This window comes from Equus przewalskii, chromosome 13 (genome assembly GCF_037783145.1).
Source record: "Equus przewalskii isolate Varuska chromosome 13, EquPr2, whole genome shotgun sequence".
Lineage (NCBI taxonomy): Eukaryota > Metazoa > Chordata > Mammalia > Perissodactyla > Equidae > Equus > Equus przewalskii.
Window position 1 is genome coordinate 26,150,976 of NC_091843.1, and position 144,179 is coordinate 26,295,154.

General features: G+C 40.2%; 2 protein-coding genes and 3 long non-coding RNA genes across 17 annotated transcripts in view; 2 read left to right on the top strand and 3 right to left on the bottom strand.

Moving 5' to 3' along the window:
• Nucleotides 1–33,812: 33,812 nt before the first annotated feature.
• On the bottom strand, nucleotides 33,813–48,664 carry LOC103549102 (zinc finger protein 300-like). 3 transcript variants are annotated; one of them, XM_008517217.2, is made up of 6 exons: nucleotides 48,467–48,650; nucleotides 46,374–46,592; nucleotides 46,057–46,101; nucleotides 45,195–45,321; nucleotides 44,819–44,914; nucleotides 33,813–37,660 (listed from the first exon to the last, which is right to left on the bottom strand). In XM_008517217.2, the coding sequence occupies exons 2-6, from the start codon at nucleotides 46,380–46,382 to the stop codon at nucleotides 36,732–36,734; spliced, it is 1,206 nt and encodes a 401-aa protein (XP_008515439.2). In that variant the 5' UTR covers nucleotides 46,383–46,592; nucleotides 48,467–48,650; the 3' UTR covers nucleotides 33,813–36,731. The 3 variants fall into 3 exon arrangements, with proteins under 3 accessions (XP_008515439.2, XP_070426547.1, XP_070426548.1); XM_070570446.1 differs by lacking the exon at nucleotides 46,374–46,592 and having other exon boundaries at nucleotides 48,467–48,664; XM_070570447.1 differs by lacking the exons at nucleotides 46,057–46,101; nucleotides 46,374–46,592.
• A 10,983-nt stretch (nucleotides 48,665–59,647) lies between these two features.
• On the top strand, nucleotides 59,648–83,490 carry LOC103549104 (zinc finger protein 300). The gene is given in 8 exon segments (XM_070571742.1): nucleotides 59,648–59,858; nucleotides 59,861–60,698; nucleotides 60,700–60,730; nucleotides 73,621–73,647; nucleotides 74,239–74,358; nucleotides 79,271–79,397; nucleotides 79,629–79,755; nucleotides 80,885–83,490. Coding segments are annotated over 8 exon segments (3,015 nt in total). The 5' UTR covers nucleotides 59,648–59,662; the 3' UTR covers nucleotides 82,434–83,490.
• A 13,430-nt stretch (nucleotides 83,491–96,920) lies between these two features.
• On the bottom strand, nucleotides 96,921–116,191 carry LOC103549105 (uncharacterized). 9 transcript variants are annotated; one of them, XR_011525489.1, is made up of 8 exons: nucleotides 115,990–116,191; nucleotides 115,144–115,237; nucleotides 114,336–114,390; nucleotides 111,233–111,337; nucleotides 110,993–111,114; nucleotides 102,971–103,158; nucleotides 100,087–100,530; nucleotides 96,921–98,223 (listed from the first exon to the last, which is right to left on the bottom strand). It is a non-coding gene; the product is annotated as an uncharacterized lncRNA (long non-coding RNA). The 9 variants fall into 9 exon arrangements; XR_011525482.1 differs by having other exon boundaries at nucleotides 96,921–97,264; nucleotides 114,868–115,237; nucleotides 115,684–116,049; XR_011525488.1 differs by having other exon boundaries at nucleotides 115,684–116,041.
• A 10,040-nt stretch (nucleotides 116,192–126,231) lies between these two features.
• The window catches only part of LOC103549106 (uncharacterized), a 17,997-nt gene continuing 49 nt past the window's right edge, over nucleotides 126,232–144,179 (bottom strand). The window contains exons 1-7 of one of the 3 annotated variants that reach the window (XR_011525491.1): nucleotides 144,024–144,179; nucleotides 140,240–141,069; nucleotides 139,141–139,835; nucleotides 135,381–135,622; nucleotides 133,171–133,358; nucleotides 132,478–132,589; nucleotides 126,232–127,242 (exon numbers count right to left, since the gene is read on the bottom strand). The exon at nucleotides 144,024–144,179 is cut by the window's right edge and continues 49 nt beyond it. This is a non-coding gene — a long non-coding RNA (uncharacterized lncRNA). Of the gene's footprint in view, nucleotides 127,243–132,456; nucleotides 132,590–133,170; nucleotides 133,359–135,380; nucleotides 135,949–139,140; nucleotides 139,836–140,239; nucleotides 141,070–144,023 lie in introns of those variants that run through there. The other 2 variants (XR_011525490.1, XR_544430.2) reach the window with 2 other exon arrangements.
• On the top strand, nucleotides 131,479–136,326 carry LOC139075270 (uncharacterized). The gene is made up of 2 exons (XR_011525493.1): nucleotides 131,479–131,899; nucleotides 134,422–136,326. It is a non-coding gene; the product is annotated as an uncharacterized lncRNA (long non-coding RNA).

Below are 144,179 nucleotides of genomic sequence, written 5' to 3' on the forward strand. Positions count from 1 at the left end.
AGGTGCATCTGTCTTTTTGAATTAGTGTTTATGTTTTCCCCAGGATAAATACCCAGAAGTGGAATTGCTGGATCATTTGGTGGTTCTGATTTTAATCTTTTGACGACTCTCCATACTGTTTTCCATAGTGGTTGCATCAATTTACGTTCCTCCTGGTGTTCCTTCTTCCCTCCTGCCTCCATTCTGGTTGAAGGGATGTTGAGTATTTAAAATGCTAGCAAGATCTGAAGTTAGACTTCCAGGAACGTTGACTCAATATAGGTTTAGGGCTTAAGAAGCAAAGGGTGGGTATCCTAGGATTTTGAAGGCAGCCCCTTCCTGGGAAGAACACTGGGATACTTCAGCTGTTTTGGGAGTAGAAAATGCATTTGCTCCCTGTGTAGTGTTGAGCATGTTCCTTTCCCTTTCTGGGCCTCAGTTTCCCCAAATGTGTAATGATGGGATTGGTTGATGATGTCTAAGGCCTTTCTGGTTCTGGCTACGTGATTTGCCTCTAAAGTAAGTGACAGACCTAGACTAGGAGTCCCTTGAGAATAGGGACCCTAATCACCACCTGGCATAGGGCCTAGAACACAACAAGTGCTTAATATTTACCACATTAATCAATCCATGAATTCGTTTCTCTGCTTGGAGATACTTACGATCAGATCAGGTAGCTCTAGTCTGGGCTGTCTAGGCATGATCCTGTCCACAGATGGGGGAATGTGTTGGGATCAGTGTTTCCCAAATCTGTCTGACTACCAGAGGCCCCTAGGAAGCTTTCAATGCAGATTCCCAGGCCCCACTTCAGAATCACTGCATTAGAATCCTTAGAGAGGAGGCTGAGAATCTGCCTTCAGCCACCTTCCAAAGGCGCTTCTGAGGCAGCTGGTGTGGCCACAATCTTGGTGGTGGAAGTCGCAGGAATAGGTGCCCTCTGGAAGTCTCCTCTGGTGAAGAAGAGCCTTGAGGTGCTATGTCTTTCCTATAATTTGAGATGTTATTGTCCCCGTGGGAATCTGAAAAGCCTGTCTCAAGTTCCACACTCTCTGTGAAGCCTTCCTTACCTCAAAGCCCAGGCTGTTAGAGTGAAGGGAACCTTGAAGGCCAGGAAGTCTTTAAATGAGTTAAAGCTCAGAGGCATGTCACCAGTGGCTGACACACAGTATGTGCCCAATAAATGTCATTTATTCAACCAGCTCATTTCACTGAAGCCTGGAGATAGAGAACAATTTACCCAAGTTCTCATGACAGATCGGTGGCAGAGAGGGACCCAGAATCCAAGTCTCTAGATTGTGGTCTCAGGCCCACTTCGCTTTGTTCTGCTGTCTTTTGAAGATCGTATTTACCCAAAGATACAAACATTTGCATACCTATTAGTTTGTCAGAAATCCATTGTTCATTAGCATCCATAGGCATCCAGTCACCCTCAAAATACTAACACTATGAGAGATGTCAAAGAGTTTTCTGGAAGTTCCAGTCCCTGCCCATAAGCTGTATCCAACAGAGCCAGGACTAGGATGAGGCGAGTGGGCCCATCGGGCCGTGCAAGTGCAGAGCTGGCACCTGAGTCAGTGCCTCCTTAAATTTTGCACCCTATGTGCCTGACCTGCCCCACCCTAGCCCCAGCCCCAGTGTTCAGTTTCTTTGAGGGAGACAAGAAGGAGTCAGAGGCCTGAGGCTTGCTGTGGGGCCACAGACAAATTACTTTCCTTCTCTGGGCCTCAGCTGGTCCATCTGTTAAACAAGGGCCTCAACAATCTCTCGGTGGTGGTCTCTGTGTCTCTACAGTTCCAAAGGGTTTAAGGAAGGTCTATGTGGCACCAAACTCAGGAGCACTGATTTCCTGGACAGTGGGGTGGGAGGAGGGGGAGCATGGCCGGGCATGCACGAGGGCCTTCGTGCTACGGACTACTTTCAAAGGAGCCCCGAGACTTGGTAAAAGACCATAGAGACGAGAATGAAAACAGTACTTCCCAGGCTTCCCACCATCAGCCTTTTCAGTACATTTGGTTGATTTGTTCCCAGGAATCCTATGTTTTGAAAGATTCTCTCAGGTTGTTTTCTCTTGCCTTCAGGTCAAAGTCCAAATTCCTTAACGCTTCGGACAATGTCCTCAAAAATCTAGCCACTTCTTCATCTTTTGCCATGCTCCTCCCCTTCTCTCTACCCGAGCTGTACTGGACTTCTTTTCAGTTCCTTCAACAGGCCATTCTCTCTCCCCTCCAGGTTTTGTCTATGCTGTTCTCTCTGCCTGGAACCTTCCACATTCTCTCTCTTCAACTGGTTCTCTCCTACCATTTTTCAGGTCTCAACTTGAATGCTACTTCTTAAGGAAAGAGTTCAGGTCCTCTTGCTTTATTATAGTCCCTAGAGCATTTGACACTTTCTACATCAGCCCTTTGTTGTACTTTATTGTCATTTCTTTTTTGTCTATTTTCTACACTAAACCATAAGGTCTGCAAAGGTTTTATTCCCAGCACTTTGCAAAGGGCTTACTGCATAGTAGATGTTCAATAAATATCTATTAAATAAATGAATGTCAATAAAACACTATTTGGCATTTAGAATAAGCAGAGCTTCAGGTCAGCATGTGCTAACAAGTTTGAGCCCACAAAACTGGTCTGAGTCCAGTTGCTAGCAAGAGTCGAGAGGTATGAGTTATGCTGAGTGAGCTAGTCAGAGAAGAATAGATGATTTGCACTGGGTTTTGGGAAGGCAAGGGTGGAGACAGACGCTGTAGAGGAATCATAAGCTAACTTTGCCCCCAGCCTGAGAAGGTGCTCCACTGCATCCCAGACAAGGGGGCACCCAGTAGGTCTTCATTCTCTGTTTTTGAGACATACACAGGGAGCTCACTACCTACCTGCTTGATGGATGAATGGGGACTGCAGATGATTTAAAAGAAGGTTTAAAAAAAAGTGCTGGGCTGGCCCGGTGACACGGCGGTTAAGTGCGCATGTTCCGCTTCGGCGGCCCAGGGTTCGCCAGTTCAGATCTGGGGTACGGACATGGCACTGCTTGACGTGCCATGCTGTGCCAGGTGTCCTACATATGAAGTAGAGGACGATGGGCACGGATGTTAGCTCAGGGCCAGGCTTCCTCAGCAAAAAGAGGAGGACTGGCAGTAGTTAGCTCTGGGCTAATCTTCCTCAAAAAAAAAAAAGTGCTGATGCTGTGTGTCTTTGAGGAAGATAGGAGATGAGTTAATAAACAAGCAGGGCTATTAAAAGCCAAAACAATAGAAAGCAGCCCTATAATTGCTGAGTAAGCACTGGACTCAGTGGTGGAGTCAGCCAGCCCAACAGATGGGTCCAGATAGAGAAGGAGAAGGGAGACCCAGCCTCCATCTGAAACTTTCAAACAGTGGCCCTGTTTTGTAATCAAGAAGGGATTGCAGAACCCGGGTGGGGCCCTGGAGCTGCTGGTTTCCTGAATAATTGGCAGATCTACTTTCAGAGCCAGCTGGGAGACAGGAAGTCCATCTAGAGGAAAGGTGGTTAGATCCTTTGCTGTTGAAACTAGCGCTTCCCAAACTCTGGGCCTCAGTTTCCTCGTCTACAGAACAAGGAGTTAGACAAGTTGATCTCAAGGGCCAAGTTTTCACATAAGAAGAGTAACAGCCAGCATTCTCCTAAAACCTATGGGTACCAGGTGCTGCCTTAGATTTATTAACTTTTTGAAATATCCCTGCGACCTCATAAAGTAGCTAATGTTATTATCACCATTTTACGGATGAGGAAACTAATACAAAGAGAGGTTAAGTAACTTTGCTAAAGGTCATACAGTTGGTAGGCGACAGAACCAGGTGTCTGATCCAGATGTCCCATCTCCAGAAACCTTGCTGTTAACCTCGCAGCCTGTGCTGTCCAACATGGCAGCCACCAGCTGGGTGTGGCTAGTGAGCCCTTGGAATGTGGCTAGTCCAAATTGAGCTGTGCTATGGGTGTAAAATACACACTGGTTTTCGAAGACTTAGTATGAAAAAAGAATGTGAAAATATCTCAATAAATTCTTATATCATTATATGTTGAAATATCCATATTTTTGTACATTTGTTTAAAGAACATATATTCTTGAAATTAATCTCACTTGTTTCTTTTTACTTTTTAAAATGCCAGTGCTAGAAAGTTTAAAATTACGTATGCAATGGACATTATATTTCTATTGGACGGCCCTGAATAAAGCTATGTATTTATAAGAAATTGGTATAGGATTTTGGTTGTCTCTGTGAAATCTAGGCTTATCTGCTGTCTGAGGTCCCCAAGACCACGTCCAGGTGCAGTGGTTTGCTAGGAGGACTCAGAACTCAGCACACAATCATATTCACTCTATGATTTCTTATAGCGAAAGGTTACACAGCAAATCAGCAAAGGGAAAAGGTGCATGGAAAGAAGACTGGAGGAAACCGGGCACAAGCTTCCAACAGTCCTCTCCCAGTTGAGTCACACAGGATGTGCTTAATTCCTCTAGCCACAAACTGTGACAACACATGCAAAATGTTGTCTACCAGGGAGGCTCATTAGAGACTCAGTGCTCAGGGCTTTTACTGGGGGCTAGCCATGTAGGCATCCTCTGCCTAGCATGTACCCAAATTCCAGACTCCCAGAGAGAAAGCAATTGTTCAGCACAAACCACATTGTTTGTGCAAACAATTTAGGCACAGTAAGCCACTCTTATCAGTTCTAGGAATGGTAGAAATCCTCCAGAAACCGAAGTTCCTGGATGCCAACCAAAGGCCAACCGTGCAAACAGATCTTTCTATGGATAGCAATCTCTGGCCTGCTATTCTAACTCTTTTCTGTAGACCTCCCAATGAAACTTCAGTAGGACCTGGCCCAGAAAACTCTAGATTTGCTGAGTTTACCTGAAATGGAGGTAATGACTCTCACTCCCTCCAAAGCCCACTTAGTTGGAGAGAGAGTTATCAAAAGAGGAAGAGTCCCTGGAAACTATCTCATTCAGCCCTCTCATTGGAGAGCTAATGTTCAGAGAGGCTGAGTGATCTGTTTAGGGTCCCACAGCAAATACAGGCATCTATGAGAGTCACGCCTAGTCTGGATACAGTTCTAAGCTTTAAGTCAAAATGTCCCTTCCATTCTTTTGGATGTCCTTATATGTTGCTAGAACCCAAAATGTGTACCCTTTTTCCCATTTCTTAGTAGCAGGGAGCCTTACCTATGTCTCTGCCAGCCTCACTCCACCTACCCTCCATCCTCCCTAGGTTATTGTTAGCTGGGAGACTACAGTGCTGGCGTAGCAACAACCACTTTCATAAACAGTCAATAAACAGTGAACAGCCCACATCCTACTTCCTGTGGGTTAACTCACAGTGCACAAAACCAGTGAGGTCTAGAGGGAACTAATGAACTCTAGAGGAGGACAACCGGATGGGGTGGGTAGCTTATCACCCCTCCTGCCTGTCTTCTCCCAACGGGACCACAGCTAACAAATGGCCAGGGCAGGTCCGCATCCTTCTGACCCCTTCCCCAGCTCAGAAGGTTCATGTCAAGGGGACTTGTGAGGTATCCTTGATAAAGTTTTTGGCCTGAGAGTCTGGAGTCCTGATTCTATCTCAGGATGTGCTATAGACCAGACCCTTCTCTCTGAGCCATGTCTTCCTCAATGTCTTTTCCTCATATTCTGAGCTCTTAAGCTCACTAAGCCACGTGTTTAATAAGCGTTGTAGGAAGCAACAGGTGTTTACGAAGCACTTAGCTATGTGCTATGCACTGTGCCAGCTCCTGAGGATTCAGTGATGACAAGACGTGACTCCTGCCCTCAAGGAGCTCACAGTCTGGGGAGGCAACAACAGGAAACCAGCTGTGAAGGGTGATGGATGCTCTCAGAGGGAGATATGGCAGCACAGAGGGGGTCACTTCAGCAGGATCAATGGCAGCAGGGCCGTCTTGCAGGTAGAAGTAACCAGTAAGCTTGGAGGAGTTAGCTGGGTGGGAGACACGAAGGAGGTAGGGAGAAAGGGAAAGAGTGTCTGGACCTGAAGGGAACGCTGGATCGAAGGCTGATTGGCCCCTTCCAGCCTTGACACTCCCTCTTCTTCATGGCTGAAACGGGGAATTCAAGGTGAGAAGTGACAAGAGGTCAGGCTGGAGAGGTGAACAAGGGCAGATGGAGACAGGCTTTAATGACTTTGGATTTTATCCTGAGGATGGTAGACAAAGGGAGCCTCCTCCCATCACTTTGTTTTGTTATTCTTTTATTATTTTTCACAATTTTAAGTGATTTCATTCATTTATTTATCTACCATTTATGATCTATCCCATTCTCCTCACAATTAGAAGGTAAGAAACATGAGGTCGGAGACCATGTCTGTTTCATTCTCGGCTGTAACTTCAGCCCCTAGCAGAGTACCAGGCACACAGAGGGTATTCAATAAATAATTGTTTAAGAATGAGTGAATGAATGAATGAGCAAAAGGGGGGGCATAGATTTGGGAGTGCCCCTTACACCTTGTCCTTTACCTTTCTTCAGAGACAAACCTCCTGCTCCCCACCCTCAGAAAATTTCCTCTCTTCCTTTCAGGTAGTAAAGTGCAGGTGAGGGTGGAAACGGGCTGGGGGGAAGGATCTGGGAGAGACCCTAAGCTGAAAGGCTGACCAGCTCTGGACATCAGCTCCTTTTTCTTACGGGGTCTGTAGTCCATGGGAATCACCTGGCCCTCACCCTGAACTCCAAAATATTTTAGGGCATCTGGGTCAGACTCCGTCCTTGTCCTGTGTTTCAGGCTTTGGTCTCTCACCCTCACGGGGACGATCAGCCCAGAAGGGTCCTTAGAGATGATCTAATTCCTTGATCCTCGAAGTGTGTCCCTTGGACTCCACTGACAGACCTTCCCACTGCCGCCCGCCCTACGCCGTGATTCTCATCTTTGCCATCTAGTGTTAGAGGGCATTTGGGTTCCAGTTCTAGCTTCACTATATTTTAATTAGCTATTGACCTTGGGTAAGCAATTCTTCTCTCTAGGCCTTAGTTTCCTCATCTGCAATAAGACAATAATAATCTTACTTCGTAGGATTACTGTGAGGATTAAATGAGAAAGTCCCTCACACTCATCTAGTAATAACTAACAGTATGTTGCATGCTTAGTATGTGCCAGGAACTGTGCCAAACACTCTACGTGCATTATCATATTTGATTCCCACCACACTGTTATACAGATGAGGAAACTGAGGCACAGAGAGGTTAAGCGAATGGTCTAAGCCACAGAACGGGTGATTGGTGGAACAGGGGCTGGAACCCAGGTCTCAATCCAGGACCCTCACGAGCATGACCACCTTGCTGTGTTGCCATTTGTAGAGCATTTTACAGAGTATACAACCTCCGTCCACATCCATTACCGAAACCGGTCCCCAAGGATCAGCTCTGTGGGGTAGGCATTATTGTCCTCACACTTCAAATGATAATTCTGAGGATCAGAGAGAGGATTTGCCCGAGGTCACAGCTTCTGCGTGGCCGAGCCGGGTGATGGGAATGGGCTCTCTGATGCCCCATCAGTGACGTTCCACCATCACACCACGCATTAACAAGCTAATCCACGTGAAATAGCTTTGAACCATAATCCATACGAGAAGAAGAAATGCTTTTTCATCTTTTCCTCCTCCTCTTCTTTATCACAATGGCTCCTATTTTGAAGCCCTTTCCAAACAGTCGCTACGGGAGGCATTCTTTCACTGGCCCAATCTATTTCTCGTAAACCCACTCTTGCACACCCTCCCTTTTGATCTTGGTGTGGTGGGAGCAGCCCTGAGCTGGGAATAGAATACCTGGTCCTTGTCGCTCAGCCCTTAACCCCTTACTGGGCTATTGTCTTCTTGCCTGTAGAAGGAGGGGGAGGAGTGTGGACTCAATGACCTATAACCTCTTCTGACTTAAGTCCATCTGTGTTCCAGCTAATTCTAACTGTCCTCTGCACGCGCAAGGGCTGAAGAATCCCTGGGGAGAGAGAATCTTTGTGTGCGCCTGGTTTATTGTACCCTCCCAGGTGGCACGTTTCTCCAAGGAGGTTTACAGTCCTTCGTGTTGAAGCGCATTCCTAGAACCGCACTCTGGCCTTCCCCTGCTCCTGGCTTGGCAAGGCCCTTTGAATAGATTCCTGAACCTGGCCATCTATTGGACTGGGGAGGAGTACAATTGTCAATTTGACACTCAGTGGTTTTTTTTTTTTGAGGAAGATTAGCCCTGAGCTAACATCTGTTGCCAATCTTTTTTTTTTTTTAACTTTGTTTCTCCTCAAAGCCCCCCAGTACATAGCTGTATATCCTACTTGTGGGTCCCTCTAGTTCTGCTATGCAGGACGCCGCCTCAGCATGGCCTGATGAGCGGTGCCATGTCCGCATCCAGGATCTGAACCGGCAAGACCCTGGGCCGCCAAAGCAGAATGAGTGAACTTAGCCACTCAGCTGCCGGGCCGGCCCCTCCTGTCTCTTATATTACACTGTTATACTACTTACTGATAAATTCATATCAACTATAAACTTTGTTTTTGAGAGATAGAAGTTCTTTTTCAGGTGGCCCCCTTCCTAGCTTCTCCCCGTTTTCCATTTGTTCACCATCCTCCTGTCCAAGTCAAGGCCCTGGTTGAAGTGTGGGCAAGGCAGGCCCACAAGCTTCACCCCAGGCCCTAAGCCCTCCTTCCCTGCCTCTTCCGAAAACAGCTGCTGCTTCTCCCCTGACTCTGGGCGGCAGGACCATCTCCGTGAAGTTCAACTATGTCATCAGGCCTGGTGTGTGGCAAAAGGTTCCTGGAGAAGGGCTTCCCCTCCCCCAAATGCCCAAGAAATGCAGGGAGCTTATCACTGGGTTTGAGGTGATCTTCCCCAAAAGGATTCCCGAGACATCAAGAACCATACTTGAGGGGCCGGCCCAGTGGCGCAGCAGTTAAGTGTGCATGTTCTGCCTCAGCGGCCTGGCGTTTGCCGATTCGGATCCTGGGTGAGGACATGGCACCGCTTGGCAAGCCATGCTGTGGTAGGCATCCCACATGGGAAGTAGAGGAAGATGGTCACCGATGTTAGCTCAGGGTCAGCCTTCCTCAGCAAAAACAGGAGGATTGGCAGCAAATGTTAGCTCAGGGCTAATCTTCCTCAAAAATAAAGGGGGCATTTTGTACGGACTGAGATGATTCACAGGGTTATTTTGATTCAAGTACATTAGCCATGGGGCGGGTGCCTGAACCGAGCTGTCCTGAGGGCGCGGAGCCTGAGCTCTGACCCTCAGCACCCCACCATCCCACTGCCCCCTCAAGCCCTTCTCTGCCCCACACATCCCCACCTGTGATTCTACAGCTCAGGACAGCTCTGTGATCTCAGAGAGGTCCTTGTGGTCTCTCCGTCCCCGTCCCCCGTCCCCCCCCCCGTCCCCCCCCCCCCCCCACCCTTCCTACACCACGAGAAGTTGGATTCAATGAGCTCTGAGGGTTCCATTTGGCTTTGAAAGTCTGATTAGTTTTCCAGTGTCTCTCTGGGACAGTCAAGAACCTTGTTTACAAGATTCTGATCTCATCTTATCCAGAGGTCAGCAAAGAGGAGGAATGTGAGGTTTCAGGACTTTAGAATACCCATAGGGAAGATCCAGCTCTGCCCACAGGCACACCCTGCTCTGCCTCTCCATTTACATAGAATAGCTAAGATTAACCGAGTGCTGACTATGGGCTAGGCTCTCTTCTAAATGCTTTAAGCAAACTAATTTATTTAATCCTCATCTAATCCTTTAAACTACATCTGATATAAATTCCATTTTAAAATTGAGGAAACGGGGGCATAGAGAGGGTAATGACCCAAGCTAGTAAGTGGTGGAGGTGGGGGCTCCATCTCAGACAATCTGGCTCCAGGGTCTGCACTCTTCACTTCTATCCCACAGTGCGCTGAAGCCCAGAGAGCGAACAGGACTCGCCCAAAGTCGCATAGCAATTTACGCAACGATCTCTGATCATTAAGACCCTGGAAGAGTCAGATTGAGGGCAAAAATAAGCCAAGGTTAAAATATCTTGGCCTCTCCCATTCTACATTACCTACTTCACTCCCCAGATCCTGTGGACTATTTATAAAAGGCAGGAGGCCTAGGTGTGGCCTTGTGGGCAAGGACCAAGGCTGGTCTGGCAGGACTAGCTCCACAGTGGTCAGTCCTCCTCAGACCTAAGCCAGGCTGCCCCCCCCCCCCCCCCCCCCCGCCCAGGCAGGAGAGCGCCGCCGGGAAGTACCCAGGGTAGAGGTGGGGGCAGGAGAATAGAAATGGAAAAGGGCCAGGATTAGGGAGAAGGGATGGGATGGAGGGGAAAAGGCAAAGATGAATGTGTTTCAAATACCCACTGTGTGTGCCAAACACAGGGCTAGGCACCCTCCCACACACCCTGCGAGGGGGGCCCCATTATTACCCCCAGATTACAAGGGAGGAAACTGGGACTCAGAGGGATGAATTATCTGCCCAAACTTATCAGGTGTGTCTACTATGAAAATGTGTCCTTTTCCATTACAGGAAAAAGGAAAGGAGTGACAGGAGAAAGGAAAGAGGAGGAGAGCCCCAGTGGGAAGAAGGCAGAAGGAAGGGAGAAGGAAGGGAGGGGTGGGGGCCTTGGGGTTCTGCCCAGCAAGGGCAATAGGCCCAGAGTTGTCCTTGCATCCCAGAAGACTCACTGGGGGAATGTTTATGGGAAACCTCAACATTCAGAAGGAGCATGACCTCCCAGCCTGTCTGCTCCTGCCCCGTGACTGCTCTGGCTATAAACAGCATGTTTACTAAACCCGGGACACTGGTTCCTCTGCCACTTAGCTCTATCTCCTGGGATGGGTGGGCTTGGAGAGCAGGGGGTGTCGGGCCAAGAGTTTCCACACTAGGAGGAGTGGCTGCTGGGAACGCAATGATCCTTAAAGAGCTGGCATAAAAGAGGCCAGAGACAGCACACATCCTGTGTGCATCCACCCCTTGCAGACTTGCTGAGGCTGCACAGAGGGTTAATGGGCCCTAAAAGCTCTGGACCCGATGTTTGCCACTTTAAAGGAATTAAAGCTCGACTCATCTCATTTTTCCAAATGACCTCCATCATTAGAGCACTGTGGAGAAATCAAATGAAATCATGGCTATAAAGGGGCTTAGCAACTGAACGCCCCTGAGCACCTGAGAAGGTGTTCCCCAGTCCAGTCCCTCCCAACTCCCAATCCCTATACCCCCTGTTCAGTCCCTTAGCACAGACTCACAGAGAGAGACACACACATACTCACCCACCACAGGCTTACCCCCCAGATGAGTCTCAGCTGTGAAATAAGAGTACTGACCTACGAGTTTGTTGGAAGGATTAAATGAGACACTTTCTGTGAAGTTTAGCACCCGTGCCTGGCACCTCTCTGTGCTCAATCAGTGGTAGCTACATCAATTCCGGATGTCCTTTGAGAAATCCCATACAAGGCCTCCCACAACAAGGCTCTTACAAGTGACCCGGAATGGGAATATTTTTGAATGGGGGACTAGAGATGAAGCAGGTATTTGCTGGCGCTGGAATGGGAGGAAGTGGATTTCAGAGGCAGCTTGAAGGACTGGAATGAGAACACCAAGAACACTGGGGAATTTCTGGGAAAGGGAGGGCATGTCCAAGGAGGAAAACGCTTAGGATATTTACAACTCAAAAAAGAACAGAACAAACACTGGCTTATTCCAAGGCAAGCGGCGGGACGTGGTGACCTTTCAAGGACACAGGAGCTTGTGGCTGTAATGGAAAGGTGTTGAAAACAAGCCGAGTTCACAGGGCTCATCCTGCTGGCCGCCTCTCCTCTGCAGGATTGGTGAGCGTGGTGGATCCTCCTTCCACCTTGAACTTCCAGAAGCTTCTCCCAGTGTTCCCAATAATATTGCCCCAGCCAGATCTTGAAATACGTCCTTGTCTCTTCCATTCTGTCTTCTCATTGAATCTCTATATATATTTTTTAATAATTTGAGAGTTTTTCTTCACATAAGTAATATTTGATTACACTCTTTTTGTAAAATTAAAACTTGGCAACTAAGGTTAAAATCCCATTTCCCCCTTCTGCTCTCCATGTTTGTCACAACGCCTCTCCTCTAGCATAATCAGCAGTGTGTTTATCCTTCCAGAATTCTCTCTGTGCATCACACACACACACACACACACACACACACACACATTTAAAATATGTATGTGACAGCATTTTTTGTTGGACTTTTCTTCTCCTTTTTTTCATAAGTAATATTACACATTGTTATTGTGCTACAACTTGCTTTTCTTACCCACTATTTTTGGAGATCTGTCCATGTCAGTGCTTTTAATCTATGTAATTTTTAACCCCTGCACAATGTGAACTGTTTATGGTTTATTTACTTGCTCTTTCCCTCACCCAGCCTTTGACGGCTACATGCAATGCTGCTGTGAACATCCTTTGTACACCTTCTTGCGTGTGTGTGATTTTATTTCTCTATGACAGAAATCTGGCAGTGGAATGATAGGTTATCAGGGTGTGAACATCCCCTGCTGAATTTTAAGTATAGATTCTCCCTGGCCAGCTCCTGGGGGCATTTCTTCTGATTTTCAGGTACCACATCTAAATCATCTGTTTCCGGCTTTTCACTCCCCAGTGAACATCTCCCCCCAGAGGTCCCTCAGGGTCTTCAGTCTCATGTAAGAGAAGTGACCCCATCTCTTCCCTCCCCGCACCCCTTCTCCTAGTGTACACACTCACGTTCTCCCAGTTGCCAGAGAGGGAAAACTTCATCCTAATTCTCTCCTCTCTCTCTCCAGCATCTAAGGAGATGCCAAATCTTGTGGATCTTATCTTGGTAATGTCTTTCGGTTCTCATTCCTTCTCTGGTTATCTTTGGCCAGGATTATTCTGATAATCCCCCAGCTGGTGTCCTCCTTCCCTTATGCAATGCACTAGGTTAATCTTCATAAAGCACAGGTGATGTCATTCTCTTTGGTTGGTTCCTCCTGAATACAAAATACAGTAGGATCTCCTTGGCTTGCTATTCACAGACTTCTCCAATCTGCCTGAGTTTTCCCCCTCTAGTTTTTATCTCTTCAGATTCCGCCTGTTTTACGCTCCAGGCATGCTGATCCCCTTGCATTCCCAAATGTGCCCGGAGTTTGCCTCCAAGATCTTGTTTCTGTGTTTCCTCTCCTAGAGGTCTCTCTCCGAGCTCTGCCTGCTGGTCTACCATCCCTCAATAGTCCTGCCAATGGACATTAAGGATGTGGGATCCGGTATTCTGCCACAAGCAGCCAGTTTAACCTCTCTGAGACCATCGATTTTCTTCTCTGTACAAAGGACATAATGCCTTCCAGGTCTATGAGGAAGATTTAATGAAATTATGCACATAAAGCACTGAGGACAGTGCCTCTTACAGAGTAAATGCTAAATAAAGCTTAGCTCTGATTGGTATCACGCCTCTTTGATAAAGCCGGGCCCAGCGTCACTGCCAAAGTGACTCTCCTGCCTTCTCCGGCTCTTTCAATTCTGGCGGGCATTTAGTCATTCAATTATTTCTATATGTCTGTCCTCACACCTGATAATGACCCCCTGAGGGGTAGGGATCCTCTTATTTATTTCTGCACAGTGTCCCAGCACAGTGCCTAGAACTGGATTGAACCTTGGCAGAATGTCGTACTGCTGTCAACTTTGGAAGAGCAGCAAAATGAAGTGAGCCAGCTGCACGGAAGCAGACGACAGCTCTGAATTCCCCCTTGGCACTCACTGGTTGCTGAGAATCTGTACGCGTCACTTCTTCTCCCCATAGCCACTTTCCTTATCCATGAAATGGGGAAAATACTAATATCCGTCTCAAGGTTGGGGTGAGCTTAGGAACGCCAGAGAACTTTCTAGTTGTTATTTGTTAGAGCTTAACATGTCTTCTCACAGTAGCCTGCTTCCCCCTTGTGGATAAAATTCAAGTCGCATGTTAATATCAGTATAAACAATCTAGGAGCCAGAGGTTTATCTCAGCATTGTTTATATTACTGAAAAATTGAAAACAAACCAGACTTCCAAATAGGAGCTTGGCTAAATATATATGATCCATCCACACAGGGGAATATTATTAAGCCATTTGAATATAAGAAAATAGATGTTTATGGTGTACCACTCCGTAAAACCCTGGTTATAAACTGTACTCCATTTTTGTAAATATCTATACACATATGAAAGGATAATACATTAAATGTTAATAGTGTTTTATGTTGGGTGGTAAAATTCAGTTGATTTTCACTTTCCTCTTTATAGTTGTATGTCTGAGTTTTTAACAACGAGCATGCATTGTTGCTATTTGAAAAATCTAGCTCCTTTAATTGTGAAGGAACCTATCAGTAAAACAAGAAACCCATCAGTGACCTGTTGTAACAGGCTAATCTGAGTCAGGGAGTCCTCTGAGTCATATATTTAAAAAAATGTTTCATGCTCTAGTACAACGCGTGCTCATATACAATAAACTAACGTTGAAGTCAACCCGAGATGTGTGGACCATGTGGAGAGGCAGCGTCTGCAGTCACTTTGCTGCTGGGCCCTGGTCCATACAGAGAGCCCTGGGCAGGAGAAGTTGGGTACAGCAAGCCAAGGAGAATAAAGGATCCCAGACTGGAGTTCTGGGAGCATCTCAGAAGTGGGCCAATGGGGGCAGTGTGTCCACTGATCTTGGCCAGACCCATCTGAAGTCCTGAAGCTGATGCTTTGTTTCCAGCCTGTCAGACTCGCAGCCTAGACAAAATCCTAGAACCATCACAGGCCCAACCGGAGACGAGGACAGGTGAGAAACAGTCTGTCCTCCAAGGCTCACAGTCTAGATTGGGGAGCACCTAAGTGTGAAGAGGCCAACCGTGGTAAGTGTTGAAAACTAGGAGCACTGTGAAGCTCAAGGGACAGAAAGAGCCTCCTGGGTCAGGGGCTTGGGAAAGTCCCTGGAGGAGGTGGCAAATAAGGTGGATACACATGTGTTCAGTGTTTACTTAGCACTTCTCAAAGCTTCAGCAGCCAAGGGCCACTTAAAGGACATCCAGAGCATATGAAGACTACACATTTTAAGTGTTTTATTAATCACTACTTAAAGTGATATTTAAATTATAAAAGCATGGGGCCGGCCCAGTGGCACAGCAGTTAAGTTCACATGTTCCACTTCGGTGGCCCAGAGTTCACCGGTTCGGATCCCGGCTGCGGGTTTACACACCGCTTGTCAAGCCATGCTGTGGCAGGCGTCCCATGTAAAGTAGAGGAAGATGGGCACGGATGTTAGCTCAGGGCTGGTCTTCCTCAGCAAAAAGAGGAGGATTGGCGGTGGATGTTAGCTCAGGGCTAATCTTCCTCAAAATAAATAAATAATAAACACGTAATACTCTCATATCAGTGAGAGGGATGACATTGTTTTGAGTCTTTATCCAGGGTTCATATATGTGGCTCCAGGAAGAAGGGTCAGTTCTACTTCCAGCCATTTTCTTTTCTTTTACTTTCTCCTATGTTAGAAAGTCTGAACTTAAAACTCTAGGCCATCAGTTGCTATGGAAAACAGTATAGTGGTTCCTCAAAAAATTAAACATAGAATTACCGTATGATCCAGCCATCCCACTTCCAGGTATACATCTAAAGGAACTGGAAGCAGGGAAATAAATTTGTTCTGTTAACCACTGAGCTGTACCTCCCCAGGTGTCCGGAGAGCTTTTTGAAAAGTTTTAACTTGAATAACAAAAGCTGGTCTCATTAATACCAGAGAGCAAGTGAATGTCATAAATGGTGTCATATTCAGCAGTTCTGGGGAAAAGAGCCATTTATAGAGCCATGAATATATGGGGCAAGCTTAAGAGCAGGTGCTTGGTGCCTTCACTACACACAGAATTATGAATTTATGAGATTTCCATGGCTTGCCGATATTATCTTGATTTCTCAATGTCCTGACAGAAGGAAAGGGCAAGAGGACACCGTCATAAACTCTGGAGTGTAGGCGAACTCTGCTGCTTGTCCAAGAACTCTGAGATCACACTCCCTGTTTGCTGGGGAATGAGGCCCTCCTTGTGCTCCTTCCCAAGCGTTCTGAAGGGGGCGGGGACTGCAACAGCTCCCTGGGCGTGGGGCATTGGTAAGCTCTCCCGTGGGGGTCCCCAAGCCACTGCAGCACTGGTGTGGAAGAGTGAGAGGACTAGACTAGGCCAGCACAAGAGCCTCCGTTTAAACCAGACTGTGGGGCAGTGTACTTTCCTAGTTGACAGTCTCCAGATGGGGACACAATTCTGGAGAAATTCAGTGCTTGTTGGGTATCTTCTGCCCGGGTTCAGAAGATGAGTAAACCCTGTGGAGAAAGTGCATATGGGTTACCTTCTGCTGTATGGCAGAGAGGTTCGGGGCTGGAGAACAAATTGGCCACTAGGCCTTCAGAACACTTGTCCATGGATATACCACAGAGGCCTGGTAGGTATCGTTCCAGGCTGTCCACCCACATGCCTCCAAAGCCTGAATTCTGGAACCTATTAGATGATGATCAAAATGAACACAACTTAAGATATTCTTTCAGGCATCAGTAAGACATCAAGCCCACTTGCTTTCCTCCCATTACATTCTCATGTCTCTGCTCTTATGGCTCTCGTGTACTTTCCTTCACTTTGAATAACAGGAGCCCAGGTTCTTAGTACTTTATTGATGGTGCCTTGCACTGACGTGGAAAGATAGGCACTTCTATTCTTTCATCTGGTGGCTTTTTTTTTTTTTTTGAGGAAGATTAGCCCTGAGCTGACATCTGCCACCAACGCTCCTCTTTTTGCTGAGGAAGATTGGCCCTGAGCTAACATGTGTGCCCATCTTCCTCCATTTTATATGTGGGATGCCTACCACAGCATGTCTTGATGAGTGGTGTTAGGTTTGTTCAGGATCCAAACCTGTGAACGCTGGGCTGCTGAAGCAGAAGGTGTGAACTTAACCTCTGTGCCACCGGGCTGGCCCTAATCTTGTTCCTTTTTTGAATTTCAGTCTTAACAGGAGTCAGTGTCTCACCACTCAATTTTGAAAGCACGTGGTTATCCAGGGCTTGGAAAGTGAGGTTTTTGTGTCTTGGGCCATCAGCTTCTTCTTCTTCTACCTAGATACTCATTCTCTGAAAAGGATAAACTTCTAATGAATATCTCAAGTATCAGGGCATGTCTCATTCCTGGGTCTCACAAGATTCTTCTTTTTCTTTCTCTCACTTCAGGGAAATGCTATGATTGGGAATGCTGAATTCTCCCCCGAGACTTCAGACCCTGAAACAGGATGTTATACTGAAAACTGAAGACACAAGACAAGGATAATAGTATAAGAAATGGAAGTGGTTGAACAGGTTGGGAGAGGACTAGGTAAACTTTGGAACTATTTTGACAACATTTATGAGTTATTTGTAATGTGAATTCTGGCATTGAATCAATAGTTTAAAACCTTCTGGAAAAGAAAGTGCCATGCCTAGATGATTTCACTGGTGAATTACAGAAAACATTTAAGGAATGAATAACGTCAAGTCTTCATAATATCTTCTGGAAGACAGAAGCACAAAGGGAACCTCCTAACTCATTTTATGGAGCCAGTGTTATGCTATACCAAAACCAGATAAGGCATTACAAGAAAATAAAACTGCATATCAATATTCATTATGAACACACACACAAAAAACTTTACGAAAATATTAGTGAATTCAACCAAACAAGACATAAAAAGGATAACATATCATGATCAAGTAGAGTTCATTCCAGGAATGCAAGGCTGGTTAACATTCATAAATCAATGTAATTCATCTTATTAACAGACTGGATCAGAAAAACCATGTGATCATATCTGTAGATGCAGAAAATGCACTCAACAAAATTCAACATTTACATATGATAGACACTCTAAAAAACTGGGAACAGAAGAGAAGTGTTACGTCCAGACAATGGAGTATTGTTCAGCACTAAAAAGAAATGAGCTATCAAGCCATGAAAAGACACACAGGAACCTTAAATGCATATTACTAAGTGAAAGAAGCCAATCTGAAAAGGCTATATACTGGATGATTCCAACTATATGACATTTTGGGGAAAGCAAAAGTATGGAGACAGTAAAATGATCGGTGGTTGCTAGGGATTAGAGGGAGGGAGGGATGAATTGGCAGAGCACAAAGGATTTTTTAGGGCAGTGAAACTATTTTGTATGATACTATAATGGTGGTTACATGCCATTATACATTTTTAAAAACCCATAGAATGTACAGCATCAAGAGGGAATCCTAACGTAACCTATGAACTTTGAGTGCTTATGATATGTTCATTTAGGTTCAACAATTACAACAAATATACCATTCTGGTGTAGGATATTAACAGTAGTGGAGGCTGCGAGTGTGTGGGAACTCTCTGTACTTTCTGCTCAGTTTTGCTGTGAACCTAAAATTGCTCTAAGGGATAAAGTCTATTAAAAATAACTGGTACATCCATACAATGGAATATTATCCAGCAACAAAAAGAAATGAGCTATCAAGCCGCACAAAAACATTGATGGATCATAAATGCATATTGCTAAGTGATATAAACCAATCTGAAAAGGCTACATACTGTATGATTCCATTTGTATGACATTCTGGAAAAGGAAAAACTATATAGACAGTAAAATTATCAGTGGTTTTCAGGGATTTAGGGGAAGAGGAGGGTTGAACAGGTGAAGCCCAGGTGATTTTTAGGTTGTGAAACTATTCTGTGTGATATATAATAACGGATACACATGACACTGTGAAATTGCCCAGAGAGCTTTACAGCACAAGCCATGAACCTTAATATAATCAATGGAAAAATAATTTAGGCAGTAGAGGGATCTCAGGATGAAATTTAGACTTCTACCGAAGAATCTAACTGTATTACACATCCATGAAATAACCTCACTGATGGAGGTGAGGGGAAAAGGTGTTGACCTAATTAACTTGGGAAGTGAGTGGAGAAGACACATGAGCTGTCCATAAGCACTGTGCCCTAGCTGCTGATGTCCTTTTCCACAGGCTACAGGTTAATAATCCTGAAGCCACTACATATGTATACTGGGATTGAACAATTAAATAAATGGCAGATGGTGTGAGCCAGGTTTCTCACTGTTGGAGTGAGAGGTTAGAGATAAACAAGTGAGAAAGTCTGGAATGATCTACGTGATATCCGATCAGAGTTGGAGACATCAGTATGAAATCATGTTTAGCTTAAGGTAGATACAGATGGATACATATAGAGATGTTTATAGGTATGTATACACATACATGGGTTGGTATAAACAGGTGTATTTCTTTTCTTTCTCTGCTGAGAGTGCCTAGAAGCTGTGACGCTGCAGTAGCAACAATTACACTCAGCACCCAGATCTTGGTTTCATTTTTATATAACAGCTGTATTGAGATATAATTCACACGTGTACAATTCACCATTTAAAGTGTACATTTCAACAGTTTTAGTATATCGTGGTACAACTATCACATAATCATTTTTAGAACTTTTTCATCCCTCCCAAGAAACTCTGTACCCATTAGCAGTCACTTTCCATATCTCCCCAACCCTCCCAACCCCAGGCAACCACCAATATACTTAGACACTGGATTTGCCTAATCTAGACATTTCATGTAAATAAATATTGCAATATGTTGTCCTTGTGACTGGCTTGTTTCACTTAGCATAATGTTTTCAAGCTTCATCCATGTTGCAATACTTCACTTCTAATGACCAAATAGTGTTCCATAGTATGAATATGCCAGATTTTATTTAGCTATTCATATTTATCTACTCAGTTTATGGACAATTAAGTTCTTTCCACTTTTGGCTATTTTGAATAATGCTGCTATGAACATTCCTGTACAAGTTTTCTGTGTGGACATGTGTGTTCATTTCTCTTGGGTATATACCTAGGCGTGAAATCAATCTTTTTGAGGAACTGTCAGACTGTTTTCCGAAGCAGCTGTGCCATTTTACATTTCCATCAGCAAAGTAGTGTATGAGGGTTCCAATTTCTATACATCCTCTCCAACATTTGCTGTTGTCTGTCTTTTCACTTATAGCCATCCTAGTGGGTGTAAGTTGGTATCTCATTGAGGTTTTGGTTTGTATTTCCCTGATGGCTAATAATGTTCATCATTGGTCATTTGTATATCTTCTTCGGAAAAACATCTAATTTAGATCCTATATCTACTTTTAAATTGGGTGATTTTTCTTTTCAATGGGAGTCCTTTATATATTCTAGATAAAAGTCCCTTATCATCTATATAATTGGCAACATTTTTCTCCCATATCTCTTCACTTTTTCTTTTGAGGAAGATCAGCCCTGAGCTAACATCCACTGCCAATCCTCCTCTTTTTGCTGAGGAAGATTGGCCCTGAGCTAACATCTGTGCCCATCTTCCTCTATTTCATATGTGGGACACCTGCCATAGCATGGCTTGATGAGTGGTGCACAGGTCTGTGCCGGGGATCTGAACTGGCCAACCCTGGCCACTGAAGCGGAGCACGTGCATTTAACCACTACGTTACTCGGCCAGCCCCTCTTCACTTTCTTTCTTTTTTTTTTCTTGAGGAAGATTAGCCCTGAGCTAACATCTGCTGCCAATCCTCTTCTTTTTGCTGAGGAAGACTGGCCCTGAGCTAACATCCATGCCCATCTTCCTCTACTTTACATGTGGGATGCCTGCCACAGCATGGCTTGCCAAACAGTGCCATGTCCGCACCCGGGATCTGAACCAGCGAACCCCAGGCCGCCAAAGTGGAACGTGCGCACTTAACTGCTGCACCACCAGGCTGGCCCCTGGGTAAAAATTTCTAATCAGTGAGGATTTTTTGTTAAGGTGTTATATTATGCGAGCTCTCTAGTGCCACCAGATCCAAAACTCCATGATTCTGCTTCCATGGTGCTGTGATTTTAAGATTCTAATCCACAGGTGGTTTGGTTGTCAAGGCAGTTATAGGCAGCCTCACCCTCTTCTCTGGGGTCTCCTGTGTCTGGGATTTCATACATGGCTGGCTGGTATTCCCAAGTCAAGTGACATCTTAAAGTAAACACAGCCACCTGCGGATCTACGTGACCTACCTTGTAAGGAGAAGACAACCACAGAACCGTTCTGGCTCCATAAGGCAGGCAAGTTCCGGTGAGGAGAGAGGACATGAGAAGATATACCCTGGGCAAGGCTTTTTAGAAAGAGAAATAGTCGATTGGCCACTAGACTCAGATGCCTTTGTGGGGAGAGATGCAAGTATGGATGTAGTGGTCAATATGGCCTTACGAGGGACACATCTTAGAATACAAGATGATGACTCTTTCCAAGGGCCAAGGCTGGATGTAATTCCCTGGAAGAGGAGAAGACCTAGTAGAATTCTGCCCTGCAGAGCCCAGGGCCAGAAGGAAAATTGATCACCTGGGAGAGAAAGAGACGGAGGTCTGGGGCTTTCATCAGGGTTTGTTTTACCCAAAGGATTTTGCGGTTCTATGAGGTGAGCAGAGAGTAAGACCCTGGACTTAAAACTGTTTCTAAAATTACTCTAATTCCAGACTCCTGGCACCACTCTGCCACGTTTCCCCTGCCCCACCCCACCCCCACCATATTCACGTGTGCATTCCATTTGCTAACTTAGAAACACATCATAGAAAACCTCATGTGTCTCCTTCAGAATGTTACTCAGACTTCATGCCATTCTTCACACCTTCTTCTCCAGGTGCATCATGCTTAAATCTTCATATGGTTAGGTCTTCCCAATCCTGCCAACTCTGTCTTTTTCAATGAAGCCCCTTGTCTGGGGAGGTGTCATGATGCTTCCCAAGTAATTTCTGTTAAAGCAAAAAGGAAGAGGGCCAGCAACCTCCTTCCCTGCCTCTTTGGTTGTAGATTTTGTTTCACTCCATAGGGCTTTCTCCTGAACTTCTAGAAGATGGTTCCATTTGTGGAGGATAGCATTTATGGATTCTCCAGCATGCAGATCGATAGTCAAGACTTTATATACTGTTGAGCTCATTATTTGAAGTAGTTTCCCTATTATTAACATATTACATTACTATGGTGCATTTGTTACAATAAATGAACCAATGTTGATACATTATTATTACCTAAGGACTATACGTCATTAAGATTTCATTAGTTTCTATCTGATGTCCTTTTTCTGTTCCAGGATTCCATGCAGGATACTGCATTACATTTAGCCATCATGTCTTCTCAGGCTCCTCTTGGCTTAGGCAGTTTCTCTGACTTTCCTTGTTTTTATAATCTTGAAAGTTTTGAGAAGTACTGGTCAGGTATTTTGTGGAATGTCCCCCTATTGGGATTTTTCTTTATTTTATTTTATATTTTTTGAGGAAGATTCGCCCTGAGCTAACATCTGTGGACAATCTTCCTCTTTTTTTTTTTGCTGAGGAAGACTGGCCCTGTGCTTACATCTGTACCCATCTTCCTCTACTTAAATGTGGGACGCCTGCCACAGCATGGCTTGACACATGGTTCGTAGGTCCGTACCCGGCATCCCAACCAGCAAACCCCGGGCCACCGCAGTGGAATGTGTGAACTTAACCGCTGTGCCACTGTGCTGGCCCCGGGATTTTCCTGATGTTTTTCTTATACTTAGACTGTAGTTATGTGTCTGGGGGAGGAAGACCACAGAGGTAAAATGCCATTTCATCATATTATATCAAGGACCCATGCTGTCAACAGGACTTACCAGTGCTGATGTCGACATTGATCATCAGAGATAGTGTGTGTCATGTTTCTCCACTGTAACATTACTCTTTTCCCTCTCTTTCCACACTATCCACTTTGGAAGTCACTATGCAGCCCACACACTCAAAGGCTGAGAAGTTATGTTCTCCATTCTTGAAGAAAGAGCATCTGTTGAGTTTTAAACTATTTGTTATTTTCTCAGGGTTGCTCTAGGGCTGAGGCAATCTCTCTTAATTTATCATAATCTCGTGCAGATTAATACTAATTAATTCCAGTGATATATAGAACATTTGCTCCACTCTGACCCCCTTTGTGCTATTATTGTCATATTTATTATGTCTACGTATGTTAAAACCCAACAATATAGGGTTATAATTGTTGCTTTATATAATTTTATGTCTTTTGAAGAAACAAAGAGAAGAAAGGACACATATATAAAATTTTTTTTAAATTTACCATTTCTGGTGCTCTTCAACTTTTTCTGTGGTTTTAAGTTACCATCTGATGTCACTTCCTTACTCCCCTATAAACTTCTTTCTTTCTCCCCTTCTTTGCACTGTAAAATATATTATATCTCTATTTGTTACAGGCCCAACAATTTAGTTTTTAAAGACAGATTTATGGAGATATAGTTCAGATTCCACACAATTCACCCATTTAAAGTGTACAATTCAATGGTTTCAGTATATTCACAGATATGTGCAAACATTACCACAGTCAATATTAGAACATTTTCATCATGTCAGAAACACATTCTATACCCTTTAGCCATGATCCCCCCCCAGCCCCTTATCCCCTCCTCCAGACCTAAGCAATCACTAGTCTACTCTCTGTCTGTGCAGAATTGCCTATTCTGGACATTTCATATAAATGGAATCATATGATATGTGGTCTTTTGTGACTGCTTCTTTCACTGAGCATAATGTTTTCAAGGTTCATCCATACTGTATCACGTACTTCATTCTTTTTTATGGCTGAATAATATTCCATTGCATAGATAGATGACATTTGCTTATCCATTCATCAGTTGATGGACATTTGGGTTTCTTCCACCTTTTACCTATTATCAATAGGGGTGCTATGAATTATGTGTACAAGTTTTTGCATGGACATATGTTTTCACTTCTCCTGGGTGTATGCCTAGGACTGGAGTTGCTGAGTCCTGTGGTGACTCTATGTTTAGTCATTTGAGGAACTTCCAGAGTGTTTTCCAAAGTGGCTGCATCCTTTTACATCCCCATCAGCAGTGTATGTTGTCTCCAGGAAACTCACTTAAAGATGCAGATTAATTCCCCCCCATCCCTTGTGACATTGCTATCATTCATTTCACTTATCCATAGCCTATAATTAACCAATATATTGCCATTATTATGTTGAACAAACTTAGTTCCATCAATTAAGAGTAAGACAAATAAAAGATTTTCTTTTGCCTTCATTTATTCCTTCTGTGTCACTCTTCCTTTTTTATGTAGATCTGAGTTTCTGGCCTGTATTATTTTCCTTCTTTCTAAAGATCTTCTTTTAACATTTCTTGCAGGAAGGTCTACTGAAGACAAATTCCCTCAATTTTGTTTATCTAAGAAAATACTTCTCCTCAACTTTTGAAGGTTGCAGTGTCAATTTTTTTTTCTGACACCAGATGTGTAGGGTTTTTCTACAATTCTCTAATTTTCTACTAACTGGGTGTCCAAAAATTCAGCTAAATTTTGACACTAAACCCTAGAGTTAGCACAGAGACCATTGGTTAAGGGCTTAGTCCCACAAGACTACCCCTACTTCAGACACCAGCTGCCAACAGGGTGCTCAGGGCACCCACACTTCTGCCCAGCCAACTACAAATGCAGGATTTCCCATAAGCCCTCCTCAGGTTTGAAAATTCACTAGAATGACTCACAGAACTCAGGAAAACACTTTCCTTGTGTTTACTTTACGTTTTACTACAAAGGATACAATTCAGGAACAGCCAAATGGAAGAGATACATAGGGCAAAGTAAGGGGTGGGGAGTGTGTGGACCTTGAGTGCCCCCTCTGGGTGCACCGCTCTTCAGGCACTTCAGTGTGTTCGTTAACCTGGAAGCTCCCTGAATCTCATTGTTAAGAGTTTTCATAATCTAACCTCTCGCCCCCTTCCCTCTCTGGAGTTTGAGTGGTGGGTCTGAAAGTTCCCAACGTCTAATCACTCGTTTGGTGTTTCTGGTGACCAGCCCTCATCCTGAAGCTGTCCAAGGGCCCCACCCTGAGTCACCTCATTAGCATAAACAGTGTGGGGAAAGGGTCTTGTTACAAATAACAGAATATGCTTCCATCACTCAGAAAATTCCAAGAGTTTTAGGAGCTCTGTTCCAGGAACTGGGGACAAAGACCAAATATATTTTTTAGCATACCACTGTGAAATAAATTAACAGTGACTCCATTTTGTACCCTGGACTCCATCTTGTTAAAAATGTGAAACTGATGACCTTGCTGACTTGCCAAAAGGGACTTATTTGCTGAGAAAGGACTTTCTGAAGGACTGTGCAAAAATATACTATTTCTTGTAACAACAAGATGTCCTTGAGTGAGCCAGTGAACTGTAACATAAATTTATCCTCTATAGTAAACAACTGAGGTGATCATTCTGGGCCCTCCTTGTTGCTAATAAAACTCATGACTTTTATTCCTCAGGGGGACACTTTTCTGGCTTCTGTCAGAACCTGGGTTCCCAAAATTACAATTCTAAGACCCCAAATAAACGTTCTCCTTTTGTTTTGCAGTTGCCTCCTTTTTCTAAGTTGACACCACAAAGAATAATTTATCTGGCTACAGAATTCTAAGTTGCTAAGGGTTTTTCCTTTCAACAGTTTAAATATTTCACTCCACTCTCCTCTGGTTTCCGTGAGTTCTGAAGAGAAACCAATGTAATTCCTATCTTTGTTCCTCTATAGGTAAAGCATTTTTCTTTTCCTTTGACTTCTTTCGAGATTTTCTCTTTGTCTTTGATTTTCTGTAGTTTAAACATGATATGTCTGATATCGTTTCACAGTATTTATTATGCTTGTCATTCTCTGAGATTCCTGGATCTGTGGTTTGTTTTTAAAAATTTTCGGCCATTATTACTTCAAACATTTCTTCCTTTCCTTTCTCCCGTTCTTCTCCTTCTGGTGTTTCCATTATGCATACATTACACTTCCAAAATTGTCCCACAGTTCTTAGATATTCTGTTCTCTCATTTTTCATTCTTTTTTCTCTCTGCTTTTCGTTTTGGGAAGTTTCTATTGGCATACCTTCTAGCTCACAGATTCTCTCCTTGTCCATCTCCAGTCTGCTGATAATCCCATTGAACACATTCTTCATTTCTGTTAGTGTTGTTGTTTTCTAGCATTTACTTTTGTTTCTTTCATGGAGTTTCTATCTCTCTGCTTACATTACCCACCTGTCCTTGCATGTTATGCGTTGCATGCCTCATAATTTTTTGTTGAAACCTGGACACGATATATTAGGCAAAAGGAAATGAGGTAAATAGGCCTTTACTGTAGAGTTTTACATTTACCTGGCTAGGAGTTAGGCTGAGTTTATTTGCTGCGGCTGTAGGTGTGAAAGGCTAAAATTTCCTCTGGTGTCCTTGTTTATGTATCTTCTGTTCCCAAGTTAAAGCTACTCTTGAGCCCCTAAAGTGAGTCTTCATTTCAGGTATTGTACTTTTCAACTCAAGAATTTCTATTTTCTTCTTTCAAATAATTTTCATCTATTGATACTCTCTATTTGAAGAGTTACTGTCATAAACATAGTTTCCCCTAGCTTTTTGAACATATTTATAACAGTTTCTTTGGAGTCTCTGCCTTATTAGTGCAACATTTGGGCCTCCTCGAAGGCAGTGTCTGTTGCCACTGTTTTTCCTGTACAAGGGTTATACTATTGTTTCTTTGCATCTCTCATAGTTTTTGAGATAATATATTGTAGCAACTTTGGATTCTGATACATTGCCCCCTGGCCTTGTTAATGTTGCTTTGTTTTGTTAACTTTAACAAAGTTTGTTAGGTGGTTTGCCTGGACTAATTTTGTGAAGTCTACTTTCCCACACAGTGTGTAGCCTCTGATGTCACTGCTCAGTTCCCCCACCCCCCACCCCAAGCCTGGCTTCCTAGACGTCACCCCTGGGTCAAAATATCTTAATCTTCAGCCAGTAATTGGTCAGAGGTTGTGCTTCTGTTATGTTTAGTTTTCGCTGGGACTCCTGCTTAAACAGCATCTGAGCTTCGCGGTTATTTTAGCTCTTATTATACACTGTTATTATACAGGTTGATTGACACGACAGTAAGATGTGGAGGGAGGGGAGCATTCTATACCTATGCTTCTGGGCTGTGACTTTTATAAGTGCTCTCAGTTTCTCCTGCCTCCCCACCCATGGGAGACATGAAGGTTAAAGGGGCTGGAGTGGGCTATTTTCTTCCCTCCTCTTTAAAGGCTAGAAGGGGTTCGAGTTGGGTATTTTCCTTCCCTCAAGTCAGTTAGGCTCAGGTAAAATATTTTCTTGCAACGCAAGTCCTTTCTTAAAAAGAACAGAATGCTCTGGGTGTATTTCAAAATGGTTACTTTCCTGATCTCTTTTCCAGAAGCAGGAGGGAACTTTTTTCTCATCTTCACCCTGAGAACCTGGTGGGGCTCCTGGAGGCAAAACTCATGAGAGTGTGGGGGCATCCCTAAGACTGAACCCATAGAGCTTTTTTTTTAATGATTTTATTTTTCCTTTTTCTCCCCAAAGCCCCCTGGTACATAGTTGTGTATTTTTAGTTGTGGGTCCTTCTAGTTGTGGCATGTGGGATGCTGTCTCAGCATAGCTTGATGAGCAGTGCCATGTCTGCGCCCAGGATTCGAATCGGCGAAACCCTGGGCCACCAAAGCAACGTGCATGAACTCAACCACTCAGCCATGGGGCCGGCCCCTGAACCCCTAGAGTTTTTAACTCTCATGCTAGTTCACATTGAGTCTCCAGAAATTCATCAATTACAATGTAAGTGTTTCTCCTAATCCTGGCTCCACTGGAGGACTTCTGCTCCCAATAGCCTAGAAGTCACTCCTGGGTCAGCCAGTAACTGGTCAGAAGTTGTGCTTAAGCCCCTTAAGCCAGCAAGGCTTCCACTCTGTGCTTGTGGATATGTGTGTGACTTGGAGAATTCTTTCAAGTCTGCCCTACGTTCATAGTGACTAGTACCTTCAAGTGCCTGCTCTGGATGGTCTGAATGTGTGAAACCTCGACATGAGCGCAGCCTTACAGGGCACTTTTAAACTATTTCACTGGTTCTTTCTGTTAAACTTCTGGGTGGCCTGCTGTTTCATCTGCTGCTACTTGTTTTATGGAACCGTTAGAATTCTAATTGCTTGCCACCAAGATCTCTATTTTCAGCAGTGCCTTAAGTCATGCGTTCCTCTGTACTAGGTACCAAATCAAGTCAGCTCCCTCTGTGGAGCTGGGAAGCTTCCGGGCCTCCCTTCTTGCCTTTCCCCTTGGACAGATGTCTACACTATTGCATTAGAGCTGAGGGGGAGGGGGCAGCCTGTTTTCCCTGGAATGGCACTTCTGCCCTACAAGTGGAGTAGAGGACGTTTCTTGGCTTCTCCTCTTGGCATGGAAACTCCTCCTTACAAGTGAGATTTTGGAGGAGAAATGGTAGCCCAAGACCTTTTTTTATTTACTCCTCCTAGTATGAAACTTCTGCTGTATAATCGGGAGCTGGGAGAATGATCGCCCGTTGTCCTTTCAGCTTGTCCTCTCTGGCATGGAACATCAGCTCTACAAACAAAAGCATGGGGCTGGGAGATTGGGGCCCCAGCATTCTTGGCCCACCTTGCCTTTAGAGCCTCTGCTGTACATGCAGGAGCTGGGTTAGGAATGGGAGCCCCTGTCTTCTCAGCTGCAGCGGACTAAAACTGAGCTTCTGGAACATGTCGCTGGGGCGGATGGATGAGACACTACTTTGAGGATACCCAGCTTGAATGACAAGATTTCAGCCCCTTAACAAGATCTTTCTTCTGAGTCACTTTATTTCACTGAAAAGGTTTATTAGATTGTTGATTTTCAAAGCCTTTAAAATCATTCTCTTACTATTGGAAGTCTAGAAATAGTTTCTTTGTTTTTTAACTCTGTAAGGCCCCAAATTTCTGGACTCTCATTTGTTTTTATGTTGGTTTGTCAATCACTAATTTGTCCTGAGTTGATCTCTTTCTTGTTAATAGCTTGCCAAATGCAGCTAATATCAATCAGTAAATATCACTAATATTCTGTTTTCTAATATCTCCTAGAGCTGTCGGCACAGTTGTATGTAGAAAAGACAATTTTACCAAATGTTTTGCCAGTTTGTCACCATCTTTCCAGCTTCTGACATCAGTTTTCTCACTGCCTGAGTGCTAACCAATGCCTCAAATTTTAGTTTTTGTTACATTAGCAGAACACCGCGAGGACAAACCCCTAAACTCAGTGACTCAATACAGGGGCAATGGTCTGCACTTGGGGTCCGAACCTGTGAACCCCAGGCCCCGAAGTGGAGTGTGCGAACTTAACCACTACGCCACCAGGTCAGCCTCTTGTCTGTCTAATTAGAAGGGGAGCTTCAATTACATCCTTGAAAAATATAAAACAGGGGCCGGCCCAGGGGCCCAGTGGTTAAGTTCGCTCACTCCACTGCGGCGGCCCAGGGTTTCACCGGTTTGGATCCTGGGTGCAGACACGGCACCGCTCATCAGGCCATGCTGAGGCGGCATCCCACATGCCACAACTAGAAGGACCCACAACTAAAAGTACACAACTATATACCAGGGGACTTTGGGAGCAAAAGGAAAAAAAAAAATAAAACAGCTAACATCTTAAGAACACCATACATATACTATCTTGTATAATCCTTGCAATAATCCAACAAATTCTGGTGCCATTACTTCTAATTCACAGAAGAGTAAATGAGGTTCAAAGCAGCAGAATCTGGATCGACTGGCTCCAGAATGAGCTCTTACTCTGCCTCTTGTACATTTCCTCTGTTTTCCGAGTTCTCTGTTAAAACTCACTTTAGGACATTGAGGTTCCATTTTTAGTTAATCTAGGAACAAGTTTATTTCTTTATTTTTTAGTTTGTCCAGAGTTCACGTTTGTTTAATTTTTATTTTATTATTTTTTATTGAGGTAAAATTGGTTTACAACATTATATAAATTTCAGGTGTACATCATTATATTGCGATTTCTGTGTAGATTACATCATGCTCACCACCCAAAGACTAACCACAACCCATCACCATACACACTTGTGCCCAGTCACCCCTTTTGCCCTCCTCCCTCCCCCTTCCCCTCTGGCAACCAACAATCTAATCTCTGTATCTATGTGTTTGTTTGTTGTTGTTGTTATCTATTTATGAGTGAGATCATATGGTATTTGACTTTGTCCATCTGACTTATTTCACTCAGCACGATATCCTCAAGCCACATCTGTGTTGTCACAAATGGTAAGATTTCATTTTTTTATATAGCTGAGTAGTATTCTACTGTGTACATATACCACATCTTCCTTACCCATTCATCCCTTGATGAGCACTTAGGACATTTCCAAGTCTTGTCTATTATGAATAATGTTGCAGTGAACAGATGGGCATACATCTATATGCATTTGTGTTTCCATGTTCTTTGGATAAATACCCAGAACTGGAATAGCTGGGTCATATGGTAGTTCTATTTTTAATTTTTTGAAGAATCTCCATCCTGTTTTCCATAGTGGCTGCGCCAGTTTGCATTCCCACCAGCAGTGTATGAGAGTTCCCTTTTCTCCACATTCTCTCGAACACTTGTTGTTTCTTGCTTTGTTAATTGTAGCCATTCTGACGGTTTTGAGGTGATATCTCATTGTAGTTTTGGTTTGCATTTCCCTGATAATTAGTGATGCTGAACATCTTTTCACATGCCCAAGGGCCATCTGTATATCTTCTTGGGAAAAATATCTCTTCAGATCTTTTGCCCATTTTTTAATTGGGTTTTTTGTTTTTTCGTTGTTGAGATGTATGAGTTCTTTATATTTTGGAAATGTATTTTGGATATTAACCTCTCATCAGATATATAGTTTGCAAATATCTTCTCCCAATTATTAGGTTGTCTTTTCATTTTGTTGATGGTTTCCTTTGCTGTGCAGAAGCTTTTTGGTCTGATGTAGTCCCATTTGTTTATTTTTTCTTTTGTTTCCCTTGCCTGGTCAGACATTGTATTTGAAAATATGCTAAGACTAATTTCGAAGATCATACTGCCTATGTTTTCTTCTAGAAGTTTTATGGTTTCAGGTCTTATACTCAAGCCTTTAATCTATTTTGAGTTAATTTTTGTGTGTGGTGTAAGATAATGGTCTACTTTCACTCTTTTGCGTGTGGCTGCCCAGCTTTCCCAATACCATTTGTTGAAGAGACTTCCTTTTTCCATTGTATGTTCTTGGCTTCCTTGTTGAAAATTAACTTTCCATAGATGTGTGGGTTTATTTCTGGGCTCTTGATTCTTTTCCATTGATCTGTATGTCTGTTTTTGTGCCGGTACCATGCTGTTTTGATTACTATAGCTTTGTAGTATAGTTTGAAATCAGGGAGTGTGATGCTTCCAACTTTGTTCTTTTTTCTCAGGATTCCTTTGGCTATTCAGGGTCTTCTGTTGTTCCATATAAATTTTAGGATTCTTTCTTCTATTTCTGTGAGAAATGTTGTTGGAACTTTAATAGGGATTGCATTGAATCTATAGATTGCTTTAGCAAGTGTGAACATTTTAAACTATGTTAATTCTCCCAATCCAAGAGCACAGAATACCTTTGCATTTCTTTGTCTTCTTTAATTTCTTTCAACAATGTTGTATAGTCTTTCACCTCTTTAGTTAAATTTATTCCTAAGTATTTTATTCTTTTTGTTGCAATTATAAATGGGATTGTATTAATTTCTTTTTGGAACTTCATTGTTAGTATATAGAAACACAACCGATTTTTGTATGTTGATTTTGTATCCTGCAACTTTATTGTATTCATTTATTATTTCTGAAAGTTTTTTGGTGTATTCTGTAGGGTTTTCTATACATAAAATCATCTCATCTACAAATAATGACAATTTCACTTCTTCCTTTCCATTTTGGATCCCTTTTATTTCTTTTTCTTCCCTGATTGTTCTGGCTAGGACTTCCAATACCATGTTAAATTAAATAAGAGTGGCAAAAGTGGGCATTCCTGTCTGATTCCAATTCTTAAAGGAATGGCTTTCAGTTTTTCTCCATTGAATATGATATTAGCTGTGGGTTTCTCATATATGGCTTTTATTATGTTGAAGTACTTTCCTTCTTACCCATTTTATTCAGAGTTTTTTTTTTTATCATAAATTGATGCTGTATCTTGTCAAATGCTTTCTCCGCATCTAGTGAGATGATCATGTGATTGTTATTTTTCATCTTGTAAATGTGGTGTATCACATTGATTTTCAGATGTTGAACCATCCCTGCATCCCTGGAATAAATCCCACTTGATCATGGTGTATGGTCTTTTTAATGTATTGTTGTATTTGATTTACTAGTATTTTGTTGAGGATTTTTGCATCAATGTTCATCAGTGATATTGGCCTGTAATTTTCTTTTTTTGTGTTGTCTTTGTCCGGTTTTGGTATCAGGCTAATGTTTGCCTCATAGTATAAATTAGGAAGCTTCCCTTTCTCTTTAATTTTTTAAGAAGAGTTTGAAAAGGATCAATATTAAGTCTTCTTTGAATGTTTGGTAGAATTCGCCAGGGAAGCCATCTGGTCCTGGACTTTCATTTTTGGGGAGGTTTTTGATTGCTGTTTCAATCTCCTTACTGGTGATTGGTTTATTCAAATTCTCTATTTCTTCTTGATTCGGTTTTGATTCAGGAAGCTTATATGATTCTAAGAATTTATCCATTTCTTCTAGATTATCCAATTTGTTGGCATATAGCTTTTCATAGTATTCTTTTATAATCTTTTGTATTTCTGAGGTTTCTTTTGTAATTTCTCCTTTGTTTATGATTTTATTTATTTGAGCACTTTATTTTTCTTGGTGAGTCTAGCTAAATTTTGTCAATTTTGTTTATCTTTTCAAGGAACCAGTTCTTAGTTTCATAGACTTTTTCTGCTTTTTTTAAGTCTCTCTTTATTTCTGCTCTGATTTTTATATTTTCTTCCTTCTACTGATTTTAGGATTTGTTTGTTCTTCCTTTTTCTAGTTCCTTTAAGTGCTCTGTGGTCTTGTTTATCTGAGATTTTTCTTGCTTATTGAGGTAGGCCTGTATTGCTATAAACTTCCCTCTTAGAACTGCTTTTGCTATATCTCATAAATTTTGGCACGTTGTATTTTCATTTGTCTCCAGGTACTTTTTGATTTCTCCTTTCATTTCTTCATTGACCCAATAGTTCTTGTGTAGGATTTTGTTTACTCTCCATGTATTTGTGGCTTTTCTGATTTTCTTCCTGTAGTTGATTTCTAGTTTCATACATTTGTGGTCAGAAAAGATGCTTGGTATTATTTCAGTCTTCTTAAATTTATTGAGACTTGTTTTGCGGCCTGATATGTGATCAATCCTGGAGAATGTTCCACATGCATTCAAAAAGAATGTGTATTCCATTGTTTTTGGATGAAAAGTTTTCTATGTATCTACTAAGTCTATCTGGTCTGATGTGTCATTTAAGGCCAATGTTTCATTATTGATCTTCTGTTTGGATGATCTGTCTATTGGTATAAGTAGAGTGTTAAAGTTCCCTACTATTATTGTGTTATTGTCTATTTCTCCCTTTATGTCTGTTAATGATTGCTTTATATATTTAGGTGCTCCAATGTTCGGTGCATAGATATTTATAAGTGTTATATCCTCGTGTTGGATTATTCCCTTTATCATTATGTAGTGCCCTTCTTTGTCTCTTGTTACAGTTTTTGTTTTAAAGTCTACTTTGTCTGATGTAAGTACTCCAGCATTCTTTTCATTGGCATTTACATGCAGTATCTTTTTCCATCCCTTCACTTTTAGTTTGTGAGTGTCTTTAGGTCTGAAGTGCATCTCCTGTATGCAGCATATATATTTGGGTCTTTTTTTTTAATCCAATTGGCCACCCTATGCCTTTTGATTGGAGCATTAGTCCATTGACATTTAGAGTAGCTAATAAGTATGTACTTACTGCCCTTTTGTTACTTTTTTCCTGGATGTTTTAGTAGTTCTTCTCTGTTCCTTTCTTCTTCTCTTGCTCTCTTCCCTTATGGTTTGATGGCTTTCTTTAGTATTGTGTTTGGGTTCCTTTCTCCTAATTTTTTTGCGTATTTTTTTATAGGTTTCTGGTTTGTGATTACCCTGAGGTTCATATATAATAACGTACATAAATAGCAATCTATATCAAGTTGATAGTCTCTTAAGTTTGACCTCTTGCTAAAAGCTCTACTCTTTTACTCCCCTCCTCTCACATTTTATGTTTTTGACATTATATTTAACACCTTTTCTGAGTGTATTTGTTAACCTCTTATCATGGAAATAATTTTAGTACTTTTTTCTTTTGACCTTCATATTAGCTTCATAGGTGGTTGATCTGCTACCTTTACTGTATATTTCCCTTTACCAGTGATTTTATTTTGATAACCTTATTATTCCTATTTGTAGTCTTTTCTTTTCCACTTAAATCCCTTTAACATTTCTTGTGAGACTGATTTATTGGTGATAGACTCTTTCAGTTTTTGCTTGTCTGGAAAACTCTATTTCTCCTTCCATTCTGAATGATAACCTTGCTGGGTAGAGTATTCTCGGCTGTAGGTTTTTTCCTTTCAGCACTTTAAATATATCATGCCAATCCCTGCTAGCCTGTAATGTTTCTGCTGAGAAGTCAGCTGATAGCCATCTAGGGTTTCCTTTGTATGTAACTTGTTGCCTTTCTCTTGCAGCTTTTGGGATTCTTTCTATTTTTAATTCTTGACATTTTAATTGTAACATATCTTGGTGTGAAGACATCTCTTTGGGTTCATCTTCTTTGGTGCTCTCTGTGCTTCCTATACCTAGATGTCTGTTTCCTCCCTTAGGTTAGGAAAGTTTTCAGCTATTATTTCTTCAAATAGATTCTCTGCCCTTTTGTCTCTCTCTTCTCCTTCTGGGACACCTATGATACAGATGTTAGTGCACTTGATGTTGTCCTAGATGTGCCTTAGACTGTCCTCATTCTTTTAGATTTTTTTCTGTTCAGCTTGTTTAATTTCCTGTAGCCTTTTGTCCAGCTCACTGATCTGTTCTTCTGTATCATCTACTCTGCTATTGAGTCCCTGTAGTGAATTTTTCATTTCCATTATTGTATGCTTCAGTTCTGATTGGTGTTTTATATTTTCCATTTCTTTGTTGAAGTTCTTATTGTATTCATGTATTCTTCTCCCAATATTAGAGAGCATCCTTATGACTATTAGTTTATAATCTTTATCAGGTATATTGTTTACTTCTGTTTTGCTTAGTTCTTTTTCTGAGGATTTGTACTGTTCCTGTATTTGGAACATGGTCCTCTGTCTCCTCATTTTGCCTATTTCTCTATATTTACATCTATGTATTAGGTACATCAGCTACATCTCCCAATCTTGAAGAAGTGGCCTTATGTAAGAGATGCCTTATGAAGCCCAGCAATGTGCTCCCCTCTCATCACCAGTCTAAATGTTCCAGGAGTGGAACCAAGTTGATTTCTAATGTCACAGATATTCACATGGAAATTTACAGGATACCTACCATTGAATGGATTCTATTTTTTTAAGTGAACAATTCTCCCTGAAAAAAAATCCTTATATTTCTGAATTGTAGAATCCTTATGAAAGTATTTCTTATGATTCTACCACAAGGTAAATTAGAAAATGCCAAATATATAGAAATGGTGCACAGTACAAGCAGCCCCTAATCATATTGTTGAATTATGTAAGTACTCATAATTTGTATATTCATATTTTGAAGTAATCCAGTGAAAAAGAGCAGTAGTATGTATATCATTTGCTAGTGCTGCCATAAAAAAAATACCATAGAATGGTTGGCTTAAAGAGAAATTTGTTTTCTCACAGTTCTGGAGGTTATAAGTCCCAGATCAAGGGGCAGGCAGTGTCAGTTTCCTCTGAGTCTGCCCTCCTGCTTCCTCTTCATGTGCTCTTTCCTCTGTGCACTCACATCCTTTGCATCCCAATCTCCTCTTTATAAGGACACCAGTCAGATTAGATTAGAGCCCACCCTAATGGCCTCATTTTAACTTAACTACACTTTAAAGGCCCTATCTCCAATTAGTCACATTTTTGAGGTACTGAGCATCAGAGCTTCAACATATGAATTTGGTTGGGGGGACAATAAGAGTATGTAAGAACGGGGTAATTTACTCAGTAAAAACCACTATTTAAATTGTAGTGTGTTATAGGAGGCCATGGCGATTTTCTTTTGCTCATTGTCATGTACCTATCTCATATTTATATATTTACCATAAATAACAACATCTTTATATACTCTATCACTGATCAAAAAGTAGCATAAGTCTTTTATATACACCAGCAAGCAACAGGAAAAAAAGATTATCTTACACTTTAGAATTCTTATTGAATGTCATATTTTTTGTTATAATTCATAATCTAATAAAATAAAAAATAATTTTAATGTGGAAAATTTTGGTAGATGACATTGTATATATAATACATATTTTATATTCATAATTATGTTAGCTTCACATATGCAATTCCAACACATATGATTTATGTTGTGTGGTGCATAACATAATGTAGTACAACTAGGAATATAATGCTTTCATATTTTGAGGATTATCCATCTATGGTTTTTAAATTTTGTTCTGAGTAGTATGTTTATTAAAATTTCAGAAGCCTTTATAGTCCACAGTGAGCATTTATCCTTTAGCAAGGAGGTGTACTTTTTGTAATATCTCCTAGAAATACTTTGGCATTACATCTGGATATGATTTCCACAGAAACATAGCTACATACTTTTCTAAATACTTTGAATTAACGGGCTTCTCCTTAGACTTTTTGATACATAATAAAGTTTGATTTCTACTGAAGGCTTTCTGTCACTGTAATTTTTAGTTGAAGATATGCCCACATTAGTTTCTCTTTAAGGGACTTTTTCCTTATGCGTCCTCTTATGTCGACCAAAGGCCGAGCTATGTCTGAAGGCTTTCCCACAATGATTGCATTCATAGGGTTTTTCTCCTGTGTGAGTTCTGTGATGTATAATGAGGTCAGACTTCTCAGAAAATGTTTTTTTACATTCATTACATTCATAAGGTTTCTCCCCAGTATGAATTTTCTGATGTCTAATAAGGCATGACACTTTACTGAATGCTCTCTCACACTTGGTGCATACATAAGGTTTCTCTCCTGTGTGTATTCTCTGATGTACAAAGAGATGCGACTTCATGCTGAAGGCTCTCCCACATTCTTCACACACAAAGGGTTTCTCTCCAGTATGAGTTCTCTTGTGAATGTTGAGGTGTGATTTTTGGAAAAAGGCTTTCCCACATTCATTACATTCATAGGGCTTTTCCCCAGTGTGAATTCTCTGATGTTCAACGAGGTGTGACTTATGGGAGAAGGCTTTTCTACATTCAGTACACTCATAAGGTTTCTCTCGAGTATGGATTCTCAGATGCATAATGAGATTTGATTTCTTCCTGAAGGCTTTCCCACACTCAGTACATACAAAGGGCTTTTCTCCTGTATGAATTCTCTTGTGTATAATGAGGTCTGACCTCTGGAAGAAGGGTTTCCCACATTCACTACATTCATTCTTTCTTTCATATCTTCTATGACTGCTAAATGAGTCTAAATAGTTCAAACTCCTACCATCAGAGTCATGTTTTTGGAATCTTTGTTTTGAAGAAACAAAGTCTGTGCTCAGAGGAAATATATTTCCAAGTGCATTACACTTGTGACCCTTCTCCTCAGTCACAGTTTCCTGGTCAGTGAATGCAACATGCCTCGAAAGTGTTTTTGGGTTCTCCTGCTGCCTCTCCACATGGTCATCAACTTGCAAGACTTCGTCTAGAAGGAAGCACAATAAACTACATGTTGGTGAATATTTCTGCTAAAGTATTATGCCTCATAACTCTTCGCCCTATTGTGAGATTGAATCTTTACTTTCAGGTCTAATATCCATATCTAAAAGAAATACTAAGGCTACACAGAATCTGTACCCCGGAGTTTTACAAGAAAACCACAACTTAAAAAAAAAATTCTAATAGTAGACACAGAAACAGAGACTATAGAAAGAGCACAAATATATCTAGCTATACATAAACAGGACTTTGCAAACTGGGGAGAAAAATGGAAATAATCCCAAGGAGCAGTAAAAGGAACAAAGAAGGACAGCTGCTTGAGGGCCATTTGGGAGAGCCCATCTACGAGAATTAAATGACTAGGGTGAAATGGCGATTAGAGGGAATAAAGGAAGGACTGGACGAGGAACAGAGGGATGTGAGCTAGTGCTTCATCAACTCATTGCTGGATCACTATAGTTTAATCTTCACTTGTGTCTCTGTTTCCAGTGTCTTTGAGCTCCTGTCTATTTACCCATCGACATGAAACTGATTTTACAAAACCATCAATTCCACCTGTAAACAGAAACATCTTTGTAGCCAGTGCTTCAAAAAGCCATACCACAGTAATTCATTCTTGTGTGGGTGTGAGGGCCCAGGAATTCATATGTCCAGTAAGAGAAAAATGGGCCATAGGATAAGCCAAATCCTATTTGCCTTGGGATTAGACTCACTACTGAATTCTGATTGCTGAGTGTATCACCTAATTCTGTAATAATTCACAGATACTGCATCAACCCTGACTTTTAAATACGCTCCCCACCTTGCTCTCTACCTACAACATATGGCAGAGGAATTGCAGTTACACACGTGGGCTCTAAATCCAGATTACTAGTGTTCCAATCCTAGCTCAGTCACTAATTGGATGTGTGGCATGGGTCAAGTTACTTGATCTCTTTGGGCCTCAATTTCCCCTTCTCATTAAAAAAGGATAATAACAGCACCTTCCTTGTAGGGTTGTTGTGAACATTAAATGAGTCAATACATGTAAACTACTCAGAATACTGCCTGGTAGACAATAAGTTTTACTAGTTAGATATTATTCTTATATGTATTATTACTTATTCTTATACAACTATGTGCTTGGCACTTTCTGCTTTATATCATGCTTTCCAAACTTGTGGATTCTATTAATGTGGAGACCTTAAGAAGCAGATTTCTACCCTGGATCTAAATTCCTATCAATCTTAATTTTCATCTGCTTTATAAACCTCCAGCAGTACCTGGGTACTGTTACAATTATGCTACCTGCATCCAGAGCAATAAAGTGTGGAATTGAAAAAAGATGAAGTCTCTCACGTTAAGCTGGTAAAATGGAGTCAGGTGGACATGAGAAGGAGAGGAACAAATTCCTCCTTCAGGATGAACTCTTGAACTCTTTAGATGCCTGAAATGCATCTGAAAGTCTTCTCAAGGACGATACATTATCAAGACAAAGACCTCATTCCCAAAGACAATAAGATTATTGGGACAGAGACCTCTTCCTATTAGAGTCATCTCCCTCATTCCTAAGTTTAATGGCTTGTGTCAACCAACCCTCACCTGAATGATTACCTTGTGCCTGGAATTTGTCAAAGGACACTCCTTCCCTTTTTTCCTTTGCCCTTGTTAGTGAGCACTAGAATACCTTCCTTCTCCCTTTCAGTGTGGGAAACACAATTCAAGGGCTACTTGAATTTGTGTTTTTCCCAGGCTACAGTCCTAACAAGCCCTGAATAAACTTTGTTTTGTTTAAGTCTATCAGAGTCTACCCTATAATTGGTCAACAAAAGTCACTCCTTAGCTCAGAATTTGACAGCACTACTGAGCTTCCTGGCCCAGTTCCCAATATATAAGTCAAATCTTTAAAGAGAGTAGATTTCCCTTCTGTATCCAACATTGGTACCTCAGAAGCTCCAAAACGTAACTTTTGGCCCAGTGTGATATTGTGATTTATAATAACAAATAAATATGTGGTCTTCATCCTAGTTTCTGGCACAGAGCTACTAAAACCCTTGGAATTTCCTAAGTGTTGAGAGAGAGAAAGGTGTCTTTTGTTGTTATGAGGTGACTTTGGAAAGCACCTAAGGATGGGGGCTCCCTGCCAGTGGAGCTGATCATGTGATTAGAGGCTAGGAACTTTCAGTCCCACCCCCCTGTCCCCCTGGGGAGGGGAGAGGGCTGGAGGTTGAACCAGTCACCAATGGCAAATGACCTAATCAATCAAATGAAGCCTCCATAAAAACCCAAAAGCAGGGGGTTCAGAGAGATTCAAGGTTGGGGAACCAGAATGCTTTCATGTACCACCATGTCAGGTCCCAACTCTACCAGGATAGAAGTTCCTTAGTTCAGGACCTTGTCCTATGTATGTCTTCATCTGGCTGTTGATTCACATCCTTTAATATCATTTGTAATAAATCAGTAATCAAGTAAATGGGTTTCCTGAGATCTGTGAGCCTGTCTAGCAAATTAATTGAACCTGGAGGGAGCGGGGAATGTGGCAACCTCTGACTTATAGCCAGTCAGTGAGAAGCACAGGTAACAATGTGGGCTTGCAATTGGCATGTGACGTGGAGGGTGGTCTTGTGGGACTGAGCCCTTAACCTGTGGAATCTGATGCTATCTCTGAGTAAACAGTGTCCGAATTGAGTTGAATTCTCAGACACCCAGCTGGTCTTGGAAAATTCCTTGGTGGTGTGGGGAAACCCCCCCACCACCACACACACTGTAATGGTGGCCAGAATCATTACCTACTTAGGTCATTAATTAGATTTTCAACAGGAATAAAGCTAAGTTTGGGGGAAGAAGGAAAAATTAACATTAGAGAGGCCAGAGCTGAAGGACTTAAGAATTTAAATATCATATGTTAGGTAATATGGAACAACTCAAGATTCCTTTTATCAGGCTTATCCTATACAGAGAAAAAGGGGGATATAAAAGACTTTTTTTTTTTTTTGAGGAAGATTAGCCCTGCGCTAACATCTGCTGCCAATCCTCCTCTTTTTGCTGAGGAAGACTGGCCCTGAGCTCACATCTGTGCTCATCTTCTTCTACTTTTTTTTTATATGTGGGATGCCTACATGGCATGGCTTGCCAAGCGGTGCTATGTCCGCACCTGGGATCTGAACCGGCAAACCCTGGGCTGCTGAAGCAGAACATGCAAACTTAACTGCTGCGCCACTGGGCAGGCCCCTAAAAGACATTTTTTAAAGGCAAAAAAAAAGAAACTATGGAGAAACAAGCTATTGAAAGATTTTAATTTGTTTTACCTAGGGCAATGACATGACCTAACCCAAAATTTAACAGGGTCCTTCTAGCTGCTATGTGATAAACAGGTTGTTGGGGGACAGGTCTGGATGCAGGGAGGCCAGTGAGGAACCTACTGTGCTCATCCATACAAGAGTCAGTGATGGTTTGGACTGGGTGGAAGCTTTCGAAGTGAACAGTAGTCATACAGAGGGTATATCATTGAGACCTCCATGGTAAGGAGCTTAATGAACCTGTTGAGGGAGTGACACTATACAGAGAAAAATGAGACAATCTAGTGAAATTTTTTTTTTGGAAGATTACCCCTGAGCTAACATCTGCTGCCAGTCTTCCTCTTTTTGCTGAGGAAGACTGGCCCTGAGCTAACATCCATGCCCATCTTCCTCTACTTTAAATGTGGGATGCCTGCCACAGCACGGCTTGCCAAGCAGTGCCATGTCAGCACCTGGGATCTGAACTGGTGAACCCCGGGCTGCCGAAGTGGAACATGTGAACTTTAACCACTGTGCCACCAGGCCGGCCCCTAGTGAAATTTTTTAAAAGTAAGAAATTAAAATTGAGACCATGTGAGTGTGAGGTTATCCAAGCTGAGGTGCAGGCAAATTAAAAAAAAAAAGTCATTAATGTAATAATGAACATGGTGCTAATTATGTGCCTGGCACATCAATATTTTATATATATTAACTCTTTTAAACCTCATTGCAACCTTATGAGTGAGGTACAGCTATTATTTTCATTTTACAGATGAGGAAACTGAGACACAAAGAGGTTTAGTAAGTTGGCTAAATTTGCACATCTGTTAAGCAGTGGAGCTGATATTTCAACCAGGCATTCTGCTTTGAGCCTGTGTTCTTGACCATTACGCAATGCACTTCTCTAATGAGCAGAAAAGCACACCAGCATGTAGGCAATTACTTAGAAGGGTTGGTTTTGGTCAAGATCAGTGGCAGGGAGTGGGCAGAATCCTTTCTGCAGGGATTAAGGAGAGAATGGGAAGTGCCAGGTGAGGAGAAGATACAGATCTGAAGCATTTTATAAGAAATAAAATCAACGAAATAGAAGACAGCTAAGGAGAATGAAAGGTGAAGCTTCAATACATAGTAAAAGGTCCTAAGAGTCATAAATAGAATGTTTACTGGGCATTTGATGACATTAAATAATAAATGTTAAACTGTTTTAGGGTAATAAGTACTTTCTTTTAAGATACCACTACCTATTAGTGAAACAAACTAATATTTATTGATGGAATATGGTCTCCGGAATTTGCTTCAAAATGATGTGGGATGAAGGTGAGTGAATGGAGTATAGATGAAATAATATTGGCCTCATGTTGATAATTGTTGAAACAGGGTGACGGGTACACATGGGTTTGTTATACTACTTTGTACACTTTGGTATATGTTTGAAATTTTCTATAACGTATGTAGTAGGTTGAACAGTCTCCCCCAAATATTCATTTATATTTGAAACCTCAGAATGTGACCTTATTTGAAAATAGGGTCTTGGCAGATGTAATTAGTTCAGGATCTTGAGACGAAATCCTGGACCTAGGGTGGGCCCTAAATCCAATGACTGGTGTCCTTCTAAGAAGAGGAGAAGATGTAGAGACAGAGAAGACAATACAAAGAGAGAGGCAGAGGGTGGAATGACGCAGTTACAAGACAAGGAACGCCTGGGCCCACCAGAAGCTGGAAGAAGCAGCTTCTTCCTCACAGCTTTCAGAGGGAGCACGGCCCGCCAACTCCTTGCATTTGAACTTCTGGCCTCCAGAACTGTGAAACAATAACTTTCTGTTGTTTTAAGCACCTGGTTTGCGGCAATTTTGTTTTATTGCAGCTCTTGGAAACTAATACAATGTTAAAAAACAAAAAGATTCTATGACAATGCAAAGGTGGCGGTGGGGAGGCTAGAATGCTAGAGAAATGAAGATCAAAAACTCTAAGTCCAATCCTAATGATGCTTGTGTGCAGAAATAGAGAAACGCACCTTAAAATTCATATAGAATCTCAAGGGACTCCATCTATTCAAAACAATCTTGAAAAAGAAGAATAAAGTTGGACAACTCAGACTTCCTGATTTCAAAACTTACTACAAAGCTACAGGAATCAAAACACTGTGGTCCTGACATAAAGACAGACACAGAGACCAATGGAATAGAACAGGAAGTCCAGAAAGAAACCCTCATGTATATCATTAAATGATGTTTCACAAGTGTACCAAGACCACTCAATGGGAAAAGCACAGTCTTTTCAACAAATGGCACTGGGAAAACTGGATATCCACAGGCAAAGGAAAGAAGTTGGATCCTCACTTTACAGCACATGCAAAAATTAACTGAAAGTGGATCAAAGACCTAAACCTAAGAGCTAAAATTATAAAACACTTAGAATAAAACATGGGGGAAAAGCATCATGACACTGGATTTGGCAATGATTTCTTGGATATGACACCAAAAGCACAGGCAACAGAAGAAAAAATAAGCAAAGTGCACTTTATCAAAGTTAAAACCTTTTGTGCATTAAGAGCATAAAAAAACAATCCAGAGAATAGGAGAAAATATTTGCAAATAATATATTTCATAAGAGATTAATACCCAGAATATATTTTTAAAAACTCCTACAAATCAGCAACAGGAAAACAAACAACCCAACTTAAAAATGGGCAAAGAACTTGAAGAGACACTTCTCCAAGGAAGGTATACCAATGCCTAATAAGCACATGAAAACATGCTCAACATCACTAGTCATTATGGAAATGCAAATCAAAATCACAACAGGATTGTGATTCATACCCATTGGGATGGCTATTATAAAAAAACCCAAAACAGAAAATAACAAGTTGTTGGTGAGGATGTGGAGAAATTGGATATCTTATTCACTGCTGGTGGGAATGTAAAATTGTGTAGTAGCTGGGGAAAACTTCATGACAATTCCTTAAAAACATAAACACAGAATTACCAAATGATCCAGCAATTTCACTTATGGGTGTATACCTAAAAGAACTGAAAGCAGGGACTCAAACAGATTATTTGTACACCAATGTCCACAGAAGCATTATTCACACTAGCCAGTAGGTGGAACAGCCAAAAGGTAGAAACAACTCAAATGTTCACTGGCAGATGAATGGATAAACAAAATGTGGTATATACATACAATGGAATATTATTCAGCCATAAAAAGGAAGGACATTCTGACACATGCTATGACATGATGAACTTTGAAGATATCATGCTAAGCAAAATGAGTCAGACACAAAAGGACACATAGGGTCTGATTCCACTTTATATGAAGTATCTAGATATCTAGGTATCTAGACTAGTCAAATTCATAGCAACAGAAAGTAACATAGTGGTGACCAGTGGCTGGGGGGAAGCAGAAGGAGGGGTTACTGTTTAACGGGTAGAGAGTTTCAGTTTGGAATGATAAAAGACTTCTGGAGATGAATGGTGATAATGGTTGCACAACAATGGGATATACTTAATGCCACGTACACTGAAAAATGGTTAAAATAGTAAGTTCTACGTTATGTATACTTTGACAAAATTAAAAAAAGAAAGAAAGAAAAATCTCCTCAAAGTCCTAAATGAAGTTGATAAGAACCACAGGTGGAATACACTTGAGGGGGAAAACGTCACGTTCTAAAACCCATGCAAAGAAGAGCTTTAATGTGAGAAGGTGATACACGGAAATGGTATTCAGGTAGATAAGGAACTATGTCAACTCGCCCCAGTTATTTCCAAAGGTCCAAGGCCTTTAAGAAGAGAGTCCTGAAGCATATTTTTCAAAGATGCCACCCGCATTGACCAATTGTGATCCTAACTTCATTCACTTCCATCCATACACCTCTTCACCTAACTCACCTGGATAGCTCCAACTTGGGATTTTTCTCTCCACTATCCAGGGTTCTTCTCCTTGTTCCAACTTGTGGACCACAGCTGGCTTGGTGCTCTGAAATCCTGTCAATGGGAAAGGATGTGGGATTTGGACCTAGCTACCTGGGCTTCAGGTGCTTTGAACTCTGAACTTCATCAGGGACCAACTGATGAAGGTGCCCACTTGTACCTGAAAAAGAGAGGTCTTTAAACAAACTTGCAGCCATATCTCCCAAAAGATTGTCAATGTTAGTCTAATAACCTCAGGGCCACAACTGTAAAAGGGTTGGCAATTTGGAGCAACACAGAAAGGAAAAGTAGTCAACCAGGCCCATGCCAATCAACACTAAGAAATGGTCCTCACCCACTGAGATGAGGTTGATATAGTTCTCCAGCATCACATCCTTGTACAGATCTCTCTGGGGAGGGTCCAGATACTGCCACTCCTCCCGGGTGAAATCCACAGCCACGTCCTTGAATGATACTGGTCCCTGTAACAACATTACTATTCCAACTGAAGTGATCACTATTGCATAAGACAGGAAAAAAATGCACAGCAACTTGTTCTAAGCATGTTCGTTATTTGATAATGTTTCCTGAAATTTAGTCCCACTTCACTTTGGGCAATATTACAGCAAATTGGTCTCATTCTGTTCCTCTAGCCCTGTGTTTTGATGTTCATTTGTCTAGTTTATGTTAGATTTTGTGAGTGATACAAAATTCACACTTGAAATATTTTATAGTTACGTGTTAATTATTCATTAGGTGATTCATTTATTAACATTAAACATTTACTGAGCACCCATGACATGTCCAGAACTGATTGCCCTAGGTGCAAAGGATCAAATATTGGAAGCTGATCCAATTTGCCAAAGCATAGAAAATATGCTCACTTGGTATCAAAAGTTATACAATAAGAAGGCACTGTTCAAATTGCTCTTGATGAGTTTTCTTTTTAACAAAGAAATCAAACACTTTAATTCTCAATGTTTCAAATTACAGTGTACTAAACATTTCTTTTACTATACTTCATTTCCCCATACTTGTATAGCCAACAGTAAGAGAGGATTCAATGTTTTGACAAAAATTTTTAAAGGTCACAGAACAACTGTAATCAATGGGAAAACCCCATTGACTATTAAGATCGCTTTGCATGATTTCAGCTCACATGGTCATTTTCACAGTCCTGCACTACGGTTCCTATACAGCAAAACATACTAACTCACCTGGGACTTGGTCATTTTCTGTAGCCCTTGGGTGAAGGCAGAGATCTATGAAGACAGAGGTAGGGTAGGAGACAGAGCCATGAGAAACCAGGTATGACTTGAGGATCCCAGAACCACTGGCGTAACAAACCGCTACACAGTAGTTGGGTGGAGGATGCCATCCTGTGGGAAAACGTCCCCTGGCCCTTCCAAAATTCATTGTGAGAAAATCACAGATTTGCATTAAGATTTAACTACAAGGATATCTGTTGTAGCATTTTTTAACATATGAAAAGTTAGAACAAATTAAGGAACTGGTTAGACAAGTAGATATATACCCCAAACATAAATTTGCAGTCATCCAAAATGCTGTTGTCAAATCTTTATCAAAACGTTAAAAGGTAGTTGGTGTGCACTCTTCTCTGACCCTCTAGTCATGCCTTCTGTGGACTCTAAGCAGGGCTGGGGGGCAGGGACGGGCTGGCGTCTGAAGGTAGGATGGAGCAGCACTGGGTTCTCAGTGGGACCCAGGAACTGGGCAGAGACATCAACAGACCCTGAAAATATAACGTCCATCTGGTGAGATTCATTCAACACTCTCTCTGGAATCTTCCCCAAGGGAGCTGAGGTGCAGGTCCCTGTGCTTGAAGCAGAGGAGGAGCAGAGTTCAATCAAATGCCGTCTTTTAGGTTGCGAGGCATTGTAAAGAGTAGGAGATGGTGAGGCAAACACTTGGGCTTCAATTTGCCTGCTGGCTATTTGACCTTGGGCAAGTCACTTCACCTTTCTGAGCCTCTGTAAAACCGGAAATAATACCTGTGTTGTACCAGCGGCTTTCACTGTTTTTTTTTGACTAAGGTAACAAATCTATTTTACAAAACAACCTAATGTTAATGTTTGTGTGTGGCCATGATGGCTGTTCCTTCTGCTCAGCACACTCTTCCACTATTTCTTCAAGTCTTCACACAAATATCATCAAGGAGGCCTCTCCTGTCTACTTAAATTTAACCCTGCCCCATCTCCCTTACCTTGAGCTACTTTTTCTTGTGTATAACACATCATCTTCTAATACACTATATAATTTACTCATTTATTATGCTTATTGTTTATTATCTCTACTTGCTATCAACACCAATAATCAATAATATATTCTATAGATAAGAGAAATAAGGTGAGTTTGACTTGGGCCAGAGTGAGGATTATAAGCCGGGAAGGCCTTAGAAAGTGTTCCAGAGAAGCATGGTTTTCAGTGCAGTCTTCTATCTTTTTAGAACAAAGAACATACATGAAACATGCCTTGGATACATTTTCAAAGTTTCAGAGAGGTATTTAGTTAAAAATTAGCAGGTCAACAACCACCCTGATGTCGGGAAAGGGACTAATACCGGTGTTACCAATAGGGCTGACCAACAGGGCGCAGGAGGGGAAGTACGCATTCCCTAAGAGAGCGCATTCTTTAATGGGTAAGCAGATGTACACTGTAGGTTTGACAGGCCCCTAAGTCAGGCTTCTTTAGTTCAAGCCAAATCAGTTTTGAACCTGAACAGTTACCCCATATACCTCAATATGTGAAAATCTCTTGACATAAGTAAAACTAAAATTTCATGAAGGCAGGGATTTTTGTCTGATTCAATGTTATAAGTAGTCACAGCAGCAGGAACAGAGTCTGGTTCATAGATGCTCAATAAATAGTAATAAGCTATATATACATATACCTGTAGTAAGTTTCATAAAACAATCCATAATATCACATGGGATCCATATGTATTATTTTACAGTATTTTATTTAATTTCTTTAAAATGCTTGCATACAAGAGTATCTACTGTCGGATTCCATGTATACGATGTTCTAGAAGGGCAAAGTTAACCTATAAAGACAGAAATTGGAAAACTGGTTGTTTCTTGGACACGTGGGGGGAGGGGTTGACAGAAAAGGAGCAGAACTTTCTGGGGGATTAAAATGTTCTATATTTTGCTGGGCGTGGTAGTTACACGGGTGTATACAACAAATTTTACACTTTTATTCTCTGTAAATGATGTGCAAATTATCCTGTGTAAATTGTATCCCAACTTTAAAAAAGTACTGGCAAATAAACCAGTCTTGACTCACTAAGCAGCTTTCACCACCCATACTCTCCCGGAACATTTAGGACCTGCAGTAAAGCTTGGTTCTCTTTCCACACCCCGGAAGGCGCTCCTCACCGTGGCGTCCGCCACTTGAGGACACAGGCACCGCTGGATGCACTCGGGGGCGGGACACCTGCAGGGCCCACGCAGCGCGCCGAGTCCCCAGACCAGCAAGAACGCAGCCCCGGGAGCCCGCCTGCCCAGGGCTCACGGACCCTGGCTGGGCAGGGTCACTGCAGCTTTTGACACACGCCAGTCCACGCCTACCCCAACGTCCCGCTGAGCCCTATTGTTCTTCCCCCACCTCGCCCGAGCCCGCGCCGTCCTCCTCGGCACACCTCCAGTCCGAACCAACGCCAGCCAGGAGCGGGACTTGGCCGCGTGGGACTCACCACCGCCGGGCGGCAGCGTTATGAAGACAAGAAAGGTACACACGCGCAGGAGAGGGCGCCGCGCGAGGCTCGCCGGAGTATGTTCCCTCCGATTGTAAACTACATCTCCCAGAATGCCCGCGCTGCGGCGCTGCACATGCGCGTGAGGCGTCAGGTGTGTTCCGCCTGATTTCAGGGCTGTGTTCCCCGCTCCAGTCCCGAAAAAAGACCCAGATGGAGGGACGCAAAGGCGCGCTTGGCGGCGAGCCTAGCGATAGCGACCAGACCTAGTTCGTTTCAAGAATTCTCCAAGGCAGGATCACATTTCACTACAAGTTTGAGGACTTAACTCAGGAATTTGAGTTTGAGACCAGGGCTTTTCCTATTTCTTGCGGTCAGCCTTTCCATTTCCCTGAGTACGCCTGTGAGTATAATTATGGCGAAGGGGAAATACATCTCAGAGATTTCATGAAAATGCCTGCAAATCGAGCTAACAATGGTTTACATCAGTATCCTGTCACCACGTGGGATATTTCCTAACATACAAATTTACATTGATCACACCGATATGAAGACCAATAGCTAATTTGTCTGAGTAGTATTTACGAAGGAAAACTTGAAAAGTCCTGGAGACAGTTTTGCTTTTCAGGGCAGTTCAATATTATGAAGATGCAGCTGTTCCAAAATGATCTAGTGCAACATTAATCAGTGCCCTATCTGATAGGTATCCACAGTTCTAGAGAATCTGGTTATTTGGGAAAAATAATATTGGATAATCACCTTACATGTTCTGCCAATTTCCATATGGCTTCAAAGTTACAACAAAAGAAAATACGTATACAGCATTTACTATAGTGTAATAAAAAATTTGGCTGGCCTTTGTTCTAGGTTCCTGGGAAGTGATTTCCAAACCTTTGAATAAAGAATTTGGCTGGAGAAATAAAGATTTGTCCTTGGTTACTGGAAGGTGGCCTCTAAATCCTTGGGATTTCCCCAATGATAGAAATGTCTCTGTTTCTCATCGTGCCGCCTCAGCGTGGCTTGATGAGAAGTGCCATGTCTGCAGCCAGGATCCAAACCAGTGAAACCCTGGGCCCCCGAAGCAGAGTGCACGAACTTAGCCATTCAGCCACCAGGCCGGCCTCTCAGCTGAATTTTTAATGAAAATAATCTTGCCATTAGGACTAAAAGCAATTAATTTTTTTAGGTCTTTCTATAGGTGGTACCCTGACCTATACTCCTGTATAAATGTATCAGTAAATTTTTGTGGTTGTCTTGAAATATTTCTTTTAGAGGGCAGTTATAATGTTAGAGCTGAACTCCATAAGCATTCTTCTTTAGGGAATTATGGTACAGTTTATCCAGGGACAAAACCTAGAGAGGATGGAATGATGAGTGTCTGTCTGTCTCCAGAGTAAATATTTCTCTCAAACAGGCAGTTCTTTAGTTATAATTCAGTGTCAGATGCCTAGAGAGCAGGAGTCTCTGATTCTCTGTAGCCTTTCCTGGGTCTCAGGATTGATGAGGTGACTCCCTAACTCAATGTCAGTTCTTTCTCTATTTTTCAATTTATAAAGTCATTTTGCTATTTTTTTCCTGGTCCAAGTTATCTCTACTTGGTATAAACATTTAAAAAAATGCAAAAACAGTAAAAATTATAAAGTGAAAGGGCCTCTCATTTAACATTCTCTTCCTCCTGGCATGGCTAGTATTAATAATTTGTGATATTTAGATTTTTTTCTCCATCTGGAAATTATTGATTCTATTGTTTTTAAAACATAAAATCTCAACATTATTATTTAACTGATTGACTGTCCAGTTCTCCCAGCACCATTTGTTGAATAATTCACTTATTTGAAATGCTGCGTTTATTGAATTCCCGTTTGTGATAGATCTCTTTTGCACTTTTGTTCTCCTGATGCATTTGGTTCTTTTTGCTAAAGACAAAATTTTACATCGTTTTTCTCAATGGGCATGATGTAGAACTGGGCATACAGGTTTTATGCTATGGTAAAAATGGCAAGAATGCTCACTTCAGATTGAACAGGAACGTGCTACTATAGGGTCCAGTGTCATTCGAGGATGTGGCTGTAGATTTCACCCACGAGGAGTGGCACCAGCTAGACCCTGCTCAGAGGACCCTGTACAGGGATGTGATGCTGGAGCACTACAGCCTCCTGGTCTCAGTGGGTAAGGATGGCTCCTCTCTGTAACTCAGCATTATCCACTCCAGCGCCTGTTCCTTCTCATGTGATTGAGTTGGGTGGGTTCCTGACATATATAGTGCCTTTGTGCTCTCTTTCCTCTCTCCAGTGAAAGGTCATTACTTTGCTGAGGGTCAGCTGGCCAGCTTCGTTGTGGGGCTCCTAAAATGGCACCGTTTCTTTTTTCTTCAGCGTAGTAAACCCAGTTCCTCGATGATTTCTCTATAGTAGGGCAGCAAGTTTCCAAAGCAGATGTCATCCTCAGGTTGGAACAAGGAGAGATCCATGGATCATAAAGAGATACATATCAAGTTGGATTTATCCAGGTGAAAATCTGGCAGATGGGAGACAAAGGAAGTGAAATCTCAGTTTCTTTGTTTTTGTTTTTGTTTTAGTGAGGAAGATTGGCCCTGAGCTAACGTCTGTTGCCAGTCCTCCTCTTTTTGCTTGAGGAAGATTGTCAGTGAGCTAACATCTGTGCCAGTCTTCTATTTTGTACACGGGATGCTGCTGCAGCATGGCTTGATGAGCGGTGTGTAGGTCCACACCTGGGATCTAAACCTGTGAACCCTGGGCTGCCAAAGCAGAGCGTGCAAACTTAACCACTATACCACCAGGCCGGCAGCCTTTGTTTTTGTTTTAATTGACTGATGGCACCCAGATTGGTAGCTCCTATTCCTTCTTGCTCCTGTGCTGAGCATGTAGTAGGTATTCAATGACTACTTAAGTAATAGCCATGTACAGAAGAGAAATATCTCATTGATCCACTCAACCATCATATTTCTAGTGCCTTTCTGAAAGAAATTCAAAGGCAATAGAAGGCAAATGCTTTTCAGGAACAGAGGTTGTACATGGAAAGATGGTGTCAAGATTCGTGGCTGTAGAAAATTGCATGTCCAATATAGTTACTGCTTTAGGAGTACAGTGAAAATCATAGTCTAAAGGATGTGGCATAATTTAAGAGGGGATTTTTCAAAGCGTGAACCAGCTACTATGAGGTATATCTGAAGTATATCTGAAGTTAGGCAGGAGAAGGAGGGCAAGGACAATCTCTAGGAAAGGACATGTAGTACCTCTTGAAGTTAGACATCAGTGTGGCTTTTCTGGTGGAAATTTACTAGGCTTATTTGATTTCAATAAAAGATATTTATCAAATAGTGGAATATAAGTTTGGATACACAGTGTGAGTACAGACAGTTAATATTTCGTTAGCTGTACCCTGAAATTTTGTTATTGTTTTTTTAAACAACTTTGAGATATAACTCACAGGCCATACAATTCACTCATTTAAAGTAAAAAATTCAGTGTTTTTTTTTTAGCATATTCACAGATATGTGCAGCCATTGCTGTAGTCAATTTAGAAACATTTTTATCACCTCCAAAAGAAACTCTGTACCCTCTAGCTATCCATCCCTATTCCCCAACTCCCCAGCCCTAAGTAACCACTAATCTACTTTCCATATCTATTTGTTCATTTGCCTACTCTTGATATTTCATATAAATGTGGTCTTTTGTGACTGGCTTCCTTCACTTAGTATAATGCTTTTGAGACTCATCCACATTATAGCATGTGTCAATACTTCATTCCTTTTTTGAGTGGATAATATTCTGTTATATGGCTATACTACATTTTGTTGTCCATTCATCAGTTGATGGACATTTGGGCTGTTTCCACCTTTGACTGCATGAGTAATGCTACTTTAAACATTCATGTACAAATTTTTGTGTAGATGTGTTTTATTTGTTCCTTGGTATGTATCTAGGAGTGGAATTGCTGGGTCATATAGCAACACTATGTTTAACCAAAATGGTCCTTGATGACTAATTATGTTGAGCATTGTTTCATGTGCTTATCGGCTATTTATATATCTTCTTTGCAAAATAGTCTATTCAGATCATGTGTCCACTTTTGCATTGAGTTGTCTTTTTATTATTGAGTTGTAAGAGTTCTTTATATAAATAAGGTTCTTATGTAGAACTTTTGTATCAGTTTCTTTGTATCGATAGAGTTCTTTGTACAGAAGTTTTATTTATATGTCTTGTATCAGGTATATGATTTGCAAATACTTCCTCCCATTCTGTGGGTTGCCTTTTCACTTTCTTGAAAGTGTCCTTTGAAGCACAAGAGTTTTTAATTGTGATGAAGTCCAGTTTATCTATTTTTCTTTTGTTGCTTGTGCTTTTGGTGTCATACCAAGAATCCATTGCCAAATCTGAGGTCATGAAGATTTATCCCTATTTTTTTTTCTAAGAGCTTTGTACTTTTAGCTCTTGCATTTAGGTCATTGAACCCTTTTGAGTTAATTATTGCATATGATGTGAGGTAAGGGTCTAACTTCATTCTTTTGTATGTGGTTATCCAGTTGTTCCAGCACCATTTATTGAAGAGACTATTCTTTTTCCATTGAGTGGTCTTGGCTTCCTTGCCAAAAATTAATTGGCTGTAAATGAAAGGATTTCTTTCTGGGCCGTCTATACTGTTCTACTGATCTATATATCTATCCTTATGCCAGTATCACACTCTCTTGACTACTGTTGTGTGTAGTAAGTTTTGAAATTGGGAAGTGTCATTCTTCCAACACTGTTTTTCTTTTTCAGTATTCTTTTGGCTCTTCGGTGTTCATATGAGCTTTAGAATCAGAGTATCAATCTCTACAAATAACCCTCTTAGGATTCTGATAGGAATTGGTTGACTCTATAGATCAATTTGAGGAGTATTGCCGTCTTCACAATATTAAGTCTTGTGAACCACGGAACATGAAATGTTTTGCCATTTATTTAGATTTTCTTTAATTGCTTTCAACAGTGTTTTGCAGTTTTCAGAGTATAAATTTTGTACTTCTTTGTTAAATTTATTTCTTCATATTTTGTTCTATTTGATGCTGTAAATAGAAGTGTTTCATTAATTTCACTTTTGGATTGCCTGTTGCAAGTGTATAGAAATACAATTGACTTTTGTATATTGGTCTAGTATCCTGCAGACTTGCCGAACTCATTTATTAGTTCTAATAGTTTTTTGGTTGATTCCTTAGGATTTTCTATATAAATGATTTTGTCATCTACAAATAGAGATAATTTTAAACATTCCTTTACGCATTAGATGCCTTTATTACTGTTTCTTGCTTAATTGCCTGGTTAGAAACTCCAGTACAGTGTTGAATAGAATAGTGAGTGGACATCCTTGTCTTGTTTTTGATCTTAAGGGGGAAATCCAGTCTTTCACCATTAAGTATGTTAGCTGTAGGTTGTCATGCTCTTTGTCAGGAATAGAATTCCCTTCTATTTGTAGTTTGTTGAGTGTTTTTAACATGAAAATGTGTTGGATTGTGGCAAATGCATTTTCTGTATCCATTGAGATGATCTGTTTGTGTGATATATTACTGAATTTGAATTAATAGGTTTTTCGATAGTAAGCCAGCCTTACATTCCTGGACAAGTTCCATTTGGGGATGGTGTATACTTTTTTATATCTTGCTGGATTTGGTTTGCTAGTTGTGCTGAGGGTCAGCACGACCACCCTCAGGTTTGATGATTTGCTACAAGGACTCTCAGACCTCGAGAAGCTGTTATGCTCATGGCTATGGTTTATTACAGTAATAGAATTTACCAGTCTATGTCTGGACTTTCTCTGTGGGAAGATTTTGATTTACTAAGTTTCTTTCCTTGACGTTCACCTATTTAGATTACCTACTTTTTCTTGTATCAGTTTTGGTAATTCATGTCTTTCAAGGAATTTTTCCATTTCATCTAAATTGTCAAATTCATTCGCATAAAATTTTTCATAATATTCCCGTGTCATTCTTTTATAGGACCTAGTCTTTTACAGGATCTAGTCTAGAGATGTTCTGTCTTTCTTTCCTGGTATTGCTACTTTTTATCTTCTCTCTCTTTTCCTCATCTCTAGCTAACACATAATCAATTTCATTAATTTTTTCAAATAATCAGATTTTGATTTCATTGATTTTTAAAATTTTTTGTCTATTTTCTATTTCATTTATTTCCACTCTGATTTTTATTTTTTCCTGCCTTCTACTTATTTTGGGCTTAATTTGCTCTTTTTCTAGCTGCTTAAGGTGGAAGCTTAGACCATTGATTTGAGACCTGTTTTATTTTCTACCATGAGCATTTACATAGAGATAGTTCTCACTTTGTATGATAGTGAGGGATCATAAAAATTTCCATGGAAGCCAAAACTTTGCAAAGTAATCTTCATAATCAATGGGAAAAATTGTAATTGTTTTGTGACCTTTCAACATTTTTTGTCAACACATTAAAAACTATGCTACTGTTATACCTATATAGAGAAATGAAAATATGGTAAAACTAATATTTACTATCCTGCAATTTAAAACATTGACAGCATTGAAAATGTGTTTCTTTCTTTTCAAAAACCCTATGTAGAGGAGTTTGAACAGTGCTTGCCTTCTTATCATTGTATAACTTCAGATATGGAGTGAGCTTGTTTTCTATGCGTTAGTGAATTTTCATACTCTTTTCTAAGGTTGGAGCAGCTTCCAACATTTTATCCTTTGTGCTTTCAATGTTGGGAAACATGTCCAAGATAGTGTGAAGAGTTTTGCCAGCATCACCTCCTCTGGAATATCTTTATCCTTTTCATCATGACCCAGGAATTTATGTCGATAAGTTTGCCTTCACTAAGTTCCTCTGGTTGCATATCTAAAGTCTCATGAATAGTAGCAATGCCATTTCCAAGGTCAGCTATCTTCTGATCACATCTAGTGTTGTTAGTGTTGTTTCTTTGCTGCATTTTTGTCTTTGTTGGCCAATTCCTTCTTTCAGTTATCCACTTGTGTAAAATGTCATGTGGGTTTGTCAATGGGAGACAACACAGCTATACACTTTGCTGTCTGTATAGCTGTTGGAAAACAGATGTGCTGTTAATAATCACCAACAGACTTTGAAAGAAGTGAATTCATCACTTATCATGATGTGTATCTGTTATTTACACAGTGATTTGTGGACTGAAGAATTAGCAGTGAAGTTTGTAGTTTATGCTATTAGTCACAGATAAGGTACTGTGGCAATTAAACTTTGAACTGTGATGTTGGCAGACTAGTATTATTTAACTAAACTGTGGTAACGGAAATTCATGCATGTCAGAATCATGGAAAGTGAGGACAACCTGCATATAATTTTTTCCTCTAATCACTGCTTTAGCTGTGTCCCACAAATTTTGATATTTTGTGTTTCCATTTTCATTCAAGTCAAGTTATTTTCTGATTTCTCTTTGGACTTTGACACATAGGTTATTTACAAGTATGTTGTTTAATTTCCAATATTTGGAGGAGTTTCTGAGATTTCTTTTTGTTGTTTATTTCTAATTTAATTTCCTTATGGTTGGAGAACATACTCTGTATGATTTCCATTCTTATAAAATTATTACCGCTTGTTTTGAAGCCCAGTATATAGTCTCTTCTGATGTTTGATTCATGTGTTCTTGAAATGAATGTATCTTCTATTGTTGTTGTGTGGGATGTCTGTAGGTATTCATTAGGTCAGGTTCATTGATACTTACTGATTTTTTTTTTCCTGCTTGTTTTATAAATCATTGTGAGAGGGATGTTGAAATCTCTAGCTGTAATTGTTAATTTATCCATTTTTCCTTGCATTTTTGTCAGTTTGGGTTCATGTGTCGTGTGGCTCTGTTGTTAGGTGCATGTACATTTATAATTGTTATATCTTCTTGCTGTATTTTGATCCTTTTGCAATTTTGAAATATACCTCTTTGTTTCTAATAATATTTGTTACGTTGAAGTCTGTATTGTCTGATATTAATAAATAGCTACTCCAGCTCTCTTACGCTTATAATTTGCATGGTATTTTTTCCCATCTTTTTATTATCAATGTGTTTGTCTTTGAATTTAAAGTGAATCTCTTTTAGACAACGTATAGTTGGTTCTTATTGTTTTATCCAGTCTGACAGTTTCTGATGGGAGTATTATTCTATTCCCCGTTAATGTAATTATTGATTTGGTTTGATTAATGTTTACCATTTTGCTGTTTGTTTTCTATTCATTTTATCTCTCTTTTGGTTCCTGTTCTTCTTTTGCTGTTTGTGTGTGTGTGTGTTAGAAGAATATTTATCAGTATACCATTTTAATTCTCCTGTTGAATTGTTAGTTGTAGTTCTTTGTGTGTGTATGTGATATTGCTATAGGGATTACAATATGATATTTCACTTCTTATAGCCTACTTCACGTTGATACTGCTCTTTTTTTCTGGTAAAATATAGAAACTTTGTACTAGCATAGCTCCATTTTTGAACCTCCCCAACTATTCCAGGCGGCTTTTGTTCTTTTAGTCATGTACGTTACACTTATATTTGTCATAAATTTGACAATATGATGTTACATTTTTGCTTTAAAAAGTATTTTAAAGAAATTAGAAGGAAGAGAAAAAAAGTGTCTGTGTTTAGAGCCTTTATATTTACCTACATACTTTAAAAAATGTCTAGTGTCCCATGGATTTATCATCTGGTGTTATTTCTTCAGCCAGAAAGACTTTCTTTAGTGTTTCTCAGAGATCAGTTCTGCTAGCAAATATTTTATCTGGAAATGTCTTCATTTTGCCATTTTTAAAGGAAAGTTTCACTGAATAGAGAGTTCTTGGTTGACAGGTTGCTTTCTTTTAGTACTTTGAGTATGTCTTTCCAGTATTTCCTGGCCTCAGTTTTTTGTGTGTGTTGAAAATTCTACCAATAATACTATTATTCTCCTATGCATGTTGTGTCTTTTTTATTATTGTTGTCTTTTTATTGTTGTGTCTTTTTTATTGCTGCTTTCAAGATTTTTCTCTTTATTTTTCAGCAGTTTAATTATGATGTGGCTAGTTTCCTAGGTATCCTACTTGTGATTTGCTGAGCTTCTTGGATGTGTAAATTAATGTTTTTCATTAATTTTGTTAAGACATTTCTCCAAATATTTTTTTCATCTCTTTCTCTCCCTTGTTTCTAGCACGCCAAATACACATATGCTGGAATGCCTAATATTGATCCAAAGATCTCTGAGGTTCTGTTTAGTTTTTTAAAATATATTTTTTGTTCTTTGGGTTGGATAATTTCTAGTGATATATCTTCAAGTTTACTGATTCTGGTTTTGCCATCTGCTTTCTCAAATATACTGATGAGCCCATCTGGAGAAATTTTCACTTCAGCCTTAGAATTTTCATTTTTAAAAAATTTTTAAATTTATATAAAATAAACATTACTCTTTCTTTAAATTTTGGCAAAGGCCTAGAGTAAGTTAAATACCACCACAACCATGATACAAAAAGTTCTGTTACTTTCAAAATTTCCTCTTGCTGCCTCTTTATGGTCAAACTAGTTCTTTTATATATGTTTTTTCTCTTTTGAAATGGCCTGTTTGTTCACTCATTCCTTAGCATCTTTTCCTTTAATTTTTTGAATATTTTTATAATAGCTTCTTTGAGATCTTTGTCTGCTAAATCCAATATTTCCACCCACTTGGAGTCAGTTTCTATTGACTGATTTTGTTCCTTAGTATAGGTCTCATTTTCGCGTTTCTTTATGTGTCTAGTAATTTTTGGTTGAAAATGCTACATTGTAAACTGTATATTGTAGTGTCTCTGGATTCTTCTGGTCTTTCTGAGGGTTTTGTTTTTGTTTCAGAGGCACTTGCTTGGGCTCAAACTCTGACATCTGTTTCTCTCATAGAGTGCCATCATTGATGTCCCTGCTTAGTGTTTTTGTTTGTTTGTTTTTTATGCCTGGAGCTCTAAAGGACTCTCCTGCACCTGCATAAATTGGAGGTGAGCTAGCGATTTGAACAGAGGTTATATTAGACATCTAAAGCCACTATGGCTTCCACTCCGCTGCCTGAGTTGTGAATATGTCAGATGCTTTAAAAATACAGCAAATTTGCAAGTCTTTGTAGACTTTCACTCACTGCTGGGCTCTCTAGGGTCTCTTTGCACAAACATTTTGGCCGTCAGACAGGGACATAGGGAGAGTTTATTACTGCAAACTTTCTGTGACTCTTTTGCTCCAAAATTCTCCCTGTTAAATTTCTGGCTGCTCTGCTATCAGCATTAAACTGTATCCTGTTGATTTGCATTCTCTCTCAGTGCTCCATAAACTAGGGATGGGAAATAAGAAAACCCTAGGAAAGAATGCCACACACTCCCCATTCTTAGCTAATGAAGTAGAATTTTTTGATGAGTAAACACTTTTCAACTTGTGAACTGCCTTTAGTACTTTTCCAAAACCCTGAATTCATTGTTTTAAAAATTATTTTATTCAGTTTTATGTTCATTTACTGAGGAGAAGAATTCCATGACTACTTCATGCCACCACTTTTGGAAGTAAGGTCCATCTTCAATTACTCACCTGATAAACTTACATGTTATTGTGTTTTAAATGGCCTGTTACCCTCCCAATTCTCTGTTTTACTTCTTCTGCCCTCTACTGTATCTTTATATCTGTTTGATTTTTCCTCTTTATTGTTTCAGACAGGGAGACTAGACTTGACACCCTTCAATTGGATATACTTGGAGATATTTCCTTCCATAAGGAGATACTGGAAAGTGACAGAGGGCATCATTCACTGCACTCTATTTTAAAGGTCTGGCAAAGTGATAACCAGCTGGAGAGGGATCAGGAAAATCAAGACAGTCTTCTTGGGCAAGTCATGGTCATCAACAACAAAAGTTATTGATGAGTCAGGCCATACACATAATGCATTTGGAAAAATATTTCATGACTGCACAGACCTAGATACTTTAAGACAAAGACTGTGTAAATGTGATTCATTTGGAAAGATCTTGAAACCTAATATAAACCTATTCAGTTGTAATAGGGATTATGCAAGAAAAAACACTGATGAGAATTTTGCATGTGGGAGAACACCTAGTTTTTCCTATTCTAAGCATGAAAAACTTCATAATGGAATGAAACACTGTGAAGATAATCAATATGGAAAGATTATCAGCAATAAACAGTCTCTTATTCAATATGTGAATGGGGAAAAGACCTGTATATGTATTGAATGTGGAAAATCTTTTCTCAAAAAGTCACAGCTCATTATACGTCAATGAATTCATACTGGAAAGAAGCCAGATGATTGTGGTGCGTGTGGGAAAGCCTTCAGCTCATTGTACATCAGAGAACTCATACTGGGGAGAAACCTTATGAATGCTCTGCATGTGGAAAAGCCTTCTCTCAAAAATCATCCCTCATTATACATCAGAGGGTTCATTCTGGGGAAAAACCATATGAATGTAGTGAATGTGGGAAAGCCTTCTTCCATAAATCACCTCTCATCATACATCAGAGAATTCACACTGGAGAGAAACCTTATGAATGTAATCAGTGTGGGAAGGCCTTCTCCCAGAAGTCACAGCTGATTATACATCATAGAGCTCATACTGGAGAGAAGCTGTACAAATGTACTGAATGTGGGAAAGCCTTCTGTGAGAAGTCCCACCTCATCATACATAAAAGAATTCACACTGGGGAGAAACCCTACAAATGTGCTCAATGTGTAGAAGCCTTCAGCAGAAAGTCAGAACTGATTATACATCAGATAATTCATACTAGGGAGAAGCCTTATGAATGTACTGACTGTGGGAAAACCTTCTCCCGGAAGTCACAGCTCATCATCCATCAGAGAACACACACTGGAGAGAAACCCTATAAATGCAGTGAATGCAGAAAAGCCTTCTGTCAGAAATCACATCTCATTGGACGTCAGAGAATTCACACAGGAGAGAAACCTTATGTATGCACTGAATGTGGGAAAGCCTTCTCTCAGAAGTCCCACCTCCCAGGACATCAGCGAGTTCATACAGGAGAGAAACCTTACATATGTGCTGAATGTGGAAAAAAAGCCTTTTCTCAGAAGTCAGACCTTGTTGTACATCAGAGAATTCATACTGGGGGGAAACCCTATCGATGTGCTATATGTGAAAAGCCTTCATCCAGAAGTTACCACCATACATCAGAGAATTCATACAGTGGTACAATCATAGGAATGGACTGAGCACAGAAAAGCCTATAGTATCTGTTCCAGCCTTAATAAATACCACAAACACCATAGATTTGATGAGTTTTGAGACATCTTTGTTGATAAAATTTTACAAGTGAAATCAAGTTTAATGTAGTTAATTTTTTATCAAAGATAATACAAAAGTCTTAATTATATAAATGATAGGCATTTTCACTATGGCAGTAAAACTTTTAATATTGTGAGCTGAATGGTGAGTATAACAGAACAACTTACATCTATAGACTACTTTGAAGTTACATGTTTCTCACTATACTACATAAGAAGACTCAGATGTAGTAATGTTGTTAATGTTAGCCTAGCATAATTGTGGCCATGCAGCAAATCCCCATAAAGCACATGAAGAAAGTTTGAGGCAAAAAATGCCAAGAGCTAGAAACTGTATTTGGAGGAAGGGAGTGGAGTATCACCCCTAAAGTTATATGTAAAACTCTTATTGTAGAAAGATGGAAAGATGAGTTAAGTCTAATAAATGTGGTCTTTTTGTGTTTTTCCATTTCAAGAATATAAGTTGGGGGCTGGGCCGGTGGTGTAGCAGTTAAGTTCGCACATTCTGCTTTGGTGGCCCGGGGGTCGCTGGTTCAGATCTCGGGTGTAGATATATCACTACTTGTCAAAGCCATGCTGTGGTAGGCGTCCCACATATAAAGTAGAGCAAGATGGGCACAGATATTAGCTCAGGGCCAATCTTCCTCAGCCAAAAGAGGAGGATTGTCACCAGATGTTAGCTCAGGGCTAATCTTCCTCCAAAAAATACATATATAAGTTGATCTGATTCTGTGGATGGACCCAGGGTCTTGGAATTGACACTTCTTGCTCATTTCTCCCTTTTACCCTGCCCCTCTAGGAACTTGACGTGGAGGAAAGGCATTGGTTTTAAAGCCAGGTCGTCATAGGTTTTTAACCCTTGTTCCATTACTCACAGGTTGCGTGACTTCAGGGAAGCCTTTTTTAACCCTCAATGTTCCTTCCCTCATCTGTATGTGAAATCCTGGCAGACAGCACATTTTTAGCTAATATTTCCCCCTTTATCTTCCCTCTGTTTTCTTGCCATAGGTTGCTAATACTAACGTGTACATGTTTAAACTTATTTGCACTCCAGACACTCTTCTGATTTCCTGTCCTCTCCTCTGTCCATTTCACTGCCCTTGTGTCTGGTGGCCTAGCTCTTGCTATGTTAAGGAGACTTCGGTTACTTTTTGTTTATTTTACTTTGCAAACACATAAATTATGGTGTTTGCACATAAAGACCCTGTGTGATACCTCTGCAGCTCTTGTTTGACCCGCTCCCTGAAGCACCAACTCTTTTTCTTGAGAATTGAGTGACCCTCGGAGAAAAACCCTTAGGGAGTAGAGAAGACATGCCCCGATAGCTTACACAGGCAAGTATGATGTCAGGACATAAAAACCTCACCTGTTAACTCTAAAATGCTAATATGTTCTTTGTTGTGGCCCTAACTCTTGTCCCATGAGAATCTTCTGGTAAACACCCCTGATGGGGAGAGGGCACATGTGGCAGGGATGTAGTGACACGTATGGCTAAATATGGTGTCTGCGTGTAAAGTTTCTACCTGATTCCTCCACATTTCCTGTCTGGCTGACCCTTTCTCTGCAGGTCTCCAGTGTTTACTCTGAGAAGTAAGACTGCATGAGAACGTCTGCAGAGGAGATGGCACACCTCAAAAAGATGTGCAAACCTGTATGAGAACATTCTTTCTGTCATTGTGAACAGTGATATCAGATATAACTGGCCATTTGCAGCTGGCAAATGAAACTTTCAGGCATGTCCCATGGAGTGATCTGCTTTGAGGGGTCTTGATGGAAGGGGGCCCCCAATGGCCCTCACGGAGGTGTGGGGAAGTCAAGTTCTCATATTAGGAACATACAGAAATCTTGCAAGGAGGAAATGATAATACAGTGACAGTTACAGAAATTAAGGAAAATAAAGACTCCAGAGTTCCTATTTACAGGCCTTTCATTTTGCCCTTTTAGCTTCCAGGGAACCTCATTAATCTGATCATGATATATACTATGTATTGCTATAAAATATAGCAAAGCTTAACACATTGGTAAAGTATAGAAAATTTTCCCTTTGAGGTCTGGAAAAAAGACAATGTCTACTTTCACCAGATTTATTCAACATGGTTGGAGGACCCAGTCAGGGAAATCAGGCAAGAAAAAAAATGGTATAATGGTTGGAAAGCAACAAACAAAACATTTGCAGGTTATAAAATTATATGTGTAGAGAATAAAAATATATAGATTGTTAGAAGTAGGAAGTTTAGCAAGGTTTGTGTATGTGAAGTATTTAAAAAAAGTTTCTATATGCTAGCAATAGATATAAAATGAAAATTTAAAGATGTCAATTACAGTGGCATGAAAAATACCACATGCCTAGAAATATATGTATTTGCAGTACTATGCTGATCAGAAGTGACAAGAGTGGGCATCCTTTTGTTGTTCCTGATTTTAGAGAAAAAGCTTTTAGCTTTTCACCATTTATAATGTTAACTATGAACATGTCATATATGGCCTTTATTATGTGGAGGGACATTTCTTCTGTACCTAATTTGTTGAGGGTTTTTATAATGAAAGGATGTTGAATTTTGTCACATGCTTTTTCTGCATGTATTGAGATGATCACATGATTTTTTGTCCTTCATTCTGTTAATGTGGTCTATCACATTTATTGATTTGTGTATCTTGTTACATCCTTACATCCCAAGTCTAAATCCCAGTTGGCAATGGTGTATGGCCCTGTTAATGTGCTGTTGAATTCTGTTTGTTAGTATTTTGTTGAAGATTTTTGCATCTATATTCATCAAGGGTATTGGCTTATAGTTTTCTTGTAATGTCCTTATCTGGCTTTGGTGTCCGCGTAATGTTGGCCTCATAAATTTTGAGAGTGTTCCCTCCTTCAATTTTTTGGAAGAGTTTAAGAAGAATTGTTAATTCTTCTTTAAATGTTTGGTAGAATTCAACAATGAAACCACGTGGTCCTGGGTTTTTCTTTTTGGTAGGTTTTTAAAAAAATTATTTTATTGAGGTTGTAATAGTTTATAACATTGTGAAATTTCAGTTGTACATTATTCCTTGTCAGTCACCATATAAATGTGCCCCTTTACGCCTTATGCCCACCCCCTAACCTCCATCCCCTCTGGTGACCACTAATCTGTTCTCTTTGTCCATGTGTTAGTTTATCTTCCACATATAAGTGAAATTACACAGTGTTTGTCTTTCTCTGTCTGGCTTATTTTCCTTAACATAATACCCTCAAGGTCCATCCATGTGGTTACAAATGAGACGCTTTTGTCTTTTTTATGGCTGAGTGGTATTCCATTGTATATATCACCACAGCTTCTTTATCCAATCATCAGTTGATGGGCACTTGGGTTGCTTCCACTTCTTGGCTATTGTGAATAATGCTGCAATGAATATAGGGGTGTGTAAGACTTTGAATTGTTGATTTCAAGTTCTTTGGGTAAATACACAGTAGTGGGATAGCTGGGTTGTATTGTATTTCTATTTTTAATTTTTTGAGAAATCTCCATACTTTTCCTTAGTGGCTGCACCAGTTTGCATTCCCACCAGCAGTGTATGAAGGTTCCCTTATCTCTAGATTCTCTCCAACATTTGTTAACTTTTGTCTTGGTGATTATAGCTTCTAACAGGTGTAAGGTGACATCTCAGTGTGGTTTTGATTTACATTTCCCTGATGACTAGTGATGTTGAACATCTTTTCATGTGCCAATTGGCCATTGGTATATCTCCTTTGGAAAAATGTCTGTTCATATCCTCTGCCCATTTTTTATTGTTTTTTGTTGTTGTTGAGTTGTGTGAGTTCTTTATATATTTTGCAGATTAACCCCTTGTCAGATATATGATTTGCAAATATTTTCTCCTAGTTGGTGGGTTGTCTTTTCGTTTGTTCCTGGTTTCCTTTGCCTTGCAGAAGCTCTTTAGTCTGATGAAGTCTCACTTGTTTATTTTTCTTTTGTTTTCCTTGCCTGAGCAGACATGGTATTCAAAAAGATCCTTTTGAGACCAACATCAAAGAGTGTACTGCCTATATTTATTCTAAGAGTTTCATGGTTTCAGGTCTTACCTTCAAGTCTTTTATCCATTTTGAGTTAATTTTTGTGTATGGTGAAAGATAATGTATTACTTTCATATTTTTGCATGTGGCTGTCCAGTTTTCCCAGCACCATTTGTTGAAGATACTTTCCTTTCTCCGTTGTATGTCCTTAGCTCCTTTGTCGAAGATTAACTGTCTGTAGATGTGCTGTTTTATTTCTGGGCTTTCAATTCTGTTCCATTGATCTGTGTGCCTGTTTTTGTACCAGTACCATGCTGTTTTGATTACTATAGCTTTGTACCATATTTTGAAGTCAGGGATTGTGATGCCTCCAGCTTTCTTTTTTTTTCCTCAGGATTGCTTTAGCTATTTAGGGTCTATTAGTTGCCCCATATGAATTTTAGGATTTTTTGTTCTATTTCTGTGAAGAATGTCATTGGGATTCTGATTGGGATTGCATTGAATCTGTAGATTGCTTTAGGTAGTATGGACATTTTACCTATATTTATTCTTCCAATCCATGTACATGGAATATCTTTCCATTTCTTTACATCATCATTGATTTCTTTCAATTGCGTCTTATAGTTTTCATTGTATAGATCTTTCACCTCATTGGTTAAATCTGTTCCTAGATATTTTATTCTTTATTTTTTTTTTTGCGATTGTAAATGGGATTGTATTCTTGAGTTCTGTTAGTATGTTATTAGAGTATAGAAATGCAACTGATTTTTGTAAGTTGATTTTGTACCCTGCAACTTTGCTGTAGTTGTTGATTATTTGTAACAGTTTTCTGATGGATTCTTTAGGGTTTTCTAAATATAAAGTCATGTCATCTGCAAACAGCAGAAGTTTCACTTCTTCATTGCCTATTTGGATTTCTTTTATTTCTTTTTCTTGCCTAATTGCCCTAGCCAAAACCTCTGGTACTATGTCGAATAAGAGTGGCAAGAGTGGGCATCTTTGTTTTGTGCCTGTTCTGAGAGGAATGGCTTTCAGTTTTTCCCCATTGAGTATGATGTTGGCTGTGGGTTTGTCATATATGACCTTTATTATACTGAGGTGCTTTCCTTCTATACCCATTTTATTGAGAATTTTTTTTAATCATAAATGGATGTTGGATCTTATCAAATGCTTTCTCAGCATCTATTGAGATGATCATGTGGTTTTTATTCCTCATTTTGTTAATGTGGTGTATCACATTGAGGTGCGGATGTTGCACCATCCCTGTTTCCCTGATATAAATCTCACTTGATCATGGTGTGTGATCCTTTTGATGTATTGCTGTATTCAGTTACCAGTATTTTGTTGAGGATTTTTGCATCTATATTCATTAGCAATCTTGGCCTGTAATTTTCCTTCTTTGTGTTGTCCTTGTCTGGCTTTGGGGTCAGTCTGATGTTGGCCTCAGAAAATGTGTTTGGAAGTGTTCTGTCTTCTTCAACTTTCTGGAAGTGTTTGAATTTTCTTTGAATGTTTGGTAGAGTTTTCCAAAGAAGACATCTGGCCCTGGAATTTTATTTTTTTGGAGGTTTTTGATTATTGTTTCAATCTCTTTCCTTGTGACTGGTCTATTCAGATTCTCTATTTCTTCTTGATTAAGTTTTGGGAGGTTGTATGAGTCTAAGAATTTATCCATTTCTTCTAGATTGTCCAATTTGTTAGCAGATAGTTTTTCATAGTATGCTCTTATAATCTTTTGTATTTCTGTGATATCTGTTTTAATTTTTCCTCTTAAATATGCTAAGTTTGAAACCATATTATAAAATTTAATTTTGTTTTATAATTATGTAAACTTTTTCGGGTTCCAAAGTCATATCGACAGAATGGTGTACATTCAAGGAAGATTATGTACTATCTTTGTCCCCTCTATCTTACTTCCTTCTTCCCTGTGGTGGGAAGTGTCTAAAATGGCCACCAGTGAGTCCCACCTCATGGTATTCATGGCCTTTGTAATACCCTCCATATGAGTAAGTAGCTTATAATCAACAGAATGTGGCAACGTTGAGGGGATGCCATTTTGGTGATTAGGTTATAAAAGATTGTGACTTCCATCTTACTTACAGACTCTTTATTCTGCCTCATTAAATAAGCAAGTTGCAAGTTGGAGAGTCCTGCATGGCAAGGTACTGTGGGTGGCTTCCATCCAACAGCCAGCAAGGACATAAATGCCCTTAGTCCAACAATCCTTAAGGTGTTGAATTCTGTCAGCAATCATGTAATTGAGCTTGGAAGTGGATCTTTCCCCAGTCGAGCCTTCAGATGAGATCCCAGCCTGGGCTAGTACCTTGATGGTAGATTTGTGGGAGACCCTGAAGCAGGTGACCCAGATAATCTATGTCCAGATTCCTGACCCACAGAAACTGTGGGACAATAAATGTGTGTTGCTTTAAGCCACTAAGTTTTGAGATAAGTTGCTACATTTCAATAGATAAGTAATAACACTCTTTATAGATAATACTTCATTTGATCATTTATTCTTCCATTATTTGCTTTTTATTTTTAAGGTAAACATATAAACACTTATCTTCATTATTCACAGATTCCGTAACTGCAAGTTCACCTATTTGCTAAAATTTGGTTGTAACCCCAAAATCAATACTCATGGTGCTTTTGCAGTCATTAGCAGACATGCACAGAGCAGTGAAAATTTTGAGTTGCCCCATGCACACATTTCCAGCTGAGGTTGAACAAGGGGATGCTCTCTCTCTTGTTCCAGCCCTCAAACAGAGATGGCCAGGGCATGGAGGCAGCAGGGGTAGTGCATTGTTGCACAAGACACTTCAGTTCTGCAGCCAGTTGGATGGCATTTGAATCCAACTCTGGCACCTGTTAGTGGAGTGACCTCAGGTAAGTCACTTAATGCTTCTGAACCTCATTTTCTCTTTTGTAAAACAAAGAAAATAGACTCTACCAGGATAAGTTGATTTTAAGATTATAATCTTAATTACACAAAGTTGTAAAATTCACAAAGTTGTAACTCAAGATTATAATCTATTGATATGCATGCATTATGTATATCTATGCATATATACATACATATATGTATATATGTATATATGTGTATAAGTGTGTGTGTGTATATATATATTTATGTATTTCTCTAGGAGCAATGTTCATTATTCACTAATTCTGTGTTTGCAGCAACTTTATAGAACATACCTACCATGAATAATGAGAATTGACTGCATATATTCATTCATTTTCACATTTTAAAAAACTAAAGGGTAATAACACACTATTTTCATTTTTTTACATAACATCATATCCTGAAGTTCACTCCTTATTAGTACGTAAAGATATTTTGCTCTGTCTCTTTCCTACAGCTGAATAGTACTGTTTTGTGTGTATACCATAATTTATACAACCAGACCTCTGTTGGTAGATCTTTGGCTTGACTGCAGCCTTTTGGTATTAAAAATAGTACTGCAATGAATAACCTTCTGACCTTATTTTTTTGTCTTTTTTTGCCAGTGTATCTTAGGGATGCATTCCTGGAAATGGGGTTTCTAGATCAAAGGGGAAAAGCTATGTAGTGTTGCGGTTGTAGAGAGATATCCACATATTCTTTGATAATCCTCCCCTTCAGAGGTGGAGCTCTGTTCCCATTCCTTTGATACTGGGCAGGCCTTTATGACTCACTTTTAGCAAACAGAATACAGAAGAAGTAATGAGATACCACTTCCAGTTTAGGTCATAAAAAGACATGGCTTCTGTCTTGTGTGTGCTCTCTTGCTCTCTTTCTCCACTGACTCACTTCATCCTGGTAGAAGCCAGGCTGCAGGAGAGGGAAGGCCACTGCCATGTCATGAGGATAATCAAGCAGTCTAAGAAAGGCCCACACAGTGGGAACTGAGCTGGGAAACTGATACTCTGAGGCTTCTTATCAGCCACTTGATTGAATCTGGAAGCATATCTTCTTCCAATGAGCCTGGAAATAACTGCAGCCCTGGCCAACAGCTTGACTGAAACCTCCTGAGAGACTAAACCTGAACCGCCCAGCTAAGCTGAACCCAGATTCTTGACTCACAGAAACTATGAGACAATAAATGTTTATAGTTTCAAATTGCTAAATTTCAGGTAATTTGTTACACAGCAATAGATAACTGACACGTAGTTTTCCTAGCTATTGCCAAACCCTCTATATAGCTAGACCAGTTTTCTGTCCAACCAGTAATATATGAGAATTCCTGATTCCCATGGCCTTACCAACACCATATGTTTCCAAACTTAGAATACTTTTTCTTTTTACAAGCTAATGGATGAGAAATAGTATCTTAATGCAGATTTAATTTTTATTTCTTTCATTATGAGGGAGTTCTCCTCCTTCAACTTCTTTTTTAAGGAGATACTGATGAGGATTTTAGGCTAGTTAATTTTAAAACTGCAGAGGGGAAGCAGGCTCCGAGGACTGGAATTTGCTTGCTCTTTGATGAGAGATATTTGCATTTGTGAAGGAAGGGGGGATGACCTTACCCCTGGAAACTCTTAATGGGGAAGGCAAGAACTTAAGTTGTTTACTGTCTGGCAACCTCATGTAACTGACGCGCCCCCCCCCCCCCCACCAAATCCTCCTTTGTCTTTGGCTGAAGATAATATTTAAGCGGTGACTTCTGCCATTTACTCAATCCGGTTTGATTCTTATCTAAAAGTTGTGGGACTGCCCAATGGCCGGACCCTGTCGGCACTGGTACCATTTTAACTTTTTTTTTGTCTTGTAAAGCGATAACTCACAAACCTATGCCTTAAATTTAGCCTTACTCTCCACCCATGTTTGCAGCAGAAGCGGCAGCAGCAACATGCCGGCAGCAGCTCTGCCTGCCCATGGGTCCTGTCCCCATGCCAGCGGTGGCAGCAGCAGCTCCCCATGCCAGCAGCATCTCTGACTGCCCGTGGGTCCTGTCCCCATGCAGCAGCTCTGACTGCCCATGGGTCCTGTCCCCATGCTATTCCATACTATTCTCTAAATAAAAGAGCACTACTGCCAGATCTTAAGAGTCTAAGAAATCTTTCTTTCAACTGCTCGGCGCACCGACCCCACATCAATACAACATAAGGACAGCTTCTCATCACTCTTAGCACCAAAAGCTGAAGTTTTCACAGCTCCTACAAGTCTGTCCATGGTCTGGCCCCTTCCTAAACCTACAATGTCCACTGGCATCACTCTTTGAGGATTCTGAAATAATCATCACTGTACCCTTAGTGCCTAACACAGTGGCTACACTGTCTTAAGCACAAGCCATGCAGTAAATATTCATGTAATTGCAGAAGTTTACATTGAAGTGAGTGATCACAACTGCCTAGTTCTTACCCTCTTCTTTGTCTTGACCAGCCATTAGTCATGCCTCTTTCCTCCCCACAGGCTCCTAAACTTTGGCTTGCCCACAAGTTTAAACATACACTAAAACACTAAGGATGTGCAGAACATCCTCCCTTAATAGCTTATTCCCAGAATCTAAGGACCGCAGAAACATTTCCTCTTGAAGTGCCCTTGTTTGCTGATGCGGGGTCGGTGAGCCGAGGAGTCGAAAGAAAGATTTCTTGGACTCTCAAGATCTGGCAGTAGTGCTCTTTTATTTAGAGAATAGAATAGCATGGGGACAGGACCCATGGGCAGTCAGAGCGTCTGCTGCCACTGCTTCTGCTGCCCGCGCTGGCATGGGGACAGGACCCATGGGCAGGCAGAGCTGGTGCGTGGGGACAGGACCCACGGGCAGTCAGAGCTCCTGCTGCTGCCCCGAGTTGAGGGTTAGGGCTAAATTTAAGGCATAGGTATGTGAGTCATCTCTTTACAAAGACAAAGGAAAGAACATGAAAAAAAGTTAAAATGGTATCAGTGCAGGTGGGGTCTGGTCGTTGGGTGATCCCATGACTTTTAGACAAGAATCAAATCGGATTAAGTAAAGGTCCCGATGCCAAAGAGACATATCCTGGGGTGGCCAATTTCAGGTCCCTACAAGCTCATCCCCTCTTCCTTCACAAACGCAAATGTCTCTCAAAAGGGCAAGCAAAATTCCAGTCCTTGGAGCCTGCTTCTCATGTGCAGTTTTAAAAGTAACCAGCCTAAAATCCTCATCATTTGCCACTTGCACACCCCCACCTCTTGAAAGTTCCTGCTGACCTTTCTTAGCCCTCCCTGTAAAAAGAAAAGCCTTTTTCCATTTGATTTTGAGATGCTTGCAGATTTCTGAGATTGGCGCATTCTCCCTGTTGCAATAATCTTTCTGAATAACATCTCTCCTTATCTAAGTCCGGATTTGTTTTAATTTCACATGAGAAAATAAAACTGCTAAACATAAAATTGCTGCTCATTTAATTACATAAACCAAAAATCATGGCTCCAGTGAAAACTATGATGATTCAAGATTGTATCTATTTAGGTGACAAATAAAAATGGCAAGCAATATATATTGGAGTATATGAGGAAGCCATTCGGTATAAACCTAATTCGGCCTGACTCTGTTTTTTCCAAAAGGGCCTGACTGTGGCCATTGAGCATGCATTGTATATACATTTCCTATGGCAAGAACAAAGGCCCTTGAGATAAAGGTGCAACTTCCCTCCCCCTCCCAACGTCGGCATTTCCTTAAAGATTAAGCACCTTTCCTTAGGCTAGGAACTGATTGCGGAGCTCACCTGTGACCACTCAGCTGGGGACAACAGACCTGCCATTCTGCTGTGTTCACTGAGACAGCAGACCTACCTGCTACTTCCATCAATCACTGTGCCGACAGAGCAGTCTCGCGACTATTGTAAAAGGGCCATTTCAATCCTATGTGAAACATCCTGTTTGGGGGTATATAACCACTCTGTGCACCCCACTTCCTTGGTGCCCTTTCTTCCTTTGGGAAGAAAGGCCCTGGGCCATGGTCCTCAGATTTCAGCTCAGAATAAACTCACCCAAATTTTCATTTATAGATTGGGTATGGATTATTTTCGTCGACATAGGCATGTGAAACAGTTTGTTAACACACATTTTTAACAAAGTATAAAAGCTTGATGTAAGGTATAGACTTCAGTCTCCCATCTCTCTGCCTACACAGCCTCTCCTTTGCCCCCATTATTCCTGCTTTCTCCTAGTCTCTGATTTCCTTCCATCATCCCTCTCTCTGTGCCGGTCTTTCATTCCTGTCTCTCAATTTTTCCTTTTTCCTTCAGTCGGCCTGCGTCACTTATGACTGTAGTAGTACTTTCCTCTGAGAACTCTTTACAGTCGTTTTTAGCATAAAGTTCATTATTACTCTGTATTCCTTTTCTCCACCCCTCCTGGAACTCTCCCATCACTTTGGCCCCTCTTTCCCCTAGTGGAACCGCCCGGGGAGGACTGTACCATTCCGCTTTTTCACCCCCTCAGCAAGTAGAATCTCCCGGCATAGGACTGTGCCATTTACAAACGCGTTTAAGTAGAGTCGTGGATAAGAATATTTTACCATTCCAAATTATTCCTCTTTCACTTAATGCAGTCCTCTAATAGAGGACGTATTACTCAAACGTCTTCTCCAATCTTGTGAAAGCTCTCTGCAAAAGTGGGCACCTTACTGGTTTGTATACTCCTTCTTTCCGTCATCTTCTTCCCCCTCCCCTCCTCCTCCCTGCTGCGGTGGTACAGCCCAACCTCAGGCTTGGATTAAACGGAATTCTTCAGCCCGTACGGAACTGATCCGGCTCTCAAGATGGCGGCTCCCGTCAGGCTCGGTGCAGGGGGCGGCCATGCTCCTCCTGAACAAAGCCGCCGAGGATGCGGAGCGGGCGAAACCGCCCGGTGCGGAACCGCGCAGGCTCGGAGCCCCGCGTTTTGCTCATCCAGGCAGGAAGCGGGAGAGTCCGCCGGTATGGATGCGACGGCCGTCCCAAGTTAAGCCGTGATGTGCCTTGCGGGACCGGATAACTGCGCCGCAGGTCAGAAACCGGATATGTGCAGCATGAGTGAGTCTGTTGGATTGGAATGGGAAAGGAGGGGTCCGTGAGGGTCAGTGATTGGGGGTTTATGAGGTCGCTGGTGAGGGAGGTTTGTGGTATTAGTGTTGGGTTTATTTGGGAGTCAGGGATGGAGTGAGCTATGAGATTAGTAATTGGGGAATGAGGTGTCAGTGATGGAGTTGTCTGTGGGAGCAGAAATGGCGGGTAGGGGGACTGACTGGTGGGGATGATTGGGGTCAGTGATTTAGGAGCCCCTGGGGAAGCAGTGATCGGCGAGGGGCCTGTGGACTAAATGACCGGGGCCTCCGCGTGGTGGTCCGTGGTGTGATGGGCATGAGGGAGTTCTGTGGGGTTCGTGATTGCCAGGCACGAGGACTCAGAGATTGGAGGGAGCACTGATGGGATCAGGGCGTCATTACGATCAGCCCAAATTTTCCCAATTTGCTGGGAAAGGCTTTTATATACATTAAACTTTACACAGACCAGAGGCAAACGTTGAGTTCTTGAAGGTCAAATCCCTTCTCCAGCCACCATTGTGCCCTTAGCCTGATGCCCCCCAAAGAAATGGTCACTTTAAAACAAGACCAAACAAATCGAAAAGGATAGGATTACTATGAAAAGTGTGACTTTAGTCCTACCTCTTTCTAAGTGTATTGAAATAATTTTATGTTTTATTCAAGAAACATTTACTGAGCACCTGCTGGGTGCCCACAGATGAGTAAGATGATTTCTTCTGATTGTTTCCTTCGGGATCTGCTTTGACAAAACCTGGAATATCCCGTGTAAAACAGTCTCCCTGTCAAGGGAGCGCTCTCTTCCTCTGAACCCGGACAGCCTTGTCTGCATGACTCCTCCTGGAACTGAGGAAAATTTACCGGGTATGTACCTTCATGCACTGCAGTGTCTTCCCTTGAATCAGGGCTTCTAACCTGTCACCATTTGTAGATGCAGACAACTGCACTATCGAAAATCAGCAATAAGAATTTGAACAGAAAACATCTTAAAATTTAACATTTTGGTCCATAAAAACTGATTGGCAGGAGAGTTTGCTGAGTTGAGGGAAAATATGAGAGAGCTCTTGGGAGATGATTAGAGTTCAGCTGGTTGTTTCTGGGGAATAAGGGAATACATTCCTCAGTTTTCCATTTGGTCATTGCTGTTCTTATTGCCGGGGAACTCTGTCTGCAGTTGAATCTTGTATGTATCTATCCATGTTTACTGCCTTATGAAAACATTCTGCATAGAATTGCTGGTTCATAGAGGAAAAATAAGTTGCTAGTAAATCAGCATGACACATGTCTTCACATCTATACAATTCAAAAACTTTGTCCAAGTTCTGTGTGATCATAGTATAGTCACGAGAGGACTTCCTTCACATAGTGCTTGCTCACCCTTCTGGAAGGACCGAGCAACCTTCTCCCACAGGCTGGCCTGTGATCTACCTGACTTCTGGTGGTCCTTGTTTCCAGGCTGGTGAATGTGGAAGCTGCCATCTGGGTCTGGTCTGTGAAAATGTCCTTCTGATCACCAGTTTGGCCTTTTTAGGCATCTGCCCTTTTAGAAAAGAGCAGAAAATGATGAAGTCCCAGGTGAGTTGCTTTTATTTTTCGTATTTAATTTTTAAAATTTTCTCTACAAATGGAAAAGTGCAAATAGCTAAAATTTGGATTAGGGAAAAGGTAGCCGAAATAAAGATCAAAACTTAGAAGGAGTTTCTAGGGAATATGTAGATAACCTGGCCTGAAATCATCTTTAAAAATTGCTGTACTAATTTTTCTGATCTTTCTTGCAGACATCATCAGTTACATGATTTGCAATTCTCTAAAGAGAAAGTAGATAAATTTCCCATGGGAAAGAATTATTTCTTGCCATATGAGTCTAAAACAGACATCCTTTTTGGGTCTTTCTCTAGGTGGTGGAATACACAGTGTTCTCAGTAAGCACTCCTGTGGTAAATGCAATAGATTTGTTCTAGCTGTATCATAAAATGATCTCTTTTAGAGAGAAGGTATCATAACGTCATAGCCAAACTCCTTGAACTTTATCCTTTCAGCTGCTGTCATCAAACTGTTGTCTGTGGGCCAATCCAGTTCTCCAACTGTTTTTATAAATAAAGTTTTATTGGCAGTACAGCCTTGCCATTTGTTCACTGCTGCCTATGGCTGTTTTCATGCTACAACAGCAGGGTTGGGTAAGTACAACAGAGACCATTTGGCCTGTGATGCTGAAAATATATACTTTATTGAACAAGTTTGCTGACCTCTGCTTTAGAGGACCAAATTGATTACAGAGGCTTCCTATTGTCCAGGTTTATCCACTGATAAAATCTAGATAAGATAGTTCTGGGTACATTTTCAATGGTCTTCCAAAATATGTATTTCTCTCAAAAGGCAGTTCCTAAGTTAGACTTATCTGGCAAAGCTTTGGAGAACAAGGGTTCCTGACGCTCTGTACCCTGTGCTGTGGGTTCAGAGTTTGTAGGATTACCATCCAACTCAAGGCCAGTTCCTTCCCCGCTCTTCCATTTTTAACAGTCTATATTATTTTTTCTCCCTGCCGATGTTCACTATCTACATGGTATAAAAATTTTAAACTATAAAACGATAAAAGTTTAAAAACTGAGAGAGCTTTTAAAGTTCCCTCCTCCTGAGTTTATCAGTGTTAACCGTTTTCTAATTTTCCAAGCCTTTTTGAATGTAAGTTTAACTGCGATTAAGTGTATATATGTGAAAGAAAAAAATCTGTAAGTGTCTCTGGTTTTCTTGTGCTTCTCATTTGAAAACATAATGTTACAGTAAACATTCTGTTCTGCAACTTGACTTTTAACTTTATCGTCCAGCATAGAGACTTTTGTATACATTTTGAATATCTTCCCATGCCAGTACATAGAATTCTCCTTTATCATTTTAGCAGATACATAATATTTCCCTGTGGCCTGGTTGACTGGCATTGTTTCCTCATCTTTAAAATGGAGATTATAATCCTCATAGGGTTGTTGTGAGAATTGAATGAGTAAAAACCATGCTTAGAACTGTAACTAGGGATGGTTTGTTCTCTATTTACGTGTTAGCTGTTATTATTATAGTGGAATCTTGAAGTCAGCTTTTGCATTAGGAGTTCTTATGTATATTTTACAGTAGCACTTAACAAATGAGTTCTGTTGTGAAAAGATAAGTATTTTTCCTCGTCGGATGTCAGTGTCTTTAGGCTGTGCTGTCCAATACAGAGCCACCAGCCATATGTGGGTACTGAGCACTTGACATTGGCTAGTCTGAATTGAAATGTGTTCTAAGTGTGAAGTACATACTGGATTTTGAAGATATAATTCCAACGACTCAGTCATAATTTTTAAAGATTGATTACATGTTAAGATGATATTTTGGATCTATTGGGATAAGTATATATTATTGAAGATAATTTTTTGAATGCGACTTCTAGGGAATTTAAAATTACCTATCTGATTTGCTTTATATTTCTGTTAGAGCTGCTTTAGAGAATGAAAATGGGTTTTTTATTAGCCCAATAAATCCAACTACCATGCTAATTAACCAATTAGATGCTTTTTCCTTCAGGAAAAGGGATTTGTATTTTCTCTACGTTGTCCAGAAGTGCATTCATCATTTTCACAAATATCTATTCTTCTTTTCTCCCTCTAACACCTACTCCCCTTCCATCTCCTCCGTCTCTTCCATCCTCACAGTCACCCAAGCTGCAAAAGTTGTATATAGCTGATAAAAGTACAATATTTTTTACTGATTATGCACTTATTTTACTCAACATTAACAAAATGTATACATATTTAGTATATTGAAGTATTCAGTTATCATTAATAAAGTCAGATTGTTAGAATTACATATATTTTCTTATCAGAATGGATTTCCTCTATATTCCACATTTATTATCTTTCTCATGTTCTTTAGATCAGAAGAATGTAATTGACTAATACACAAAACTTTTTAATTAAACATGAACTTTTAATTTCTATAGTCTTCATTCCTTTTTAGCAATCATTTCTTGAGTACACAATATACATCACAGGCACTGGCTGGCTGTGAAATGTCTCAAAATTTAGTCACGGTTCTTTCCTGGGAAGAATACAGAGAGAAATGGGGTAAACAGATGTGGAAACCAACATTGGCACAAAAAAGCTCCATAAGAGATGTGGAGCAAGGAGATATAGCAGAGAAGGGGGAGCAACCAGCTTTATAAGGAAGTTGAGAAAATGCTTAAAAGTTTATCAAACTTTGGATCATGAGGGAAGTAGGGTGAGGTGGGAAACAGCATTTGTAAAAATTTCTATTTTGGACGGCTGAGCACTGAGGGAAACTAAAGTGGAGAGTGTTTGATGGAAAGTGTGACTAAGGGTGGTAATAAGCAATAAAATCTAAACGATCTTGTCAACGGGATCAGGGAGGCAGTGTGGAGTGCAGTAGTCAAGAACCCAAGCTGTCAAGTCAGAACACCTACTTTTAAATCTGAGAGTCAGTCAGTCCTATTTCAGTGTGTAAGCTCTGGCAGGTAGTTCCTAAAGCACTGTAATCCTCCATTTTCTCATATGTAAAGTGGGAAAATTAATAAGGCTTGATGGTGTGAATGTGAGACTTGGTGTGGGATGAGAGAACCCTTAAGATTGAGATGACTGAGACGAGACTGAGTATGCAAGGAGGGGGCCAAAGGAGGCTTTTAAGCAGGGGAATGTTGAAATTTGAAACAGTATTTAATTTCTTTTTTTCTCAAAGGAATATTTGGTAATAATGGAATGTTTAGGAAAAAACCTGAGAAATAGTTTAGAATAATATTAATCACTCAGATTCCACTATTAGATGACAACTATTGTGAACATAATGCTGACATAATTAAAATAGTTTTCCCTCCAGAAACATCTTATGACTCTTCACTTACCCAAGTCTTTTATTTTAATACCATGTCAATAATTTGTTGTGATTTTTTTTGTGAATGTTTCCTGCACATTTCTTGTTATGTCTCTTCTTCGGTATTACTATTGTAATTGTTGAATTTCATTATATTACTAGCTATGACATATATGAGAGAACTGTTAGATTTAGGAGAAGCTAAGATTATTTCCTTTAAAATGACAGGATTAGATTATGATTTTAAAGAACTCTGATGTTCTGTGATTCTCCAAATGTGGCTTTTCTCTCTCTCTTTTTTTAAGAAAATACATTTTGTCTTTTTTTTTAAGATTTTTTTATTTTTCTCCCCAAAGCCCCCCGGTACATAGTTGTATATTCTTTGTTGTGGGTCCTTCTAGTTGTGGCATGTGGGACGCTGCCTCAGCATGGTTTGATGAGTAGTGCCATGTCCGCGCCCAGGATTCGAACCAACGAAACACTGGGCCACCTGCAGCAGAGCACATGAACTTTAACCACTCGGCCATGGGGCCAGCCCCACATTTTGTCTTTTTATTTACTTATTTTGTTAGGAAGCTAACATCCATGCCTATCTTCTGTTTTATATGTGGGACGCCTGGCACAGCATGGCTTGATGAGCAGTGCATCGGTCTGTGCCTGGGATCCGAGCTGGTTAACCCCAGGCTGCCAAAGCAAACTTAACCGCTATGCCACCTCGCCAGCCCCTCTCTCTTTTTTAATGTTGTCTTTGAAAGGCCTTTTCTGCTCTATAATTATTAATAAAAATACTCCCATGTTTTGTTTTGTTACTTTTATGGTCTTGGATATTTTTTAGAGTTTAAATTTTTGCTCCTTCCAGAATGTATGTTTTCTGTTTTCCAAGACATAAGATATAGTATATTACTTTGCTAGGACTACTGTAACAAAGTACCACAAACAAGATGGATCAAACAACAGAAATTTATTTTCTCACAGTTCTGGAGGCTAGAAGTCAAAACTCAAGGTGTCAGCAGGGTTGGTTCCTTCTGAGGGCTGTGAGGGAGGGGCCTATTGCAGGCCTTTCTCCTTGGCTTCTAGATGACCATCTTATCCCCATGTCTCTTCATATCATCTTTCCTCTATGTGTGTCTGCCTCTCTGTTCAGGTTTCTCCTTTTGATATGGACATCAGTCATGTTGGATTGGGGTCCTCCCTAATGGCCTCAGATAACTAATTACATCTGCAATGACCCTCTTTCCAAATAAGGTCACATTCTGAGGTCTTGGGGGTTAAGACTTCAACATAGGAATTTTCAGGGATACAATTCAGCCTATAACATGGATTCAATGTTATTCTTTTCCAGTTGACCATCCAGTTGTTTCAATACTATTCATTGAATAATCTCTCTTCCTTCCAGTTATTTGATTGCTAGCCTTATCATTTATTAAATTCCTATTTGTATTAGGTAGGCATTTTATGATTTACCTCTTCTATTTTGCTGATCTATTGGACTCTTCTTGCTAAAGACAGGATTTTACATTGTTTCTCCCAAATACTATGATACAAAACGAGGTGTAGGTATAGTTTTGCATAGTATAGTAGAGATGATGAGCATAATCACTTCAGATTGAACAGGAATATACTGTTGCAGGGGATAGTATCATTCAAGGATGTGGCTGTGGATTTCACCCAGGAGGAGTGGCAGCAACTGGATCCTGCTCAGAGGACCCTGTACAGGGATGTGATGCTGGAGAACTACAGCCACCTGGTCTCAATGGGTAAGGATGGCTCCCTGCGTAACTCAGACTTGTCCAATCAAGTACCTTTCCTTATCAGTTGCTATGGTTAGATGGTTCCTGCCATGTGTAGTGATCTTTATACCTTCCCAAATGGAGGTCTTTACTTTGCTGAGGGTCAGCTAGACTGCTTCTTTTTAGACCTCCTTAAACTGACCATCTTTTCTTCCTTCAGTGCAGTCAATCCCAGTTCCTCTGATTTCCATTTAATAGGACATCCAGTTTCCAAACCAGATGTCATCTCCAAGTTGGAACAAGGAGAAGATCCATGGATCATAAAGAGAGACATATCAAATTGGATCTATCCAGATGAAAATCAGGCAGATGGGAGACAAGGGAAGTGAAATATCAGTTTGTTTGTTTTGTTTTTTTAATTGATTGGTGCCTGAGGCTTATGTTTCTATCCTTATTGAAATTTCTTGTTCTTTGTTCGTATGTTGAAAATTTAGTAGGTATTCAGGAAATAATCAATTAAATATTGTGGGCCTTTATAGGGGAGAGCTATTTCTTACTCATCTTCTCTCTCTCTCTATACACACACATACATGCAAATATATATGTATACTCTCTCTATACATGTTTATATATATATATATAATGCCTTTTATGAAAAGGCCTAATAGGCAATAGAAGGCGGATTCCTTCCAAGAACATAGAAGGTAAAACCTCCAGATATATGGCTGTACAAAATTAAATGTCAAATACAGTTACTGTTTTTAAAAGTTCAGAGAAAATTAGAGTCTAAAGAGATGCAACAGAATTTGAGAAGGCATTTTTCTGAGCATGCAGCTGTAGCTGCTTTGAAAGTTATATTAAGTGTTGATGATGCTGAAGGAGGAGGGTGAAGGCAGACTGTTGGCTGAAGAGAAAGTATATGAACAAAACCTTGTATTTAGGGAAATAGGGCTTTTCCAGGAGAGCTTTGCTAGTTTTGTTTGATAGGTATAGAAAGTATGGGGAGGAGTGGAATTCAAGCTTGGATTCCTGCTGTGAATCTGATACTGAATCCATAGTGGGATCTTGGATTTTTCTGTCGTTTGTGTTAGTTGTTAATTAGGAAAGCAGACTGAGGAGAGTTAAAGTATTTTGAGTTACAGAAGAGATGGGATAATACTAGTTAAGTAAATATATAGCAAATGGTTTATAAAATAAGTGAATTCAAAAGGTGAAAAGCATCTCTGTTCAGAAAACGGGAATTGGGAAGATTCTAGAAGAATGATCCAAGATTAGAGCAACCCAGGCACTTTTTTCTACCTCTTTCAGGTCTAGTTTTTCTATGAATATTTCTCTTTAACATCCTTGTCTCTTCATTCAGCTGATCATACTATATGCTGTACTGTCTTAGAAGATGACCTGTCTCCATCCCTGTTTTCTGAGTTCATTAGCTACGTTGGATCAATCATTTGTTCCATTCTTCTGCATTCTGTTAATTGTTCTTTATGACTTTTATCTTTCTTTCCTCTAGACAGGAAGAGTAACCTTGAGAACCCTGAATCATGTATTTTGGGGTCTGTTTCCTTCCATAATAAGATACTGAAAGGAGTCACAAAGGATGATTCATTGTACTCCATTTTAAAATTCTGTCAAGGTGATGGCCAGCTGCAGAGATATCAAGAAAACCAAGACAAACTTTTCAGGCAAGTAACTGTCAACAACAACAAAACAATAACTATGGAGTCAGACCATAAATACAATGCATTAGGAAAAATATTTCGAGAGTGCATAGAGCCAGATATTTCAAGACAAAGACCCCATAACTATCATGCACTAAAAAAACCCTTGAAATCTAATATTGACCTTCCTAGTTGTAATAAGGGCAATGCAAGGAAAAACCCTGATGAGAGTTTTGGATATGAAAAATCATCTAGCCATGGTGTGTCCAATTACAGTCTTGGGAAAATTCACAATGGAGTAATACCCTGTGATGATAATCCATGTGGAAACATTTTCAGCAATAAACAGTCCCTTGTTCAACTTCCGAATGTTGAAACTAAGGAGAAAACCTGTATATGTATGACATGTGGAAAAGCTTTTGCTAAGAAGTCACAACTCATTGTACATCAACGAATTCATACTGGAAAGAAACCATATGATTGTGGTGCGTGTGGCAAAGCCTTCAGCGAGAAGTTTCATCTCGTTGTACATCAGAGAACCCATACTGGGGAGAAACCTTATGAATGTTCTGAATGTAGAAAAGCCTTCTCTCAAAAATCATCCCTCATTATACATCGGAGAGTCCACACTGGGGAAAAACCATACGAATGTAGTGCATGTGGGAAAGCCTTCTCCCAGAAATCACCCCTCATCATACATCAGAGAATTCACACTGGAGAGAAACCTTATGAATGTAGAGAGTGTGGGAAGGCCTTCTCCCAGAAGTCACAGCTGATTATACATCATAGAGCTCATACTGGAGAGAAGCCATATGAGTGTACTGAATGTGGGAAAGCCTTCTGTGAGAAGTCCCACCTCATCATACATAAAAGAATTCACACTGGGGAGAAACCCTACAAATGTGCTCAATGTGTAGAAGCCTTCAGCAGGAAAACAGAACTCATTACACACCTGTTAATTCATACTGGGGAGAAGCCTTATGAATGTACTGACTGTGGGAAAACCTTCTCCCGGAAGTCACAGCTCATCATCCATCAGAGAACACATACTGGAGAGAAACCCTATAAATGCAGTGAATGCGGAAAAGCCTTCTGTCAGAAATCACATCTCATTGGACATCAGAGAATTCACACAGGAGAAAAACCTTATGTATGCACTGAATGTGGGAAAGCCTTCTCTCAGAAGTCCCACCTCCCAGGACATCAGCGAATTCATACAGGAGAGAAACCTTACATCTGTGCTGAATGTGGAAAAGCCTTTTCCCAGAAATCAGACCTTGTTTTACATCAGAGAATTCATACTGGGGAAAGACCCTATCAGTGTGCTGTATGTGGGAAAGCCTTCATCCAGAAATCACAACTCACTGTACATCAGAGAATTCATAGCAGTGTAAAATCAGAATGAACTGAACACAGAAAAGCCTTCAATATTAGCTGAAGCCTTAATAAATACTAGAAACCTAATTAATAAGTTTGTGAAACACATCTTTATAGATAGAATTTTACAAGAGAATTCATGTCTGTAGTGTGGTGATACCTAATTCTTTCAGTAAAGACGATGGAAAATAATTATATAAGTGAAGGATACTTTCAACATGGCATGTAAAGCTTTTAAAAAGTTATGAACTGAATGGTCAGTAGAAGAAATCATTTATATAGACTATTGTCAAGTTACGTATTCCTTATTATACCATGTAACAACCAGACGTTGTGAAATTGCTAATATTAGCTTGGCATAATTTTGACCATACAGTAGTTCCCTATAAAGGGCATGAAGAAAGCTTGAGTGAAAAAAAATCAGTTCTTAGAAACTGCATTATAAGGAGGAGCTTAGCGTAACCCCTAAAGATACATGTAAAATTCTTGTACAAAGATGGAAAGATAGGCTGATCAGATTCAATAAAAGTGATGTTTATGTGTTTTCCCATTTCAAGCATCATAAGTTGACCTGTCTCTATGGAAAGATCCTGGACCTTGAAATTGATGCTTCTTGACCAGGTCTCCCCTTTACTTGCCCTCACTGAGAATTTGGTATGGTGGAAAGACTTTGGTACTGAACCAGATGATCTTGGGTTTAATCCTGGCTCGTACAGATTGTGTGACTTCAGGCAAACCTACTTCACCCATGTGAATATTTTTACTTATTGGTAAATAAAAGTACAATGTAGAGCACATTTTCAGGTAATATTAGTTCTTTTTATCTTTCCTCTGTATCCTCCTGCAACAGGATGCTGAGACGCACAGTTAAAAGCCACATCTGCACTTGCTTTGTACTTCAGACACTCTGCTTTGACCTCCCATTCCTGTGATTGGTTCCCACTTTGATATCCCATTCCTATGACTGTTTCATTTTACCGTTTTTGACCCTCATGGCCTTGATTCTTGGTATGTTAAAGTGACATTTTATTAAACTTTCATTATTTTTTACAGACACTTATATAAACTGTGGTGATTGCACATAAGGACCCTGTCTAATGTCTCTTCACTTCCTTTCTGAACCCTGCCCTATAGCCCCAGGTGCCTTCCTTGGGAACTGAGGACACTTACAGAGGAAAACTCTTGGGGTGAGAAGTCTTGCTAGCCATAGATTTTAGAAGTTGATATTGCTAAAATATCTCCTGTCCTCCTTCCTGTGATTTCACCTATTCCTCCATGAGCAGCTCTAGATGAAGCCTCCTGCTGGAGCTGCCCTGCAGGAGAGCATACCTGCAGGGGTGAGGGTGTCTGTGTGGATAAACATGGTTTACCTATGTTCACATAGTTCCCACTTGATTCCTTCACATTTTCTGCCCTCCAGAGCCCCTTCCTGCATGGCTGAACTGTCTGCTGTGAAAAGATGGATCCCCTTTAGGTGAGAACTTCTGGAGGGCAGAGGCCAAACCTGACAGATGTGGGAACCTGTGTGGGCAAATTCCTGTTTTCATTATGAAGAGTGAACTGAGAACACTGACATCAGATATTATTGACCATTCAGACCTGAGAAAGAAGGCCCAGGGGTACATCTTATGGATTGAGCTATTCTGAGGGTTTCTCATGGAAGATGTTACAGCTGGCCCTTAGGAAAGCACGAGAAGGACAAGAGATCATACTGGGAACACAGAAATTTAGCGAAGAAGGAGTTCTGTATAGTGACAGCTGTGAAACTTGTGCAGATATAACAAAGATTCACAGTTCCCACCTTACAGGCCTCCCAAATGGTCCTTCCACTGTTGCAGCCCCCAGGCAACCTAACTGATCTGATCATGGGTTTCTGTAAAAATCCCTCTTCAAATATAGCACTTGCTTGTTTAACAGTTCATCACTTTTTTGCATTTTACTAGAGGAGCTAACTAGTGCAATGAGGAAAGAAAAAAATAATAAGCATAAGGATCAGAAAGGAAAAAGTAAAGTGGACCCTATTTTCAGATGATATAATTGTGTATAAAGAAAAAATGTATACTAAGTATTAGAAATAAAGGAGTTTAGTTACTTTATACAATTTTAATATTTAAAAACCTAATTCTACATACCAGCAAAGAGTGAAAATTTAAAGATATTTACATTGGCATCAAAAATACAACACACCTAAAATAAATCTAATCATGAAGGGCAGGACCTCTACATAGAAAATTATACAACATTACTGAATAAAATTAAGGGTTTAATAAATTAAGGGACTTGTCAAGTTTGTTGGATGGAAGACTCAATATTTAAGATGCCAGTTTTCCCCAAAGTGATTTATATATTGTTAGGTAGATGAGGAAAGAAATTGAAATTCAAGGGAACAACCCATTCATTAATATTGAGTTAGTTCATTTTATCATTGAACAACAACAAAATACCATATGCAGACAGCCAGCAATTGGCTAAAAATTTCTAATGGATTTTTAGCTCTATTTATATGGAAGTAAGCTGCAGTTGTTGTAAATCATCCTCTTGTTAGCATATAGTCAATGTTCATCAGTAGTTAAATTGAGCTTGCTCTGATGTCCTGTTATGCGTAATTCTTTATCAGGCTGACTCTGATACTCTGTTCTTCATAATTCTCTATCAGTACCTCCGATGGTTGCTCATGGCACTGTGTCTAGTACATATGATTAGTCACATCCTTCAACATTCCTTGATAAAGTTAGATCAGTTCCCCACAATATTCAGTATATTCCATATCAAAACCCCAATAAGCTTTTTTTTTTGACATCTCACAATTTAATTCTAAAATCACATATGGAGATGCTAAAAAGCAAGAATAGACATGTAACTTATGAAGGGCAAATTTAGAGAATTTCCCAGACTCAAGCTTCCTATAAACCAATAGTAATTAAGCCATGTGATATTGCACATGGGTAGTCCAATAGGCCAATGGTAAAAGAGAATCTAGAAACGAATGACATGTGAATTATGACAAAGGTGGCATTGTAGAGCAACAGAGGAAAAGTGGTATTTCAATGTTTCTGGCTCAATTATCCATATGGGTAAAACGAAAAATGAAAACTTAAAGTTACCACATACCATTCACAAAATCAATTCCACCTAAACCTGTAAGAAAGGGAAATATATATATAAGTACAGATCAGGCAAGAAAAGAGCCTGAAAATATGTAAGTATCCATCTCAATAGGTTAGAATAAAAAACTGTAAATTAAACAAGAAAGTAAAAAGGAAATGATAAAAAAAAAGATGAAAAATAAGGGGAGAAAATTGGGAGGAACAACAAAACAGAAACATTGTTGATTGAAAAGACTAATGCCATCAGTAATCCCATGACAGTACAGATAAAGAAGGCATGAATACTCATTATAAGCAACAAAAGGGAACAGCATCACTTCAGAAACTACAGATACTTAAAAGATATTTAAAAGATTTGAATACAACTAAATAAGTAAAAAAAATCATGTCAATTCTACAATATCTAGTCGAGAAAGAAGAGGAAGGATCCTGGACATATTTTATGAGGCTAGCATTATCCTGATGCTAAAGCCACAGACATTACAAGAAAAACAATTAGTGGCCAATATTTCTCCTGAACATAGACACAACCATCCTTAACAGGATATATTTGCAAAACAAATATAGCAATATTTTAAAAGGAAAGTACATCATGGCCAAGCAGAGGTTAAGAATGCATGATTGAGTCAGTATACAAAAACCAATTGGTGTAATTCATTGTATGAATAGCCTGAAAAGCATATGATCATTTCAGTAGATGCAGGAAAATTATTTGACAAAAATTCTGCATCCATTTAGAATAAAACCTCAGCAAACTAGGAATAAATGGCAGCTTCCTCAAATTGTTAAATGTCATCTATAGAAAATCTACAGTTATCATATTTACTGGCAAAAGACTAAATTCTTACCCAAGATTGGGAAAAAGTCAAAGATGTCTGCTCTGCTCTTCCTAGCAAACAGTGTACTGGTGATCTTAGTCAGTGTAGTAGGGAAAACACAAAAAGGGTGGTGCTGGTGGTGATGGAGCATACAGTCAGGAAAGGAAGACATAAAGTTGTCTTTATTTGCAGACAACATGTCTTCCACATAGAAGATCTCAAAAACTACCAAATATCTACTAGACCTAGTAAGTGGATTTTGAAAAATATCTAAATAAATGTGTTTACAGATGGAAAGATTAAGTATTTATTTTTATATATTTTTTTTTGCTGAGGAAGATTTGCCCTGAGCTAACATCCATGCCAATCTTCCTCTATTTCTTTTTTAGTATGTGGTCCACCAGCACAGCATGGCTGCTAACAGAACAGTGTAGGCCCACACCTGGGAACTGAACCCAGGCTGCCAAAGCAGAGTGTGCCAAACTTAACCACTAGGCCACTAGGGCTGGCCCAAGATACAGTATTGTTAAGATATCAGTTCCCCTCAAACTGATCTTTATGTTCAGTGCAGTCACCCACAAAAAAATCCCAGCAGGCATTTTTGTAGAAATTGACAAGCTGATTTGAAAATTTACATGGAAATGCAAAAGACCTAAAATAAACAAAACACCTTTGAAAAAAAACCAAGAAGACTCATGTTACCTGATTTCAAGGCTAATTAAAAAGCTAGAGAAATCAAGCCTATGGTATTGGAATAAGAATAGACAGGTCAATGGAACAGGATAGAATATAGGAATCAAACCACACATATGGACAACAGATTTTTAACAATTTGTCAAGGTAACTCAATGGACAAAAGGTAGTCTTTTCAACAAATAATGCTGGAACAATTGGAAATCCATTTGCAAAAAAAAGAAACTTGATCTGTAGCTCACGCCATATACAAAAATTAACTTGAAATAGGTCATGGACATAAATGTAAAAGTAGAAAATATAAAGTTCCGGAAGAAAACAGAAAATACCTGTGACTTTTGTTATGCAAAGGTTTTTCAGACAAGATACAAAAAACACAAAGCATAAACTTAAAAACTTCTAAGTTAGAGTTCATTATAATGATAACTTTTGCTCTTTGAAATACACTGTTAAGAAAATGCCCTAGTTACAATAGCCCAGATTCATCCTGCATATTCATCCCCATGTTGATTCTTAATTTCATATTCTAGGTGTCATTTTTGTTTTCTCATTGCCAGGTCTATATTATAATACTTATACACCAGGCATAGCCGAGTTAGCATCATTTCTTTTTTTTTTTTTAAAGATTGGCACCTGAGCTAACATCTGTTGCCAATCTTCTGTTTTTTTTCTTTTCTTCTTCTCCCCAAAGACCCCCAGGACACAGTTGTATATACTAGTTGTAGGTCCTTCAGGTTGTGCTATGTGGGACGCCACCTCAGCATAGCTTGATGAGTGGTGCCATGCCCACACACAGGATCTGAACCAGCGAAACCCCGGGCCGCTGAAGTGGAGTGCACAAACTTAACTGCTCAGCCATGGGGCCAGCCCCAACATCACTTCTATTCATGTAGTTATAGTTAGGAATTTCACTTTTCTCTTGTGCCACTGAAAGTCTTGATGTTTGGGTTCTTATAAGCAGTAGCCCCAGAGGAACCCATTCAGTCATCTTAATGAGGACTTCCTGTGCATCATATTGTGATGCAAATTGAGGATTCTACATTCTAATGACTTATGCTTTAACTGGATTAGAGCGGTTTTGATACATTCCTGCCACAGGGAAATATTGTTTCTCTGACTTGATGAGGAGACTGAAAGGTCACAGAATTTTCTAGGAAGTCATTTGGTTACTTTCCAGCAACTAGTCTTGCAAACCTGGAGCTGTGAGTGATCTCAGGTAGTCTTTGAGATGGTTTTCTCGAATCCTCTCTGGTCTCCTAAAGGACTATATCTCTTTCACACCACTAGGAGCTTCATAACCTTGTTTGTAATAGGCAGCACACCCATTACGGCCTATCTCTTCAGCATATCAATGCTCATGTCACCATACCCTCCTCTTGGAACCTTTTCACCAGACTAAACAAGAGAGCATCTTCACACAAAGGCTGATATCCATATTTTAAAGCCAGAAAGCTGCTTTTAAGGTCAGCACACATTTTGCATCATCAAAACAAAACACAAAACTGTCTTTAACTCCTTTCCTTTATACCCAGAAGAAAATCAAGATATCAAAAAACAAAAAAACAAAGAGCAATTTAGTTTCCATTCATCAGAAGTCATAATTCAAACCTAGTTTTTCTGATTCCAGAGTCCACACTCTTAACCACTATGCTATGCTGCCCCTCCTACCTCGCTCTCCCTTCTAGACTGTTCTTTGAACTGTTCATGATATGTGATACCTGAACAAATGTGCTCCTTCTATTTAGCCAACCTTTATTATTGAAAAAATTCTCCATTAAAAAACTTTTTTTTGAGGAAGATTAGCCCTGAGCTAACTACTGCCAATCCTCCTCTTTTTGCTGACGAAGACTGGCCCTGAGCTAACATCCATGCCCATCTTCCTCTGCTTTATATGTGGGATGCCTGCCACAGCATGGCTTTTGCCAAGTGGTGCCATGTCTGCACCCAGGATCCAAACCGGCGAACCCCGGGCTGCTGAAGCAGAACATGGGCACTTAACTGCTGTGCCACCAGGCCAGCCCCTAAAGAACTTATTAAATCACTATTTTAATTAGTTCAAAAATTTCGTCTTAATCCTTATGTTTTGGTGTTCAAAAACAACCTCTCCTAGGTCCTAGTGATGAGATAGCTTGTTGGAAATCAGGTTGGATTTTTAAATGAGCTAAGAGAATCAGTGTGTAAAGAACATTGGGGAGATCATTGATGCTACACGTTCAGTGAACCCCCTAAGCTCTGGCTCTCTAAGATTGGATCATGTAAAAATATAGTCCCTTGGGAGGTGTGTACTGATTGACGATGGTTGCAGGTGGTGCCAAAAAATTACCAGCAGATGCAGGCTCTGCATTTTGTTGAGATGATTGAGGAAGTCTGATTTAATGCCTCTGATTGCTTTGGGATTCCTTATCTAAGGAAATTCTTGCATAGCTCCTAGATATGGCCGTCTGAAGAGGGTCACACCATCCACAATTATACCTGCCAGAGGTAGTCCAAGACAGTCATTGGAGGGGCCATATGGTCATAGAATGGCAGAACATGACCATGAACATATTGTAAGGTTCTTATACTATACATGAAGTGGTATATTACTTGCAGATAGATAGGGATAAGCTAAAGGTATATAGTAAAAATGCTAAGTAAAGCACTAAACAAGACAGAGTTATAGCTAATAATCCAAAAAGGAGATAAACAGAAATCATAACAAATAGTCAATTAATCCAACAGAAGGCAGAAAAAGGAAAAAGAGAACAAAGAATAGATAGGACAAACAGAAAACAAAATTGAGATGACACACTTAATCTAACAATATAAATTATTGCATTAAATGTAAATGATCTAAACATGCCAAGTAAAGGAAGAGATTGACATATTGGATAAAACACAGCCTAGAAGAAGCACACTTTAAATATAAAGACAGGAATAGGTTAAAAGTAAAAGCATGGAAAAAGATATACCAGGCTAACACAAGTCAAAATAAAGCTGAAGGAGGTTATTAAATCAGACGAAATACATTTCAGAACAAGGAATAATTATGAGAGATAAAGAAGACCATTTCATAATGATAAGGCATCAGTCTATCAAGAGGATGTAATCCTAAAAGTTTATGCACCTAATAGCTGAGCTTCAAAATGCATGTAGCAAAAACTGCAAGGAAAAATAGACAAATTCACAATTGTAGTTGGAAATTTCAATCGCCTCTCTTAAGATTTAATAGAACAAGGACATAAATGATCAGCAAGGATATGGTAGACTTAACATCACTATCTACCAACTTGATGTAATTGACATTGGTGTAGAACATTCCACCCAAAAAGGGCAGAATACACATTCTTTTTAAGAGCACACGGAACATTTATCAGGGTAGATCATATTCTGGGGTCATAAAACAAGTCTCAATAAATTTAAATGGTAAGGTGTGTTCTCTGTCACAACAAAATTGTTAGAAATCAATAACAGAAAACTATTTGGACAAATTCCCAAATATTTGGAAACTAAATGACATCCTTCTAAATAATGCATTGGTCAAAAAAAAATTTAAAAAGGAAATGAAGTATTGTGAATGGAATGAAAATGGAAACACAGCATATCTAAATTTGTGTGATGCCTCTAAAGCAGTATTTGGAGGGAAATGTAAAGCACTAAATGCCTATACTGGAAAAAATGAAAGGCCGTAAATCAATGACTCAGTTTCCACCTTAAGAAACTAGAAAAAGGAAAAAAGGGAAAAAAAGGAAAAAAATTATAAACAGAAGAAAGGAAATAATCAAGTTCAGATAAGAAGTTAAATGGAAAAATAGAGAAAATAAATGAAACCACTAGCTTTCTGAGAAGATTGATGTAAGTCAGGCTCATCAGGATAAAAGAAGACAAACGATCTGAATCAGAAATGAGAGAAATGACATCATTACAGATTTTGCAGACATCTGAATGATAATAAGGGAATATTATGAACATCTTAATGCTACTAAACTTGATAACTTAAATGAAATGGACAAATCCATTGAAAGATACAAACTACCAAAGCTAACTCAAGAAGAAATAGATAAGATAAATAGCCATTTATCAATTAAAGAGATTGGACTTGTAGTTTAAAACCTCACTACAAAAAACAAACAACAACAACAACAACAAAACTCCAGGTCCAGATAGCTTCACTGGTGAGCTGTACTGAACCAAACCAAATTTAAGGAAGAAATAATACTGATTCTACAAAAACTCTTCCAGAAAATTGAAGGGAGGGAATAGTTCCCAACTCATTCCATTAGGCCTACATTACCCTGATATAAAACCAAAGATACTACAAGAAAATAAAACTACAGACCAATATCCCTCATTAATATAGATTCAAAAAGTCTAAACAGAATTTTAACAAATTTATTCCTGCATTGTATAAAAAGGATAATACATCAAGACCAAGTAGGTTTTATCCCAGAAACACAAGGTTGGGTTATCATTTGAAAACCAGTCAACATAAGTCAGCAGATTAACAGACTAAAAAAGAAAAACCATACGATTATCTCAATAGATGTAGAAAAAGTACTTGGAAAAATTTAACTTCTTCAATCAGATAAGAACAAGTGAAAAACCAAGAGCTAGCATTATACTTAACGGTAACAGACTGAGCATTTTCCCTCTAAGATAAAGAACAAGGAAAGGATGTTTTCTTCCATTAGTTTTATTAAACAATGCACTGGAAGCCTTAGCTAGTACAATAATCCAAGAAAAGGAAATGACATCCAATTTATAAAACTCTCCTTATTTTCAGATGATGTGTTCATCTATGTAGAAAATCCCAAATAATCTACAAAAAAGCTGCTAGAACTAAAAAGTGAGTCTAGCAAAGTCATAGTGTACAAGATCAAAATACAAAAATCAAATTTATATCTACATACTATCAACAAACAATCAGAAATTGGAATTTTTTTAAAAGCTATATACAATAACATTAAAAATATGAAATATGGATACACCTAATAAAATATGGGCAAGACCTATACACTGACAACTATAAAACACTCTTGAGAGAAATAAAAAGGACTAAAATAAATGGAAAAATATATCTGGTTTGTTAGTTGGAAGACTCAATATTGTTATCAATTCTCCCTAAATTGGTCTATACATTCTCAACACACTCTCCCTATCCAAATTTCAGCAGGCTATTTTTTCTTTAGAGAATTGGACAGACTGATTCTAAAATTCATATGGAAATGCAAAAGACCTAAAATAGCAAAACAATTCTTGAAAAGGAAATATAACCTTGGAGAACTTATGACATAATTCCAATACTTTCTGTAAAGTTACAGTATCAAGACTGTGGTATTCGCCTAAAGTTAGTAAAATCTATATGACCCCATTTATATGATGTTCCGGAATAGGTAAATTAATCTGTGGTGTAAGAAATCAGAGTAGTGGTTGCCTCAATGAGTGGCCTAACAGGGAAGGGACACGAAGGAAATTTCTCATTTAACGGCTATGTTCTGTATTCTGATATGGGTATGCATTTCTTAAAACTCATCAAACAATGCACTTAAAATTTTTGCACTTTACTGTGTGTTAATTATACCACAATGGAAGAAATGAGACAACAAGAAATCACATTGTAAATAAAGCAAACCCCAAAAAATGTAGTATTAGAAATAAAAATTATTTCAGTGAGAGAACAGAATATGAAAGGTGCAACATACTTTATATTTTTAAATAATAGTTTTCAAAGTGTTCGGAGGTCCTGGTCTCTTGGAAAAATATCTTTATGTTATTAACTATAGTTATAAAGCAATGACATTATTTGGAAAGCCTGCTTTAATATTGTATTTGTTGGATATTTCCATATTTCCTCCTTTTTAGAATTCCCACTTATCTCTGTAAACTTAGTGTCCTTTCCATTGGTGTGTATCAAAAGTTTCTCCTCCAGGTTTCTTAGATCACACACAATTACAAAAACAAAGGCAATGGTTGTGTCCTGTCTTCAGAATGTCAGACCTGCCCGAGCTGGCCAGGCCAGCGCTCTGCACGGTCCGCAAACTTGAAACCCACGGCCGGTGGGCGGAAGTGCCTGTTCAGGGTGGAAGAAGAGGAAGAGGAAGAAGAGGAGGACAAGAAACCCATGTCCCTCTCAACACAAGTGGTTTTGCGCCACTAGCCCACTGTGACCTGACATCTAGGACAAGCGCCCCTGTTCTCAACCAGGTCTTTGAGGAAGGGCAATCTGACTGTGCCGACGAGTTTGACACGAATGAGAATCTGCCTCTCAAGCGCAGCAGGTTGAAAATGAATGTGCCTTCTCTGGGTACAGGTCACAAACGCCGTCACCAGAGGAAAAGTAAGGGCCAGGCTCTAGGTGCCAATGCCGCAGCTTGATAAAGATGGGCAGGTTCACCTGCTGGCATCGCCGGGTGGCAGCGAGAGGATTCCTGGCGATGAGGGACCCAGAACGAGCCAAACAACGGCGGCTGGGGAGCAGGCAGCCCAGAGAAAACGTCGCCAGCGGGGGCAGCGCTTACAACAGCTCCGGCGGCATCGCCACCGACACGTGGACCACGCGCCACCGGGAGGGCTGCAACTCAGCTCATTGAGATCTTCAAACCCGTGAGCCTCTGCCTCGGCCCCCAGGTTCAAGGGAGCACCGAGTACATTGTCGATCCACACAACGGCTTGTTGTTTTCCAGTGTGAGTCCGTGAGAAACTCACGCGGAAAATGTGCATCAGCCCCACAGGGAAGGAAGTGGGTGGCACAGAGTTTTTCTCCAAGTCACCACCACTGGGTTGGAATGAATGAAGACGAAGAACCTGAAAAATAACGTGCTACAGCTGTCTGTGCGCAAAGACCCAGCAGAACCCCAAGGAGGGGCTGCTGTCACATGTGACTGCCGCTCAGCTTCAATGCTAGGAGCCTTCCTGCCCAGAGCGGTGGAGACCAGCTCACTTCACTGTGCCCTTTCCGTGTTACTGTTTTGAAGTGGGCATTGTGAACAATTACCACCAGTTTCATTGGTTCCCCTGTTGCTGTGACAGTACCTGGTCTTTGTGCACGCTGCTGGGCACTGCTTTTCTTTTCCAGGTGAGTCTATTGTGTAATTTTTACATTTATAATTTTAACGTGATGATCACATTAAGGATTAAATTAAAATGTATATTTGGAACCTAATAAAATGGAGTGCTTAGAAGTTTGCTGTTCTAAACTTAACCTAGAGAGAGAAAAATGCTTGTTTCCTTGTGAAAAACCTAAATTCCCTGCCCAACCTTCTGTGATACACTAACTCCAAGCTCTGAGGCACACTCTGTGGCATCTGAAACGCAAACAGGCCAGGGGTGTGTGTGTGTGTGTGTGTGTGTGTGTGTGCATGCACTTGTGTGTTGTTTGGTGGTGGGGTAGGGAGTGTCATGATCAGTGATGCCGAACGCATTCCCATTCCTTCCCACCAGCTGAGTAATTTTTCCTCCTCTTCGCTGGTTTTCCTCCTTTCCCACTCTTGCCCTCATTATTCTGTAGGTGCTATATGCCCCATGGTTCATGCCCCATGAACCATCCCACAACTGAAGGCTGTGAGATCCCTTTGCCCTGCAATGATGTCACCAAGTCAAGCACCAGAGAGAGGGACTCCCCTTCCCCAGGACACCCACTGAGCAGGGGGAATTCATTGTTGAGTTCAAAGTTTGTTTTGAGACCAATGAACTCCACAGATTCAGCAGGTCCTTAAGCAGCACTCACTTTGTTCCTTCGCCTTGTCACATCCATCTGATGATCCATCTCAACATAACCCCCAAACATCTGCCACCTTCCAGCTCATCCTGCTCTGTGTCCACTGGACTAGGGACTCATTTCTCTAACATTCAAGAAGCCACCATTTTCTGGAAAACAGTCTCGTTCCCAAACACTTTCAGAGTGGGACTGACTTCTGCTGGATGGGAGAAGGTGACCCAGGATACGCGTCAATTTTTATGTCTCTCACTTTGAATCCAGCTCTCTTCCACTGGCTGGAGAGTAAGCTGAGTGCCGCTTGAAGGCATATGAAGATTTCTTTCCCAAGCCTGATAAAAATATGTTCTCCTTCAACTCTCAGGTTTGTTAAGACGTTAACCCTGCTCTGCCTTCCTCCTATCTCCCATTCACTAAAACACATCCAGGGGTTTTGTGTCTGTGGCTCTGGAGCCTATCCCATGGAGAGAGGAAAGGGAAGTTGGTGGTCCGTTGCACAGTTTCTTTAAGGACAAGCTAAGAAGTGGGGAGCAGTGCTCACTCTCTTTGGGATGTATGAAATTTCTTGTCTCATTATTCCTGGAGGCTCAGTGGGAAATTTTGGCCCTATGATGCCTGTGTGACCCCCACCATTCCAACCATGGCAGTGTACGGTCCAAAATAATGATAGAACAGGGGAGTGCTGAGAAGTCCAGGTCCCGGGGCATGGTATTAATGGCTTCTCTCATTTTTTAAAGCTTCTGAATGTTTTTGTTTGTTGGTTTTTATAAGGGCAATATTATAATAAGTTTAAATAGGATATCCTTAGAGAGATAAATGGAGCAACTTGAGATGGTCATGGGGTGCAATGCCTCTATCATTGGCTCTCCCTAAACCTGAACAGCTTCAAGAAGTCAAAGCCAGTTCTCAATAAGAGATAAAACTGACCTCCTCTTTAAACCCCAGTTCCTGGGATACTCTAAACTTCCCCAAAATGCAGCAGAGATGAAAGACACCATTCTCTTTTAGAAGAAACAAATATATTTGAGAAGAATACTTCTGATTATGAAAAACAGCCTATTCTCTTCAGAGAGAACGAATTCATCTTGTCTAATCGTATGGAAACATTTCTTTGAGAGAAATTTTGCTGGCAGCTGGGATGCAGGAGGACCATATGATTGATCAGAAGAAACACACCCCCCCACCCCCAGAGACAGGTGTCAGGGTGGCCTGCTGGGTGGCGTCCTTGGTCCAGGCTCCCTCAGGAGCATCAAACACAATGGCTCATTCTAGAACCTCACATTTGTCATGAGTTTTATGATTCTAACTGTGACCTGCTTATTGTTGTTTGGAGCAGTCATCAACTAGAGTCTATCTGAAGGCCTCGAGATGTGGTCCTCAGCCCTTTCGTTTCCTCAGGAATGCAGGGAGCCTTGTAATCACAGGAAAACACCTTTGAACTCAGCCTGGGCCTTGAGTTCCTCCTTAGGTGGACTTCCTTTCCTTGCATTAATTCTGTACATACCACCTTTTTTTTTTTAGGATCTGGCCAATGACTGACTTGGTCTTCTGAGTTTCAATATCCCCTTTGCCCACAGAGGCAGCTCTGATTTCTAGTGGATCTGGGCTCTGCACAGAAGCTGACAGTGTCTTGGTTTTGTGCCACTGATCTTTGTCTCTTCTATCTGGTAGATGAAACCCCTGGAGTACACACTTATTCCTGTTTTCTAAGTACTCTTTGGTGGATCCTGTGGTAGTCAAAAGGATGGCTTGTTCCCAGGAGACTCTGCTAAGAGGATGTTCTAAGTGGATAGATGTCCTCCCTGGGGTAGATGGTCTCCAATCCTGCATTCTTTATTTGATCTTCTCCAGCTAAGGGTCTCCTAGGATTCTTAGGCTCTTTTCTTTCTTAAGTTGGTAATAGATTCTTGTCCTGTTTGCTCCTCCTCATCCTGAGCCCATGAAGCTATTAGAAAAATTTTAGGGGGCTGGCTTCATAGCCATCTGGCCTTCTTTACCTACAGGTGAGCATGCAGGAAAAGAGGTATCCAGGCCAGTGACTGAATTTTTCTTCTCCTTAATCTGATTGAGGGTTTCCTCCAAGGGGCTTTGCAGCTTCAGTTATGGAGTCAGCCCAACATGGGTGGCTGAAGAGGGAAAGGTGTACTCAGAAGTGTGGGGTCAGGTGAGGAGTTAGGGTCCAAAGATAAAGCGGGTCTAGTTGGGAAATACGGCCTAGTATCTGAGTGTTCTCTGGGGGTAGAAGGAAAAGGGAAGAGGTGGTATGAAAGAAGGTACATGAACAATGTTGGATTCTGTTAAGAAGGGCACCCAGTGTTGATGGTGAAAACAAGGAAAGTGAAAAAGTGGTTCAATTCAATGGGAAGTTGGAGGCCAGAATGAATGACTCAGCAAATCCCAAAGGTGATGGAGTCAAACAGCATTTTCCCCCATCTCCTCCCACAACAGAATGTCTGCTTCCGTGGTTGTGCTATTACACTCCTCAGAGCTCAGATCTTGCTCTAACTGCTCTGGAAAGCTGCCCTCAAAAGAGAGCCTGTACAGGTACCTGTAAGAGACAAGAGTTTAAAAAGGTCATCCAGGAGCAGAATGGGGATGGGCTAAGCCAGCAGGCCTGGCAAGGATCACGTTTCTCCACGTTCCTTGTTTCATGATGCCCCTCTTAGTTCTCAACCTAAGGCTTCCTTTCACATCTCATTCTCCATGGGTTCCTTTTCATACTGTTCCCATCCTGCTATGGGATCCTGGAATTCCAAGGGACAAGACAGGAAGAGGGACATGTGGAAAAATGGAAGAGATTAATAATTTCCAAAGAGAGAGCTGGCCTGCTGCCACTTTGGTGCCTTTCAGGCAAGCTCTCAAGTTAGGAGAAGGGCTTATCAGTTGAAGGAAGAAGCAAGGGGTCTAATAGGAGGCTTTGTAGAACGTTCAACTGGGGAAAGACTACGTCAAAATTTGACCCTGAGAGCCCAGAAATCAGGACTTAATGTCAAAAGGTCAATGACAAAACAGTAAGGCTAATGGAGGTACAATGCTGTGTCATTTCCAAAATGCTTCCGTGCACCTTGTCCTCGCTGATTATCGCAACATCTTAGGGAGCTTGGCAAGCCAGATGCTCTCTCAAAGGCTGAGTCTGAATATTGGGGAAATTAACAACTTGAACAAAGTCAGGCGCCAAAACGTTGCCTCCAAAACAACCAATCTTGCTTCTGCTACATCACATGACACCACCCCACAGGCACAACCCACGGCCCAGCTCCATTAGCGTTTAACTCCCGTGGAGCGACAGAGAAGGGATTGGAAAGATCCCAGATTCCGATTTACTTCCAATGGGCTCTCCTCAGAGGGCTATGTTTTTTGAGAACTGGCTTTAGGAACTGTTGTCCCAGCAATTGTGGATCTGAGACCTCATGAAAGGAGAAAAAGGGTTATCCCTGGGAGAGGCCTTGGTTGAAAGCAAAATCTTAAAGTCCCCAGTCTGTTTCTCTTCCTGTCACTGAGTTGATGCTGAAAGACAAGAAAACAATGAGAGGTGGGACCCGTTTCTCATGCTCCTCATTCTAAGCAAGAAGCAGACATTCATTATTAATGAGTAAAGCAACGTTCTGTGTTGGTTTGAGTTCTGTTTTGCTTCCGTGTTATTCATCTTAAAAGCAGATATATCTTCTACTGATTCTTCTTTGTCAAACTCAAAGAAAAGTTTTACTGCCCAAGGTCCTCAATTGATGTTTCAGACAGTAGTCCTCTACTATAAAGGGGCACAGAAACTCACATTTTCTGGAACATATGTGCTCCATTCTACAGGATTCTGCTCCATGAATAGAATCTGTACCAGAGGCTCAGCATTGCTCTCCAGGTTGACCCTAACACAAAGGAGGGGCTTGGCCTGCAGACATTCACAATGGGAAGGCAGCTGCTGAACAAGCACTGAAGACCTCTTCTCCTCAGGTGCCCTGAACTCTCTTTGTTAACCAGTCCACAGGCCATGAATCACAGTGTTTGGGATTTTACCCTGGAACTCTTTACCACATCCAGATAGATGGTCTGTGAACTTTGGATAGATACCTGAGTCTCCACTTTACCACTTGCCGGCTCAACCTGTGCTCCTAGACAAATGATGTACTACTCTCTTGAGAATTCCCATTCCTGTTATGTCTCCATTTTGATAATTGATTTAGAATAGTGGGAGTAGGAAAAGGAAAAATAATAATCAAGTCAATCTCTTTTGTAGGCTGAGTTCTGTTACCTGGCTGATGTCTCTTCTCTTCAAACACTGATGAATATGTACACCAATGAAGGCAGTAACAAGACAGAAAGGTGACCCCAACTCTGAACAAAAGTAAAAGATGGAACGAATATCCCAGGACTCACTGAAAAGCGGAAGTAACCAGCCAAAGTTCTCTATCCTCTAAAGTGCACTGCTACCTCAGGGAACTGAGCACAGAGAATACCCACTCCAGTTTAGAGTTCCAGACCTGCATCACAGAGCTACGGAACAGTCACAAAGGGTTCTGGTGTGTGGGGGTGGGGGGAAATGAGGAAGGTGAACCCGATCCCCATTCCCCCCTATCCAGCCTAGCAGATCCCATCACCCTTCAAGGCCTCTAGATCCCTCCTGGTTCTTCCATTTCCTATTTACAACCTTTCAGCTTATCCTATGTATATATGTGTGTGTGTCTATATATATATACCTCAGGGAAAGTTTCTCTTTACTCCTATCTGCAACCCAGAAATTAGCTGGTTCCCTTTCCTCTCTGGAGATATAGGCTTGGACTCTACCAATTTTGCAGCCTTTGGAGGTCTGAAGACCTCCTAGGAATTTGTACAAATTCCCAGGCACTATTTAAAACAACAACCTCTTAAGAAGTATAATACAAAGAGAGAAATGGCAAATGTTTTCAGCAGACAGTACGATGAATTTTCATACACAGAATAGACTGTGAAACTAGCACCCGTGTCAAGAGGCAGACTTTTCCCCAGGATCTAGAATCCTCCCTGATGCTCCCTTCCAGTCACTCCTCTGATCGCCTCTCCTCTTGTGCTCCAAGGGTGGCCACTCTTGTGCATTCTAACAGAGCTGATTACTTTTGCCAGGTATGCTTTTATGCCTTTTGCATGTATGTGCTCACTTAATCCTCACAATAATCCTATGATATTACATATCATATTACACATGAGGAAACTAGGGAGCATAAGATCTATTTGCCAAGGTTACACTGATAGTAAATAGCAGAGCCAGTATCCAACCTGGAAACTCTAGCTCCAAAATCATATTCTTTACCACCAAACTGTGCTGTGTAAAATATCACGCCAGGCTGGATCAACAGTCCGAAGCAATACAATTGGATGTGTTGAAGACTTACCACTTACCTGCATTTATCACTTTGCACATGATTTTGAACTACTCTTCTAACAGATATCCTTTCACTTGTGGCTCAGAACTCTGTGGGAAGGTGTGAGGCTCTGAGAGGAGGGACTTGCCCAAGGGTCGCAACTGATAAAAGCGGAGACAGATTTGAACTCACAACAGATTAAGGTACATTATTTTCTTCTCTGTTTCTCAGAGGACAGGAGGAAACTGAGGTCAGGAGAGGTTAAATGAGTAACAGTGCCCTGTCTCCAGCTGGTCCAGCTCAGCACTCTGCATGTGGTTGTTGCTAAACTTGTACAAAGGCCTCATTAGTCTTTGTCTCTGGACTGAATATTTAGATGAAACTTGTCTCTTCAGACTTCTTAGGGGAGTCTGGGTTCTCGACAGCACTCATGCAGGTGATAGGAGATTTTCCCAGATTGCTGTAGGAAGATGAGAGGATGCTGTAGGAAGATGAGAGGAGAATTAGGGAGATGCTTTAGGAAAATGAGACGAGAATTAGGGAGATGAGTGAGGCAAAGGATCAGCAGGGCAGAGGCTCTCTGTAAATTTGGGGGTCTAGTAGAAGTGACTCGTGGATACTTGACTTGTCCTTACAACCTACAGCCACCTTTGGGCAGGAGTGAATGGCATCCACTTAGTGCTGTGAGACATAAGGGTTTCCATCAGCACACCTGGGTTCAAATCCTAGCTCTGCAATTCACTAGTTGCGCAGACTGGATGGATCACTTCATCTCTCAGGGCCCTGCCTCCTTCATTTGTGAAATAGTGTTGATAATATGACTGCTCATCAAAATGACAGTTGGGTTAAATAAGGTCATCTTATTATTTGCCTTACAGCTGGCACAAAAGGTGCCATCAATACATTCTGTTTCTCTTCCCTACATCCTGTCTTTGTTGAACTCTCTTCCCTTGATACTGATTTAGGATATCAGTGAGCTCTTTCTTACTCCCTTGCAAAAGATAAATGAAATGAAAAACAATGTTTTTTTAAGACCACTTTATTGAAGTATGATTGATGTACAAAAACCTGTACATATTTAAAGTATACAACTTGATGAGTTTTGAGACAATCTTTCTTTGAATGCTTTCTTAGTGTTGGGTGGTTTCATCAATCTTGCATGACTGTCGACAAGGCCTAACTTCGATATATTTAATGGTGAGAAAATAACGTTGGATACACAAGCAGAACAACTATGAAAGAGAAAAAGAAGATGTATTACGTACTGATGAGCAAGGGTAAGAAAGACAGAAAACTTGCCAATGGAAATAATGTAAGCCAGAAGACAATGGAGTAACTTTTTACAGTACTGAAATTTAAAAAAAGGAAGAAAAAGAAACTGTTCATCTAGAATTTTTTTTCTGCTTTTTCCCTCCAAATCCCCCCAGTACATAGTTGTATATTTTAGTTGTGTGTCCTTCTAGTTGTGGCATGTGGGATGCCACCTCAGCGTGGCCTGATGAATGGTGTCATGTCCATGCCTAGGATCCGAACCAGCAAAACCCTGGGCCGCTGAAGCAGAGTGCACGAACTTAACCACTCGGCAACCGGGCTGGCCCCTCATCTAGAATTCTTGATCCATCAGAAATATATTTAGAAAACAGCTGTGATATGAAGATGTCTTTAGACCTACAGAAGTTGAAAGAATTTATCACCAACAGATGTGCACTACAAGAAAGGTTCAAGTCCTGCAATCACAAAGAAAATACAGCAGGTGGAAATCTGGATCTATATGTGGAATGAAAAGCATATAGATAAATACAAGACTTTTCCCCTTTATTTAAAAAATCTATTCAGAAGATAATTGACTTTAAGGCAAAAACAATAACAGTGTAGTGAAGATTTTCTCGTATCTGTGTCAGTAATGTGCATAACAAGAATAGTACAAAGGCAAGGAGGAGATAAATGGAAGCATATTATTGTATAGTTCTCAAACTCTGCTTAAAATAGTATAGTATTACTTGACATAGTTTGAAATAAGTTAAACATGCACGCTATATGTGCTTCAAGAGATAAAACAGAATCATAAAAACTATTGAATTATTCCAAAGTAAGGCCAAGTAAGAGAAAAAAATAGAAGGGCCAAAAAGAAAATAAATAGCAAGTTGGTAGATTTAAACACAGACATATCATTAGTATAACATTAAATATAAATGGTCTAAATGACCCAGTTAAAAGTCAGAGATTTTCAAATTGGATAAAAAGCAATATCCAATTTTATGTGTCTATAAGAAATTCATTATAAATATTTTAGAAGAACAGATTGATTAAAAATAACGGAACGTAAAGATATACCATGCAAATACTAATCCAAAAAAGGAGTGGCTATATTAATATCAGGCAAATTATACTTCAGAGCATAAAATGTAACCAAGGATAAAAAGGGTCATTTCATACTGACAAAGGGGTCAATTTATCAAGAAGATGAAACAATACTGAATTTTTACACACAAATATAAGAGCTTCTAAGTACATGACACAAAACTGATAGACCTGCAAGGAGAAATAGACAAATCCCCAATTATATTTAGATATTTCAATACCCATATCTCAGTAATTGATAGAACAAGTAGAAAGAAATTCTGTGAGAATATAGTAGAATTAAACAAAGCACTCAACCATCTTAATGTAACTGACAGTTATAGGACACTCTACAAAACCGTGCCAAAATACTCATTTTTCTCATGTGTGCATGGAACATTTACGAAGATAAATCACTTTTTGTGTCATAAGATTAACAGAGAGATCTAAATACAAGGTGTGGACCTTATGTGTATCCTGATTAGCATGAACCTACTGAAAAAAAATCAAGAGGCAAATGAGGAAATTTAAATAGGTACTAGGGGCTGGCCTGGTGACACAGAGATTAAGCACATACGTACCGCTTCTCGGTGGCCCGGGGTTCGCTGGTTTGGATCCCGGATGCGGACACGGCACCGCTTGGCATGCCATGCTGTGGTTGGCATCCCACATATAAAGTAGAGGAAGATGGGCATGGATGTTAGCTCAGGGCCAGTCTTCCTCAGCAAAAAGAGGAGGATTGGTAGATGTTAGCTCAGGGCTAATTTTCCTCAAAAAAAAAATTAAAAAAAAATAAATTAAATTAAAAATAAAAGTAAAAAAAGATAAATAGGTACTAAAACCCTGATATTAAGTAATGATTGTTAACTTTTTCAATAATGGTATTGTGGTCACTTTTTTTAAAAGCCCTCTAAATCTTTTAGAGACATATAGTGAAATATTTATGATTGGAAAGGTCCTATATCTTCGTTTGCTAGTATTTTGCCCTAGCAAGAACCCTAACTATAGTGTTGAATAGAAGTAGTGAAAGCAGACATTCTTGCCTTGTTCCTGATCTTAGGGGCAAAACTTTCATTCTTTCATGGTTAAGCATCATGGCAGCTGTGGGGTTCTCCTAGAGGCCGTTTATCAGGTTAAGGAAGCTCCCTCCTATTTTTAGTGTGTTGAGTATTTTTATCATGAAAAGGAGTTGAATTTTTAAATGCTTTTTCTGCATCTATTGATATGATCATTTGATTTTTATCATTTATTCTATTAATATGATGTGTTACATTGATTGATTTTCCTATGTTGAGATAAGCTTGCCTTCCTAGGTTAAATCCTGCTTGATCATGGTGTATAATCCTTTTTATATGTTGCTGGATTCAGTTTGCTAGTGTTTTGTTAGGATTTTGCATCTATATTCATAAGAGATACTGGTCTGTTTCCTTTCATTGTGCTGTCTTTATCTGGTTTTGGTATCAGGGTACTACTGGCCTTATAGAATGGGTTAGGAAATGTTCTCTCCTGTTTTATTTTTAGAAGAACTTGAGAAGGATTGGTATTAATTCTTTAAACATTTGGTAGAATTCACCAATGAAACCATCAGAGCCTAAACTATTCTATGTGGATTTTTTTTTTATTACTAATTCAATTTCTTTACTTGTTATAATTCTATTCAAATTTTCTCTTTGTTTTTTAGTCAGTTTCAGTAGTTTGCATATTTCTAAGATTTTTTTCCATTTCATCTAGGTTATCTAATTTGTTGGCATACAGTAGCTCATAGAATCCCCTTATAATCATTTTTATTTTTGTAAAGTCAGTAGTAATATCCCTACTTTCATTCCTGATTTTAGTAATGTGAGTCTTCTCTTTTTTGTTCTTGTCAGTTTAGTTAAAATTTTCTCAATTTTGTTGATCTTTTTAAGAACCAACTTTTGGTTTCATTGACTTTAATGTTTTTCTGTTCTCTATTTCTACTGTAATCTTTATTATAGCCTGTGTTTTGCTTGCACTGGGTTTAGTTTGTTCTTTTTCCTCTGCTGTTTAAGGTGGAAGATTATTGATTTAACATCTGTCTTTTTTGATGTGGGTTTTTATAGCTATAAATTTCCATCTAAGCGCTGCTTTCCCTGCAGTCTGTAAGTTTTGGTATGTTGTGTTTTTGCCTTCATTATCTAAAATTAGTTCAAAGGCACTAAACTTCAACAACAACAAGCCCTGGAGAATCTGATACCCAGAATCACCACATAATATTACTATATTTTAAATATAAATTTTCAACAAACTTTTGAGAATTCCTTTGGAATGTGGCACTGGCAATTTTATTTTTAAAAGCTCCCTGGGGCTGGCCCAGTGGTGTAGTGGTTAAGTTTGCACACTGCACTTCGGTGGCCTGGGATTTGCTGGTTTGGATCCTGGGTATGGATCTATACACTGCTCATCAAGCCATGCTGTGGTGGCGTCCCACATAGAAGAACTGGAAGGACTCACAACTAGAATATACAACTATGTACTGGGGCTTTGGGGAGAAAAAGAAAAGAGGAAGATTGGCAACAGATGTTAGCTCAGGGCCAATCTTCCTCACCAAAAAGCGTACCTTAAAAAAAATTTAAGAAATAAAAAAAGCTCCCCTGATGATTATTAAGTGAAGCCAGTGTTAAGAACAATTGTACTATACCGTATTGCCCCAAGAGCCCTATTATTTACATAAATCAATTACCTCACTCTAAACTGGAGAAAATATAATAATACATAGGAAGAGAGATACAATCTTATTATTGCCCCAGGACTAATACTCCAGATTCCAGAGATAACCATCCCATTTTCTCTCCCTTCTCTGTATTTAGATTCATCTTGGCTGGGTGGGAAGAGAAGTTTGGGTAGGAAAAGAAGGACTTCATTTCCACAAAGACTGTCCCATTCCTAAAGAATCAATTGGCTGTATTCATTGTTGTTTGCAGTGAGCAGGTCTGAGCTGATTTACTGGGCCATTAACTGAAATGTAAATTCCTAAGCCTGATTCTACTTCCAGGCCAAGACGGTAACTGCACTCAAGCTGCTTCCTAGAAAAGTTATTGATGCTGTTTTCTCAACTGTATTCCAGAGTCAGTGGCATCCTTTGCTAAGATAAAGAAATGACACTTCAGCAGGATGCTCACATTTCGGAGAGCCAACCAAGGCAATGGGCTTGGGAATGATGTATCTTGTAGGGGACCTTCTCACACCCTTCACATAAGCTGGGCATTGGACGAGGTCAAATGGCACACTTCCTCTGCACAACCAGATTCCCGTAACGTCCTCCTTACCACTTATTAATAAGCAGCCTCATTTAACCTCTCATCTTCTTGAAGCTGGGGAAAGAATTAGTGTCATTCTTTTTTTATTAAATCATTGAAGTATTAATCATGTATACAAACATTTAGAATTGCTATATCTTCTTGATCAATTCAATATGCTATCATTAGGTAATGACACTATATATCCCACCAATGCTTTGGCCCTAAAGCCTAGTTTTTTTGGGTTTTTTTAGAAATTTTTTTTAAAGATTTTCTTTTCTTTTTCCTTTTTCTCCCCAAAGCCCCCTGGCACATAGCTGTAGATTCTTCGTTGTGAGTCCCTCCAGCCATGGCATGCGGGATGCCGCCTCAGCATGGTTCGATGAACAGTGCCATGTCCGCACCCAGGATTCGAACCAATGAAACACTGGGCCGCCTGCAGCGGAGCGCGGGAACCCAACCACTCGGCCATGGGGCCAGCCCCCCTAAAGCCTAGTTTTTAAATGATGTGACTATAGTTACACTAACTTCATTTGAGAACACTTGTCTAGTAAGTTTTTCCTATCCTATCACATTTGAAGGCATTTCTAGTAAATGATTTATAGCTAGATTTTGTTTGATTGTCTAAACTGACAATCTTTGTCTTTTAACCAGTGAGTTTAATCTGTTTGCATTCATTGAAATCATTAAAATTATCCATATCTTCTCCTAACCAGATAATAGTTATAATATTCGCTGGGTTCCTCTCCCCCAAGTTCCTCTTAACCATTTAAAAATTTAATTCTGAGCTTTCATTTATTCCTCTCTCTCAAAATCTTCTTACATATTTGATTACCATTCTGAATGAGAATTTTAGACTTTCCTGGCATTTCTCTCTTCAAATTTAAGTACTTTTTCTGAGTGTGTTTGTAATGAGATATTTGTGTGTTAAATCCTCTGAGGACTTGAGTATCTTGGAATAACTTTATCATGTTCTTTGAGTGACAGGAGGAAATAAAAGTATAGCTCAAACTTCTTTCCCTTTACTGCTTTGAAAATAGTATTCCATTGTCTTGAATCCAGTGTTGCTATTGAAATGTCTGATGGCATTCTGATTCGTCTTCTTTTTGTGATCTGCTATTCCTCTCTAGCAGCTTTAGAATCTTTTTGTTGTCTCTAATCTTATTAAAGTTCATTCTAAAATGTCTAGGTGTGAACTTTTCCTTCTCACTCCTCTTTTCCTATTTTACCATTTAAATCTTGAGTCGTCTTTCTTTAATTCTGGCAAATATGTTTCCATTATTCCTTGAGAAGTCTCCTCATTTCCAATTTTTCCAGTTCTTTTGAGAATTCTCTTATTGATGTCGGCGTTTCCTCCTCTATTCTCCATATTCTTTAACTTCAAAAAGTCTTTTTCCACAGTTTTCTTCCCTGTGCCCACACGGAACAGTTCCTAACTCTGTGGTCTTCTAATTTGCTGATTCACTGCGGATGCGTCCATTTTACTATTTAACCAATCTGGTTTTTTCTTTAACTTCAACTATTACATTATTCATAAGTAATATTTCTCCTTTAGCCTATTTTACGCTATTTTACAACATTATAATATTGTCAGTATATTCCCTTGTCCCTTTCTACAGTGCTTTTAGGCTCTTAGGACTTTTTCCACTGTTCTAATAACTCTGGGTTAATGAAAACTGTAACCTCACTTTATCCCTGTTGCCTCCAACCTGCTCTCTCTCTTTGCTATAGGTTCTGGTCTGTCCTTCTAGTGTTTCATTTTGCAAATATAAACAGTCTTTTGAATGTGTTCATATGTATCTCTTGCACAAAAGCCTTTGTATCATAGTTCTCTTTTTGCCTTGCACTTCTTCACTTAATTTTTCGCTGGAGGTCACTCTAGAATAGTATACAGATGATGTCCTTCTGTTTTGTCAATGCATAATTGAGTGGACATACCATAATTGTTTTCAGCAAGGCCTCTTTTGGTTGACATCTGGGTTATTTCCAAATTTTTACTGTTACAAATTTTGTAACAATGGCAAACTTATTCATACATCTTTTCACCTATAGGCCAGTGTTTTGGGGGGATAGATTCCAAAAGGTGAGACTACGGCTTCAGGAGAGGAATTGCATATGTAATTTTGCTAAATATTGCCACACTCTCCTTTATAGGTGCTATAATATTTTTATTCCAATCTGTTGCTACCGTAACGGTTTTTTTGGTCCACATAAAACTGAAATTTAAATTTGTGTCAATGGCTCCAATTATGATAAAAATATTTCCTAATATCATTTCCTGATGTTTCCATTCTACGATTCCTCCTCTGTTGACATCTCTTTTCTTTACTTTGATTCTCCAGGTGCCACAGTGCTTGTTTCCCCTTCTCTACTCTTTCTCAGTTTTTACCCCAATTTATTCTGGTGTCTTGTCTTTCATCATTGACCTTGCTCAGAGTCAATTATTTTTTTCTTTTCTATGTTACATATTTCAGGATATTTTTTTCCATAGTTAAGAGATTTGGTCAAATAATCACAATTCTATTAATCAACATTATCATTTCATGTCAAATAAGAAACTCAGACGGTGGTTTCATTCAAATTTTGAAGGTTGACAAGTTTGTTCAACTGAATTATACTGACATATTTTCTTAAGTCCTTTGAATTAAGGCATTGATTTTTCCCCCAAAAGGATGCATTGGATTTTCCTGCTTCATAATCTTTATAATTTGAGGTCATCTCATCCATCCATGACATCTGTCACTTCAGTGGTACCCAAGCCAAGCAACATGGGAAGTTTCCAATCTTCTCCAAAAACTTCCCAAAGGCTGTTTTAATTTTATTTTAAATTTGAATATGCCAGTGCCTGGACTAAACAATTGTGCTGATTCTTCTTTCTGTTCTCCCTAAATCTGGTCTCTCTCACATGTCTCAGATGTGCTGCTTGCTACTTTTTTTTTCTTTTGCAGGGAACGATTCACCCTGAGCTAACATCTGTTGCCAGTCTTCCTCTTTTTTTTCTCTCCCCGAAGCCCCAGTGCATGGTTGTACATCCTAGTTTTACGTCCATTTTTTCTTCTGTGTGAGCTGCTGCCACAGTATGCAACTGACAGATGGATGGTGTGCTTCCGCAACTGGGAAACGAACCTGGGCTGCTGAAGTGGTGAGAGCACCGAACTTTAAACCACTAGGCCATCAGGGCTGGCTCACTGTTTGCTACTTTTCCTTTGAAAGTCACCTTTCTTTCCTTTACCATGACCCACACCAGTATCACCAAAATATCGCCACAGGAATTCCCAGTCAGAACAGTGAAAATGGCTTCATATCCTCCAGAATATGGACTGTCTTGGATTGGAATCAGAGGCTTGCAAAACCATGGAAACTCAGAATCACAGAACCATGGAGTCTTGGAACTGAGAGCACAGTGGAGCTGACATAGTGTAATTTCTTATTTTGATGTTAAAAAGATGTTCTTTTCTGATAATAGAGAATATTTTATTTCATATATATCCTTAGTTTAGAAATATGGAGGACTGCATTTTCATATAAAGGACAAACGTCAATATTTGTTACTGATATATAAATTAAAATAATTGGTGGATTTTCCCTCCTTATTGCTGTTAACCACTCCCCAAGTCTATTTTGTCCAGGGTTAGTAGAGCTAGAACTACAAAGCTATGGCGGCTTTCTTTCCGTTAGCATTTGAGTGATATATATTTTTTTCATTCCTTTACTTTCAATATTTCTGTATCCTTATATTTAAATTGTATATCTGGTATAAGCATATTGTTTTTTAAAAACTCTACCAATCTTTGCCTTTTGCATAATATTTAGTCTATTAACAGTTAATGAAATGTTGCCATGTTTGTGTATAGATTTGATATCTTACAACTTGTCCATTTCTCTTGCCTGTTTTTTGTTCCTTATTTCTTATATATGTTTGAATTGGCTGAATATTTTTTAATATTCCTTTTTTCCTTCCTCTTAACTTGTTAGTTATACAGTTCTCTACTAATCCTTTTGTGGTTACCCTAGACAACAGAACGTGTAATTTGTACGTATTCAGTTCTAATATTCAGCTCTAATATATGTTAATGCTGTTTCCATTTATTCGTCAAATGTAGATACTTAGAACAATTGAACTCTGTTTATTCCCCTTCCAATTTATGTCCTCTTAAAAAATTTTTTTATTGAATTATAATTGACATACAATATTATATTAGTTTCAGGTGACAACATAGTGATATGATATTTTTATACATTATGAAATCAGTTTATGTTCTAATGTTGCTGTGTATTTATAGTGTCATATATGTATATACGTTATATATATATGTATATATACGGGAGAGAAATGATCTGTGCAACTTTATTCCTATGACTCCTTACTGCTCTTGTTCCTTTGGTTTTTGTGAAGCATTGGGACACTCCCATAGTAAAAATCAGTAATTGGTCTCTCATCCACATTTTTCTCATCTCCCTGCCGCTCTGTTTCCTCTGCTCCACGCTCATCATTGGCCATCCCGCACACTAACCTGCCTCCTCCACCAAACATCCATTGAAATTGTGTTTACAATAATGGTTTCCATTCTCAAGAAAATACGCCAGGGATGGGCGGAGCCAATGTACAGAATAGGAGTTTAGATGGATCACGACAGCTCTCTGAGCAGGCCCAGCTGTGATAGGAGAAGAGCAGACTGGCAGATAACATGATCTGCTGTCTGCCATTTGCCTAGTCTGTGAACCAGAGCCCTCAGCTTAGCCCCAAGGGTGTGCTCTGGACATGATGGTGAAGAAAGAAAGCCCGGGACCTTCAGGTGGGAGACTAAAGTGAAAAGAGATTTGAAAGGGTTGACTTTTAACAAGGAAGAGATTAAACAGAAGTTAGGAAGGAGTCTGATATGTGCAAAAGAAAGGAGAAATCAGAAATGCAAGACTTTGGAAAGAAGAGGTGCAGGAACTGGAGAGAAGGAAATCCACATGGAAGGAAAACTTGAGAAGCAAATCATTCTCTTTTCTATAATTAGAGAAATTAACTTTAATGAGGAGGGTGAATACAGAGAAATGTAATAATAGAAAAATGGATAGTGGAAGATGTATCCGTAAGGGTAAAAGATGGCAAGATAAGGTTCTGGAGGAAGGTCAGGTGTCTGGCTGGCCAGAGCAGAAGGTCAGTGGTTTGTCGGGGCTAGAGTGATCTACGGCTAAAAGCCCCAATGTAGCATTTTGTGCTGTAGCCCTCTTTGTTTACTCAGGACCCTAGTTAGATTCCAGCCCCTGAGATCTACAACTGGAAAAGGAATGGATGTTAGCATTCGTGTAGGAGGTAGTGCCAGAGGCTAAGAGAAACCAGGTCCTCGATGTTACCTGTGGGCTGAAGATGAAGTTGAAGAGACATTCAGAGTGTGTGCAACCTGAGCACTGTGAGGTCCTCAACAGGCTGCTTGGTACGAAGCATCTCCAGATCTCCTCCTCAAATCATAATTCTCCTAAAAATAAAGAACCTTTCAAAACTAGCCTTCCCAAAGCAGTGCCTGATTATTCATTACTTGTCAAGAACATTTAGAAAATAATAGAAGATTAGACTAACTGAGAATTGCACTGCACCTGGGAACAGAAAACATGGGTTGAGGTGTAGTCTCTGCAATTACGAGCTTGCTGAATCTTATTTCTTGCATGGTACAATGGGCTCCATAATGCCAACTCCATGCCCTGTTGTGAATACCAAATGAGAAAATGAGTGTGAACGTCCTTTATAAATTCCAAACTGGCACATTTATGTAGTATGAGAAGTTATCATTATTCATTTAAAATTCTTAGTAATGCATATTTTTAAAAATTTATAAGCCTATATATTCACACCTATCAGGAGCTTCAGAATTGAGATTTGTTCTTCTTTGCATGAAGAATACTCTTTTGAACCTTGCTGATTGCTTCCTGACCTCCCCAGAGGATCACAGCATCACACATGCAGCCCATGATCACATCTACTCCTCAAAAATCACAATGTCGTAGTTTTACAAAGAATAATCGTATAAGAATCCATCCAGAACCTATCTGTTGTTTGCATGGTAACAAAGGTTAGCCTGCCAGAAGAACAGTCTTCCATTGTGGGAGATAAATAGATTTAATCAGATTCCACCAGGACCGAAAGGATTCAGCTTCTGACCACCCCACAGCTATTATCTACAACTGGACCTTGCAGAGAAAGGAAAACAACTTTTCACTAGCAGTCAGCCTGGAACACAGAAGCCAAAAGAAACCTATATATCTAAGCCTCTTGTTGATAAATTGGGTTTCCTCTTGGTTTACGGCAGAATTTCTGAGATCAGAAAACCTCATCTTACTTTACCTGAAACCTAGGTGGTTCCAACCTTTTCTTGTGGCTTCTCACCTAAAATGGATACTAGAATTGCACCCATTTTCCATGTACCAGAAAGAGGGAAGAAGTGTCTGCATTCTCCTTTCTTTCCTCAACTCTTTTCAGGATATTTGTCTTCCAGACTCACACAGAAACTTTCTGCATCAGCTTACGCAGCCTAGCTCTGTATCCTATATTACACTTTGTCAGCCATCCACCAGTCTCCAAATTATGTCACCACATTACCTGGTGACATTTTCAACTAGCCTGGTAGGCTCAACATCACCCAAGGCAAATCAAATGTCAGTGTTAGAAAGAAGGCTAGTTTAGCACTTATATCCTAAGCTCTATAATCAGACAGACATGTCTGTCTTAAATGCTAGCTTTTCTATTTCTATTTCTATTTTCTATTTCTATCTTAGCTATAAGGCTTTGGGTATATTTGTCATGTCTCTGAATCTCAATGTATTCATTTGTAAAATGGGGATAATACTAATTTTATGGACATTATGAAGACTTAATTGAATAATAAATGTTAATCTGTTTGTACAGTGCCTAGTGCCAGAAGCAGCATTCAACAGGGTTGGATATTATCATTAATAATACTAGCATTATTTACTATTAATACTAGCATTACCATTAAAAATACTAGCATGACTAATATCAGCGTTGTTGAAAGTGTACCCGAGTCCTTATCTTTCTTCTCAATTTCAATGATCTTTGTCTCAACTCACCTTGAACCACCCACTCTCATGGCCATGCTCTAAATATTATCACTCACCCCACTGCTCCACATCTGTCATCTTAAATTATGGCATCATTTTTTTTTAAGATTTTATTTTCCCTTTTTCTCCCCAAAGTCCCCTGGTACATAGTTGTGTATTTTTAGCTGTGGGTCCTTCTAGTTGTGGCATGTGGGACACTGCCTCAGCATCACCTGGTGAGCAGTTCCGTGTCCGTGCCCAGGATGTGAACCACTGAAACCCTGAGCTGCCGAAACGGAGCACGGGAACTCAGCCACTAGGCCGCGGGGCCGGCCCCGGCATCGTATTTTCTGAGCACATCTTTCTAACTTTCTACCTGTCACAATAACTCACTCCCACATACTTCCTCTTCAATTTAGTTTCTGAGATATCATTTCTACCTCATCCAGCAGATGGTCTACTTTGTTTCTTCAGGAAGAAAATGGAAGTGTTCAGGTATGAAATTCATCAACTTCCTGACTTCTAACTTGCAAAATTGTCTGAAACCAATGATTTACTTTGCTCTCTAGTCTCAAAATTACCCAAAGGTAATCATTACATCTCATCCCATACTGTTGTGGACCTAATTTTGTATACAAATCCACTTCTCTCTGGCATCATCAGTCCCCAGTAGAACATTTCCATTGAACATGTAAAAAATATTTCTACACTCTTATATGTTAAAACAAGCACCCTTCTGAGCCCACCTCTTCCTTAACTACTTTCTTATTACTTATCTCTCCTGCAGAACCAAGCCTCTTTGAAAGGTAGTCTAGAACTTCTTTCTACAATTTTACTTTCTATTGACTAGTCATTTCTTTGTGTTATACCAGACATGCATTACTTAATGGTGGAAATACGTTCTGAGAAATGCATTATTAGGCAATTTTGCCATTGTGCGAACATTATAGAGTGTACTTACATAAACCTAGATCGTATAGTCTACCATACACCTAGGCTATTTGGTACTAATCTTATGGGACCACTATCATAAAGGTGGTCCATTGTTGACCGAAACATCATTATGCAGCTCATGCCTGTACTCCCATGCTCTGTCTGTGCCAATTTCACATCTCTCTTTCTAAGTCACATATGAAATTCCATTTTCCAAATTTAATAGACACTAACCTTAAATTAGTGCAACCCTGAGAAGAATCTTTCAATGTGGCCACTTGTTCAATCCATTATCACTCTATTTCACCTCGCCACTGTTTTGTTTTCCTTTTTCCTCTCTGACCATTTCCTTTTATTCCCCTGTAAGTTATTCTTCCTTCCTTCACCTGTCCCAGAAAGGCTAGCGTTTTCTAGGACCTGCCTTTCAGCCCTCTCCTCTCTGCCAGTGGGCAGCAGCAGTTCAAGATCAAGGAGTGGAGAGTGAGACCAGCTGGTTCATTCCTTAGGTTCCTTACCTCCTCCCCCATCCCTCCTGGTCTAGGGAAGTAATGGCTCTCCACTATTGCTAGCCCCAGGATGCTTCACCCCAGGGTGTATCTCCCGGATCAGCTGTAGCGGGCAGCTTCAGCTAAGTTATGCTGCAGTTAAAAACCTTCCCACAATCTTAGTGACTTTCAACAAACAGAGTTTATTTCTTACTCCTTTTACATACCTAGAGTGAGTCAGCTCCAGGATTCAGGCTGATCAATATCTGGAATAGTGCTAGTCTTGTGGAGAGAAAAAAAGAGAAGGTGGCAGACCGCATGAGGATTCTTTTTTTTTTTTTTTCAGGAAGATTAGCCCTGAGCTAACATCTGCTGCCAATCCTCCTCTTTTTGCTGAGGAAAACTGGCCCTGAGCTAATTTCCGTGCCCATCTTCCTCTACTTTATATGTGGGACGCCTACCACAGCATGGCCTGTCGAGTGGTGCCATGTCTGCACCCGGGATCCGAGCCGGCAAAACCCGGGCCACCAAAGTGTAATGTGCACAATTGACCACTGCGCCACCAGGCCAGCCCCTAATTCTTAAAGCTCCTTCTTAAAAGGAGCACATATCACTTTCACTCACATTCCATTGGCTTAAATAAGTCACATGTTCAGGTCTGAAATGTATGGTGCAAAAAGTCTGATTATCCCTCAGTGAGGGGCCTGGAGTGGCAGACAGACTGATAGTCCCCGATTAAACCCACATCTTGATATTCACCCCGTGTGTAATTCCCTTGAGTGTGGACAGGCCCCGTGACTTGCCTTTAACCTATAGACTATGGCACAGATGACAGGGTGTCACTTCTGTTATTATGTAACGGAAGATGAAAGTCTCTTAATAGTGGATGTTCTTCCTTGCTGATTTTGATGAAGCATTCTGCTCATGTTGACAGCTCTGTTATGGAGAGAGTGTCACATGACAAGGAACACGAGGGTGGCTCCAGCTGACGCCGGCGAGGAGAAAAGCCCATCGGAAAATAAATTCTGTCAATACCCTGAGTGAACTTGGAAGCACATCCTCTTCCAGCTGAACATTCAGATGAGACCCCAGCCCTGGCTGACAACTTCATTATAGCCTGTGAGAGACACTGAAGCAAAACACCCAGTTAAATTATGCCTGGACCCCTGAGCCACAAAATCTATAAGATAATAAATGTGTATTTTTTTAAGCCACTAGTTTGTGGTAATTTGTTATGCAGCAATAGTTAACTAATATGCCCATATTTGAGGGTTCTGATATGAAAGCATAGAAAATATTTTTGAAAAATAATTCAATCTGTCATAGTCTACTTTTCTGCCCACAGATATTTACCTCTTTTAACTTAGCATGTGAAATATCCTCACCCCCTCCCAAAAAGAGGCAACCAAATTTTCTAACATTTTGGTCTAACACTCAAAATCCAAGATCTCCTGATAGTTTCTATGTAAGTTTGAGCTGTACCTTCTCTTAATTCAGAGACCTGTAAACTAAAAATCACAAGTTATCTGCCCTCCACACCAACATTCAGTGAGAGAACAGAGACAGGATACCCACAACGAACGTTTCCATCTGGAAAGAGAAGGAATAGGAGGCTGTGGTGATTTCTTATGTCGATGGGCACTAACGAACAACTCCTTCTGGTGTTCCCCTCATTTAGTGCCCTCCTCTTGAATTTAAGCTGGCCTTGTGACTTATTTAAATAGGAGAATGCTGCAGAAGTAAGTTTGTGCTAATTCCTGTCCTAAGCCTTTAAAAGGCCTGACGGTTTCCAATTTTGTACTCCTAGGATCCAGCCACCATGGAGAAGAGGTATGATTATCCTGAAACGACAATACTTTTAAGGAAGCCTAAGCGAGTCACCTGGAGAGGCTACAGGGAAGAGAACTGAAGTGTCCAAGTGACAGCCCCGCATGAGATCCCAGCCTTCAGCAGAGACCAACGGCCACCACGTTGGACATTCCAAATCGGTTGAACCTCCAGTGAGCCATCTTGGACATTCCAAACTGGTTGAGTCTTCAGATAACGGCAGCCACAGCTCACACCACATGGAGAAGAACTGACACTGAGGATGAAGGAGTTAAAATTTCCCTGGATTAGGGTGAAACTGTGCCTTTGACCCACAAGGTTAACGTGGGAAACAAAATAACCAAAGCATCTGAGCTTGCCTTGCACAACAGCAGGAGGACCGCCGATAAGAGAGGAATTTGCTGACAGGCCTCCTCCTGAGTAAGCATCTTGCAGGAACATTGAGAAGCTAAAAAGACTGTCAACTTTACACATCAAAGACTAAAAATCCACCATGCAACACATAGAACAGACAGTCATTCCTGTGCAGAGGACTCTTAGAACTTCTGCCCCCAAGGCCACATGCTCCCCAACTCCTACCTAAAACCCTAAATAAAAACCCTTGCTTGTACCTTTTTCAGGAGTTTGGGATTATAGTGTTAGCTGCCTCTTCTCCTTGCTCAGTGCTTTGCAATAAAATTCCTACTTTTTTCCACTACACCCAATGTCAGAGATTGGCTTACTACTGTGTAACTGGCGAGTGAACTAACTTCAGATTTGATATCAGATGACCCTTATATCAGGTGAACTACCCAGGTGAACCCAACCAACCCACAGACTCATGAGCAGCGATAAATGGTTGTTGCTGATTGAAGCCAGTGAGAAAGGCAGGTAGCATAGGCCCTGAGCAATTGGCCTAGTGGCTGTGTCTGGATGCATACAGGGGTGCTAAGGTGGGAGGCCCCAAGGCAGCAGCAGAAGAGACAGTGGGCACAGCCCCAGGAGAGAAGAGGGACTCCATGTGGGACAGCACAGGAACCTGGGTGGGAGGCCAGCCTCCTGACCATCTTTAGACCCTAATAATTACAGTAATTATTAACTCTCTGGCCTGAGCACTGGGACAGGTACTGCAGGCGGCCAGGTAGTAAATATTGTCAGTAAATTATTACTAAACAACAGCATATACATCGACATTGCAATAAAGCGTATCAGGAAGTTATTAGAATTCTTCAAAGCGTTCAGAATCTCTGGTTTTGAAAATTGCTGGGTCATTGCAAAGCAAATACCCACAGGTTTATAAATAGAAATTAAATTCAACAGAAAAACCCACTATTTTTATATGAAGCTTAAATTGCCATTGTATAATTGCCCTTGCATGACATTTAAAATTAAATTCAGGCAGGAGACTCATTTGTATGAAGAGTTAAATCTTTTTAGAAAAAGTGTTAAGTGAGACTCATTAACTTTACATGTACTCTAATTTATACTGCTAAATAATTATCAGAAATATGTCCCAGTGTTGTCACAGTCTATAAAATACTCTTAACGGCTCCTGTAACCATTACATCAGCAGAAACATTCTTCTCAAAATTAAAAATTATCAAAAATTGGCTGCAATCTTGCATTTGCCAAGGCAACTCCTTTTTTTTTTTTTAAAGATTTTATTTTTTCCTTTTTCTCCCCAAAGCCCCCCCAGTACATAGTTGTATATTCTTCGTTGTGGGTCCCTCTAGTTGTGGCATGTGGGACGCCGCCTCAGCGTGGTCTGATGAGCAGTGCCATGTCCGCGCCCAGGATTCAAACCAACGAAACACTGGGCCGCCTGCAGCGGAGCGCGCGAACTTAACCACTCGGCCACGGGGCCAGCCCCGGCCAAGGCAACTCATTTTGCTTTCAATATCCTAATTTGAAAATGAAATTGCTAAAAGTGTAAATTTTGATGAAATAATAAATAAATTTGGAGAAAGGTAAGCCAAAAAACCCTATAATCAATCAAGATATCACAATAATATAATATTTTATTCATTATTTTATATAAATTACAAGACCAAAATAATATATTTTTTGCAATTTTGTAATTTATGTTTTTATATATAAATAACTATTTGCTCTATTTTATAAGTAATAAAATATTTGTAAAGGTAAAATGTTTATATTTTAGTATCTTTAGTAGTCCTCTCTTTTCAATTTGAACAAGGGTCCCCATATTTTCATTTTGCAATGGGACCTAAGGTAATAAAATATGTTACACACACTCCTATTTATTCAATTATTTTTATTTTATGATTAAATTTTCATTCGTTTGCCATATGTAGTTTGTTTTAATATCCTTTCAGTTGGTTTGCATGATGATGCATTTTATACAATTGCATACCTTTAAGAAGAATCCTAATATTTAACATTACGCTTAGGTGGACTACAGCTGTATCTTAGCTGTACCTGAAGGAACAGTGACAGTGATTTATATTATTCGAAGGAAAAGTAACAGCAATACCACTACCCTGGTTTTGATCCCACTGCTCCAGCCACTCTGGCCTCATTGCTGTTTATGGAAATGTCCCAAAAGCTTAGAACAATGTCTGCCACAGAGTAGATGTGCAATAAATAAATATTTGCTGGATGAATTGAATAAAAAATTTCTTGATTCTGTGCATGGAAAAATGGAGATTTATTAGCTGCAGCTCTTCAGCTTATTAAGTGCTACTTAACACATATTCTGTAGGGGCAGAGAATATGACACAGGATTGCTTGGAGCTGACAAGGTGGTTGTTGGAGGAAAGGTTGGCTTGGAAGCTCAGAGAGAGTAATGTAAGAGTCGGTAAGCATCAGGTGAGGTTGGGAGCAATGAGGTGGATTCTATGATAAGCTAGCAGCAACTGTGTAAGGACTAAATCAACCAGTAATTAGGAGAGGTGAGTGTATCTGTACGATGTATGATGACTTCTTTGTGTTCATGGTACCTACCCCCTTCCCACCATTATTGACCAGAAAGCTCCGTGGATCTGACCTGCTGCTGCTGGGCTGAGTATGGTGGCTCTTGTGACATTGGCAGCCATATTCCATGGAGTGGGATTATGAGAGGATTTATCTGGCATATGATTCAAGAGACAGAGTCTATAGAGAAAAGTTCAGAGAAGTTCTTAAGTTGTCATTGCCATTATTAAGACACTGGACTGAATGCTTTGAAAAACAAACAAACATCACAGCTCTCAAAAACTACAGTAACCATGTGGCTTGAGGTTAAAGACTGGCAAGAAAAATTTAAATATTATAAGCACACTCTTTCTTCTACATTTGAGTTAATTTTCTGGATATATGTTGCTTCATACTATTTTAAAAATATTTATGTGAGTTAGAAATTTGAAATGCACTTTTCTAAAATGTTTACAAAATCACTATAATTAGGTATATATAGATACAGATGATTACTCCTAATTGAATTATTCTCATTATTGCTTTTTTTTTTTTTAAGGAAGATTAACCCTGAGCTAACTGCTGCCAATCCTCCTCTTTTTGCTGAGGAAGCCTGGCCCTGAGCTAACATCCGTGCCCTTCTTCCTCTACTTTATATGTGGGACACCTACCACAGCATGGCTTGCCAAGCAGTGCCATGTCCGCACCCGGGATCCCAAGGGATGAACCCCAGGCCGCTGAAGCAGAACGTGTGCACTTAACCACTGCGCCACCTGACCGGCCCCATGATTATTGCCTTTATATTTTAGATTTTTCAAAGACTTCTTTTAATAGTCCATATGATGTAATTTATTGTTTAAACTAATTTTTGGACTTTTGTTTTTTTCCTACTCTTTTTCTTCCTTGTTTGATCAGGGACAAGTCAAAGCTCCACTTTTTTCTCCTCAGACAGGTGAGCTCTCAGCTGCCTCTGTGCACAGACATCCCTAGCCTCACTGTCTAGGTGACTATGTAGGGGCAACACTGCCGCTCCAATTTTCCCTTTGTCTGCATACTCAGCGGAATGCATAGAACGCTTAATTCAGGGTCAAATCATGTGCTTTCCATGACCCACGGTACCTATTCAATGCCTACTTTCACAAGACCAGAACTTTTAAAGACACAGTCAAAAGAAACATCTCCATAGAGGTTACTGAGCCCACTTTCAGGAACTTACAGAGTATGCTCCACTTCTTTTTCTTGCTCTTGTAGTAGCAGAGATCTAATCATTACACTCATAATCAAATTGTTTTTTTCTATCTCTCAATGTTTTCTGAATTTTCATGATTTTCACTGAAAATCTTTATCACGGCTGACCTTGGTCTGAAATCTGTAACTTTACCTTCTTGTTCTCCATCAGTCTTGTATATGTTTTCTATGAGATTCTACTAAGTCTCGGCCATCTGCAACAGTGAATTTTGACAGACTACTTTGCTATGGACTCTGTCCCCCTTTTTTCCCATTTGAAGAACTCTGACCCCAAGGTTTACATGTTCAAGGATTTCTATGTTCAACACTGGTGAGAAGATGACCAAAACTACTGGATGCTTTCTGGTCTTCCCACTCAAATCCTTTCACTTCCTGACGAAAAGTGTGGATCCTTTTAATTTCTTTTAAAATCTCTTATCTTTGCTCAGTTTTATTGATGCAGCAACTCAGCTGTTGATGCTCTTATTGTTGTTAAAAGTCTGTTAAAGCTGCAAACTTTACTGGATGATGGAATCGACATTGCTAGCTTTCCATGTCATTGTAGCAATAAATTCCAATGGGAGGGGCATCATATAGTTGATTTTCAGAATTGCAATAGAAACCTAACTTTAAATGTACATAATGAGTATTTTGATCAACATTGAATCCAGTCAGTGATGCAGCTGCTTCTGCATCTGTTTCTCTCTGTTACACAGACACACACACACACACACACACACACACACACACGCACAGTCTGCTGCATGGGCTGTTTTACTGAGCTCCTCCCCCATCTGCAGAGCACCTGCTTGCCACCATCCACGGGTTCACCTCAGCCAGACCATGTCTGGCTTGGGGAGGTAAATGAGAAGGTGTTCTAACAGCTTGGCCATGGAGTGACCAATCTTGCTACTTTGTCCAGGACTGTCTCAGTTTTTGTAGTGAAATTCCTGTGTCCCAGGAAGACCCACCTGTGATACCAAAAGTCTCAGTTTTCAGTGATGGATGTGGAAGTTTGGGGGAAAAATATAAAACCAATATAGTGACCAGAAAAACAGTGGTTGAAAGCAATACATTTTTAATGTCAAATAGATACAGCATAGATTATATGTCTAATGGTCTCTGTCGCTGTTTTTCCCCTCGACCGCTGACGTTGGTATTCAGGATTTTCAGTTCACAAGAATGAATACTCTGTTGTCGCATCACTTTGAATAACGGGACATGTGTATAGTTAAGTACATTGTAATTGTGAGCATTACCCATCATCTTTGACTTTGCACGTGGATTAATTGTTGTGTTTTGCATCAAGATAGAGCGAGAAAAAATATTTGAAAACATTCTGCCTGAAAAGTTTCCAAATTTGACAAAGTATGAACCAACAGATCCAACTCAATGAACCCCAAGTGTAAGAATCATGAGGAGAACTATACCAGGCATATCGTATCCAAATAGCGTAAAATCAATGATAAAGGGAAAACCTAAAATTCCAGAAGGAGAAAAAAGGATGCATTATGTACAGAGGGAAAAGGAAGGCAACAAACGACAAAAAACCTGACATTAAAAAAAAGAAAAAGAAAACCAAACAAATGTCAATCTAGAATTCTTTACCCAGTGGAAACATATTTCAAAAATAAAGGTAAAATAAAGACTCATTCAAACCCACAAAAGCCAAAATAATTCATTACCAACAAACTTGAACTATAAGAAATATTAAACGCATTCCTACAGTCACAAGGGGAATATGGAAACCTGGATCTACACAAGGAATGAAAAGCACGTAAAATAGTAAATATGTAGAAATGTATAACATTTTTTTCCTTAATACTTATATCCCTTCAGAAGGGAATTGACTGTTTACAGCACACATAATAAGAATGTAATGTGGGTTTTATAACATATGTAGAAGTAATATGTGTAACAAAAATAGTACAAATGCCAGGAAGGGTAAATGAAAGTGTTACTGCATGGTTCTTAAACTGCACAGGAAGTGATATAATATTACTTGATGTTAGTCTGTGATAAGTTTAAAGTATGTGCTATAAATATTAAGCTAAGAATATACCAGGACATAAAATACAATCACAAAAAATAATTAATCCAGAGGCTAGCTTGGTGATCTAGTGGTTAAGTTCACGTGCTCTGCTTCAGTGGCGCAGGGTTTGCAGGTTCGGATCCCAGGCGTGGACCTAGCACTGCTCATCAAGCCACACTGTGGGAGCATCCCATAAAAAAATAGAGGAAGACTGGCACAGGTGTTAGTTTAGTGTCAATCTTCCTCAAGCGAAAAAAAAAAAGAGGAAGATTGGCAACAGATGTTAGCTCAGGGCCAATCTTCCTCACACACACAAAAATCATAATAATAATAAATCCAAAATAGGCAGAAAAGAGGTAAAAAGGAAACAAAGAATGGATAGGCCAAATAGACAAACAGCGAGGAAGTACAGTTAAATGCAAACATATCAATAGTAACATTAAATATAAATAGTTGGACCAAATAAAAAACTGATATTATCAAATGGGATAAAAAAAGCATGACTTACCCAACTATATGCTATCTATAAGAAACTCTTTATAAATATAAAGAAACAAATTGATTAAAGGAAAAGGATGGAAAAAAAAAAATACCATGCTAACATTAACCCAAAGAAAGCTGGAGTGACTGTGTTAACATCAGGCAAATTAGATTTCAGAGTATAGCATACTACCAGGGACAAAGAGGATAATTTCATAATGGTAAAGAGATCAATTTGTAAAGAAGGTGAAATAATCCTAAATGTGTACACACCAAAATAACAGAGATCCAAAATACGTGAAGCAGGGGCTGGCCCTGTGGGACAGCGGTTAAGTTCGCATGTTCTGCTTCGGTAACCCAGGGTTCACTGGTTTGGATCCTGAGTGTGGACCTACTCACCGCTTGGCAAGCCATGCTGTGGCAGGTGTCCCACATATAAAGTAGGGAAAGATGGGCACAGATGTTGGCTCAGGGCCAGTCTTCCTCAGCAAAAAGAGGATTGGCGGCAGATCTTAGCTCAGGGCTAATCTTCCTCAAAAATAAATAAATAAATAAACACAAATAAATGAAGCAAAACCTGATACTTGCAAGGAGAAGCAGACAAAGCTATAGTAGTAGTCAGAAATTTCAGTACCAATTTCTAAGTAATTAACACAATGTGTGATAGAAAGACTAGGCAGAAAATCAGTGAAGATATATTAAACTTTAACAAAACTTGCAATCGACTTGATCTAACACACTTATAGGACACTTCACAAAACAGCTGAATACACATTTTTCAAGTGTACACAGATCATTTACAAAGATAGCCCCTAATCTGTGCCATAAAATTAAGAGTTATACCAACCAAATACAAGGTGTAGACCTTATTTGTATGCTGGTTGGCACAAACCCACTGAAAAAAAATCGAGATATTGAAGAAATGTAAATAGCTACTGAAATGATGATGTTAAGGAATGTTTGTTAACTTTTGCCAGTAATGGTATTGTGACTGTGGTTTTTAAAGTCATACCATAATGAAATATTTATAGATGAAATGATACTATGTATTGGATTTGCTTTAAAATTGCTCAGTTTGGGGCTGAGTGGCAGTGTAGATGAAACCAGATTAGCTAGAGCTGAACATTGTTGAAGCTGGCTGATAAGTTCATGGTCTTCCTTGTACTGGTCTCTTTACTTTTTCGTATGTTTTAAATTTTTATAACATATGTTTAAAAATTTTAAGAGTTATGGTTAGAGTTCTGGATCAGATGGAGTAAGGATGTTCCAGCCCGTCTCTGCAGGTATTTAATACAATTGAACACCATGGACAGGATTCCTGGGACAGTAATCTGAGCGCTCTGAAAAATAATGGTAGTGTGAGAATTGGGAAGGAAAATAGATCTATCTCAAAACATCACCAAAGAGGCATACATTCAGTTTTTTTCCTTACACTTTCTCCCAGCCTAGACTCAAATGCAGCTCAAAACCTAGACCTTTGCACTGAGTGTTGACAGAAAGAGTCTTGAGAGATGTCAGCTACTTCTGGAGTGAGAAGTGGGGAAAGGACCCACTCCATAGCCAAAGAGAGTGGGGAAATGCCACTGTTGTGCTTTCTCTCCTGCCCAGCCCGGGGTAACCTTGCAGTAGCGCAGTGATAGCAGTGGTGAGGCAGGCAGCTAAAATGTGGAGAAAAGGGAACCTTTCTCTTTGACCAGAATAATCGTAATCCTCAGAGTGTGGGGTCAGGCATCCTCTCATTCCTTAGTGTAGGAGGCAGTGCACAGCAGCATGGACAAACGAAAGTCCTGATTTTTAGAAGACCAAGGAAGAGGGCGGGTGGGAGTAGGAAAGCGTTGAGGAGTTAGCTGAGAGAAGAGAGCCCAAGAAAACAATCCCACAAAGTTAGATGGGAATTCCTGGGTTCATGCTTGAGCTGCAGATGTGTGAATCTGTAAAGAGCCTCCCAAAGGCTTTGAGAGCAGACCCATGGGGTAGGCCAGCACCCTATTCCCAACTGTCCATGAGAGGTGCACATGTGGGATAGGTTCAAATTGCACAGCAAAATGCTGAAAACTAAACTGACATTGTAACCAAATGTAAACCTTGACTGCATCTAATCAGGTCAAATGCATGCTAAACAAAGAAATCAACGTTCTCATAGGACTTATACACGACTTAGAGGCTCATACTATCAAAATGTCCAGAGAATGGTTCAACATTACCCAACATATGAAGAACCAGGGAAATCTTGATGTCTTACAAGGGAAAAGAATCAATATATTCATCAATATTAAAAATTTTGCTCTGAGAAAGACGTTGCTGGTAAAATTAAAATACAAGTTACAGATTGGGAAATAATGTTTGCAAATCACATATAGAAAATGGACTTTTATCTATAATATATAAAGAACTCTTAAAATTCAACAGTAAGAAAACAAACCCAGTTTAAAAATGGGCAAAAGACTTAGACACTTCACCAAGAAGGTATACAGATGCCAAATAAGCACATGAAAAGATGATCATTATTATTAGTCATTAAAGAAAACCAAATTAAAACCACAACTGATATCATCACATACTTATTAGAACTGGGAAAAAATGACAATTCCAACTGCTGATGGGGATTCTGAGCAAGTGGTACTCTTATAGATCACTGACAGGAATGCAAAAATGTTGTGCCCCTCTAGAAGATAGTCTGGTGGTCTCATAAACATACCATATGACCCAGCATTCCCATGGAAACTTTTGTTTGTAATAAAAACCTGCACACACATATTTATAGCAGCTTTATCCATAATAGTCAAAAATTGGAAACAATCCCAATGTCCTTCAACTACTGACTAAATAAACAATGTGTGGGACTACTCTAATAAGAAGGAAGGAACTATTGACACACAGCGAAGGATGCATGAAAGGATATTATGCTGAGTCAGAGAACCAGTTTCCAAAGGTTACATACTCTGTGATTTCATTTACATGATGTCTGTAAAAGACAGAACTAGATCAGCAGAGAACACAACAGTGGTTACCAGGGTTTAGGACTGGGGGGAAGTTGGACTAAAAAGAGACCTCACAAAAGAAATTTTATGCAGTGATGGAGTGGTTCTGTATTCTGATTGTGACAGTATCTACATTAATCTATACAGGTGTCAAAACTCATAAAATCATACGACCAAAAAGGTCATTTTTGATGTATGTAAATTCAAAAAAAAAATTAAACATGGTAATCCAAATAAAAAAGGTCCAGCAAAAAAATAAAAAAAGATTAAGGGCCATTCAGCAATAATGTCAACAAACTATGCCAGCTTTCTTCTCTAATTGCCCCAGTACTCTAAGAAGCCAAAGCTATGAGGGCCTCCTGGTCCCAACGAAATTAGTTCTGTTAGTAAGGAAGACAAGAACGGATATTGGGTAGTCAAATAGCAGTATCTGCCATATTCCCCAATTACATACCCTTAAATGAGAGGTATCTGAGGCTTTTCTTGCTCCCGTGTAAGATGGAGATGTGATGACAGACAAGAGATTTTCGTTATAAAATATACTATACTTGCAAAACTGTGTATACATTGTATATGTATGGGTTAAAGAAAAATTCAGTATTCCATTAAATATAAGATGTCATCAAGTATAATACGTATTATATTTTACGTACCACTAAGACAGAAAAAAATGATACTACTTAAACTGATACAATGATTTCTTGTTTATTTGAATGTTTTATACTCATTAAAAAAATCTTTCAGATTTGATTTTGACATTTTTCACCCTTGTGAACACATAAAAAGTAAAATGTACTAAGAGAAATTGGTTAAGATATATCCATGACAATGATAACCACATCTTAAGACCATCCAGCTCTCAGAAATGTGAATATATTCAAAAATAAACATCTGTGTACCCACCACCTTGTTTATGAAATAGAACAATTGCCAACACTATTGAAGCTCTTGAGTAAATTTCCCTGATGACATCTCCCTCCTTTACGCCTGACGGTTATCTGCTTTTTTTCTAATTTTGCCAAATATCTACCCTAAATAATTCATAGTTTGGTATTGCGATTAACAGTTTTGTACATTGAGCTCAAGCGCATGTGTTCTGTGACTGTTTTGACTTTAACGTAGGTGAGATTCATCCATGCCGATGTGCATAGCTGCCCCCGTTGTATCTCACAGTATACATATTCCATAATTTATCAGTTCCCCGGTTGATGGACATTTGGGGCTATTTCCAACGTTTTGCTCTTACATTGTGCTACATTCTTATAGTTGTCTCCCGGAACAGATGTGTGAGAGTTTCTCTGGGGTACATACTTAGAAGTGACATTGCTAAGTCTAGACCATAGCCTGACAAACACTGCCATTCCCCTCCTCCCCGCCAATGAATATCCCGAGGAAACATGAGTCCTGTTCTTGCTTAATCTACAGACCAGACTTAGTACTGTATCTACGTTCAGGGCCTTCAGAGAGAAGAACAGCAAGAAGAGAAGAAGGTTGTGGTGCTCCCCAGCCCACAGGAGATGACTTTCCTCCATAACCTTGGGGAACCAAAGGCAGGCAGTGGTTGATGCAAGATGAAGCACTTCTCTTGGCTCCATTGAGCATGGGGGTGAGGTGGGGCTCCACTTGACTGGAGACTAGGGTCTCAGGCTTTAGCTTGTTTGATGTCACAGAATCCACTGTGAGGTCACTCCTGTGCTGTGAAAGAAGAAAACAGCAATTCATTCTGAAAAAGTATGGTTTTATTTATTTAAAATGAGGGGAAGCTAAGCTGAAATCAGCTTTGTCTCATGCTCTGGCTCTTCTCCTGATGGGCTTTAGAAAAAGTCATTGTCTCCTTGATCTCAGATATGATGGCAGCAGTGATCGCCAGCCCTTCCCCACCCTCTGTTGTCTGCATGATCAGTTCTCTGCTGCTTTCCTCCACAGCTTTAGACCTGATGATGCCCACCTCTGTATCACCTGAAGGACAGCAGGCTTTGAGGTTCTTTAATAAAGAACCGATCCTGCTGGGTCTCTGACTTGCTTTGAACCCAAATTACTGTCATTGCAATAGGGTCAGCTTTGAGCTTTCAGCAAAGAGCCAGTCCTGCTGAGTCTCTTATTTTCAGAACCTGGGGCCACTGTGTGGTAGTGTGGGCTTTGAGATTCTTTAGCAATGAGCCAAAACTGCTGGATCTCTTACTTGCAGAGCCTGGAACTACTGTGTATGCAATATGGTAGGCTTTAAAATTTATTTAAAAAAAGAGAGAGCCAATTGTGTGGTGCTTTTACTTGAAGCCCTGGAAAAAAGAGGCAGAGCCATAAGCAATGACGGCGCTACAAGGACGACGAGGTAAGGAAGGTGTTCTTTCTTTGATCCTCAACTAATTCACTGGTGGATTCTGATTCAAAAGCCTAATAATGTCCATATAATTCCTCTGCTTAAAAAAAAGAAGCCACAATGGCTCCCCATTGCCCTATGGATGAAGGGCAAACTCTTAACGTAGTATGTGAGACCTTTGACAATCTGGATTCAGTCTAATTTCAGATTCTTATCTGTGAGTGCATACTGATATAAAAACTTGAATAAATAAATGAGGGAGAAGGGATAGCTCTTCCTTGTAGAATTCCAATTAACGAATGTAAAAGGAATGACAAAAATAGAAAATCACCATTAGACCCATACCACAGGAATAACCAGACAAGATCCACTGATGGAGGCTAAAGGTAATAGGTGAAAATTTGGGGAGAAATATATTGGTAGAGACTTGTACTATCTCCTCCAAAATATTTGTGAACTACAAAGGGCAATATATTAACTTTAGAGTGAAGAAGCCTGACAGAAACCCTCTCTTTTTTGAATAGTAAAAAGTGCTCCTTTACTTACAATCTTGCTTGAAAGCTACCGTACTCACTTAATGGGAAGTGGGCAATTTCAAGACTAGAGGAAAAAGCCTTCCATCTTATTCTTCCTACTTCTTTGCAAATGGCCCTCCTAAAAGATTGTTATCCAGCCACCTTGTCCCTTTGAGTAGTAGAATGAGTATTTTAAGTAGCTTAGGAAAGGTGTTTGATATAAGAAGTGCTCACACAATAGTTAAAATTTAGGCACAGTTAGAATTTAATTCACTCCAATGGAAGTTTGCTTGTCTTATATATATTCACCTCTGTGAGCACATAATTCTAATTTGTCAATGTGTATAAACGCAGGGTCTGTCAACATAATCACACCTATTGCATTATATTTCTTATAATTTTCTCTCTTTCTCAAGGTCCTTGTGTCCTGTAAACTTCTCTCCACATGTTGGCTGGTTCTGATGGTGTTGACATGACCTGGGGCCTCCGGGAGCTGGAGGCAAAGCCCCCTGTGCTGGGCCCCGGCTCCGCTGTGCTCCTTGCCCTCCTCTCGTGCTGCCCTGGCTCAGGAAAGTGCAATATTCGCACAACGTGTTTCTCTCCCATTGTGAATCAGCAAAGTTCCTAACAGGCCTGGCAGGTGACTTGTTTCCTTTACTCAGATTCAGCTACACAACCCAGGAAAGTGGCTCAGGTTAAGTTCCAGGATCTAACGTCAGAATTTAATGAATAATAAGGAAAATGGAGGTGAGCGTAACTAACTTCCTAATCCTTTAGTGCTGACTTCCCCGGTGACTTTCATCCAGCAATTTGAACCTGTATTGTTATAGGATAATTCATTTCTCTTTGAAATTATTACGGTTTATGTAGAGTTCCCAATAATCCACGTGGCTATTTTTTCTCAAGTTTTGTTTACTTTATATGGAGTTATTTTACTTGGTACAAATACTTCTAAATATAAATATCCTCAAGATTTTAGATTGCAAAAGTAAAATATCATCACATAACAATTAAATATGTTAGGCGTATCTTACGTGGAAATTAAACTAAGCCAAGTTACATGACTTGGCATTTGGAAATTTCTAGTTTATAAACAAGAGTAAGTAACTCTATTTGAATATTATCTTTAATTCAGATTTGCACTTAGAACTACGGTTTACTAACTTCTGTATATATGCTGAATGAACAAAGATTTATGGGCCACGCCGACACCAGGGGTAGGGTTCACATATTCTGTGGATGACTCTTTGAAAGTATTGGCCTGAAATAAACAAAAATAAAAATATCCTCTCTTTTTCGCATGTGTGTGTGTGTTTACATGTGTGGCATGTTGAACTCACCAAAGTATTCAAGAAAGAATTTGTATTTAATTGCTGTTTAGAAAATGAATTATTAAGGATAGGCGAGGATTTGAGGAAGCAACAACTAGAAGACAACTCAAGGAGGAGCTCAGATGTCATGATGAGACGACAGGTTCTGGGTGGAATTTATGAAAACTGGAATGGTCTTGGAAAAGAGTTGGAGGCTTGGCGTTTATCATGAATGCCAAGCCACTGAAAGTTTTTGAGCTGGGAAGTAACAATTAAAATTAGTTTGTGGCACTATTTCTAAGGTTTTACTGTGGAAATTTGTAGTTAGATTTAATCCAAGGGATTCATACATGGGAAAAAGACAAAAGAATGGACTAACAGATTTTGTTTTGCCTTGCTTCTTTTTCTGCAGCTGATGTCCACTCTGAAAAGAGGAAAAAAGTGTTATTCTTCTAATGTTTCCCCCACAGGTTTTATTAGGACACCGAAGAGGAATTCACGTGCCGGGATCCTTTGATCCCATCCTTCCCACGTCAACGTCCTCTACTTCTAAAGACATTCACTCCCCCACCCCATGGGGTCATTTTGGAAAATTGCCTCGGTTATAAGTTTTGAGCAAAGCTTATTAGCTGGAGAGTTATTCAAGACATCTAATCAATGTCTCTGAATTCTTATATATCTCCCAGCAATAATCACCTCATGGAAAAGTATTTGTCAACTTTCTCAGTTAGGAATATGTGGTCCATTGCTTGGTCATTCCTATTTACCAACTTTGATTTAAGCTTCTCCACAAACTGAATATATTTATTAATGACCAGGCATTTGGATTGTGTTCAGAAGGCAGTCATGAATTAACTACATTCAAAATTGGCAACTATTTGACAGAATTCACTCACCACGTCCCCTACTACAGATAGGGATTTATATAAATACTTATATAAGATTTTTGTATTTGTTTATTCAGATCTTTCCAAAATCTTATTAGCTAACTCTGTCTTGGGTATTGAAGGAAATTGTTGAGAATAATTTTATTTGGAGTTCCTGTAATACCTGTGTGTTCTGCTTACTTAACAGAAAAACATCAGTAACTCATTGGTGAGTTTTATCTACTTCTATTTTCATCAAATATGTGAGCTCAAATTATGACCCTTCTTAGAGCACAGGCTCAGAGTCCTTCACAAAGTTTATCTTAACAAAAATTTTCAGAGCAATTCTGAACTTTCTCTTTGCAGATCCGGTGAAAGCCCCTAAGCTTTGAGTGGGAACGTGTCTTGATTAAGCATGAGATGGCTTAATACTCCCTGCAATAGTTGCAAGGGAGGGACCTTTATTGAATGATAATAGATCACAAGATAAATACCTCTTCTCTGACAAATAGAGCTTCTTAGAACACAAGACTCACTCTCTCACACTAACTGTAACGTCTCTAACCGTAGCATCACGTGGCTTAAAGGAAATTACCCTTGCTTTAATGCTGTACAACCAAAACCCCTGTGAAATTTTGTGATACCCATAGTAGAAGAGGGATGCTGATTTTAATAAAGTTGTGGTGGAATCCATACTTAGACTATTTTAAACATTTTCAAAATGGCCAATTAAAGTCATGACTGTATGAGTTATAGCTGAAGAGTAACAACAGGGGTTCATATCTATTACATAAAGCGTCCTCAATTTTACTTTCCGAGTACCTTTTCTATGAAAAATACCACAGGCTATTCAAATAACCATGAAAAAGTGGCATTGCTCTCATCCCACTCTCAGTGTGATTGGTAGGAAATACAATCTTGTTTCGCTTGAGTGAATTTTTATCTAAGTCTTAGCCATACTAAGAGATTTCCAGTAATCAGCTCTTTTTTCTTTTTTCTTGGCAAAGCTCTTTTTCCCCAGGAAGTTCTCAGTGATGGGGCCAACTGAGCCAGTCATTGCCCTGATGGGGCCGAAAGCTACACTCTCCTGTCACCTCAGACCCCCGCTGGATGCCAATCCATGGAGTGAGTGGACTCAAGATCGCCCCTTAGCTAAGACAGCTTTTATGTCTGATCATCATGGAACACAATTCAGAAGGAGGACTGAGTTCTTGAAGAACGTCACCATGGGGAGTGTTCATCTCGGGCTGCAAGATACACCCTTCCGGTGAAGGGCAGCACAGATGCAACTTTGAGGATTTGTCCAGTCACAGCAATGTTACTTCCAAGTGTATGTGGCAGGTGAGTCCCTGGGGTAGGAGTCTGTGTGGCTGAGTTCTAGGATGAGACCTGTCATTTCTGCACATGACAGCTCTACTCACATACAAAGAGAACTGGTTAGAGAAAATGGAATTTCATCTGCTCCTGGTAGGTTTTGCACCATGTATCTCCATTCTATGCAATTTTCTTGTACCACAGTTCCCCTACCCCTGCCTCAAGTCAAGATGATAGCCCCATAAACAAACGCACTATATTGGGCCATTGAAATGTTATGTAACTCATCTGTCTGTCTTTAGTTTACTTTTCTCAGAGTCTACAATTATCTTTCCAAAAATGTTTTCATGAATTCACTCTCAAATCAAATATCTATATCAAAGTGATTTACTTTATATTTCTTATTTTCATTCCTGCTTAACTAATGATTCCAATCAATAAATCGGTATCCCGAAAACACTGCAGGAGCCTGTCACAATGGAGTAGGAAGTAGTGCAACGTCTCTTCCTAGTCAGCACAGAGGATTTTAGTAGGGCTGAACAACTGGACACAGGCCCAAAATATATAGTTCCAGGGATTAAATTCTCTAAGATTATGTTATTTACCATTTCAAGGTGAAATTTCGTGCCTTCCGGATGGAGCAGGGAAAAGAATTAACACAGACAGACTCACACGAAGTCACCTCTGAGAAGACAACATTCATTCCTTATTTTGTAACTAAGAAGAAAATAAACAAAAAAGAGTTGGGAAGAAGTCCATGCTCTACTATTTTTTAGAAATATACATTTATGCAAGTTACTTGACCTTTTAAATTTTCATTATTTAAACAAATATGAGGAAAATACTAGTACGTAATTCATTGAGGTATTACGTAATTAAAATAATAAAAATGAGTGCAGAGAAGTTAGTGCACTGCATGATATATAGTAAGTGCACAGTAAATGCTGCTGATGACTATTATCTAGCCTTGGTATATCAGCAGCAATCACCTTGACATTTACAATAAACAATGCCCTGAACCTCTGGTCCAAAACACATATGAAAGTCCGACAGCCTCCCCCAAATATGTCCATGTTTACAAACTAAAGCTCAAATTTGCTACTTGCATCTGGATTTTAGTATGAGCTCAATATGATAGTCAATTTGTTTTTCCTCAGGTGCTTTCATTAGTTTGCAAAATGTTACTCCAGATACAGAATACAGCACTTTTCCCTGATTTCGCCAAAAACATTAACCATGAAGGGTGCTTCTGTGTGTTGTGTGCTTTCAAGACTGTTGAGATATAGAAAGGTCCACACCTTTTAGTCTGCCAAACCACTGGGCACTGATTAGTGGGCAGCTCCACCACGATTCCAAGTAGAGCATCCCAAGAACCAGTCTACTGTTTCCAATGTACTCGTTCCTTCATTCACACTCTCTCCTGCTGCCTGTAGCCTTGCTCCCTACTTAGCATTGTATGCCCTGAAGGTGAATCAGAGATGCAGACCTGGAAAATGTATAAAAAGAAGGGCTAAACTGAATAATTCTAAGATCAGGAGAGAGTTAGACTAGAGGGCTAGAGACACTCACATTGGAGCCCAAGGTCTGTCTCATAGATGCTCAGAAATCTGTCACTGTCTTCCATCAGGAGTCCTGAGAGAAGCCAGGATCCACGATGCACAACAGAGTGTCCAGGGAATGGGTGATGATCTTCCATGTGCAGATTCAATGCCCTGCCACTGCTGGGGCTGCGACTCATGCACGTCCCACAAAAGGCAGGTGCAGTATTGACCCACCCGCGCATAACTTGGAAAGAAAGAGTGAACAGCTTCTCTGTATACTTGGTCCTTCTACATTGCTTACTGTACGTAAAACTGGGGTTTATGGTTTATAGGGCTCAACTGGAAAGTGAAAGTTAGTCATGTAGTTTCTCAACTTATGTGACTGATGGAGTGTAAAAACTAAGAATCTAAAATGACTCCCTCAGACTAACTTTTAAATCACGTGTGTTATACACATTGTTAACACTCATCTCTTAATCTAAAACCAAAATACATCCCATGGTGGAAAAATAACTTTTTTGAAAAGTACGTCTGATGGTTTTGAACCATTTCAGAGGTGGATGGTGCTGACTCTGTCCTTACTTTTTCTATCTTTCAGTAATAACGGTAAAGTTTGGTAGGTAAAGTGTATGATTGCTATGAATCCTCTTTGACAATTCAACATTTGTGGGAGAGTAATGACTTAATCAGAACTGTGCCCTTCAACAAGCCTCCGAGCGTACTATAAGTCCTAACACTTGTCTTCTCCTTATTACCTTCCTTTCTTGACTATTTGTTAATATCTCATTCCTTCAAGATATCTTGTTCTTGCCCTTTCCTGCTACCTTTGATCTCTTAGGGTAATCATTCTGATGAAATCATTCACAGAATCTTTTTTTTTTTCCTACTTAAGTTGCACAAAAGATAGACAGTCATTCTATTTGGTTAAACATACTAAAACTTAGGATCAAAACAATTTTTAGATGTTGATTTCTTAACTAAGCTCCTTGTCCCCTTTACATTTCACAGGATTATGAAGTTCCCCGCGCGTTCTCTTCAAGAACAGTGATGCCAGAGTGGACCATCTGGTGTGTAAGGCTGCAAGGTGGTACCCAGAGCCTGAGGCAAGCTGGTGAGATGCCTAACACAGAATTTAAAGCCACACTCTGAAAACAGCAGAACAGATGGAAACAGCCTGTTCTCCACTTCATCTTCAGTCCTAGTAACTAGACTAAAAAAGCTGCACTCTGTTCCTCAACCTCCGGCTCAACCAGAAGGAGGAAATAACTATTTCTGTTGGCAGGGTAGTTTCTATATTACTACATCGCGTCGCCTTGAGAAGTGTTTTAAAAGCTGTGTTTCTTGTATATTGTTGAATTTCTAATAGAAAGGAAAATCATTTTGAGTCTCTGCACTGTACTTTTTAGGCAACATTCTAACACCAAAATGAGTTGTGGTGTTCAAGGCTCCTACTTGGACTAGAGCTGCCAGCATTTCTTTGCTAGGTGAAGTGTGACGCGAAATTAAAAATTCACAATATTCTTTCTTGAGCTTAGGTTTCTTAGCAGAATCTGATTTTTAGATAATGAATATAATAATTGTCAACAGCAAATTGACTGGAAGCACAGTGAAGTTGCAGTTTTTCCTTTATCCTTAAGAGGTTCTTTTATTCATAATATTTATGCAATGACAGAATGAACAGTTGAATTACATTAAAATCATTGAAATGATGGCTTTGTCTGTAGGACACCAGGGAAGTGATTTGTATTATTTTACTGGTTGCTTTAAAAACTGTGTAGGCGTGTGTGGAGTGATGAGATTAGGATGAACCTACGCCCTCTATGGTAGACAGGGGCTACAAGAGAGGAGAATTTAAATGTTATCAGAAAAAAGACACAGAGAAATGGTGAGATGCTTTAAGGTCAGCATGAACTAGATACTGGCTCTTTTTCGAAATGGAACGTGTACTGACAGACATTGCCACTTACCCGAACTGATGTCAATATTTTCCTTCTTCAACAGAAATATTATGTGGGTAATTTTGAGTATTATTTTAACCGTGGTCTGCATTCCCGTGATTGTTTTCTTCATCACGGTGCAAGGAAAATCTAAAAGTAAGTGGGTTGGAGTGATGTGAAGGCTGTCATTTGAGTTTGTCCATTGTTGGGACCTGGTGGAGAAAGATGGTGACCTGGAAGAGTAAGACGGTTGTCTAGAAGAGTTAAATGATCTGTACAGAAAAGAGACGGAAAGCTTGGTGAGTAGGAACGCGAAGGAAGGACCATTGTTTGGTAGCGTTATTTCAGCTGGGAATCTTGGTTTCATCTTGGTACTGAACGGAGTGTGGTTCTCAGTCCTTCTGTTGGGGACAAGATGTTATTTGCTCAGCACAAGAGAAGCCCTCATGGACCCTCATCCTTCAGCCCCCCTCAGTGAGGCTTCAGCGAGGAATGATTTAGGGCTCTTACTCTCGGTTCTACTGCCCGGAGGAACCTGGTTCCCATAATGGAGCAGGTGAAAGGTCCAACAGCAAAACGTGGGACCTCACCACGTGCACTGCAGCAAAAGAAGAACAAATTATCAAAATAAGTTTATTAGAAAGAAGGCAAAGTACGGAAATAACCCATTTTAGAATAAGGGGATAACTTAAAGATAATTTAATTTAAACTTTCTTAAACATTCTCCACTGTTTCCCCAGAGGTTAATTAGGAGAGGTTTGGGAAATACTAGATTAAATAAAGTTAAAATTTTTTTACTTAAAATATTAACAGAGATGTTAAATGGTAATATGAATTATGAATGTCTAAAAGCATTTAATTTCAAGGAAGAATATTTCAGAAAATATTAAATTAAAAATATATAAATGTCCAAATTTTATAAAGTAAATTATGGTTTGAAAAAATAAAATGGAATGAATTAGAGGGTTTTAAAAAATTTCCATGGATGGTTTTTGTTTTGTTCTATGTGTGTTTCTAATCTTCCCAATTTCCATAATAAGAATGTATAATAGTCTGAAAAAAAAGTTTAGAAAAAATAGTCTTCTGATTTTTCTCCAGTCATCCTTTCCATGCTCATCACTTAATCAGATGTAAGGTGAGGATTCCCCTTTAAGGAAAATGGTGGATCACTTGCAAGCCAAACATCATTTAATGGATGTTCTGCTAGGCCACGCTTCTCTACAGACTCTGACCTCCTTGCTGGGTCCCTGCCTTCTCCTTCCTTTGAGGAGACCCACCGGGAAGGATCACCTGGGAACACTGGGAGGGCAAGGTGTGGATGGGGAAGGACAGAAGCCCCTCTCCTCAAGACAGACCTGTTTCTCTCCTGTGGTTTGGTCCAGTTGTTTCACATGACCAGCAGTGGCCAGTACATTGCCTTTTCCTATCCTGGACCACTTCCTCTGCAATTAAAGTCTATAGCATGGAAACCAAAGAATGGTAGCATGCACGGGGAGCTAGATTTACAGTCTTTCCACCCAATGAGTGAATAAAGCAACAAACAACAGTCCATCTTCTTGTCACAGAATCATAGGAGGAGTCCCAAAATGGTAGGAATCCTAACAATTTCTTATTCTGGTAAAATTCCTGGAGCATAAAAGGCATTTGATTAATGTTGCATTGCATTACATATTGAACCCAATCCCTCGTTTTGCATGTGAGAAAACTGAGGTCAGGAGGCATTCTGAGGATAACTTAGTCCTAGTGACAGACTTGAGATGGCGACCCTGAACATCCAACTTCCAGTCTTGTACTTCCTGACTCTGCCCTGGTGTCTGTCCCAGGCAGGGACAATTCTGAGTTAAAATACCATGTTGGCAATATTTGTATTCAACAAGTGCCAGTTGGGACTCTCTTCTTTCCTTGATCTGAGTAAACCTGCCCTCAAAATGCTGCTGCATTTTCCTAATCCCACTTCCTCCTCAATCCAATGCACCTGCCGTGGACCCATACACTTGCAAGGACTGACTTGGTTGTCTAGAGTGGCAACTAGAAAATAGGTGAAGTCATACTCAATAGTCACCCAGGGGGACATGGCTTAGCATTGGCACTCATCACCCACTGAGGGAGGCTTCATATATTTAATTTGTCCAATACGGCTAAATAATTCATATCAAGCAAAACTTATTACATATTTTAGAATAGTGATGGAGTAAATAGCGATTGTTTCCCTATCACTCTTATTTCTATAGGGAGAAAAATTTCTGCAATAAATGAAAGACTCAAAACTCTTTAAAAGTTGTAATGTTTGTTCTGGGATTGATCCTCTTACCCAAAGCAGAGCTTCTGTAGCATCTTCCTAAAGTTTGATTTCTGGGAAGTTTGGGGCAAATCTCTCTCTGGCTTTGCCCTAGTTCTTTTTCTTCCATTTTGGAGGACATGAACATCTTCCAGGGAGTAAGTTGCCTGACCCCACGGCTGGATGTGTTTGGAAAGCTCCAAATGGATTAGAGCATTTATTTTCCCCCACCCTCTCTAAGCTTCTCCTTTTATCCAACACATCGTCTCCAAAATTTTCCAACCTTTTTTTTTTTTGCTATCAGTGATTTCAGAACCAACACTTGGAAAGTTTCTTCACTTCCAATATTTTCTTTACATTTTTCCGACGGCCTTCATATTTTAGATTATTCAAATGCTTTGTTTTCATAGTCTATCTCAAGTAATCTACAATGAACATTTTTAAAAAACATTTTTCCCCTCCCTTCTTGCCTCCCTTCCTTCCTTCCTTCCTCTCACCTGTTCTCATCCACTGCCATCCCAGGCATCACAGCCTGGGTCAATATGAAAGAGCCAATTTCCCCTTTAACCTCATACTCAGTTGAATACATATCACATTTAATTCATGATATTATTATCTGTTTCCCATGAACAGTGTTACCATTTTGATGCCTGGATTCACAATTTTATAACTTTTAAGACATAGTCAAAATAGATTTCTCCATGGAACTTCCTGAGACCACTTACAAGAATTCAGAGTGTGCTCTACTTTCCTTGCTAACTGTAGTAGCAGAGATCTAGTAATTATTCACACTTGTGTGCCAAGTCTTTTTTTTCTGTCTCTTCCTTCTCTGTGTCTTCTGAAGTTCCATGGTCTTTGCTAGAAATGTAATCATCACAGTTGACTTTGGTCTGAAAATTGGTAACTTCATCTTCTTACTCTTCATCAATCTTTGTAATACGGTTGTTTTTAATTAAAGTAAAATTACAGACATTTCAGTACAATGAGTTTCTACCATGTTTTGACAATCTCAAACAGTAAATTCTGACAGACCTTTTTTATTATAGTCTTTGGCCTCCTGTTATCACATTTGCATAGTCTTTGTCACCCATAACAGTTTATATGTCCAACATTGGTGGAAATATGATTCAAATCTCTGGATGCTTTTTGATGTTCCCATTCAAACTCTGTCTGTCTCTTGTTCTTGAAAAATATAGATTCTTTTCATTTATTTTAAAATTTTTTAATCTTTTTTTTTTTCCTAGAAGTCTGTGAAGGCTACAAGTCTGCTGGAGAATGGAATTGATATTGACAGTTTTCCTTGTCACTGTAGTAATAAATTCCACAGAAAGGGTCATCATATTTTCAGAATCACAATGGAAACCACTACTATGGTCAAAATTTCATCACCATTGAGTCTAGTCTAGCTGCTTCTCTCTCTCTCTCTCTCCTTCCTTTACTGGATTCTTTTACTGATCTCCTCCCACTGCCTGTGAGGCCCCCGATTCCTGCTATCCACATCCATATGCTTACCTTAGTGGGACCAGCTCTACTTTGGGGCGGTGGGTGAAAACATGCTGTGGTGACCTTGGTGCTCTCCAGGAAGGCTTCAAGAGAGCTGGCCGTGGGGCAATAAATCATCCCAGTTTGTATGGGATTAGCCTGGTTTTAGTAATGAAAGTCATGTGTCCCAAGAAACCCCTTTTCATGATGCAAAAACTCCCAGTTTTCTGTAAAGGGTGCAGAAGTTTGGAGGAAAACTATAAAACCAATACAGCAGCTCAAAAAATAGGTCTGAAAGCAATGCACTTTTTAATATCAAAACAAAGCAGCATAAATCATCTGCTTCTTTAGTCACTGTCTCTGGCTTTTCCCCGACCATGGCTGTCAGTAATCAGGATTTGCAGCTCACCGTGATGAATCACCATTGTTGCATCAGTCTGAGTGATACGTCTTAAGTGAGCAAATTAAACGCCTGGTATTCATCAGCATTGCCCACCCATCTTTGACTTTGCTTGTAGATTAGCTGTTGTGCATTGTATTGAGATAGCGCTAAGATTTTTTTGAAAAAATTCTGGCTGAAAACTTCCCAGATTTGATGAATAGTACAAACTCACAGATCTAAAAAGCTCAACGAACCCACAGCATAAGTATCCTGAAGAAAACTACACAAAGTCGCACCATAATCAAACAGCTTAAATCCAGTGAAAAAGGGAAAATCTAAAAACCTGAAAGAGAAAAAAGATGCATTATTCTTATTCTGTAATATAAGCAGCAAGACTAAGTTTCTCTTCCCATACAGTTCACGGCACGATTGAGTTGACCTGTGTGCCACGTCTCTACCCTTACAGTGAAAAAAACATTCAGATCATTTCAAGTTTACATGATTCCTCTCCTATGACACTCATCAATCTGCCTTGCACTCTCTGTGATTCAGCATTTGGGATTCTCATGAGCAGGCAAAGAGAAAAAAGAGGAAAGTGAACAATCCACTCTAATGCACTGTGAGCTCCTGGAGAAGGTTAGTGCTTTCATTGCTCTTGATTCACCACCCACACCTGAGTCCACGGCCTTTCAGAATTGTATCGACATCAATAGAAAGTAAGAGGAGAAGAAAAATCTGACAACCCACCCAGACTCCTCTGCGGTGGAGCTAAAGCTGATGTGTTTCTTTCCCATGGAAGAAGGAGTGGTGTCCTCTGCTTCCTGGGCTGCTCCAGACTTTTTCCTTCTTTTCCACCCCTAGTGGTTCCACAGCAGGCTACAGACCAGCAGAAGGACGATGTTAGGGTTGATTTGTCCTCTCCAGTGGACACGATGGTGACGGGAATGCCCTCTCTCGGGAGTTCTGTCATTTTCCTGTCTTTCCTTCTAGGCTTCAGCACTGGTTTGGAGACCTTCTGGCTTCCTTCCTGTTTAATAATGCAGCTTTCAGTCTGCACACTTGAGATGAGGGGTCCCGCTACTGGAACTTCAGCTGTTTCTGAAACAGGCTTGTCAGTCGTCTCTGCTCCTGCGAGCACCATACACATGCTGCCCTCTGGAGAGAGACTGGCAGCTCCTGCTGACATGAGGGAATTACTTGCTTACAAACATGTTAAGTCCTCACCTCATAGTGGGGACACGCCGGAAGCACCCGCCCTGGGCATGACGGCTCTGCTTCCTCCTGGATCCATGAAGGCTGCTCCTGCCGGTGTTGAGTCGATCTGTCCTGAGTATCCACAGCACCTGCTGTGGCTCCTATTGTTATCTCTGCCACTCCTGCTGCTGCCCCTTTGTCAGGCACTGTAGGTTTCGTGACTGCAAGAGTGTGTACAGTACATCTGCGAGGACTGCTGGATTCGTCCTCACCCCTCTAAGCATAATCAGAAGAGATGACCTTAAAGATCTCAGGGATGATGTGGGGTCTCCTGATTCTGACCTGATTTGGGTGCCTTTCTCCACGGATCTTCATGATCTGTGCTGAAAAGGAAAAGAAAGAAAAAGGGGAAATGAATGAGACTAGAAAGATCTGCTCCCCTTCTTCCTATAGATGAATAACTCGAGCGCTTGTAATTAGAAGAAACTTTGAAGTCATCAAGTCCAACCTCCTGTTTAATGCAGGAATCCCATTGATAGCATCCACATCATGGTGATTCAAGTTCTGCTTGAAGGGTTCCAGTGTCAGAGCACTGCTTCAATTCACCAGTGAACTTTCTCATACAGCTTTATTTTATACACTTTTGTTGATATATCTGCAGAATAGATTCCTAGAAGTGAGTCTGCTGGCCAGCGAGTATGCACATTTGACATTTTGATAGCTGTTCACAAACTGTGCACGTGCACACAGCCTGTTGTACTGGCTCTGATGTATACAAAGATCGGTGCGTGACAGTCACAGAGAGATGGACTATTGCTCAAATAAAAGAAGGACTTTGTATTAGTTAAAACTGCCCCACAACAGATCAGACTGCCTGTGTTGGGACTGTAAGTGTCCAAGAATGGATTGGATGGTCACTATGCTTTAGAGGACATCACAACATTGGGTATGAGAGGAGAGGAGCTGGCATCTAAGGAATCTCTGAAACTCATCCTTAGGAAACATTTTGGAGAAGCACCAGGAACCTCCTTCTTGCGGCAGGGCCTCAAGATGGTGGCTCATTTGGCCCTGAGCCCTTCCAAATGCAGTTCATTTTTCAAATGAGCCTCAGAGCACCAACTACTTTGCAGGAAACAAAGCACCCTGGTCCCATTTTCTAGGGTTTCTGCTAAGTCTTGCCTCTGGGCTCCTCTTGTCCTCTGCCTCAAAGATAGCTATGTCCACTCTGTCCTCACTAGGATGGCCTCAGCACTACTAGAACTCTCCGCTGGGGGTCTCAGGAGGTGAACAAGGTTTTCCTAATAAACAAAAAGATCTCTAGCACCTAAAGGGCAGCATAGCTGAAGACAAAAAGATTAGCTAGTGGCAAGCTTCAGATGGAGATGTCATTTTTCTAGGACTATAAATTGACATCTTTATTAAGTTCAAGGACAGTATCCTACCAGGAAGCATGGAGTGGGAGATTGGGTGGAGAAATACTGGAAGAAAATGGCCCCTGTTAGCCCCCTGGCCCAGCCACGTTCCACTCCTTTTGTTATGAGTTACCAAGTCCTGTCCATTCTTCCTCAACTCTACTTCTAACTCTTATTGAGAGGTCCAGCCCTAATTCAGATGAATAGAGTACATCACTGACCTCGTCATGCCTCAGTTCAAAATCCCTTAATGGCTCCATACCACCTACCAAAAAAAGTATGTACAAATCCCTCCCTCCCTCTGGCACGCAAGGCCCACTATACCTCCCCAACTTCCCTGTCTGTCTTACTTCCCAGAGCCCTCCTTATGTTCTAGGCCTAAGGTCTCTTCCCCCACAAAGCCTCTGTGAACCTCTGGGGCTGAGTCACTTCTCTGTTTCCTTTGAATCCATGCCATATTTGGGAGTCCTGCCATGGAGGCCCCTGACAGCTTGGGTTCCATGTTGGAGTGTATAATTGGCATCACTGTCTTGTTCCTGCTGCACACTTCTTAAAGGGAGGGACTGAAACACCTGGGCTCACCTGGTCAGCTCTAAGGTCTTTGTAACCTTGAGACGTTTGAACCAGGTAACATGGTATCATAGACCCACTGCCTAAGGATATCTTTTATGAAGACAGCTGGAAAGACATTATCTCTTGTCCTAGTTTCCTCACTAACCTCATAAGGGTCTGTTACCCTGGCAACTACAAGCCCAGCACCCGGTACAGGCAGTTAACCCAGTTTGGCTAGTAGACAGATGCTCTTCCCTTCAGTGAGAGGCAAACCAGCACCAGGCTGAGTGCACGGCTGGGTGGAGGAATGCAGGCTGGGCTCTCCAACTCTCACCCTCACCTCCCAGCCAGATGGTCTTGTGCGTGAACCTGTACCATCTTATGGGACAGCCTTGCTGGCCCCAGACCGTCTCACAGACCTCAGACTTGAATTTTCCCACTTCTCCCTGCCCGGGCCTATTGCAGTTCACTTGCTCATGCCCCCGAGCAGCTCTTCCCTGTAGACCAGAGGTCAGCCAACCACGGGCTACATCCAGCCCACTGCTTGCCTGGAGAACAGCCGCATTCATTCTTTCACATGTTGTCTGTGGCTGCTTGTGTGCCACTACGGCAGAGTTGAGTAGCTGTGACAGAGACCACGTGGTTTCACAAAGACTAAAATATTATCTTGCCCGTTACAGAAAAAGTTTGCCCACTCAGTCCTAAATCTTTGAATGTCTGGATCTCAGTTCACCAAAATAGTCCCCAACGTTGCCATGTTTTTGAGATTATCCCTGAGAACCTATTTGTTTATTGTTGGTCCCTGTTTTTCCCTCCAAACTACCCATGCAAGAACCTGTGCTCATTAAGACACAGCTTTGGGGGCTAGACTACTTGGTGTGAGGTCCAGCTTCCCTCCTTTATAGCCTTGTAACCTTGGGAACCTCGCTTCACTCAGGTGTAAGATGGAGATGGTAGTCGTTGTGCAGATTAGTCGAGTTGACACACACAGCTCCGAGATGGGCAGACCCAAATGATAAGTAAATAGGAGTGGGCTTCAGCATCTTACTTTATTGGAAGCACATGGGGGACTTGATATCAGATCCCTGAGTGTCTACGGATCTGCGCCAGAGGCAAAGGAAGCTGGAACTTCCCCCACCTTCCCTCCACCCTCCAGGATCCCCCTAATCCATTCTGTTCCTCCCAGTTCGGGTCTGGGTCCTTCTAAGACCGCCCCCTTCTGCACTCACCTCCTGGAGGCTCCCAGGCACCTTCTACCACTGCCGTCCTCCCCAGGCCCCTTTCTGCCTCAGTACCCCCGGACTGAGGGACAGTTCCAGAGGGACTGAGGATGCCGTGGGGTCACGGATTACCGACCGCTCAGCCTGTCGTACCTGAGACGATCTGGCCCCTGGACGCAAACCGCCCCTGCGGAGGACGCGAAGACGTCAGGACGCTGAAGGGCCTCCGGCACCCGACACGCCAGTTCCCTGCAGCCTCTGCATTTTGCTGCTGCAACGTGAACAGCCAACAGCAATCTTGCACCTGCT

Bases quoted from the DNA above. Each gene is read 5' to 3' on its own strand.
- LOC103549102 (XM_008517217.2), bottom strand. The intron at 45,322-46,056 runs GTGAGTTAGTAT...ATGTTGTTACAG, and splicing joins AGAAAATGACCAAGTCCCAG to GGACCAGTATCATTCAAGGA. The intron at 37,661-44,818 runs GTGAGTTAGGTG...GCTTCCTTCTAG, and splicing joins CCCAAGTTGGAGCTATCCAG to ACGAAGTCTTGCAAGTTGAT.